At 50.0% G+C, this 142,484-nt stretch overlaps 1 protein-coding gene and 1 pseudogene across 5 annotated transcripts; both read left to right on the forward strand.

Moving 5' to 3' along the window:
* The first annotated feature begins 24,774 nt into the window (after positions 1-24,774).
* PAX2 (paired box 2) lies at positions 24,775-106,992 on the forward strand. 5 transcript variants are annotated; one of them, XM_068961279.1, is made up of 11 exons: positions 24,775-24,790; positions 29,849-29,959; positions 33,462-33,630; positions 34,353-34,550; positions 61,131-61,216; positions 62,741-62,860; positions 87,165-87,340; positions 89,559-89,685; positions 103,962-104,063; positions 106,289-106,375; positions 106,852-106,928. In XM_068961279.1, the coding sequence occupies exons 2-11, from the start codon at positions 29,917-29,919 to the stop codon at positions 106,926-106,928; spliced, it is 1,185 nt and encodes a 394-aa protein (XP_068817380.1). In that variant the 5' UTR covers positions 24,775-24,790; positions 29,849-29,916. The 5 variants fall into 5 exon arrangements, with proteins under 5 accessions (XP_068817380.1, XP_068817376.1, XP_068817377.1 ...); XM_068961275.1 differs by lacking the exon at positions 24,775-24,790 and adding an exon at positions 68,408-68,476 and having other exon boundaries at positions 29,917-29,959; positions 106,871-106,992; XM_068961276.1 differs by lacking the exon at positions 24,775-24,790 and adding an exon at positions 68,408-68,476 and having other exon boundaries at positions 29,917-29,959.
* A 20,412-nt stretch (positions 106,993-127,404) lies between these two features.
* LOC138070598 (small nucleolar RNA SNORA70) lies at positions 127,405-127,524 on the forward strand (annotated as a pseudogene).
* The last annotated feature ends 14,960 nt before the right edge of the window (positions 127,525-142,484 follow it).

Consider the following 142,484-nt stretch of genomic DNA (forward strand, 5'->3'; position numbering starts at 1 on the left):
CCCAACCTAGTTCAAAACCCCATTTCACTAGGACCAGAAGCCCTTTGGGGATGTAGAGTGGGGAGTTTTGGCAATGGTCTGAAAAGAAAGAAGCAAAAGAAGTGGAGACTGGAGATGTAGAGGAAAAAGAAGTGGAAAAGAGAAAAGCCTGAAAGAAAACCGAAATGATTGGAAGAAGAGGGGAAGAGAAAAATCCACAAAGAAGAGCGCTTTAGAGAACAGAGGCAGAAACAGCGACTGGCAGAGACAGACAGCCAAAGAGGCCCAGACGGACAGACACAGGCAGAGGGATGGAAAACAGGGAGTGTGCTCCGGATCCTGGAGAGTGGAGCCTCGGATTCCGGGAGAGCGGGAGCAGCAGCGTCGGGGAGGGAGACGCCAAGGGGCGAGGGTCTGGAAATGCGGGAAGCGCCCGGGAGCCTGGGGCTGCCCTAGCCGGGCGCCGGGTGTCGGTTCTCTCTCGGAGCCGCCCCAGGCCTAGGCCGCAGGGCCCACAGGCGGCCCGGAGAGGCGGCCGCGGCGGCCAGGGAAGCCAGAGTGAGAGGCAGCCGAGCCGCGTGTGTGTTTTTATTATTATTATTTCTGATTAAAGAGGAATTCATCTCGTATCTGCCTCCTGCCAGGGGCCGAGGCGCCGCCATTGGGGTTAACGGTGCGGAAGAATACAAAAAAATTTCATTGAGGAGGATTATAAAAGTTACTAGCTGGAACATTAACAGAAGAGTAACTTGTAAAAAATGCAATATTACAATATTCACAAGGACGGCAGAGCGTGGTAAAGCTATAAAATTCAACATTAAAATCTTCCACAGCCTAGATAACCTAGTTAACAAACATGGTATTGGAACTACTTTTCTGTTGGGGCTGAGGGATACGAGCCGGGGGCTGATCACACATCGGCGAAGGTGGGAGAGGGGCGGGGCCGCCCTTGGGCCAGCCCCGCCCGTTCCTAGCCTCAGCCTCCTCTCCAGGAAAATGGGGATAACAGTCCCCCTCAAGTGTTGGGAAATGCCTAAGGAAGCTCTCTGATCTGGCTGTACACTTGTGAGGTTATTTTTGTGTGTGAAGTGCTACTTAAAGCAGACAATTCACTGTGGATTCAGTCCTGGTGGATAGGATGTACATTTCTGTAGCTGCAAGATGTGCATATAAAGTGTATTAAGAAAGAATTGTATGTATGCATGAATGTATGCATTCTAGGTGGGCTGTGTGTGCGTGTGCAGGATGTGTGTCCCCAGGGCCACTCTATCTGTGTGTGTATGGTGGTCCTTGATAATATATGTATGGTATGTAAATAGATATGTAGGTAGGGTGTGCAGAGTACAGAACTTTGGGGTTCAGGGTGTGTATGTTCAAATATGTATATATGTCAGGTGAGACTCTAATAAGGTATAAATGCATGGAGTCTATGTGTAGGTTACATGTGTGTCTAGACAGGATAGGTATTTGCTGAGTATCCTGCATGCGCATGGTGTATTTATGTATGGGGTATGTATGCTCTCACAGGCACATTATGTGTCTTTTTGAAAGATATGTTTTAAAGATTTATGCTTGCTTGGCTCAGTGTGCATGCATGTGCAAGATGTATGTATCATAGGGCATTATGTGGTTGTGAAAGGATGTTTGTGTATGCACAGAGCATAGAAAGTATAGTACATTTGCTCTATATGCAGAATATGTATTTATGCATAGTATCTGTGTGGGATAGTGTGCATAATGTGTGTGTATGTGTTTAGGGCATGTGTATATGCATGCAGTATGAGTACACGTGAGCAGAGGGGATGTTTTTGAAGGCATGCGTCCGGGTCTTTTGTGTATATTTCAAGTATCTATGGAGTGTGTGTATGTGAGCAGAGTGCATATATGTGAAGGGCAAATGCAAGTGTATGTTATAGGTTTGTGAATAATGCATAGACATTATGTGAGATGTCTGAGTGTATGGAGTGTCTGTGGATGTCACACAGCATGTGCTTTTATCAAGCCCCCAAATACTTGTAGTATGGTGGTTAAGAGCACAGGCTTTACAGACAAGCTGCTTAGGATTGAATTATGGCTTTGTCATGTACTTAGTGTATGACGCTGGGCAAATGTAACCTCTGGTTGCCTTAGCTTCCCCATCTGCAAAATGGTAATAGTAATATCATCTACTTCACAGAGTTGTCATTGGGATTCGATGAGTGAATACTTGCTGTAGTAGGCAGAATAATGTTTGCCTCTCAAATCTCAACCCCCCAAATCTATGATTATCTTACCTTACCTGGCAAAAGAGATTTAGAAGGTAGGATCATGTTAAGGATCTTTACATGAGAAGATCACCCTGGATTTTTGGAGCATGCCCAATGTCATCACAAGAGTTTTTATAAGAGGGAAGCAGGAATAGCAGTCAAAGAAAATGTGAGGACAGAAGGCAAGGTCAGAGTGAGGTGGCCATGAGCCAAGGAATGTGGGTGACTTCTAGAAACTGGTAAAGGTAAGGAAACGAATTCTCCCCTAGAGTCTCCAGAAGAAACATAGCCTGCTGACCTGTTTTAGACCTTGAACTCAAGAAAGGTAAGCTAATAAATGTGTTGTTTTAAGCTAATAAATGTGTGGTAATTTATTACAGCAGCCAGAGGAAACTAACCCTTGTAAAAGTAGGTACAAGAGTGCCAACCAAGTACACAGCATATGCATTATAAGTATTTGTTGTTTGTTTTTTTTGTTTTGGCTGTATCACACACGTATGGGATCTTAGTTCCTTGACTAAGGATTGAACCCCAGCTGGCAATGAAAGCTCCAAGTCCTAACCCTGGACCACGAGGGAATTCCTTATAAGTATTTGTTAAATAAATTCTGAGGAGGCAGGACTTCCCTGGTGGTCCAGTGGCTAAGAGTCAGAGCTGCCAATGCAGGGGGCCAGGCCAGGTCAGGGAACTAGATTCTACATGCTGCAACCAAGAGTTACATTCTGGTGTGGCACAGCTAAGACCTGGCACAGCCAAATAAATAAATATTTTTTAAAAATCCCTCACAGGAGATTACTGAGGCCCAAGGAAAGGCCTAGTTTATCAGTCGTCAGATTTGCCATCTACATGTAAGCCTGCCTCTGGCTACCCTGGACCCTCCAAGATTCTGGATCCTGCCAGAGCCTGTGTTTTGCCATCATAGACATGGACACAGCTCAGAGGGTGGAGGGGATGCTCCTTCAATGTCTGCCTGCTTCTTCTTCCTGAATCATGCACTGGGCTTGGGGCTAGCACATGCATTTAGGCCTGTGGCTGAGGGGTTTCAGGGGGCAGGTTGAGAATCTTCAGATCCTCCCATTCACTAGTTCTTTGGATCAGACTAGGCAGGAGGACAGAGTTGCCATGGGGGAAGGAAAACTGGGAAGCAAGTGCCTTAAGAGCCAGTGGAGTAAGTATACACACGTCCGTGGGCACAGAGAGCTACACCAGATTGTCAGTCGCACTTGGCCACGATTTTAACCATAGAACTCAAGCCACCAATGGGGGAATTTCTTGCTCAAAGGCCGTGGCTTTTCCTTAGCTCTTTGCTTCTTTTTCTGTCTTTTTTCATCTCCAGCTTGGGCCTGCCTGGAGAATGCTCCTTGCATGTTTCCCAGATGGGGGCAGGGACTTTGGAGACTTTGCCATGAGATAATGGAGTAAGTGGATTCATTTGCACCACAATATAGTTTTCATTCTTACCAGTATGTGCAGGTATGTGTGTATCTGTGAGCCTCAGTTTCCTCATCCACACAATGGGAATAAATACTCCTTTCCTGCCTTCCTCAATGGATGTTAAGAGACTCGAAAGAAAACCTGCTCTACAATCACTTAGTATTAGCAATGCCTGGGCCCTGGAGCCAGACACAAGTTTACTTGGAGAGAAGAGGCAACTCTGGCCACTCTGAGGAAAAGGGCAGTGCAAAGGTATAGGTAGGAAGGGCAAGTCACCAGGAATCCGAAGAACCGTTGCTAACAGATATCCATTTCTTCTTACTATGAAAGATAACATTAGAAGTCTGTCCCCTGAGGACATCTGCTTCAGGACAGATGTGTTTGAGCAAATGTGTTCACAGGTCCACACTATAGGAGACAGTGTACACTCATGGCAGGCCCCAGGGAGGTGTGATAGAGTATTTTGGGGATGAGCGGCTGCCAAGATACAAAACTTTCTGCATTGAGGTGATTAAGAACCAAATTCTGGAGTTTGAATACCCAGGCAGGGAACTCAGCTCCACCACTTCTGGCCATTGTAACTCTGAGAGCAAAGTTAGCCTCTCAGTCTTAGCTTCCCCGTCTATAAAATGGAATGATAATGATGTCTAATTCATAAGGTTGTTGCCTAAATTAAATGAGACATGAAATATTTATCACAGCACCTGGCATATAACAAGTTTCCAATAAACACTATTGTTGACAGTGATGATGTTGCTGACATCATCATTCCTCCCCACTTCTGGGAGGAGGCCATGTGGTGCTAGTGATCCAGAGGGACCTGGTTAGAATCAAAGTTCCACCACTAACCAGTTACATACACTTGACCAACTTTAATCCAAATGAACCTCAGCTTCCTCATCTATATAATAGGGTCAGTAACATCTGCTTCAAACAGACACCCCATGAATGGTTAAGACTTTGCCTTCCAATGCAGGGGGTGTGGGTTCGATCCCTGAGCAAGGAACTAGGATCCCACATGTCTCACAGGCAAAACAAAAAACAGAAGCCAGATTGTAACAGATTTAACAGACTTTAACAAAGTGACCCCAAAGCCACAGCTGGCCTTTAGCTAGGTTTTCTCAGCCTACACTGTAAATACATAATCATGCAGTTAGTGCCAAAGGATACAGAGAGGAAAATAAGTCTTCCTCTCACCCCCGCCCTCTTCCTTGAGGCAACCACTATTTCCAGTTTCTTGTATATCTTTCCAGAGCTAACCTGTGCAAGTACATATGTGTGTATATGTGTATGTGGCTTCCCTGGTGGCTCAGATGGTAAAGAATCTGCCTGGAGTGCAGAAGACCCAGGTTCAATCCCTGAGTTAAGAAGATCCCCCGGAGAAGGGAATGGCTACCCACTCCAGTGTTCTTGCCTGGAGAATTCCATGGACAGAAGAGCCTGGCAGGCTAGAGTCCACAGGGTCAAAAAGAGTTGGACATGACTGAGCAGCTAACACTTTCATATATAAATATGTATGCCTCTTCTTCTTTCAATAAATGGTCCCAGCCCTTCCCTGGTGGTCCAGTGGTTAAGACTCCATGATTCCAATGCAGGGGGCATGCTTTGATCCCTGGTTGGGGAATTAAGATCCCACATGCTGTGTGGCAAAAAAAAAAAATAAGCACTTATCAATAAATGGTACCTAACCACATAAAAAATAAATAAATGGTCCCTTACACATTGTTCTATGCCTTACTTTTTTCACTTAGTTCACCTTGGAGATCTTTCCTCACCTACGTACAAAGTTCACTTGATTCTTGGTTATGGCTGCCTAGTATTCCATTGAAAAAATATTTCATGTCATTCAAGCAGACTCTTAATAGTAGATATTAAGATTACTTCTAACCTTCAAGCAAAGCCACAGTGACTGTCCGTACACATCCATCATTTGGTCATCTGCCTGTTCACATTTTAAAAAAATTTTTTAATAGTTTCTAAGTGAATTTCAAAGAAAAACTAAGATTCCTCATTAAAAAAACTAAGATTCCTCTTTAAAAAATTAGACAGCTAGCCATCACTGGCCCCCACTTCAGCATGACAGTCCCATCCTTTAGAGAAAATTTTTCCCGCTCCCTGTTGTCTTCCCAGCCATTTCTGCCCCTACAGGCATCTGTGTTTATGAACCCCCAGTAAGACTTATGAAATTGCATGTGCAAATAGTGTCTGCTAGCCAAAAAATGCTATTTTTACTCTCTCGTGGGGAATTACTCATCTACAGTTTTTCAAATGGGCCTGTCTTAGGGGCACAGGTTCTTATGTTCACACATGTGGGGCTGGGGTGCCTTCTTGTTGCATATGGGAAACTGGTGGTCCACACAGGAAGAGGAGTCATGCTCAGAGGCCCCTTGCTCACAAACCTTCCACAGCTCTGGAAGAGGAAGGAAATTCCTTTATATATACTCTGCTCCATTGAAAGAAATTAAGACGAACCTGCCTGTGAGACTTATGCTGGCAAATATAGTAGCCATTTTCCACATTTAAATTAAATAAATTCAATGAAAGTTAATTTAAATAAATAAATAGAATTTAAAATCTGTTCCTCAGATTTTCAAGTGTTCAACTGCCACATATGGTTAGTGGCCACCATCTTGAAGTGCAGATACAGAATATTTGCACTATCACAGAAAATCCCTTTGGACAGCATTGTTCTAGAATGTAAGCTCCATGGAGGCAGGGGCTGTGTATCTCTTGTATCACCATGACCCCATGCCAACCTCAGAGCTGGCACAGAGAAGGCACTCTGTAATGGTTGTTGAGCTAACGGCTGAGGAATGAATAAATCAACCAACCAAGGGCCTAAAGGATGTACCACCCACAGATGGTTTTTTGAGTCAGAAACCTGTGTTCTCAACCTTCCTGCTGTTACTTTTTGTGAGGTCTCCCTCCGTAGAATCTGAATAAAAGCCCCTTCTGAAATGCCCCCAGTGTCTGTGGGTCTGGACTGGGGAGGCCTCATTATTAACCCCTGGGGGTCAGTGCAGAGCATCTTCAGTAGCTGTTTGAGGGAGCTAAGGTCTTGCTGGTTACTTCCCCACCCAAGCCAGAAGGTGTTTCCGGAGGCTGTAGTCCCTGATCTGTTCCTGCCTAAACCACGGGTAACAGAAGGTAGAGGACAGGGCCTGGGAATCTAGGTAAGAGGACAAGAGTATATAGTGAGCACACTTAGATTTTTAGAAGGTGTGATTTTCTGCCCTTATGTTTGTAGGTATTGGGGGCCAGGTGTGTGGTAAGGAGCTGTGTATGTATTGGGGGCTGTGTGTGGTATGAGAGGGGCTTTATGTGTAGTGAGATCAGTTACATGATTACAGTTAGGAGGTGTGTGTGGAGTGCATATTGAGGGCTGTGGGTTGGAGGCTGCATGTGTTGGTTGACAGGGGCTGTGTGTGTATGAGGCTGTATATGTGTGGTGGGTCTGTGGTGAGGGGATGAGTGTATTGGGGGCTATGTGCGTGCATGTGTGTAGTGTGTGTATGTATGATGGGTTGTGTATGTGTTTGTAGTGTGTGATGGCTGTGTCTTTCCTGTGGCCTTGCTTCACTTCCTCATGCTTCCTGATGTGGGCCAGAGTAGACCCCTGGAATAAACCTGGGGGGTCCCCCTGTGGAACACCTCCTCCACCCAGGAGGGGAGGCATGAGCTGCGGTCACAAACGGCCCTTCCTGCTGCTTGGCTCTGGCAGGGCAATGGGGATGCTGGGTGGGGTGAAAGCAAAGACCCAGAGAGACAGACCGAAATGGAGACAGAGAAGAGAGATAGGAAGAGAAGAAAGACCTGACCAGGCCCTTGAGACCAGGTGGGAGACACGGGGTGGACTGGGGGGCCAGGGGTGGGTGGTGCAAGGAAGAGAGTGTGAGTAAGTGTTCTAGGAGGTGAGGGGAAAGCAGAGAGACAATGGATCGGATCGAAGGCCAGAGGGCGAGATGAGAGGGAGAAGAGAGCGAGAGAGGGATGAGAGAAAGAGAGATTGATGGGAAGTGGGGAGAAAAGAGCGGTGGGGAAAGCAGAGACAGTGGATCAAAGGCCAGAGACGAGACCCGAGAACGGGGAGGGGGAAGAAAGGGCGAAGGGAGGGGGCTCGGCGGGGGAATTGCCGGGCGGGCGCTCGGGCGCTCCGAGCCGCGCGGCTCCCCGGGGAGACGGCAGACACTTTGCGGAGATGTTACTCCGGAGTTGGAGACGATGATAAATATGATAATTTGTATAAAATCTGAATGGGTCTTGTTTTCAGGGAGAATGCCTCGGATGATGAATGGGCCCGGCTCTCAGATAGATGGCTGATAAAAAGTGTATTGGATTGTTGAGAGCGATTTTAATTCTCATTCTCTACCTGCAGATGCCGCGGCCGCCGCGCTGGGCCTCGTTCTACCTCTCGGCCAAGCGCGGGTCGGCCAGCGGCCGGGCAGGCCTCGGCGGCTCAGGAGGCTTCTGAAATGACTCTAATTACAGAGTTATTAATTTTAAGAGGAGGGTGAGCGGGGGGTTTATGATTATTAATTGAGTGCGGGCTCTCGGCGAGCGAGGCGGAGCCGGCGGCGGGCAAGCGCGGAAGATGCGCTGGGCTCCGGGCAGCTGCAAGCCTGGAGGGCTCCGCGGCGGCGGCCGCCGGGACCGTTTTGCAGACTGGCTGAGGATGCAGAGGCTTCCGCGCACAATCCGCATCCCTCATCTCCATCCCGCATCTGACCTGCGGTCCATCCTCTAGCCCTGGTTCTCGCGCCTGCGCAGCCGAACGTCCAGCTTTGCGCCAGGGGAACGAGTCGCGTCCGCAGCCCCAGGTCCAGGAGGCGTGGCTTTGCGGCAGGAAGCGCACCCTCAGGGCGCCCAGCTCCCACCCGTGAACCCCCAAGCCTGTGACTGATGCAGTGCGGGGCTCCTTTAGAGACAAGCGAAAAGAACAATAGCATTTATGCGAGCCCCTACCTGTGCCAGGAGCTGTGCTGGGGGCTTTAATTCTTTAATTTCCCCGGGCAGAATGGATGAGCCTCCCCACTCCTCAGAGGAGGAAACTAAGAGAATAATTTGTTCTTGGGAGGGGATATGTTTACTTTAAGGATGCTGCAGGCAGCCTTTCTCTCCGCGCCCCCCCACCCCGCCCCGCGGCCCCCCAGACAGCTTCCCTTGACCAAGTGCTGTGGAGGGCAGAGGAGGGAACAACAGAGAAAACTCCTCTAATTCACATCCACGCAGTCACTGTCATTCCTAGTGTCTGTTCTGGGTGACCCAGCGTATTGCCTAACACATTGTCCATCTTGAAGAAAGATTTTCAAAAGACTGGGCTGCAAACTGGGAAGGCAAACACCCAAAAGTTCATAAATGGTTTTGCTCCACAGCACTGGCACTTTGGGTATAGTATCTGCCTGTCCACAGTGAGTATTTTAAAGAACTCACAAATCATTGAGAAAAGGCCATTTGGTGTAATAGGTGGGGAACTGGTTAAATTCCAGTAAAAGAAAATGAGACCCCTCAAACCCAAAGGCCCAAACCCCTCCTCCTGCCACACATTCATTTCTGTCTCACTCTTACTGGAAGGGTTAAAGATAGTTTCCACAGTCCTGGATTATTCCAGAACTTCTTCAATTTCTGCCTTGGGCGATGATAATGCCTGCTCTAAGAGGAAAAAGACAGACCTCTGCAGGCTTAGGGAAAAGAGCGACTATAGGGTTATTCTAGCATATAGGGAAAAGGTACCTGTCACAGTGCCTGTTCTGTGGGCCCAGAAGAGCCAGTAATGAGGATGGGCTCATGAGTAGGCTCCTCCATGCTCCTCTGCAGTTCCCAGGGCGCTTTGGCCCAGCTCATGGGGATTCAAATGGGACAGCCCAGGTCAGGCTTGTAGGGGGAGGGCATCAGGTTCAATCCACGGAATTCTCACCATGGCTGGTGTTCAGGATCAGGATCCACAAGGCCTGATCAGAGGCTGAGCCCAGCTGGAGGGAGGCATGGCAGGGAGCCCCCACACCCCATCCCATATTGAGGCTTCAGACCTGGAAGCTGGAAAAGCCTGAGGTCTCATGGGAAGGGACAAGGCCTGGCTGGAAAACTCTTAGGGTGGGGCTCCCAGCTTCCTGCAAGGCTGGGTGAGGGCTGCTGGCCCTGCAGCCTCACAGAATTGGCTGTCCAGGTCACAGGAGCTAACTCTGGGTTTCCAGATTCAAAGGCTCTGAGGAGAGAGAGAGAAGAGAGGGGAGAGAAGAGCATAGAGATGGTGAAAGGCATGAGGATTTGGAAGAAGAGGGGAGAAGGGTTCCTGGGTTTCACCCACTGGATGTACTGAAGGAATCCTCTCAGACCCAACCAACCTCTGAGCCGCAGCCTGTGCCTCTTTTCTCTCTGACTCTGCAGTGGGCCCTAGGAATACTTGGCATAGCATGTGCTTAGGAGCATAGGTTATGGAGGCAGTATCTGGGTACAGATCCTACCTTTGCCACCTACTCACTGTGTGATTGTGGACAAGTTACTGAAACTCTCTGTGCCTCAGTTTCGTCGTCTTTAAAATAGGAATAAACAGTAGGCAGAAGGAATGGAATTAATGTATGCAAACCATGTCTGACATGCAGTAAGCTCTCAGACATATTAGTTGTTTTTATTATTAACTTTGTTCCAATCGGGCACCTGATCTTCCCTCTGGATCAACAACTACCCCGAATATCTTTATATTACTGCTCTTTATACTCCCTGACACCCTGTGCCTGTGCAGGAGACAATGCTCAATCAGAGTTTGCTGAGAGGTCTGGGCATGGGGTGGGCTTCTGTATGTCAGTGGTTACTATACCTCATGTTTAATACCACCCAATAATTCCCCAAGTCAAATATCCTTGTCCTCACTTTATAGATGTGAACACTTAGGCACAAGGAGTTCAAGGGATGCACCCAAGACCAGAAAACTGGTATGCTTTGGAACTGAAAGAAGGGAGGGGTCTATCCTGGCTCCATCTTTCACTCTTAGGTGCTGCTTTCTCTGTCTTAGAGTTAATGAGAATTTCTTCTTCTGTGATGCACATGGGACTGCCTGGTAAGGGTGCATGAGAAGAGGAGAAAAGAGTTGCCTCCAGATATGATACATGGGGTTTCCACTTATATAACCACTGAAAGGGAAGGGTTTGCAAGGGGATGGGTGGAGGAGGAGGGGACGAGAGGGGAGAGGGAGGCGAGGGATCAGAGTTGAGACTTAAGTTACCCAGAGACCCAGACAGACCTTAATTTATCATCTCACCCCACAATATACACACACATCCAATCTGTGCCTGAGTCCTGACCATCCTGCCTTCATTTCTCACATCTACCCTCTCTTCTTTATCTCTCTCAGACATTTTTGTTCAAGACCTCTTATCTTCTTCTGCTGAGACTGTTTTCCCAGTCTCTGCTGCTTTCTCTACCTCCAGCCCACCATCTACATTTGCAGTGGTCTTTCCTCTCCAGATCAGATCTTTTCTCTTCCCTGTATAAAATCCTCCAATGACACTCCATGGCCTAAATGAGAAATCAAAACTCCTTCACAAAAGTGCTCCTTGATCTAGGCTCTGCCTATCTCCCAACCTTGTTCTCCTTGACTCAATTCTCACATCCATATTGGCCTCACAGAATCCTTTGCAATTTCCCAGCTAGGTGGGTTGCTGCCCCCTCCCCATGCTTTTGCTCCTGATCTCCTTCTGCCTGGGAATATTTCAGCTAGGTATCCCCTGCATTTGGTGTACATTTCATCATCTTGCAAGACCTCATCTATTTACAAAGCATTCTCTGACACTCCCGTGTTTCAGTCACCCTTCCAGTCCATATCGTGACACTTTCTGGAGTTTCTTGGCAAAATTTTCTTTTTGTCACCAGGTGATATCCTCCTTAAAAGCAGAGCCAGTGTCTGATCTACTTAAATATAATAGTCATATATGGATGTGAGAGTTGAACTGTAAAGAAAGCTGAGCACCAAAGAATTGATGCTTTTGAACTGTGGTGTTGGGGAAGACTCTTGAGAGTCCCTTGGACAGCAAGGACAATCCAACCAGTCAATCCAAAAGGAAATCAGTGCTGAATATTCATTGGAAGGACTGATGCTGAAGCTGTAGCTCCAATACTTTGACCACCTGATGCAAAACACTGACTCATTGGAAAAGACCCTGATGCTGGGAAAGATTGAAGGCAGGAGGAGAAGGGGACGACAGAGGATGAGATAGTTGGATGCCATCACCAACTCGAAGGACATGAGTTTGAGCAAGCTCCGGAAGTTGGTGATGGACAGGGAAGCCTGGCATGCTGCAGGCCATGGGGTGGCAAAGAATCAGACTGAGCGACTGAACTGGACTGAATAACAGGGAAGAGAAAACTCTGACTCCACATTAGATGTTTATTTTACTTCAATCTTTGTATTCTATTGCTTTTGCTTTGAGTTAAAAATGTTGCCTGTAGCCTGAAACATACAGGATAGCCCATTCTCAAGGCTCTGGTCTTTAAAGGTACAACACTTTACCATTCATACAGAAATACAAAGTTGGAGAACAAAGAATAACATTTGCCTTGTTGAAGATTTATAGGGACCTGACCTACATGGACAGCTGCAAGAACAAAGGATTCTACCACCAGAAAGTTTGCAACAACCAACCACGCCCCTTCTTCACCTTGCCTTTAAAAATGCTTTGCTGAAACCTTTCAGAGTTCAGGGTTTTGACGGGGTCATAAGTCACCCTTTCTCCTTGTATGGCCCTGCAATAAACCTTTTTCTGCTCCGAATTCCCAACGTTTTGGTGTTGTTCGGCCTCACTGTGCCTCAGGCATACGAACTTGGGGTACAGTACCATAAACCCAGTGTCCATCACAGAGCAGCCCCATGGCGTACTGACTGACTGACCAGTGCTTTCCCACTTAAGTCAGCTTGGTCACGGCCTCCTCCCCAGCCCAAAGTGTTCTGGTCTAGATAGCAGTTTCTCCTAACCCTGTGCAAAAGTTGGAATTGACTGAATTACCGGTTTTCTTCTTGGAAGTATTTAACCCCCGCCCCTCCCCCCCAAACTCCTCTAGTCAGCTCGGTGGCTGAGCAGGCTAGAGGAACAAGACAGGAGGGAGGGGTAGAAGCCCGGAGGAGGGGCGAAGTGGGCTGGACCACATTGACCCGGAAGTCCCAAAGGTTGGAAATGTTGGGAATGCTTGTCATCCTAGGGTCCGCCCGGCTGGCAGGGAAGCCTCTCTCGCCTCACCCTCTGTTCACATGCGCACAGTGGCCTGGAGTCCTGAGGAAGGGGCCAGAGGACAGGGGCTCGAAATGACTGCGGCCTGGGAGGGAGCACTCCCACGAGGGTCAGACCGAAGGGGAGACGCTCGCTAACACCCTTGCTCTGCCTTCCCCTCCAGCCCGCATTTCCACTTTTCAATTCTCTCTGCTTCTCTTCTGCACGTTCCCTACCCCCCTCCCCCGCTTCTTTCTCTTCTTTCCCTTTTATCCTCCCCAACTTCTGGCCTGGGCAGCCCAATGCCGTGCCAGGCCCCTAGAGCCAGCTGAACCTGCGCCGCGCCTCTCTAGCCGCGGGAAGGCGGGTCAGGAAATGCGCCCTCCGCTGGTGCGGGTCGCGGTTCTCGACGCGTTACTTTTTTCTCGTAGCTGTGCCCCTGCGAGCCCGCCTGGGCGCTAGGAATCTGTAAGGGGGGTTGGGGTGGGGGAGCGGGTGGGGGAGCAGGTGGACCCTGCTAAATAGTATGTGTGGTAGTGGGAGGGGGGTTCTAGCTACGGGAAAGCTGGGCTCTGAGCTAAGCATCAGAAGCCTCTCCTCTCCCAGTCCTTGCCTCCCTTCGCGCTGGGACAGAAAGTTCCTGGTGCCCAGTGCGCGCCCAAGAAAGAGCCGTGAGCCTTTTATTTACTCATCCCCTCCCAGCCGTCTATCCAGGATGACATCCCACACTCAAACTTCATTGCTTCCAAGGGCAGATACTCCTGTGCGCCCCATGCCCTGGAACTTCAAACGAGAGTCGGGTTCCACGCCGACCCGGCCTAAAGCGCCGAGGGCGCAAACTGCGCTCCCGGGTCTTCAGCCCTTGGGCAGGGAGCACTGGCCGCCGCGGGGCGCGCTTCCACTGCTGAGCCTCGCAGGGGAGTTTTGTTTTTTTTTTTTTCTTTTTTAAATATAACAACAAAAGCATTTGATCTTTTGGATTTCTTTTATTTCCTTTATTCTTTTGTTTCGACTTCTTCCCTAACCTCCCCCTTTCCCTTTCTTTTCCTTCGCTTTTTCTTTCTCACTCTCTGTCTTTGCATCTCTTCTCTCCGTCCTTTTCTGTACCTCCCTCTTCTATTTTGGTCCCGACTCTGCCTCTGAGTCCCTGTCTTCTTTGGATCTCCCCTCCCGGACCCTTCCCTTTCCCTGCGTGAGGGCTGCACCATCTCCCTAAATCGTTTTTCCTGACTTGGCCGCCTCTTTCTCACTTTTTCGTTTTCCCGGCGACCCCAGACTGGCGGGCTCGGGTCGGGCTCTCCCGCCGCCGCCGCCGCCGGCGCGTGATTTATTCGCCTCACTCGGAGGAATCAGGTGCTGAACGAGGGAACAGATTTCTCCCAGGAAGGGTTTTGTGAACTAAACGATGCTAATTACGGGGTGGGGGACGCGCCGCCCCGAGGAGGGGAGGCGCGCCGGGCGAGGGGAGAGGCCGGAGCCGGGCCGCAGCCTTCCCAGGCCGCCTCCCCTGCTCCACTCGCCCCAGCATTCGCCTTTCCCTGGGAACTTTCCCGTCTGAGTTAACTATTAACCTCTGGCGAGAGGCAATTTTCTTCGGAATTTCAGCGATTTCCTTTTCGCGGTGGAGGCAGATTAACATGCAAATGGTGAGATGCTCGGCTTGAATCTGCGTGCGGGTGAGGATGCCTCGGCCCCTCCAAATAGTGTCCCTCGCGAGGGCGGAAAACTACAGCCCGAGCCACCCCCCTTCCCTGTCCGTGCCGGGTCACCAAGCCGTGACCGAGCCAGTGCCCGGCCGGTGCCCGGGGTGAAGGTGGAAAAAGCCGAACAGCTAGTGCTTGGGGGCGGGGTTGAGAAGGGAGCTTAACTGGGCAAGGCCACCCGAAGAGCCCGCGACCGACACAGCCTGGTCTCTACTTGGGAGTCCAGCACGCGGGGATGCTCTTGGAGGGGTTGGCCAACTTGGGAGGAAAACCCTTTCCCACCTGCAGAATCGCCAAACTGTCGCTTGCTTCCTTCCCCTTTGCCACCACCGAGCACCCCAACACACACCCACACACATCCTGCTCTGGGTTGCGATCGCAACAAACTTTGTCAGACTTAAGCCGCTGGCTCAAGGCACAGGCTCCTCGCCTTTCCCTACTTTACTCCTTGCGGGCCCGCTCTTCTGGAGTAGGACAGGTGGGTGTTCTGGGCTTCGGAGAGGACCGTTTGGGGAAGTCTGGGCCTCGCCTGGCTGGGATGTTACCCTCTGACCACCCTCCAGATCGCCAGACACCCAAAGCACTGCATGGCGGAAGGCTGCTGGTGGCCACGGCCTGGCTTGGCAGGGCCCCTAGCTCATGGCCCCGCCGCTCCGGGGACCGGGCATTCCGGGGGACGCTGAGCCCCTTACTATTGCCTCCCGCAATGCTGGGCCTGGGGCTCAGTTCTGGACTGCCAGCCACTTGCCAAGCAGTCCTCTGTATTCTCCGCCTTTCCAGCTTACTTCTCTCCTGCCCTCCCTGCCGGGTTAGCTCTCTCCCCTGCCGCCTAGCAGCCTCCATTTCTGGCGAGGCTGCCTCTGTCTCTCTGTCTCTCCCTGTCTCTCTGTCTCTGTCTCTCTTGTTTGTTTCAACTCGCGGACACTGATTGCGCCTTATGAAGTTCTAACTGGTTTTGTGTCAGGAAGATCTTTCTCGCTGCTACCCAGCCTGGCGTGACGGATTAAACATCAACTAGTTAAATAAAAATTAATATCAACTGCCTCCTAACTTCTAATGTCATGTTGTTTATAACTAATGAACTGATTAGGGGATAAACACATCACGGAGACATTCGGCTCTCCTGCCTGGGCTCTGCAGCCGCCCTGTGCCCACACCCCAGTACAGCCTCTGGCTGCCAGTCCAGGAAGAAGGCGGGGCTGGAGGGGCTGCCAGCTCCCCGGGGCTTGCTCCTCTGCCTACCTTTCTCGCTTTCTTTCCCTTCCTCTATACATTTCCTTTTCTCAGTCCCTCTTTTTCCCCTTCTTTCTTCTTCCTTTCTTCCTCCCTTGCATTCTTCTTTATTCTCTGCTTCTCTGCAAGGAATAGTCCATCAGACTGACTCTGGGTTGGATATGTCTGTTTGTCTGTCTCTCTCTGATAGTCTTGTCCCCCAACCTCCCTTCTCTGTGGGAGTCCCTACCTCTTTCTTCCCTCTTCTCTACCCTCATTTGGATTCATTCCTCCCCCAGCACAAAGTGTAATGATTAAAAGCATCCTTGTGACTGGGCCTCTGCCCCACGACAAAGCAGAAGTCTGCAACCTTGCCCTCAGCACTTTGTGAAATACTGACACCCCCTCTCCAGTTATTTAGGGGAAAGGGCAGGGAGCTAGAATAAGTGAGGTTGTGTTTTCTGTTTCTCCAGTATTCAATCTGGAAGGAGAGAGAGAAAATAAAAGTGATTTCTAAAACTTTCACCTTTCCTCTTGTCCCAGAAGCAATTAATACAGGTTCAAGTGCTAAGTTTAATTTTCAAAGAAAGAAAAACTACTCTTGTGTCCTTCCTCCAGGGGCTTCAGAGCCCTCTCCACACACATCCACCCCCTCACACCCCTAGCCAGCCCTAGTCTGACAAGAGTGGCCTCCTGCAGGGCTCTTTTCCTACAGATACTTAAAGCAAATCACAATTGTCATCATGACAACAATAAGGCAGGAAAGCAAGTAATCACAGACCTGGCCCCGGTGATTTTTTTTTCTTTAAGAAGCCACAACGTTTTAACTTGGTTTGCCCTGGACCGCAGGGTCTGACAAGACAATAACAACAGAAAAAGCTTTTAAAACCAATTTAGCACATGTGAAAATGTAATTCTAATGAAGAATCAATAGGCTGGCGGATCATTTTTCCTGGGACTCCTTGGAGAACCTAAGAGAGACTTTCAATCAATGGGGTGGGCAATGAGCAGGAGGGCCCTGAGAGACTGTGGGACAGGGGTGAGGCCTGGGAGACAAAGAGAAGGCTGGAGGGAGGCTAAGGTACAGGGCCTGCCCTTTGACTGGCATCACTTTGCAGGTCTCCAGAGTTCCCAAGGCTCCAAAAGTATCAGAGCAAGAGCTAAGAAAACTCCTTCCTCCTCTTGGTCCCCCTGGTATGCGACAGGCTGCTTAACACAATGGCTTCAGCTGCCTTCCCCTGGGCCTAGGCCCCAGTCCTGGCACTGCCCCAACCTTGGGCCCTGTGTTCAGGTAACTGTGACAAGCTGGCTCAGGAGCAGGCAAGGACACTAAAGCTATGTGTGTGAGTGTCCCCAGTTCAAAACACCTGATTCCCCACTGGGTGCCTCCCTGCTTGTGTGTGTGTGTGTGTGCAATGCTGGGTCTAAATTCCTGCTTCTGAAAATGCAGGAATAAGAGCAATGAATATGTCTGTGGTCACACTTCACATTCTATCAATCACTTTCACCGAAGTTTCTCAAGAGAAATCTGGGAGAAGGGCAAGGATTATAATCACTATTTTAGAAGTGGTAGCAAAGGCACAAAGAGCCTTGCAGTGGAGGTGTGACTCAGCAGGTCATGGCCCATGTGAGTGGGTGACAGAGAGTCTATGTGTGTGAACATCTCACTTGTGTGTAATGGAATAACAGCATGAGAATGCATGGTGGGGGGAAAAGGAGAGAGACTAGGGTTTCATTTATACACATTGCTCTCTCATCCTTGTCCTTGGGAATGTGTTCTGTGTATAACAAAAAGCAAAAACCTTTTTTTTTTTTTTACTTTTAAGTTTATTTCTAACATATGCTTATGTTGGAAAATCATTGTTTGATTTTTTTAAAAAAGAAGTTAAGAAAAGAAACCCCAGCAAAGTCTGATGTTTTAAATCACACATTGGTGGTAAGATGGTAACTTGGCCATGATTTGCCTGAAACAGTAGAGATTCATGGTCCTGGAGTATGACTTTTTTTTAATTTAAGTTGGGGAAGGGAATTTCCTGGTGGTGCGGTGGTTAGGACTCCAAGCTTTCATTGTCAAGGGCCCTAATTCAACCCCTGAGCAGGGAACTAAGATCTCAAACCTGTGCATGACAAAAAAATTTTCTTTTTAAGTTGGGGAGCCATTATATGGGTTTGGCCTCTGGGTGCCTGTGCCTCTTCAGTCCTGAGTTGCACAATCTTTTTGAAGGAACTTCAGCGGAAGTATCTGGGACTCTCGCTAAAGAGCATCCATTGCTAAGTGGTCCCAGTAGGCCTTTCGGACCTGGGCCTCGGTCCCTGCTTTGGTGCCTTCTGCCTGGAGCCTGGAGGTGTTTGTGCAGGAGATAGGACCAGCTACAGACCTCTGCCTGCATACTGGGGCTCACCCAGCACTTACCTTGCCTGCTTCTCAGTGTTACTCAGCATGTGTACGCAAAGGCTGAATGAGTGTGGGAGGCCCAGAGCAAGTGAGTGGGAGTGTGAAATGGGGGCAGATGAGAAAAGGGGACCTGGGGAGTAGAAGTGGGAGTAGTGGTGTTTGAGAAGTGTGTGAGTGTGTAAGGAGTTTAAGAGGGTGTGTGTGGACAAAGTGGTGTAGAAGTTTGAGGGAGAACTTGTGACGAAGGTGTGAGAGGTGTAAATTCCAGGTTGGGAGGGCCTGAGGTGGGACAAAGCTCAAGTGAGCCTTTGATCAGGGATGGAAAGCTTGAGTGTGCTTGGAGAGGTGTGAATCTGAGGGTCCAAGAAACTTGGAGTGAGAAGACCAGAATAATGCGGAAGGGGGTGGTTCAGATGGGTGGGCCTCTGAGCACAGCCAGAGCCGTGGAGGGTTCTGGGCTTTCTCCCTTTCTTCTGAGCCTGCCTCATCTCCTGAAGGCAGGGAAGCCAGAACTTTTCCCTTGTATTCTGATTTTTTTTTTAATGAATAATGGAAAGAAAATTTGGAGCAGGAGAGGCTTGTAAGGGATTTAGCGAGCAGTTTCACAATGTATTGGCGACAAGGAGTGATTATGTCGCCCAAGAAAGTTGGGGTGCGTGTGTAGGAATCTTGGAAACATGTATTAAGACTAAGCCGTGTGTGGCAGGCGGCGGAGTAAGTGCTAGTGGAGAAAGTGGCAGGGGGCGAGCGCTGAGCGTCGTGGAGAAGGGAAACGCACAAAGTTGGGGAACGCATGAGAGTGAAGACGCCCCTGCGTGTAAGGCTGGCGACTGACGGGAGCGAGTGACAGCGAAGAAGAGGGGGGTGGGGTGAGAGGGTGTGCCGGCGTCTAGGCTGGGGATTCGGTCTCTGGGTGCCTGCGGCAGCGCGGCGGCGGCTTGCCTGCGGCGGGCTCGGGGCCGGGGTGCGTGTGCGCGCGTGTGCGCGGGACGGAGAGGCTGGGGCTCCTGGGCGCGTGGCTGTGCCTCGGCGCGGCCGGCTGGGTGAGCGCGGGCGCGAGCGGAACGCATAACCGAGGCGGCGAGCAGCCCAGGTTATCTGAGCCGCTCGGTCTTGGGTGACTGCGCCCAGATTTCAGGGCGGCGGCGGCAAAGGCGAGACGCGCTGTCGGGCCGCAGAGAAGCCGAGAAGCGAGACCCAGGCCCAGACGGCAGCGGCGGGGAGCAGAGCATGGAACAGCGCGCGGGCCGGGCAGGTAAGAGCGAGGAGGACCCTGAGGCGCCACAGGCAAGGGGGTGACTGAAACGCACGGGGGCGGCCAACTGAGGGACTCCACTTCTATTTCTGGTGCTTGCCCGGCGGCATGGCTGGGGACTGGAGCCCTGGGGCTTCTTTCCCACCGCTGAGGCCTCCCGCCTTCCGTCCCAGTGTCCTCTAAACCGACGAAAAACTTTCCACCCAGAAAACGTGAGTTTTACAACTTCTCTTGGTCTCTTTGCAGAATCTGGCCTTGGCTCTCTTGCTGTGCCTTTGCTTTCCTTCAGTGTAGAAATATTTCACCCGACTTCCCCCAAGTTGGGAGCACTGGGAAGGCCTTAGTTTCTAGTGGGGATGGAGTGTGGGTGCACGTGTGCTAGTGGGTGAGGACAGGCTGTGTGCACAAGTCTCTGTGCACATGTGTGAGGGTCTTGTGTATTTGAGTATGAGCGAAAGTGTAAGCACTGGTGTAGATAATATGTGTGGAGAGAAGGTTGCTCCCAAGATAAACAACTCCAGGGAGGCCTGGGACAAGAAGAGGGATGTCAGGCCCCGGGGGACCCGAGTAGTGAGGAGAATCTGAAGCTGCTTACCCAGCGGGCTAAGGCAGTGGAAGGCTGTTCCTGCCTCTTTTCCCTCCCCCAGGCCGGCCACCTCCACTCTGTCTGCCCACTAGTTTTCCTGATGTAGCACAGGGGTGGAAAGCCAGGGACCCAAGTTTAGTTTCAGATTGTCAAGGAGGGAGAGGGTTGGATCAGGTTTCCAAGAGTTTTTCAAATAATACCACAGAGGTCAAGGACTAACTCCAGACCTTTTTGCCTCACTCCTCTCCTTCTCCAAATCACCTTCTTCCTCTCTCTCCTCCCCACATCTACCAGCTCAGGCTCTAGTTCTTTCAACTGCTTATCCACCCTCAGCACTGCCCTTCCTGTAGCTTCTTGGCCTAGTCCCTCAGCTACCTCCATTCCCTCTCGGGGGCCTTGTCCTCACTGGGGGACCTTGGGCCCCCAAGAGTGTCAACTGGGGCCTCCTGGGCTTTTAGGGATCTGGGCCACCCCTCCGCACCGGAGGTTTAAGTAGGGAGATCAATAGCAAACAGTTGTAATGATCTAATTAATTATGGCAAAATTAAAAGCGAGTACAAAATCAATCTCTGATGGTGTTGAAGATGGAATTCAATTGAGAGCCCATCTGTGCACCCCCTCGACCGTATAAATATGCAGCCCAAGGACAGACCTAATGGCTGGGCCTTCCTGGGAACCTCTCTCCCCCTTTCTTCCCCTCCTGCACAGAGCTTCTCTCTCCCTCTGTCTGAATCTATTTATTTTGCCTCCTACTGCCTCCTGCCCCCACCCCTCCTTCCTTCCCGGTCCTGTCTGCTCAGGCTCACGACACTCCCACTTTGCCATTTTCCCCTCGTGGAAGGAGGCTCTCACTGCCTGGCAGGCCTGGGGTGTGTGGACCTGGCTCCCAGTCCCTGCAAGTCTCCCGGAAGACACAGCCCGACCCAATCCCCAGCGCCTCGGGAAGGAGAAGGCAGAGCGGTGGGGCCATCCTTGGGCACCTCTCCGGGGGCCCTCATCTCAAGCTTCCTGGCGATGGGGATACTTCACAAGAGGCGAGGGCGCTTACCCAGGGCCGCCTGCGCCTACCGGCATCTGCCCGACGATCCGCTTTCCCGGCGCGGTCGGCCCAGCGGCAGGGGAAGACCAGCTGCGCACAGCACTCCAATTTTCCCTTCCCTCCTTTCCCCGCTTTGGCCGACGCGGGGATCACATTCCCGCCAGCCCAGCCAGGCCTTGGGGAAGGGTAGGGAGGAGCTGCAGAACAGGGCAGGAGGCAGGGCTGGGTCTGAGCAAGGAAATGTTTCCCTTCCAAGGCGCCTTCACTCTTTTTTCACTGCCTTCCTCCGGTCCCTCGGCCCTCCCCTCATTTTTGAACACCTCTGGCCGAGGCACAGAACAAACTAGGACTCTGCGTGCCCTAGAGGGCCCCGGGTCCCCTCTTAGACCCATACGGCTGGTTCAAAATGAGGCGCAGGAGCGAGCGTGCCTGGCGGACGCCCTGGCGCAACCGGCGCAGACGGGTTTGCGAAGGATGCGGGTTTTATTTAGTATCGCTGAGCCTGTCCAGAAACAGCGAAGACCACCAGGATAAAGCGAGAGAAGGGGTAACTGGAAAGGATCGGCTATCAGGTCAATTGCGGGTTTTGGCCATCGATGCCTCTACTCACTCTCAGAACCATAAAAATAAGTCCTTTATTTAACGACCTTCCTTTTACTCCACTGGCCTGACCCAGCAAGTTCTCTGTCTCCCTGTCGCTGGTCCTCTCTCTCCCTCCTGTGACTCTGGGCCCACGCTGATTTCTCAGGGGTCTTTATGCCCCCTCCAGACCCCTCCTACTCCCTACTCCTGCAGCCGGGCCCTCGGGGCCTGGGGGAGACACAGCCTGATGCCTCCCACCCTCTTTTGCCAGGCCTCCTCACCCCGTTATTAATTGCTGTGTTGACCTGCAGGATTGATTGGCGGCCCCGCTGGAAGAGGCTGCGGAGGCCTTGGCCTCGGTGCAGCCTCGGCTGAGGGCAGAGAGGGGAGGGGGAGGTGCTGGGTATGGGTCCTGAGAGCCTATCTCAGCCCCGCCTGGGACACAGCTGTTTGCCTAGACACTTACTCCACCTGCCTCACAGATCTTTCACACCCTCACAACACTCACACACTCACAGGATCCCTTCACCAAGAGGCGTTCAGCCCTCAAGGAGACACATCAGAAATTCTCCATAGATTTAGAAATTGAAAGAGGCTTCCTCTCTCCATCAGTTTCTTCTCTACCTTCGTTATCCGCAGGTCTTAGACTTCCCGACCAGCCTGTTCAGAGATAGCCGGAGTGACCTACTGAGACCTGGGCTTTTTTTCTGTCCGATATTTACTTTGCATCTCCCCCCAACCTTCCCGCCCCTCCTCCCAGGAACAGTTGCAGAAAGTTAAGAAACAATCCTGGATGCAGGTAACCCTTAAAGTCTCAAACCAAAGCACTTCTCTAGAAAGAGTCCGTGCCCCGACTCCAGAGGGATTTGGTTAAGCCCTTTTGTTTCAAGTTCGGTGGATGGACCGCTCTGGATCGCGCAGGATAGAGGGCAGAGACTTGTGGCAGCTAGGGATAGGGGTCTGACCCAAAGGCGAAGGCCCTCCCCTCTCCACCCCTCCCCCTTCCCTAAACCTTGTCGCGCGCGCGCACACGCGCGCGCACACACACACAAACACACGACCCCACAGACACAGCAACACCTCGCTGCCCGATTCCAGGCCACAGGCCCTCCGGCTTGGAATCCAAGCGATAGTGAACCCCGGGACGACCCACTTTCAGGCTGGGGTGGGCAGAGGCGGGAGGGGCAGACGACCCTCGGCCGGTCCCCAGAGAGACCCCTTTTCCTTGGTACTCTCCCAGTCTCATCAGCCCTTCTCTCTCCACCGAGGTACCCTCTCCCCTCCGCTCCGGTCCTTTGTCTCCGGCCACTCAGCGGCGCCGGGCAGCCTGGCCCCTGCCTGGGCGGCCCTGCCCCTGGCTTCCCTGTTTGTCTGGCGGGGCTCCCCCTGCCTTCCTTACCCGCTCTCGGCTCTGGCGCGTTCTCCGCCTGCTCCTCACGTCCGCACAGCTGCTGGGAGAGGAGGCAGGGAGGGCGGGAGCGCCGCGGACGGATCCGGGAGAGTAGATTTGGTGCCTGCTGCAACTCGGGGAAAACTCAGCCCGCCCCTCTTGAACTATTCCTCAGCGCCTCGGAGCCGCGCGCCCTCACCCGCGTTTGGCCCCTTCCTTTTCTTGTACGTTGGCGGTGGCTATTTCACTTCCCTGGTCTGCCCAGCATCTGAAGTTGCGTTCCCCCTGCCCTGTACTCCGTTGCCTTTTGGCTTCCCGCATGCTACCTTCTGTCCCCTTCCTCCGCAGCCCCCTTCTTGGCGGTGGCTTGGAAGGTGTCGCTGGGGACGTCCGAGGTCCTCCGGCACAATCGCCCTTCACCAGCCGGGTCAGGCTCAGGGCTCAGGGCCTGGCTGAGAAGAGGGTTAATCATTACTCGCCACAGACCCTCAGCCTTTCTGGGACTCTCTCACCCTGGGGGAGGAAGTGAAGAGGGCAGATGGCCAGGTGGGCATCCCGGCTTGACCCCAGCCAGCCTCCTCGGCCCTTCCAGAGACACGTGCCTTCTCTGGTCCCTCAGCACCTTTCACATCCCTTTCTTTTCCTCCTCTCTCCCTTCTTCCACTCCTCCCCTTGGTCAGGCCTCTCCCCGCCAGCTTATCTCCGCTCTGGCTTTGGCAGGTTGACCGCAGGTCCTGGGAGGAACAACTTTCTTTGTTTGGAACCGAACTGGATGGGATTTCCTTACCCAAATCTCCACCAGCAAGCCACTTTCTCCCAACCATTTTGCCCAAAGGGGACCACGCCTAAGGCCACACTTAACCTGGGCTGTTGGCCAGGGCGTGGTATTTAACTGATCCTCTAGCAGTTGCAGTGGGGAGAGGGGCGCAGGAAGAAGTGGGAATGGAAGAAAGGCAGGGAAAAAAAAAGTAGAGTGATGAACATGGACAAGGGTGCATTGTGACAACAGAAAGAAAAACATCTGAAAGGGAGGAACACAGAAAGGAAAGCAGTGAGGAATCCTCTTTACCTTTATAGGGTAGACGTTGGATGAGAAACATCACCCCCTGCCCGGAGTGCCTAGATCCCTCTCTTCCCTCTTTGTGAAAGGTTAAGTGTTCAGAAAGTCTACTGTCGACGTATTTGGTTTTTAAAATGCTTTCCTATTGGCTAGCTCCATGGAGAAGCAAGACAGGTGGAATTATCCCTGTTTTACAGGCAAGAAAACTGAGGCTCAAAGAGGCGAAGGGACTGTGCACGTGGAAGCTATTGCTCCTTCCCTGGGTGAGTGGCCCTTTAGCTGTGCAGAGGTCTAGAAGCAGACGGGGAGGGCAGGCTGTGTCCTGCAGCACTAGAGCCTCACTGGGCCCCCCTCACCGCCTTCCAGCTTGTTCTCTGTTGGACAGAGAATTCATTACCTTACCTCCTACCCTATAGCCTTGCTGGCCCAGTTTCTCCTGGCTTGACAGTTTTTTTTTTTTCCTGCTCCCCAGTCTGGTGGCCCACTGGCGGCAGCCACCTGGCAGGCCCGTGCCGCTAAGAGGCCGCTTTGGTGGCCAAGTGGCTTGCATTGTCGTTTCTCGTCAAAGGGACTGTGAAGGGCCGGCAGGTCGCTAGGACCTCTTGTGAGGAAAAGCCGGGTTAAAGGAGGAGGGGCCGGGGAGGATAAAGGCGCAGCACGTGCGCTCGGCCTCCTCAGGACCAACAGACAGAGCGGGCGGGGCCAGCCGGGAGTCAGGCCCCCCGGGCTTCACGCAGGGAGCCCAAATATTGGGAACAAAAGCGGGGAAAGAAGAGTGAGCGCAGGAGGGTGGGAGGGAGCAAGGGAGGGAGCGAGGAAGCAGAAATTAGGGGGTCTTAGATGAAAAAAAAGAAAGTAGCTTTAGGGGGAATGTGCCGTGGAGTGTGAAATTGCAGCCCATGGTGCTCCATATTGTACCAGAAGCTCTTCCAAAAAAAAAAAAAACACCATCCTCCAACGTGACCAGAGGGCTAGGAAGGGGGAGGGGCGGGGAGAGAAGCGGGAGGAGGAGGAGAAAGGGTCGGGCCGGGGCTGGTCAGGGCGAGCTGAAGTGGGGCCCCAGTGCGTGAAGCGGCCGCTTGGGACCTGGTCCCAGAGAGGATGCGCCCCAGGGGCACCCCGGGACCCTGGGGGCCAGTGGGCCTTGGCTGTCCAAGACTTAGATTGCCAGTCGAACTTTTTTCTCTTTTCTTGTAATTTTTTTTTCTGGTGGTGGTGACTTCCAAAACTAGGAATAATTCTGAAAAGGAGCTTGGCTGTGGAGCTGATGCTCTGCTCCACCCTCCTCTCTTCCCTCTGTTTTCACTTTTCTTCCCTTTGGACTAGTTTTTTTTTCCCCCCTTGGTTCTAAACAGCTTTCCCCGCCTTGAACTTTAATGCATTTAATTTGGTCCGCACCGTGGGGAGCATTTCCTAGGGAGATACATTTAATTTCGGAATTTCTAATCCCCTCACTCAGAGCCCCAGCCCTGGCTCCCCTTGCCGCTCCCCGGGAGGTGGAAGGAGTGGAAGGAGGAAGGCTGGCCAACGTGTCCAGGAGGGGCATGACTGAGATGCTCCCTGGGCCCCCACCAAGCCCTCCCCTCAGAGGCAAGCCACCTTCCCCAACTGCTCCAGGTCAGGCATCCAGGCCCTGGGTCAGGGCCCTGCCTGCAGTGGGTAGGCAGCCAAGCCTCAGCCTTTCTTCGCCAGGGCAGAAAGCACTGGGCCAGACTAGGGAATTCAGTCCAAGAAATTACATGGGAAACGTGAAAAGGAGCTGAAGGATTGTGCAGGGAGAGCATGCAATTAGGGGTTGTAGACAGGGTTTTGACCACTTGAGTTCAAGCACAGTCTGCCCAGAAATGCATCTGGGAGCTCTGGGTGCTAGTTGCTCTTGGCTTGGGGCGTCTTTGCGTGTGTATGCTGTGGGGGAGGAGAGAGAAGCTCGGTGGAGACCTTAGCCTCGGACACCTACACCCGGCAGAGCAGGCAGGAGACAGCCAGAGAGTCAGGCGGCCAGTGCTCATCAGCGAGGAAGGAGGCAAGGGCGGGGGCGCTAGGCGCCGGGTGAGCCTGGCAGGGAAGGAAGCAGAGAAGGTGAAGGAGTGGAGATCCACAAGGAAGATTTATTGGGCAGATCAGATGCACAGAGGCGGCTAATGAAGCAAATCCCGAGATGGGTATCAGAGCAACTCCCCAAAAGTTTATTTGCCTTTAAATTTCCGCAGGGAGGCGGGCGCCTTGTTTGAAGTGTAAATGCCCCTAGGTTGGGGGGTGGAAGGGCCGCTTTGAAAACACCAGAGAGAAAAGGTTCATTTAGAGGCAGACGGGAAAAGCAACCAACCCTGACAGGTCGGAGCCCGGGTTGTGTTTGGGGTTGGGTTGTTTTCTTTCCTTTTCTTTCTTTTCCTCTTCTTTCCTTTTTTTCCTTTCTGGCTTTTTTTTCCCCCTCCTCTACTGACTATAGAAGAAGAAAGGGAAGAACAGGAAAGAGAACATCAGAGGGAGAGGCCAGCGCCTCTGGAGAGAAATCTGTGCCAGCCCTTCAGCCTGGAGCCCTGGGAGAAGGCTGGGGCTTGACTAAAAGGGTTTCTAATCATCATGGAATATTGCTCTTTGATTTTCTAGGTCCTTGAATGGGCTGGAGCCAAAAAGGAAGGTGCCAGGGGCTGGCTTGGTGGGAGGGTGGATGTCCAGCTGGCGTGGTACAGGGAAAAGTGTCTCAGGAGCAGGGTGGTGGGGTTCTGGAGTCCCAGGGACTACCTGGGAACTGGACTGTCAGGGAAGGGTCTTCACTTCTCAGGGGGTCATGTCAAGTATAGGTGTGTGAGCGCAACTTCCAGCACACTTTGTGTACCGTCTCCTTCTTTACAAGAGAAGAAAATCCCTCTTCGTTGGTATGTAAAAAAAGCCTGTTGTCTGCACCCAGGCTTCTTCATAGTCTGTGTAACCTAAGGATATGTCTAGCTGATTCTAGAAAAATCTGAGTCTCTGTGCAGACAGGGGTGCTGTCCACTGTCCAGTTTTTCCAAGAGTTCAGACTCCCTAAGACAACTTCCTAGACCAACATAAGGAGACCTGGGGCAAAGGGCTCCTTTAGTATTGAGCTCCTTCTCAGTAAAGAAGACCCTTCCTCCATGCAGGGGGGGCCCCCCCTCATCTCAATTGTGACTTAAGTACCTCCCTGAAAGAAGCCCGAGGCTGTACCAGCTAATATCACCCGCGAGCCCCTTGCTCCCAGGCCCGAGAGCCATTCCCTTTAGGCTGCCGGGGACGGTTTTCCCTTCTCGCTCCCCACACCAAGTTAGTGCGTGTTCGTGGGGCTGTGAGGCCAAAGGAAACCCAGGAGCGCCATCTGCAGGTCTCGAGAGGAAGAGACTGACCTTCGGGGCTGGACCCTGCGTCTTTCATCTCCCGCCCGAGGGAACCAGCTGGGCCGCCCAAGAGATGTGGGGCTGAGGGCTGGGAAGGAGGGGGCAGGTGGGGAGGGGACTTTTCCTTCCAGAAGTTACTCCGCAAGTGGATTAAACGAACTGGGCTCCGGAGGATCCAGGAAGGAGAGGAAATGCCAGGATCCCAGCAGATCCGACCTCCTAAAGAGTGGGGAGCTTGAAACCCTGTCGGTCTGAACCTGGCCCGAACCGGGCCGAGGATGAAGGGAGTTCTGAAAACCAACGTGCGAGAGGCCCTATAGGAGTTTCCTCCTACCTGAGTCGGAGCGGGGAGTGGGGGGGGGGCCGCCGCCTTCGACCCCCAACCTAGCTGCAGCCTAGGTTCCGGACAGAGAGACAGCGGCGCGAGTCCGCGGCTCTTCTGCAGGCGCCAGGGTCAACAGGCAGGGGCCAGAGTTGCCTCGAGTACCGGCTGCAAGAGCGCATCGCGGGCTTCCCTGAGCCGCCCTTTCGCAGACCCAGGAAGCTGGGGGGTGCGGAGCGAGCGAAGGAGGGAGAGAGTTAAAACATCAGCTGAAGTGCCAAGATGATTTATGAGAGGAGGGAAAATATTTCATAAAGATCTCCCGGATATTCTGTACTTAACCAGTTAGGAGACAAAGGGCTTCTCCTGCCTGGTGCTTGTGCGAGCTAACCTGAGCGAGCGAGCGAGCGAGGGAGCGAGTGCGGACGAGGGCTGCGGCGGCTGGGCCGGGTCGAGCGCGCAGCGCCTCCTGCGCTGGCTCTGGATCCGCCGAGCAGGCAGCGGGCGGCGCTCAGCCTCGTTCGCAGCCTCTTCTCCCCAGCCGGGGAGAGCGAGGCGAGCCTCGATCTCCCGCCTCCTCTGCCGCCAGCGACCGGTCGTTCTGCACTGTCTCCCCAAGCCCCCTCCCCGGCCACCTGGGGGTCCAGGAGCAAAGTCCCCGGGTTCTCGCACCGTCCGTTGGGTCCCACTGAGCAGGTGGGTCCCCGCCGGAGGTCTTCCAGCTCGCTTCTACACTGAGCGTTCTGGACTGTCCAGACCCCTTTAGGCAAGGGGACGAGGGAAGCCTTGCACGCAGCCGCGCGTGGGACGGGAGAGGACAAATTGCCGGACACTTTGCCCCGGAATGAGAATTGGGGGTGTGTGGGTGGGGAGGTACCTCAGGAGGGACAGGCGAAAGGGAAGGACCAGAGAGAGGAAGGAAGAACCAGGAGGAACGGAAGGGAATTCAGCTGAGAGTAGCGGGGGGAACAGGACTAGGGATGCGGACCGAGCTGGGGGCTCCGTGGCTCATGCGGGCACTGGCCGGTGGATGGCAGGGCTGGGTGAGTTGGGACTTCGAGCCGGATTCGGAGCGTGGCGCGCTCTGCGGTCCTCTGTCGTTGCCTGAATATTCATTAGACTGGCCCTTCTTTATCCTTATCTAACGTTTATCTTATCGGCGAGTTTCGTTTCTCAGTGTAGTTTTAATCCCAGGCTCCCCTTCCCCCTCCCCCTGGCCCACTCCCCTCCCTCCCTCTTCCTTCGCCCGCTGCTCGCTCCCTCCCTCCCGTTTCCCCCTCCCCTGCCCTCCCCTCGCCGGCACCGGAGTGACAGGCGCGGGGCCCTCCTCGCCGAAGCTCCGGGCTCCGGCGCTGGCGAATCACAGAGTGGTGGAATCTATTGCCTTTGTCTGACAAGTCATCCATCTCCCAGCGCGGGGAGGGGGAGGGGGTCTGGAGGGGGCTTTGCAGCTTTTAGAGAGAGACACACCGGGAGCCCAGGCTCCAGTCTGCGGCCGAGTCTTCTGGCAAACGCAACCCACCTGGGGCCAGTCCAGTGCTGCCGGCGTTGTTCGGCTCCCTCCCTCCCTCCCGGCCCTTCGGCCGCGGCGGCGCGCGCCAGCCTTTTCCGGGGGCGGGGGCCCGGCTCGCGCTCTCCCCTCCCGAAGGCGCCGGCTCGGACATCCCGAGGATTGCTACTTCTTTGCCAACTTCTTCAACTCACCGGCACTTGCAGCGGCCCGGCTCCCCGCCTGGCGCCCTCGGGCCGCCCCTTCTCCTGGCCCACTCCCGACTGCCGCCTCTGGATGACCGGGTTCCAGGGGAGCTGAGCGAGCCGTCTCCCCGCCCAGCCTCAGCCCTGGCCGCAGCTGCCGCGCGCGCCATGCGCCCCCAGGTCCCCCCGGTTCGACCTGCCGCCCCGGGGCCGTTCTGCTGACCGCCCAGCCCCGCGCCCCGACGGTGGGAAGTTGCGGCCGCTGCGGTTTCGAGCTCCGATCGGCCCGGGAGGAGTCCCCGGGGGGAGCGCAGCGCCCCCCGCTCTCGAGCGCCGGGTCGCAGCCGGGCGCCCACTCACCCTCCCTCCCCCCCCGTCCCTCCCTTTTCTCCTCAAGTCCTGAAGTTGAGTTTGAGAGGCGACACGGCGGCGGCGGCCGCGCTGCTCCCGCTCCTCTGCCTCCCCATGGATATGCACTGCAAAGCAGACCCCTTCTCCGCGATGCACCGTGAGTACCGGCGCCCGGCTCCTGTCCCAGCTCGGGGCTCCCCGTCCCACCCTAGCCTGCCCTGTCCTGTCCTGCCCTGTCCTGTCCTGAGGCGGCTCTGGCCTCTTATGCTCAGGTCCCATCTTGGAGGCCACCCTGGCTTCTCCTGGCCCCCCCCTTTTCGTTCTTCCTCTTTCTCGCATTTCTCGGTCTATCTAAAGACCCTTCTCTTCCTTCCGCCTTATGTCTCTCATTTATCCTGCTACCTGCCTTCCTACCTCCCGGGTGCCCATCCTTTCTTCCTTACTTCCACCTGCTGCTTCTTAAATAGTGGATCCACAGCCCATGACCCTGGCTCCAGCCACCGTTCCCCTGGCCACCCTCTTGCCTGGGGCTGGGAGACTAATGGGCAGGCAGTTTTTAGGGTTTTGTGTTATGCTTACTTTGTTTTCTCTCTGTTTGGTTCCCCATCCTTCCTCCTCTCATCTGTACCTTTCTCGAACTTAGAGTGTGGCTGTCCAGGAGAAGACTCCCCGCACAGGCAGTCTCAGTGTCAAGACAATCAGGCAGAAGAGCGTGGGGGTGGGGTGCCCCCTTCTGACCCTCAGCTCCCAGCTTCTCCTGGCCCTACCAGCCCAGGCAAGGCTTCATGTGGACTGGTTTGAAATACTTCCTTCCTCTTCTTTTCTTTCTTGCCTTCCATCCTACTTCCCCTCTGGTGTCCCTGGAGTTGGGAGTCTGAGATTGGCCAGACGTGGTGGTCATCTTTCTCTGCCTTTCCTGGGGAGATGCTCTAAAAACAAAGAGGGGTTCCAAGGAGAAATCGCAGTCAGCGAGATATCACATGGAAAAGCCTTCCAAGCAGTCCCAGAGCTTTGCTCTGCTTCTAGATCTAGAGGCTCCTTGCCAGTCTCCCACTCCCTGGTAAGGATGATCCAACCAGTAACCTGGCCAGGGGATCAGAAAAGAGGGAGAAAAGGAGGTGGGAAGAACAAAAGGAAGGCAAATGCCAAAGCTGGGGAGAAAGAAAAGAGAAACCAAAACCAGGGCTAAGAAAGAGCAAGAAAACAGAAAAAAAAAAAGCTACAGTAAAAAAGAGAAGGGGAGAAAATAAATTTAAAATAGGAAAGGAGGACTATTTAAATTAAATTTGAATTTATCTAATTCTTGTCCTATGTCTTTAGCTTGGAAACAATTCAGAGATTTTTTTTTTTTGCAGGCTTTTTCCCCCCAAAAGGTAAATAGATTCTAAATAGAAAACTTCTCTGTGGATTAATAATCAAGGATGATTTGTAACTTTTCACAAGGAAACTTTTTAGAGCTGGCTTGGATCTGTGCTTTGGACAAGAGAGCCCAGGAGGGAGGGAGAGCTGCATTTTTCTCTAAGCATTTATTTAGCATATATATGTGTATATATGCTTTTAAAAGTACTCCTGGGATAAAATATATTTCCCTAAATAATTTCCAAGCATACACAGGAAATCTGAGCCAGAGACCTCCGGCTGCCGCCGGTTTGTGCCAGCCGAGCCTGAAATCCTGTCTCCTTTTCGGAGGGAGTGGAACCGGGTACCACACCGTCTTCGCCCAGCCAGCCGGCCTCCTGGCCCTGCTGCCTCTGCTCTTTCTCTCCCCTCTCGCCGATTCCGCGTGGGATCTGCCGAGTCCTGGCCGCCCACTGGGTACCACTTGGAAGCCCAAAGGGGAAGCAAGGCGAGCCGAAGGTGGTCGAAGGAAGGGAGAGACCGCTGCGCGGGCTAGCCGGCCAGCAGCGGCAGCCGGAGTCGGCGCCGGCGGCGGCGGTGGCGCAGTCTAGGCCCGACTCAGCACCGGCCCTCGGCCCCAGCCCTGGACTCCCGCGGTACCCCCTTTCTTTCCCCACCCCTTAGACTGGGGTCGAGGGGCCGGGCCCGGAGCCCGGGGAGGCTGAATTATTCATCTTTAATCTGCCCGCAGCTGCCGCCTTTTCATACCGGTAACGCGAGTTCTCCCGGGGCCTAAATTATTGATGGTCGGCTTTGGAGGGAGGGGAGGGGTAAGGAGTGGGGCTAGACTTAGGGAACCTAGCATGGGTGAGGGGTAGGATAAGAGGCTTCGGCCTCCCCCAGCCTGGAGATCGGAGGCCTCTCCCTAGAGGTTTAGCCGGCCCCTATTCTCGGTCCCCCCAGAAGGGGACGGGAGAGCAGCAAGCCGGGTGCAGGTGTCCCCGCTTTCTCCGAAAGTCTTTAGAGGCTAGCAGGACAGGGCTGCAGGTTGTTGGTCCGGTCAGGTTGGACTCTGCCGCTAGAACTCTGTGCTTGGATTGCTCAGTAACTGTGACTGCGTGTTGATGGCTCTGGGTGCAGGATTTCTAGACTGCTGTGAGTCAGGGAGAATGGGGCACCAGGCAGCGCCTTCAGGCCTGGCATCCGGCGACCACTATGGCTCCGAGGTTGGGCGCCTGCAGCAGGAGTCAGGTTGGAGACCCAGCACCCTCCTCTTGCCCAGGAGAGCAAACGCCCTTGCTGTCCCCTTTCCTGAGTGGCAGCGGAGGTCTAAAAGGTCAGAGGAACGTGAGCTGGCTGAGGCTGGCTGCACAGGGTGCCCTGTGAACCTTGAGCCCACGTAGGCAACCTGTACCATGTGTCCTGGGCGAGGCGGTGGGTCCCCAGCCTGGCGCAGTGGGGCAGGCGAATGAACCCAAGCAGTCTGCATTCTGTGGTTGCTAGCGGGCACCTCACCGCTCTCCACTGCATCCCTGTCACCGAGCGCAGCAGACTCTGGGCCCCTGCCTCTTCAGCCTAGCCCCTTCCTTCCTTCAGTTGGCTTTCTTTGAACTTTAAACACTAGGCGGAGGCGGGGGCGGGGGCGGGGGCGGGGGCGGGGGCGGGGGCGGGGGGGGGAATATGGCTCCCCAAATACCTAAAGATAGAAAACGTAAACTCCCTGTTTCCCCCCCCCAAAAAAAATCACAATAAAAACACGGGGAAAGATGTAGGAAGACTCCAATTCCAAATAAATACAAGGAAAGAGGTAGGGAGCAGAGGGGAGAATGTCAGGGACTTAGCTCCTCTCCTACCCAACACCCCAGAATCATCCACTTCCAAGCACGCTCCGACAACCTCTCGCCTGCGGCTCAGGCGGGATTCCGCACCGTCCTCCGCCGGCCCTCTCTTGCCTACATTCTTTCCTGCCGGTATTAATTCCCACTTGGCTCTTTTTCTCCCCTTCTTCCCCCTTTACCCCCTCTCGCCCCGCTGCCCATCCCTTCCTCATTTTCTCCCTGGCGTCGTACCAGTTTTCGAGTCGCGCGTCCTTTCCCAGCCCTCCGCCCAGCCTCTGCACTTCCGCGTCTCTACAGCCCCGCGGCTCCCTGTCCCTAATCCCCTGCGTTGTGGTCGGCCTCCGCCGTTCGCCCGCGAGCCCAGGAACATGCCCTGCCGCCCTGCCTGCTCCCTTCTTCCATCCTGGGCCGCGCGCGGACCCTGACTAATGGCCGGTCCCTGCTGTGTGTGGGGTGTTGTGTCTTTTTCTTGTCTCTCCCCAGCAGGGCACGGGGGTGTGAACCAGCTCGGGGGGGTGTTTGTGAACGGCAGGCCCCTGCCCGACGTGGTGAGGCAGCGCATCGTGGAGCTGGCCCACCAGGGCGTGCGGCCCTGCGACATCTCCCGGCAGCTGCGGGTCAGCCACGGCTGTGTCAGCAAAATCCTGGGCAGGTGAGGGTCGCGGAGCCGCCCCCGAGAGATGCCCCCGTCTCCTTCGCGGGCTGGACGGCCCTGGGTCTCCAGCCGAGGGCTTGGCTAAAAGTGCAGTTCGCTAGCGGGCGTGGGAGATCCCTGACTGCGGCTATCTGGAGAGCGGCTCCTTTTGGCAAGGGCACGCAGGTGGTGACTGCGGCCCCAGAAGCGCCGTCCAGCGCACTTGCCAGGCTCCAGATTCCTCCCTGGGAGAGAGCCGGATTCCTGTCTTCAGAAACGGAAGGACAGCTCTTCTCTTTGGAAGGGAGGGTTGGAGGAATGGGTGAAGGTAAAGATGGGTGCCCCGAGAAAAGAATCAGCTTGAGAGGTGCAAGGTTAGTCCTGGTTCCCATAGGGGCCCTGTGCTCAGTGGGAATGGGCGGGAGGCCTCCAAGTGCTGTTCCTCCCGCTCTTCTCAAATGAAAGGCCAGGCTTCCCTGTTCGCCTGTTGGCAGCTGTTGTGTGTGCAGCCTTTGGTACGACCACCTTCTGGGAGAGAGCGTCCCTGTTGTCCCTGCCCTCATCCTCCGACGTATCCCTGCCTTAGCCGAGTGGCTTTGGAAGCCCGCTCAGACACGCTAGGTCTTTTCCCTCCGTACCACTGCCTCCAGCGGGAGAGTGGCTTAGCGGCTCCAGAGCCTGCAGCCTCACTCTCTGCCACCGCCTGCTTCTCACTGACCCTGCTGGCTTTCCCCACGCAGGTACTACGAGACCGGCAGCATCAAGCCCGGAGTGATCGGCGGGTCCAAGCCAAAAGTGGCAACACCCAAAGTTGTAGACAAGATTGCTGAATACAAGCGACAGAACCCAACTATGTTTGCCTGGGAGATCCGGGACCGGCTTCTGGCGGAGGGCATCTGTGACAACGACACGGTGCCCAGCGTCTCTTCCATCAACAGGTGAGTAAGCCACGCTGGGCTGCAGGGCAGGGCTCCAGTTCCCAGCTCCCGCGCAACGCGCACCGGAGTTTCTCCCAACTCCAGCTCCGTTCTTTCTCCAGCCTCCTCCTGCCCTTGCCCCTAGGCTCCCAGGTCCTTTGGGCAGGGAGAGGGGACCTGGGAGGCAGAGAGACAGACAGACAGACAGGGCTGTCTCCAGCTCAGGACTGGGTATTTCCTGCCAGGCTTCTCCCGCTGGCGTCCTGGAAATGAATCCAAGTGTTTGTGGTAATTAAGACTCCAAGATTACGCGCCTCGGTATCTAGAGACAATCACAGCCCACAGCTGAAGCCTTTAAAATGACCAGTGTCCTATTCATCGCCTCTAAACAGACTTTCCTTTCTAAAGGCATGCTCCCTTCCCCAGGGGCAGCCACCTGTCCTGGCTCCCCGCCTCCCCCCACCCATCATCTCTGCTGACTCCTAAAAAGGTGGCCTTCCTGGGAGCCCAGGCCTTGCTAGCCAGTTCCACACAAATTTCTGGCCTATTAGCACCAGTATCCAGGCCTGTAGAGCAAACACCAACGACCAGCAAACTGCTGGCAGGGAGCAGAGAAGCTAGACAAGGAGTGGGATGCCAAGTCAGGAGGGAGAACTCTGGACCCTGAAGCTGAACCTCAGGAGATGCCTCCAACCACCTAGAGTACCTGTGTCCAGGCCTGAGGCTGCACTGATGACAGGTTCAGGCACAGGGTGACAACTCAGGCTGGAGTCAGCTCAACATATAGTAGCACAAGTTAGTCTCCCAATCTTCGAGCCACTCCAGTGTGCTTTCCAAGATACATGCACACTCCACATATGTACCACCCCACCCAGGCCAGCGTATACATGTGGCAGGTATAGCACATAACAGGAGCACTTGGAGATGAGGACCCAGGATGGCTTTCCCATCACAGAACTGCGCAACCTGACATCAGCAGAGACCCTGTGCGAATTCCAGACAGCCTTGGCCAGCTTTTCAACCCCGGCCCCTTGCATTTTAAGGCAAATCCCCAAATGAGAAGAAGGCTGAGGGTTTCATACCCGTGTTTTTCTTTACACTCTTCATAGGCTCATTATCAGAACAACTAATAATTCAGCTGGTGCCTTTTTCTGAAACTGGCATCACGTATCAAGGTTCTTTTTTTTTTTAATATTTTGCAAATGATATGGAATTATCCCAAATCATCCTGAAAACAGCAGGTAAAATTAGCTGGTAGAATGTACCTTGGCTAAAGAAGATTCCCTCTGCCACACTCGTGCTGTAACGTACTGCGAGGCGACCCCAGAAATTATCCCACTGTGTGCCATCTGTATTAAAATGGTTATTCAGTTATGAACAGGGTAACATAATACTGATCAGCTAATTATACACCCTCCGAAAACCCTCCAGCTCCCTGGGCCTGGCTCAGCTAGGTATTGAGAGCATAGCGGTTTGACATTCACTTTCCAAAGGAGCTGGAGAAAGACTTGGCCCACCCCCCCACCCCCCCACACACAACCTGCATTGGGAGAGGAATGAGTCTTTTGCATTTAAAAGCCAGTGGAGGAGGCTGGGGAAGCTCTGGGGCTGGGGCAGGAGTGGGAAGGGTACAAAGCAATGTCTCCTCTCGACCTCTGGGCTGGCTACTGGTCTAGGGAGTGGGTTTGAACTGGGGTCTTGGGAAGAAAGAAGCCCTGCTGAGGAGCAGTGTTGATGGGACTGGGTGCTGGTATTCTGAAGCAATCTTGCTGTGATAGGATTTGCAAGCCTTTGGAGGAGCCCAGGAGATGCTTGGTTAAAGCAATGTGCTCCGCTCTGGGGGCGCGGGAGCAGTGGTGGCAGCACCCCTTGCCCAGCGCCCCTTCTTCCCCCCTCTCCCCACTATATACCCCTCACTGGCTAAGATGTTGGGGAAGCTGGCTTATGCAAGAGTTTGAGAATGCTCTCATCCTGAAAAGCCACGGAGAGCAGGGGACGGATGACCCCAGGACCAAGCTCCAGAGGCCTTGAGGTGCACTCACCAGAACTGGGAGAAAGTAGAAGAGTGAGCTGCTAGTGGGATGACAGTGGGAGAACGACCTCAGTTTAACAGCTCTGACAGCAGCAGAATTTGCTCAACACAGAGCGTGATCACCCGAGGGACACAGAGGCTACCTTTGGGTGTGGAACTATAGCCATCTGTGGGCAGGTGTTGCTGGAGATGGCCAGGGAGTGGGAAAAGAACGGGGAAGCTGCTGGCAGCATGGGCAGCCAGCCCTGGGTCTGCAGTGAGGCTTCCTGGCTGGCTGTGTCAACAAGGCTTGGTCAGAGTTTTCTTGACTTTGCATTGTGATTCATATGTGGGAACGAATTCTGGGGGCTTCCTGGTATGCTGCTGAATTGGGTCTGGGGGGATGCATCTGGGCCAGATGCCCTTAGCATTATGCCTCCAGATGCTTTGGTCTGAAGGGGAAGGTTTGTCTGAGATGCATTGCTTCACCCTAAAGGCTGCTAAAAGTGGGATTTCTGCTGGTACTGCTGATGCCAGGAACTTTGTGAATTCTCGCTCCTTGTAGGAAGAACCTGGAGATGTTCTGTGTCGAAAGTATGGTGTGTTGGGGACTGGGTGGTTCTCGAGTTTAGACCTTTACTGTGGGTGAGGTGCCGCTTGTGTTGGGCACTTTATAATACTCACAATCAAGGATGTGTCTGTACTGGCTGTTGGCAAGAAAGGAAGTCCACACGTGCTTATCCACCTGAGCCAAATCGCAAGGGTTTTCATCTTCTCCTCCCCCAAACAGATGCTGTCGCCGCACTTGAAATATGCTATTATGGTTATAAACTAAATTGCTTTTCCTGCTTTAAAAATGATTTTGGCTTTTTCTGATCCTGTCGTGATAAAGGCTTGACATCCAACTCCCCTTCTCCATTGGCAAATCCTCATAGCAGTACCTCTCTGAGCCAATGGAGTAGGTAAGGGAGACCTCCCAATCTCACCCTCACTCCCAGAAACCACCATCAAAAATCCGGAGGCTGGACTGGATTGTTTAGCATGCGGAATTTATCTGAATGGCTCTCAATTTGGGGTTACTGGTCGTTGAGTGTGGAGTTGCCAGCTCTTCAGCTTGTGCTTAAACACTGCTGCTGTGTGTGTGGGGTGGGGGGTGTGTTTATAAACAGGTGACTTGAGACTGAAAGCTCATGTGGGAAATGGCCTAGAGTGGGGAGGAGATGGAGGGGGACCCACCCTGCTAACAGTCACCTGCCTAGTTACGTCACTGAGCAATTGGCTAGGCAGGAAGGATTTTCCTGATTATATGCCAACGTCTTCAGGTTTGGCTGTTGCTCTGGGAAGGAAATATAGCTCCTTTGAAGGCACAGGCGCAGACTCTAGCGAGAGTCAAGTGTTCCTGAAGATCCCCTGAGGGTACTGTCTTGGACTGAGCTGACAAGGAGGCCATCCATCTTTTAGCTTTCTCAGCCGACACTATACTGTGTGGGACCAGGGCACTCCCAGCTCCTAGATCTTTCAAGTGAACCCTCCCAGAGTTAGTTTCCCACCAATCATATGCTACCCACACCCTTCCTTAACCTATTTGGATTATAAGTGAGCATATGTACTCTCCTAGCGGTGGCAACACTGGTTTCAAGAAGGCACCAGCCCCAGGGCTGTTAAACAGTTCCATCTTGTGTTATCTGCAAGTCTTCGTCAGAATCTGGCACTGGGGTGACAGGTGGTCTAGCTGTTCATTCAGAGGTCTTTCCAAAGAAGCTGGGAGCCACTCATCCCAGCCAAGGGAATGCTGAAGACACATTCGGGGCTGGGGTCTGTGTCTCTTTCTGAGACTCAGGTTCTAGAACATAGCATATTTGACTCTTGGACAGACCTGGTTTGGCACAAAGCTGGACCAGAGAGGCTGCATTGCCCACCACATTTCCGTACCCTTGCACTTGTTTGGTGGTCAGGTCTGTTGGTCTTGTGGCCAAGAGCCAAGGCAAAGAAGAAGACTTCTCCCCACAGAGGAAAGGGAAAAATAAGGATAAAGGACTTGCTTTGTGTGCCCCTTGGTTTTCTGGATCAGGGTACCTCTAGTGGACAGATGTGCCAGTTTCTGTCGGAAGACCCTTGCCCACCTGTCCTTCCCTAGAGAATGTCTCCTGCTTCTAACAAGGCTTCCCCTCATTAGAATAACACGTGAAGTAGTCATGACTGCTGGCACTCTTATTTCTTTAAATGAGCTGGAGTTGTCCCCCTGAAAAGCCATCTTTGTTCACTTAGTTATTTTAGATGTCTTGGCCAGCAGTTGTATTGGTCTAACTGTTTCCCTGTGGGCAGGCTTCGAGTGGGAAGTCAGGCCACAAGATGGCTTTCAGGTGAGAGTGATGGCTGGTTGCCCTGAGTTCTTACCTCCACTGGCAACTCCAGGAAAGAGGAGGACAGGAGGGGTTGTCCATAACGAAAGCTCCAGGTGCATTTTGGAGGGTGATTCGAAGAGGAAACTAGAGGGGGGAACCCTAAATAAATAAAGTGTGTCCCGACTATTCCGAGAACTCAATAAAACAATCACATCAAATATGAAGAGGCATAAATCTTGTGTCTGCACAGGTAACCTACTCAATTGCTTTTATTATCGCTCAGGCTGCCTCCATTTATTACCGTCCACAGTCTGGGCAAAGGAGCTTGCGTGGAGGGTGGTCTCCAGTGCAATCCTACACCCCGAGAGGCAACAATCAGCCCATACAGCCAGGGATTTCGATGGGAGCTCGGAAGGGCCCATCTGTCTGCATGAAAACCAATCAATAACTCTGTAACCAGAGCCCTTGTCACAGGGAAATGGACAACACAACAGTTCAATACAGGGGCCACGGGGGGAATTAGCCAAGTGGAGATGGACCAGACAGGAGGAGCCCCTGGAGAAGGGAGACAGGGTGCCTAGTGAAGGGAATATTCGGGAGGGAGTGAGATGGAGCAATGGCTTTGTGTGCATATTGGAGGGAATTATTGTGCAAAGTAGACCCAGGGGACTGGAGGCACCGTTGGAAGCTGGGGCGCTAGGGAACAGTTGGGAAGTGGGCTTGTTCCAGTATGTGAGACAGTGTGGTTGTATATGTGATGGTGTGTTTGTGGACTAGAACATTATGCTTGCATAGAAAGAATAGCTATGGTAGTAACTGATGTGGAAGATGAACCAACCTCCCCGCTTCCCACCCTCGCCAGCCTGCACTCTCTCCCTCTGAGTCCACAAAGGAGTGCCTTAAACCAGGGGCTTCATTTTCTGTCCCCAGCTCCCTAGATCTCCAACTCCAACTGCTCTGAAACTTCACCTCTTAAAGTTCAGGTCCGTTCTTAGCCTTCCTTATTGCTACCTGGAGTTGGAGTTCTTTAAGAGGAAACTGTACACTGGAAAGAATTTCTCTCTCACTTCCTGTTCTTTAAAAGAATGTAGTATAGGGTGTGAGCCTGGCCTGCCACTTCCCTGAATCCCTGCTGTTTCACCTCACCCCCCACTCCCTCCACTGGCCCTCCCCTAGGTCAGATTCTCCAAGGGAGAGTTTCTTGCATTCATGCTGGGGAAACAGGTACAGGTGCAGCCATGTCGAGTACCACTCATCCAGCCACGTGGGTGAGCCTCGAGAAGAGAGAAGGGCCTCTGATAGATCTCAGGGGTGTGGGACCGTGTCTCACAACCAGTGCCCAGGAACAGGTAAAATATTGAATGGGCTTAAAATTAAATCACTGTGGGTTTATCTGTCTACCACTGAACTACTGGGTTGAAATGTTTTTCTCCCGTTGAGCAGGTTGTTGAAATGTTTTTCTTCCTGTTGTTTCGGTGCTCTGAAGGTGCAGCTTGAATACATTCATGATGGTTTATGGGCAACAGAGGTTGCTATCTTCAGGGTGTGTGGATGTGTGTGTGTTTGTGCCTACTTGTGTCTGTTCCTTGGTGAATGGGCTCTGAGGTCAAGAGCAGAAAACAGAGGAAGGCCCATGCAGTATGGCCTGGAGTCACAGACAGACGGACACCCCGTCCCTGGGACCATCAGGCCAGTCGTTGAGGCGGTTATCGGGCCACTGGGCAACAGTAATAGGACTGAGTTGAGGAGTCCTCATTCCATAATTTGGAAAAACTGGGACCAAGTTTTTCTTCCATCTTTATTTGTACTGTAGCACTCTCTTTAGCCCGCAATACGAGGGGCTTTGCTACAGTGACGCTCCTTTATGATAGAGAGCTTTGTGATCCACTGTCCATCTTCACTTTGACACTTGAGTCCCAGTCCTGTCAGCAGAACTAGTTAAGGACCAATTGCAAAAGCAGCTAAGAAGATGCCCTTCCTGGTGCACCCCCTTGCTGCAGAGTTACCGTGCAGTGGCCCATCAAGACCCACCATGCCCCCAGCAGGAAGCATGGCAGCAGCACTGAGACACGGTCATGGGCATAGCTCCTAAGTGCCAGGCCTTAGTTACAGCCTCCAAATCCTGCCCCAGGAATCCAGGTGCCAGGGAAATAAGGAAGAACCTGGGGTAGGGCAGGGCAGGGGAGGGGAGGGGAGGGCAGAAACAGAGCTGGGAACCAGAGAGGGCTTGGACACCAAACCCCACGGGGCATGATGGCAGAGGCAGATGCTTGGGGTCTGGGTGCAAGGGAGCTATGGAGGGTGTGGAAAACCAGAGGAGGATGACCTGGGACAGGGGAAGAAGAAGCAAGGCCCTGTATATACCTGGGAGCTCTCTGCTAGGAGGAGAAGGCATGTAGGAGGGAGATGGGCGAGGCTGTGGAGCCAGGCTCCTCTGTGGCTCATTCTCAACAACCATAAAAAGAACTGGACTCTTGTGGGTTTTGAGTGATAATATGATAAGAAGGTATTTGAGTTTTTCATGAGAGAGAAACAGAGTTATTGGCATTCTGAAGAGGCTGGGGTCTATTGTGGGGCTGTGTGGGAAGGAAAGCAGTGCCCTGAAGTCCAGACTGGTGAGAAACACGTTAGTGGAGATGCCGTATGGCTGCAGAGGTCATGAGGACAGGTGCCTCCAGGACCCCGCAAGGAAGGTCGGTGGGAGAGCCGAGGAGGCTGGGACAGAAGTGGTGAGAGCCACAGAATCAGGAGCTGGATTGCACAGGCCCAGCCTAGAGGCACTGAGATTTTGCTTTTAAAAACTCTGTGTTGGTCAAATAAAATACATCTCCGGGCCTGATTCAGTTCATGGGCCACTGGTTTGCAGCCCCTGGTCTGCGTAACTGGACATAACTTACGTCTCAGCTTCAGACCAGAGCTGTCATCTCAGGGCAGGTATCGGGGATGTGACATTTCCAGAGCCTCTGAGTCCTGGAGCCCCTGAGGAAGGGAACAAGTTCTAAGTCCTCATAGCTAGAGGAGGAGAGGGGGTGATGCACATGGAAAGGGAAGAACAAAAGTAAGAATGAGGAGGAAGAGTGAGGAAGGAGGTGATGAGGCTGAGAGGTGAAAGGCAGAGGCCTGGGACCTGGGTTTGCTGGGCTGGGCTTGCTTGGCCTGAACATGTCAGAAGGTTGCAGGGAGCCAGAGCTCTGAGCGGCTGGTAGAGCAGGCTGCTGGGGTGGCCTCCAGGAGAGGCTCGGAAGGTTGTTAAGGAGAAAAGGGGAGGCCAGCCTGGGAGGAGAAAGGTGGCAGAGCAAGGGATGTGGTGTAGGAGCTAAAGTCTTAAAACCTGGAGCCCACGGTTGCCTGTACCAGGGAGCATACCGCAAGGCAGGCAGGCAGCGGCTGTGGGGCTGCTGCAGTGCGGTCACTCCAGCCTGGTCCCTGGCAGAAGAGACAGTGGGAGGGAAGCCAAGAGGAAGGAAGGGAGGGCTGGCTTCCTGGGTGTTCCAGGTTAGAGCCCCCTCCACCTGGGAGCCCTGGCCACTTGGCTCTGGACTCCTCTGCCTGCTTTCAGCTCGGCATGAACTCCCCTGCAGTGAACCCCTCCCGAAGCCATCCAGGAACAGAGGCAGCCAAAGGATGAGCTGGGCGGCTCCTGGCAGCAGGAGGAGAAAGGGCTGTGAGGCACCAGGCTGCAAGGGGAGCTATGCCCACTGTAGGCATAGTCAGTTGGGGAAATGGAGAGAAGGACTCAGGAGACTGGAGGAGGGCAGAAGGGAGAGTGCAGGGGTCCCCGGGCATGAACACATGGGAGCGAGCACTAGGGCAGCTGCCCCCGGGCCTCATGTGCCCTCGTGGCCCCAGGGTCTCTGCTGGGTCGGTGAAGGAAGCCTAGGGTGACCAGGAGCCTGTGGGCAGCCCCCAGCCCGAAAGGCCCCAGAGATGGTTACGGAAGAGGCCCTCATTCTGCCCTGTATCCCATGACCCTTCATCCTAATTCTAGAGGACAAGATGGTGCCCGCCTAGCGTGTGGTTCTGAGAGGGGTTGGTGCGTCTGTGTTGGGGGTCTCCGTGTGGCTCTGTTTTGGAAAGAGTGGGTGGGCTCATGGCATCTGGCCAAGTCTTGCATTCATGCCCTGGGAAGCTGTCTCAAAGGGCCTGGCATCACCAGGAGCTCTTAAAAGGCTTTAGCTGCCCATCTTGTCCAGTGGACAACGGCAGACTGGTTTGCCTTTCAGAGAGTTTCCAGCTGAAGGCATTTTTGGGTTCCAGGACAAAAGTCTACGCCTTCACCAGGATGGCCTGCCTGTTTGGGATGTTGTCTGAAAATCATGGGGTTGATGAGATGGTCAGCATCGCAGTGGGTGGATGAGGGGCCCCCTATCGGGTGCACAGAGGGTCCCAACACAGTTTAGTCTGTGTGCAGGCACGTGTGCATTTGCTCTGCTGGAGGTGAGGGTGTGGAGCTGTGTGCGATGCGGGACTGGTGTGTGTGTGTGTGTGTGTGTGACACGCTACTGGCAATACTAGCAGCAGCTACTTGGTTGGTGTCTGCTGAGGTCCTCACAGGGAGTGTACATTTAGATAGGGACAAGGGTCAAGCTATTTATCTCCTTTTATCATCTGTGGAGTGGGTACCTCCCCTCCTTCCCCTCATCCCTCGTCCTCTCCTTTCTCTCTCTCTTCCTCAACATTACTCAGGTTAGCTGCTTTGAGTTAGGCGGCGAATCTCAGTAGACTCTAAGGGAAGAGTGAAGAGAATTTGATAAGATCAGGAAGGCCATCCTTTCTCTAGGGACCAAAAGAGGTTTCGTGTTCCGCATGCTCTGCTCTGCCTCTCTTGAGGAGCTGGCACACCAGGACAGTCGCCTTCCTGTGGACTGTGACTGGGAGAGCCGGAGAAGAGGACGTATTCCTGGGCTTGAGACTGGGGCTGCCTTTCCTGCTCACCACGAGCCTGGGGAGGAAAGTCTAAGAGAGCCCAGGATGAGGGAGAGAAAGGGTAGAAGAGAGATGGCTGAGATGGAGAGAAGCGGGAGCCAAAGCCTGGCTTTTGACTGAGTATGTGTGTTGGGAAGGGAGTCGGGGGAGTGTCTTTTTTTGGGGTGGGGGTGGGGGTAGAGACTCTCAGATCTTTTAGCCAGTCTGCTGGGCTGATCACTGAGCTCACTGCAGAGGGTACAGCCCTCCTAGAAACTGTGTTCATGCTCACCCTCCCGCCCTCTGCCCTCCCAATCCAGCACACGTATGCCTCTTTCCCTACCCTCATCTCCCTTTAACTTGGCTTTGAAGACAGTAATTCCTGACCCCAGGGAGACAGCTTGGAGGGCAGTGCAGACTCCTTAAGAGATGGCTTCCCAGGTTGGATACAAAAAAAAGTCGAGAGAAATTCATTTCATGGCCAGTGGCTGCTTAAAAAAGGCGATTCCAGCATACGAATGTGATAAATGTTAACTGAGCATTAATCGCATTAAAGAGCGCCCTATAAACTTTTCATTTCTAATTAAATTCGTCCAGTGATGCTGCCCAAGCGAGTACTCTGGGCCTTTGTTTATGTGGAAAATTAAAATGCAAATACAATGGAATTTATTTCTAGGAGTGGAGTGACGGGCTGGCCCCTCTGGCTACTGGTCTCCTGGCCTGTCAAGCCAGGTAACTGCTCCTTTGGAGGTTCTGTCACCCTTGGGACACATTCTGGTATGAAGGGAGAGGCCAGAGTTCAAGGTCAAATAGAGTTAGAAATAGAGGGGAAGGTGTGGAAAGAATTGAAAAGGAGAAAAAGACAATAGATATCCCAGAAATAGAGAGAGAGGCACTGTCCCCATTTCCCACCTTCCCCCTCCAACACCCACCTCTAGGAGAAGGGACCCCAGACGTTGCTTGTGAGTAATGTCCTGACAAGCCTTCCCTGCAGTTCAGCGAAGAAGGACGGATATGGGAGGGAGAGTTTGGAGAAGCAGCCTTGCCAGCAGATGTGGGCTTGCTCCTCAAAGAACCAAGTGGTCATCAGCAGACAAGGGCCCAGGGCTTGGATTTATCTCCAGCAGTTTGAGGGCCGGCTGCTGTCCACATAATGGTTCCACTGGGCTCTTCCTGCCAGTGCCAAGCGGCATTGACACAGGGCAGTGGAGCATAGAGGCTCTAACCGAGGACGCTGTGCATGCACGCCCGCACGCACGCAGCCTTCTCGAACATAGGGAGAGCTGATCACTCATGAGAATAAACAAATGTCCCGTGCAGGGAGTCCTTTAGTGCCCTGATCCCTCTGATAAAAGTGGTAACTCTAAATGCTATTGAATGGAACGACCTAAAGTTCCTATTTACCAAAACACAAATTAAGTCGAATAGAGAGAGAAAACCCGGGCAAGAAACATCATTTGGGTTTATCAGTAGAGACACTGAAAGATTGCTGTGCTGCACTATGGCTAAGGAAGTTGTAAATAGCATTAAAAAGTAGAGAGGGAAAGAAAATGGAGGTAGGAGAGACGATAAAAGGCAGAGCGCTAAATCACAAATGGGGACATGGACAAAGGCACGAAGCAGATTTACGACAAGCTTTGCGTAAGTCGATGGCTTGGACTGACAGTGCGTAGACATACTACGTACACTGGCATGAGGTGTCCGGAGAGTGGCTGAGGCTGGGTTGGTATGAAGGTGGATTGACCGTAACATGAGCTCTCTGTGCCGATGCTGGGGCTGGTCCATCAGCCCTGCCACACGGCATTCTGGTGGGGTAGGGTTCGGTAGACAGTCAAGGATACAGTCTTATGAGGTTTTGGAAGGTCTTTGAGCACATGAGTCTCTGGTGAGCTGGATCCACATTCTAATGGATCTCCAGGGCAGCAACCCATTCCCGGAACAGAGTCTGCTTGACTAGTTTCATCGAATGGCTGCTACTCCGGTCCTCTTTAGTCTGTTTTATTCTGGGTTATTCTTTCCCTCTTTAGTGTTCACTTATGTCTCTTAGAAATGCATGAGCACTGGCTGACAAACAGGTTAATGACTGTGGCAACTCCCAAACATCTGGAGGAAAACTCAAACCTTCAGTCAATCATCTATAAACATTGTCGATATGATGCCAAATATCTGGGGATTTAGAGATGTTGGCATGATTGATTGAATTTCTTAGTTTTTATCCAGACACAGCACCAACACCCATTTTCATTTCACTGGTGTTTCATTGCATTGGGAAATACCCATTTTTGGAGGGAAATAGACTAGGAAACAAAATGTTAGAAAGCATCTTTGATGTATTTCGGTCTCATATCTGGTTTGAAGGGAGTCTGGGTTTGGCTTGAAAGTCAAGTGGCGAGCTGGTGGTCAGGAACATTTAACACCTGAGCAAGCATGGCTGCTGGACACTTTCCCCGGAAAATTGCTTGGGAGGGCAAATCACTTTGTCCAAATAAAGCTTAAGCTATTGATAGGCCTGGCTTCATAAGGGAGCCCACTGCACCATCTTAGGGGCGTATCAAGGTTCTTAAGATATGATCCATCCTTCATCTGTTCTTCCGTTCGTCCATTCCGAAAGTCTTTGCTAAGCAAAGACTTGTGTGCCAGACATAAACATGTCTGGTACAGAAAACACAAGAAAGGGGGCTCTGGGAAGTGATTGCCAGAGTTTGAATCTAGCTTCCCTTGTTATGTTGTTCAGTTGCTAAGTCTTATCCAACTCTTTGCAACCCCATGGACTCTAGTGTGCCAGGCTTCTTGTCCTTCACTATCTCCCAGAGCTTGCTCAAACTCATGTCCATTGTATTGATGATCTAGCTTCCCTGCGCCTTGGCTCTGTGGTTGTGGGAATGTCCTCTCTGGACCTCAGTTTCCTTACTCTGATCTAATATGGAAGGTAATGATGTAGCTATAGCACTGTCATAGGTTGTTGTGAAGGTTGAATGCATTGTTCCACATAAACCTGCTTAGAATTGCGCCTGGCAGATACCAAGTACTCCATAAATGTTAGTTATTATTACAGCAACAGTAATCATCAAGTTACGTGTCTGTCAGTGTACATGAGTTTTGGCTTGTGCATGCATAAACACTGAAATCTTTGAAATAAAAAAGCTTGAGGAGCCAAAAGGATATTCCGTGAACAGCATTGTGTATCATGAATGCCAGTGAGAATTATGGTTCACTGCAAGCCCAGCTGGATTTAAGAAGGGGACCTGCTCTGTGTACTTCCAGAAAAATAGAAACCCTTATGACTGTTATCTGACCATTGAACAGAATTAGTCAGATAATTGCCCCCTTCATCCACTTAGTTTGAGAGCCCAGCCTGTCTGTGTGTGTGTGCGCATGTGTACTTAATGACTGCACACTCCTTCTCTGGAACGAGCCTACGATTGCTCGAGGAGCTGAAGGTTGGCATTTTCTGGGCTTCATGGCATTTTCATGGGTTGTGGTGCTTTGCATTTTGTAGTTTTTTTTTAAAGACAAAATGAAATGGTTATGGGGGAAAAAATCCTTATTTGATGGGTTTGAAGGGTTCCTCCGATTCTTAAATGTCATAGAGGGGAGAGGACAGGGAGATAAATAGAAGGAGGAGGAGAAAAGAGGAGAGAAAATGAAGATAAAGTAAAGGATGAAGAAAGAGGAGACAAAGAACTGAGCAAACATCTGACAAATTCAAACCAAATCTATCTCCTGTGGCCCTGCATACCTGGATATTCCAGGGAAGCATGGGAGGTTGATAATTATTGCAGTTATTCCACCACTAAGGGGTAAAATAATTCTTAAAAATCAGGAGAAAAAAATCACTTTGGGCTTAAAGTCCTCAGTGTAATGGCTCAAAGTAACTGGACTCTGTGACTTCTACTTAATCTGTGCCCATGAGCAAAAATGAAAACTGACATTTCCTAAACTCATGATATAGTCTGGCTTGCTATCTTTATGGGAAAGCCTGTGGAATAAGTCTGAGGCCCCAAGTTCTCCCTGCCCCTTGGGCCTAGTTAGGTAAACAAGTCCGGCTCAATGGACTTCTGTAAAATCCATACCAAATGCATTAATATTCACTCATCTGATTCTTTTCTTATCTCTTCCTTAGTTCCCAATTTAGTGCCTAGATTCCATTATTCCTCACTGACACCTATTAGCTGTTAGTCCTGATTTTTAAAATTAGAAAGTAAATATTTTCAATGAGTTAATAATATTTTAACATGTAAATATTTTTAATCTTGAAAGAGCTCAATCATCCTGAAATTTTTTTTACAATTACAAATGTATAAGGGCTACCATCTTTCTTTCTACCTATTCATCACCTGGGTACAGCCCTCAGTATAGAGATGGGGAGTGGTGAACTCTTATCAACCCCCAACCCCTGCCACTCTCTGCAAGGACAGAAAGCCAAGTGCCTTCACACTGCAATTTTTGCACTTCTCTGCTTAAATCACACACACACACACACACACACACACACACACCCCTTGACTTATCTTGGATTTTATTCACATTAACATATGTGGTTATACACATGATTAGGACAATCTTATGGCCACTTTACTTGGTAAGTCCCACGTTCTCAATAATAATAGCTAACAAGTGCTCACTTGCATATATTAACTTATTTAAACCTCATAAACAACCCCATAGGGGCTTTCCTGGTGGCTCAGAATGTAAAGAATCTGCCTGCAATGCAGGAGACCCAGGTTCAATTCCTGGGTTGGGAAGACCCCCTGGAGAAGGGAAGGGCGACCCACTGCAGTATTCTTGCCTGGAGAATCCCATGGACAGAGGAGCCTAGTGGGCTACAGTCCATGAAGTTGCTAATAGTTGGACACAGCTGAGCAACTAACACTTTCACTTTCAAACAACCCCATAGGGCTTTATAGGATTGTCTATAGATAATGTAACTGGAGTCCAGAGAAGCTGAGTAACTAATTCAGGCTACATGCTAAGTACCGCAACTAGGATTTGAACTCCTACAATACTGGCTCTGAAACCTATGTGCTTTTCCACTACCCCATACTTCGTATCAGCTTTGGATCAAAGGAAGTACAGGCATTCCTTGGGCAGCTCTGTATATTTTGCAGTCTCATGCCCAGGGATGTATTTATACTTCTACTTACAAGCTCAGAACAAAGGCTCTGCACCTAATAGAAAGTCATGCCTTGTATGAGTTTCTGTATTCTTCCCTGGTGTGTGTGTGTGTCCCTGTAAATGTAAGCCACGGCTGAGCCACATCATCTGGGGATGCTGGGAAGGAAGAAGATGCTTATGGCCAGAGTCACAGAGTGGAGTGGACCGGGGATTCTCCGAACTAGAGTTCGTGTTGTTATTCCCATCGGGATTGGGGAGTTTAGTCCCATCCATCCTCCTCTAGTTCTACCAGGGATCTAAATTTTAGACAGGCATAGGGTTTGGCCCTGAGGTTTAACTCTCCTAATTAGACAGATACAGGGAAGATGGCACCAGAACCTGTGTCACCATGGTAAGATCAGATCTGTTTCATTGAGCAGAGAAAGCATGCTTCCAAGAATAATAGAAGTGTAGAAATGGTCATCAAGAAGAGACTTGTCCTGCGTCTCTAGAATCCTCCTTCTGGAAAGGAGCAGGGCAGATGACCAAGCCAGAGTGAACTAAGAAAGCTCAAGGATAGGTCTTCTCACCCACAGCTCCACCAAGAAAGTAATTACCGAATCATACACCACCACCCAGATCCAACATTGTTACTCAACCCACATCACTAAGGAGACACCCATTAACCTAAGCTCTGAGACATACATTATGAAAGAGAAAGATGCTGATATGATCAACGAATGCGATAACTCAAAGCAGAAATACAGACATTGCCACCAAACAATAATCAAATTCCTCCAACTCAGTGTTACACAAAGTGCAGTCACCTTAATACAATACCACAAAACATCCAGTAACAAACCTTAAGCCAACTGCCAGAATGTGTCAGCAATACATGGTAACACACACAATTCAAGCACTCCATCCCACCGGCACGCCCACGCACAAAGGCTGCAATCCTGTGGCCACCTGAGTGATAGTAAACACTGGTGGGGCACACACAGAGATGGAGCCAGCAGTGCAACACCCAGCCCTCCTGCACACCCAGCAGAGATCATCACCACCGCCTACCCAGACCCAGCGTGTTCAGTCCCGCAGCACAGTGCAGCCTGCCAGACAGCAGCTGCGCCCTCCCATCTCTCCAGCAGGTGGATGTGTCCAGACCATCACCTCCAATAAAGCTTCTGGGCTCTCGTTGCTAGTAAGAGAATAAACTGTCCCCTGAGCCTGCTTCCCGAGACAGGACAAATCAGCGGTCTACTGGTTGGGGTTTAATAAGACTTGGCCGTTACTGAAAATGACAGAGCTCCAGGGATGGAAGGCAAGCGAGGTGGCTTGGAAGGGGGCTCTCCAGGCTGGGTGCGGGAATTCCCCTTCCTCCACCAAGCCCTGCCTCCTGTGGCCATTCCAGAGCCGAAGCCCTCTTGCTGGGTGTTCACTGAGTATCGATTCAGTCTGCAAGCAATTTTAATATTTCTTCAGGGACTTTCCAGCAACAGCACAAGTCATTAATTCACCCTCCCAAATTGCTTATTCAATAGCAGGAACATGGCTCCTGAATAAAGTCCCAGAATTTATGTGACTTGCACGAGTCAGGAGGTCAAACAACTGTTATGGAGCGAAGTTAAAAATCCAAATAAAATATTGACACTTTTTTGGGGAGGGGGAGAGGGGAGTAAAGGTATTTAAAATAGGTTTTTGTTGTAATGCCCCCAGGATAAAGAATGGAAGGAGACTGAAGACAAGTAGGAGTTTATAAAATCAATGGAATTTATTGCACATCTACTTGGCATTTAATAATTCTCTCATTTCCACAGTCCCCCACCCCCACCCCATCCTGGCCATAGACAGAAAGATACACAGGTATACAAATGCACATTTATGCACATCAATATCGGTGCACAGACCAATATAAAAACGCAGTTGCGACGTGAGCATCTGAAACACCTTGGGAAGAGAACAGTGATGTGTGTGGAGTCATGTATGACTGTGGCTTACAGATCTGACAGAAAGGCATAACTGGGCAGAATTCATGAGGGGAGTTTTGATAAATATATCCAGTATTATAAATCTTGGATCAATGCATTAGAGCGGACATGAATATAAAGATACAGTAATCATAGAAATAGTTTCTAGAAACTGACAAAACACATTTGTATTCAGCATCACCACAGAATTGTGTACATGATTGGGAAAGTAGACAGATAAGATAGATAGACAGATACAAAGAATTTAGAAAATCTATCCCTCCAACCTACCAATGTATTCATGTATAAAATACAGTGAAACCATAACCACTTAACCTGAAATTGAGGCTAACACAGGATGCTTATCAAACACAACCATGGTGCGTGCGCAGGAGAGGGTAGGTGTGTTTAGAGTTACAGCCACCTTCAGTTTCTGTTAATTGTCTACACATGCATTTGCTCAACTGTCCAGACCATGGATTTGAAAAGACTGAAGGAAAAAAATTTGCTTATGCCCAAACAGCTAATAAAAAGAAATATTAGTAATAGAAATTTCCAGAAGAGGTGATATGGTTCAGCCTATAGACATTGGAGTCACAGACCCAAAATCTGGCTCCAGTGCTTTGAAGCACATGACCTTGGGCTAGGTGCTTAGCCCCTCTGTTGTCTGCTCAGGAAAATAGAAAACTTCTCCATCTGATAGAGTTATAGTTAGGATTTGGATAAGAAAATGCATTTGTTATACTGCTTGTCATAGAATGAGTATGAAATAAATGATACTTATTGCTTTTACTATTTTTATATGCAACTCTTCTATCCAGGCCCAGTTTCTTATAGACTTTACCATATGTTCTTGATCTGACTGACTTATTCTACCTAGTGGTTAGCAACATGGGTTTTGGAGTCAGGGTCCCAAGTTCAAATATCCTGGCTCTGGTACTTAACAGCTGTGTGACCTTTGGCAAGTTACACAACCTCTCTGAGCCTCAGCTTCCATTTCTGCAGAACAGGATAATAGTCTTCATAAGGAGTTGCGAAAAACAAAGAATCCATTTACTTAGCAGAGTGCCTTGGCACATAGTGAACATATATTAGTTCACTATGTCCCTTAAGATTATGTTATTGTTATTTTTAATAGTAATAACATTCACTTGCTATTCAACAAGTAGTTTTTAAGTACTTATATCATGCCAAGCACTGTTGCTAAGTGCGGGAAATACAATGGTGAGAAAAATAGGCGTCACATGTGACCTTACAGAGCTTGGAGTCCAGAGGAGGACTCACTGTGGATTGAGTAAACAAAAGAACAGGTTTCAGCTCTGTGCTGGACCCTACGTGGAAGAGGGGATGAGAGAGAAACAAGTTGGAAAACCAGAGCGGAGCCAGATTGGGAAACATTCTGAAGGCCAGGCTGAGGAATTTTAAATTTATCCTGTAGGTAATAGGAAGCAATAGTTGGGTTTAGCCACATTGCAGTCTTTCAGGAGCAGGCACAGAGAGACCAATGGATTGTTTTTGAATATGGGGTAAGAAGGTAAGCAGTGGGAGGGGCCAGAGCCAGGCCAGACAGCAACTAGCAGGTCCCACCCTGGCTGCTGCTGCTGAAGACCTCTCCTCTCCAGGCTCCCTTCTGCTTGCCTGTGGAAGGCTAGGAAGGATGGATAGGGACGTCTTGTCCCTGCAATGAGTCTATAGGGACCCCTTTCACCATCACATTAGTCAGTCTTGTAGCCGCTGGACTGTGCGGTGGACAGCTGGTAGACCAGAACTCTAGCCCAGGGCAGCCCTGACAGATGAGGGCATGGCCGGTGGTGAGAGGAGCTAGTCTGGTCACGCTCTGAGCTTGGCATGCACTGCAGACTGGTTTCCAAATGGTTAGTTAATCACATTGCCCCTTAATTTTTAAACCTATGCATATCTTGAAGTTAAATCAATCCATATGCTTACCATTCATCATATAAACCGTCACTATTGCCCCCTTGGGCCAGCCCCATGGCCCATCTAGCCTGGTAAATTGTATCTGGCCTGGGCTCCCAGGGACACGTGGTAGAAGGGCAGTGCCAGTCTTAGGAAGCTAAACTGATGCAGAAAGTATGCCTGGCATCTAAGCAACCCACTGGGAACCCATCAGCCTGGGAAGGTACCAAAAACTATTTTGAAATTATATTTATTTGTGGCTTATTGTTTGTTTCCACAGAGGAACTGATAGCCTCTTGAGTTTTGTTTACTCTGTCGGATGGAGTCAGGATTAGCTGATGAGGGAGACGTGCATTGATAGAATATGAGTAAAAAACCTTCAACTCACTAAGATGTTCTGTCAGCTCTCTTGAGAATGGTTTCCTTACTCCTTGACTTAAGCTAGGTTTCTCAAATATCAGAGAGTTTAAGAGTAATCTGGAGAATTTCTTAAATACAGATTCCTGAGCCCACTCCCATCAGAAATTCTAAACGCATAAGGTCTGAAGGAGGTTCCAGGGATGTGCCTGTTAGCATGCACTCCAGGGGATTCTAATGCCAGTGGCTCAAGGACGGTAGTTTGGGGACAACTTTCTGTAAGCATTTAGGCCGGACTGTCATCTCTTGGAGCTCAGTTGTGACCTCTGAGAAGTAGTAAAAGAGGCAGAAACTCTTGACACATTTAGGGGAAACCTGTGTATTCTAATTATATCCTACTGCAGCCAGAATGGAAGGGCCTGCCGTTAGGTTCCACTCATCAGGGGCCATTCTCATGCACAGAACCCTGCCTGCCATATGGTCAGTTGTCCAAACTGAAACCCAAGGGGCATGCGAGTGGGTGTGGGCAAACAACTCTAAACTCTGCACCAAAAGAGAGTTCATGTGAAGGACTTCCGGGCTACCCATGGGGAGGGCTGGGTGGCTACTGTCTGCTTTTGGTGCCTGTGGGGAGGAGGGGATGAATTTCAGTTCTTCAGTCCCTGGGATGTACAGCGTGGAGAATGTCAGTTTCTTAGAGTTCTCAGGAGGAGGGAGAAGTAGGAACTGCTCTGGGGAAGGGCAACATTTTCCTGAATGATCTATGAGATCTCAGTGGAAGTTCTGCCATGAAAAGTGTCCAGCTGTTTTTGTAGCTCTGATTTGCCTCAGGGCAGAGCCAGGGACTCCAGCCTGCTGAAGGCAGCTCTCAAAGGCCTGAGTTAAAGCAATTACCTGCATTCGGTGTGCAAAATACCCTTTGCTGAAGCAAATATTTTGTCCTCTTGAATGATCCAGCTTGTAATACCCAGGCAGCTCAAAGTCACTGGTAGAGGCCCCTCCCACCATCATTTTCTTAATAATCAGTGGGGCCAGCTAGTCTGAAACATTCTCTACCTTGGAGTTCCTTTGATTTACTCAATCAGGAAAGACTTTCCCCATACCAGAGATGAAACGTTTTCTGCAAACCTCTAGAAGCAGGCAACTGAAACTGATTTATATATGTACACAACACATGTATGTTAATACTTGACTTGTTGCCCCAAAGACTCTTTCAGCAAATCAGCAATATGACCAGGCCCTGGGCCAACCTGTGGTTCTACTAAGAAGTACTTCCAAAGTGGAGAAAGCAGTCTGTTCTGGGTAGCTGGGCAGGATTTTGTGGGAACGCGCTTGGAGGTCCCATGTGTGTATCATGCTGTCAGCAGCTGGCTCCAGCAGGTGTTATACTCCCATTTTATAGAAAGGAATGCTGAATCCCAGGGAGTCCCTTATCCTTTGTTTCTCAAAACACAATAGAACAAGAGAACAGAACCGTAGAATCCTGGAGTTTGAATTCTGGGCTTTGGGGTATCTCTTTCCTGGAGGCAGTATGGTTTCATGGTTAAGGGTAGGGGCCTTGGGGTTAGTCTGCCTGAATTAAAACCCCAGATTTTCCATTTCTTAAATAGGTAACTTTAGGCAAGTTATAATATGCCTTATATGCAAAGTGTGTTCTTGTGAGGATTAAATGAACTGTTTGTTTTAAGCACTTAGAACATTGTTTTCTGCTGTTTAGTCGCCCATTCATGTCCGACTCTTTGTGACCGCATGGACCGTAGCCCCCTAGCTTTCTCTGTCCGTGGGATTTTCCAGGGAAGAATACCGGAGTGGGTCGCCATTTCCTTATCCAGGGGAACTTCCTGACCCAAGGAATGAACCCACATCTCCTGCATTGGCAGGCGGGTTCTTTACTACTGAGCCACCTGGGTTTAGCTCATAGTAAATACTCAGTAAACAATATGTTTTTATTATCTGCTAAGGAAGCACTGCTCCCAGAAATCCTGAGCAGCCCAGCCCTGGAAATGCTGCCACCTGACTCACTCCAAGGTGAGCTGTCTGAGGTCACCTCAATGCTAATAGGGCCTCTTCTTGTCTCCACCTCAGGGGGAGTTTTTGCACACCATTTATTATCATATAATATAATGCAATATAATATCATACATAACATAACATAATATGATGGGTAGGTTAACTTGGAAACCCTGAGGCGGACCGTGGATGGATGGATAGATGAATAGATACATTTGTACTAAGTATACATACATTATATCATTCTATTGATTTGTAAAAAGTTCCCGGTCTGCCTGGCTGTAATGAGATTTTTGAACTTTGCGTGGCGATCAATGAGAGGAATATTATTGGCCTGGAGAATTGATATACCTGCTCTCAGTGGCTTGTTCTGCTCCCAGGCTGCCCCGGCCCCCCAGGTGTACGATTCCAGCAGACACTTAACCTTTTTTACAGTGTCATCAGGCTAAAAGGAATCTAATAGTGACACAGGACTTGTGCTCAGCACTCTGCCACTATTGCTTTCCTGTCACAAATAATTTATAGCCTTCCATTTCCATCCCCGAGCCTGCACCCCAGCCCTGCCTCCCGCTTTCCCCCAGCTCCCAGGAATCAATAAGCTCACACAGCCACAGTGGGACTTCAGGGTGCCGAGAGACAGACGGACAGGCATAGGGAAGGGAGACAGAGAAGGGGGAGAGACAGACACGAAGGGGAGAGAGAGAATGAGGTGCAGAGGAAGGAGAAGGAAGAAAATCAGAACAGGAGTGAAGAATCCCCCCCCCCCCCCAGCGCTTTCTTAGAGTTGAGAGTGTCTTTCTTTCTTCGTGAGTTTAACACACTGTTAATGGGAGCCTCATTACCTGATTTCAGGCTAACTCACAGAGCAGTTGAGATTGGGTTTGTTTGTTTTTTTTAATCTGGTGTGGTTTGGTTTTAAATTTGTTTATTTATTTAGGCCATAACTGCAGGGTATGCAGGACCTTAGTTCCCCAACCAGGCATTCAACCCGTGCTCCCAGCAGTGGCAGAGTCCTAATCACTGAGCCACCAGGGAACTCCCCCCTCATGAGACTCTTTGGATGTCCAGCATGGCCAGGGGTGGAGACCTCCTGGGAATTTAACCAAAGAGGGAGTGACTTCACCTGCCTTGTCCTCCTTTACTCCAGAGCTCTACCACAACCCCCTGGCATCTTTGGGTCCTGAGGGAACTGCTGCTCCTACTGTCTATGGACCCTTCCCAGTGCTGCCAGACAGGGCCCCCAGTCTGTCTTCCCAAGAGTCTCTGATGCATCTCTTGTGGGTCAGGCTTGACACCTGCTGCTCCTGTTTCCTGTCTCAGTGTGCCTCCCAGGGTCCTGGAAGCAGCTGCGTTGACCAGGCTGGGGCAGATGGGCCTGAGTGGCATCCTCGCCTGCACCTGGTTTAGCCCCTCCATAGAGAGCAGCCTGGCCTGGGGGTCACCCACAGGAATAATAGTAGTAGTAGTTACAGTTATAGTTAGCATTTATTGAGCCAAGCATCACACTAATCATTTTACATGAATTATCCTGTTTAACCCCCACAGCAGTCCTATGAGGTAGATAGTGTCATCTTGTTTTACAGATGAGAGAATGAGAAACACCTGGGATTCATTCCACGGACGATAAGTAACAGAACTGGGACTCAGGCTCAGGCAGCCTGAGCCCGGAGCCCACCCTCTACTCCCCTTTGCTCTGCTCACAGCCTCATGAGTGTGAGATGCTGAGTATCTGCAGGCCCTGTGCTGAGCCAAGGCAAAGTCCAGGAGGTTCCCTGGAAGGTAGGGGAGAAACAGCATCCCTGTCAAGGAAAGTGTGCCTGGAGGAGAAGTGGGGAGCAGGTACCCTGGCAGGGCAGGCTTTCTGTGCAAACAGGAAATGGCACCTCCCAGCCCCCAGTAAATGTGCTCAAAGCTCCTGTCTCCTCCAAGAATGCATGTGTGGGAACTTGACTTTCCAGGCCAACTCTACCTGGAGCTGTGGGGGCTACAGATGTATTTGGCTGTCCTATGGGGCCAAGAATGAGAAAGAATTGAAGAAGCAACAGGAGAAGAAACGGGGAAATAGTATCAGGCAGTCACACAAAGCAACCTCTGTATCCATTTAACCATTAGGGATATTCCCATGAGTCACTGGGTTGTGTATGGGACGCAGGAGGGCGATGGATGGCCATCAGGTTTCCACAGTCCTGGTTCTCAAATTCTGAGATCTAGCTTTGGGGACTGGTGAGTGTCCACCACCTAGGGGGCATGGATGGACACCAAGAGCATTAGTAAGTCACAGCAGGCATCCTGCCCAGCTCCTCTCCTGTGCACCAGCAAGCCGCTGTCAGGAAGCAGTGATTTTCCATCACTTGCTGCCTCAGCTAAATCTGCACCAGCGCCCCAGGGGTCAGAGGCTCTGGGTAACAAAGACAGCAGCTGCATGAGGCCACCCGGTTGTCTGTCTCACCCAGCCTCAGTCTGGGGGCTCCCTCTGTCCAGAGCTCATCAGCCCTCAAATCAGAGCCACTCACCTGTAGACCAGACTACACTGCCCTTAGCGACTGTCGGGTCTTTGCCATCGTGATCATGCTCCAAACCCAGAAACTCCGGGCCACGTCAGCACATGCTGTTTCTCACTGCCTCCCCGCTGTGCCCGCCATTCTGTTCTCTCCTTCTTCTACCTTGTCTCGTGGTCATCCACATTCTCTCCGGCAACTTCAGCCTCTCCTTCTTCATCAGTTCTTTCTTCTTGGCCTACAAACATGTCCAGGTCCTTCCTGCCCTGAACAGGCTTCCCTCCACTCACCTGCCTTCTTCAGCTTGCACACATCTCTCTCCTTTTCTACAAACTTCTGAAGCAATGATCTATTTCACTGCCTCCCTCTCCTCCTGTCCACTTGCTAACCTCTTTCTGTCTGGCTTCTGCCTCAGTTGCTTTGTTGACTCTCACAAGGTCATTAGTGGTCACCCAAATCCCCAAATCTGTGCCTCTTCTTATTTCCAGTTCCCTGCAAACTTTATGTCCCCATGGATGGTGTCATCATGGAGGCTGTGGGTTATGTTCTCCTTCTGGAAATGTTCTTCTCTGTTGACTTGGCTAACACCACCTGATCCTGGTTCTGCCATTTCCTGTATGACCAGTTGTGAGTGCTGTGCAAGGCCAGGTTCTTTTCCTTAGCCTCTGTTAGGAGATGTCCTCCAGGGTCTCCTCCTTAGGCCTTTCATCCCAACTAACATGCCCTTCTTTGACAGTCTCCTAAATCTATGTCTGCTATGCTGGCTGGTGAACAGTCTTCTACCTGGGCACTCATCTGCCTCCTCAAATGATGCATGTCAAGGACCAGCCAGTCACCATGCTGCATTCCTTTTCCTGAGAGCTGGACAAACCACCAGCCTTCCAGTTACCCACCACTGTGGTTTCAGAGCTGCAGACTAGTGGAGTCATGGTTGACTCCAGTTAGTTGCCAAATCCTGGCCATTCTGCCTTAACTGTGTCTTGCAAATTCTTCTTTCTCCCTCTTTTTTTTGGGGGGGCACCCTGAGTGGCTTGTGGGATCTTAGTTCCTCGACCAGGGATTGAACCCAGGCCCTCAGCAGTGGAAGCACCGAGTCCTAACCACCAGACCGCCAGGGAGTTCCCTTTTTCCCCCCTTTCCTTCTCTTTTCTGAGACCAGCCCCTTAGGGCCTTGTGCCTGTCTGTTGCTTTACCTGGATCAGTTTGTACCTGTCTCCTTTAGTTTAGAAATCACTCATGGCTTAAGACCCTGTAAACCTGGTTCCTATACACTGAGGGAAGTCTGACAACGTAATGAAAAGTGCACATTTTAGAGACTGAATTCCACCTCTGCCCTAGCTGACAGTGTAATCTTCAGTAAGCTCCTTAACCTCTTTGAGTTTTGACTTTAAGTCTGCAAAATGAGGATAATAGTATTGCTTTGAAGATTGTTATGAGAATTAAAAATTTTATATGTTCAGTAATAAAGGCACATAGTAGACACTCAATAAGTAGAAAAATCACTAGTGTCATCATTACTTCCAACTTTTCAGCTCTATTTCCTCTTAGTCCCTTACATCCCTCCCACGTTCCTGGATAGGCATTTCCCCGCCCCCCCTGCTCCCTCCCTTGCTTTTCTTTCACCCTCCTCTGGCATCTGCTTATAACGTCCTCTTTCCCACTTCTTTGTTCATGTTAAGGGCATGCTATTTTTTACTGGGGAAAGAGACCTTAGAGAGCCTGTCATCCATCCTCTTTACTTTATAACTGAAGAAACTGAGGCCTAGAAGGAGAATGATGAGGCCAAGGCTATGTGGCCAATTAATGGCAGAATCAAGACATTAGACATGCGGCCCAGTGACTTTTCCACTATCCTCTGTGCCTTTGGCTCGTGTGTGTGTGTGTGTGTGTGTGTGTGTGTGTGTGTGTGTATTCAGCCTTACACTGCTTGGAGACTCTACATCAAATTCCAGATTCCACCTCCTCAATGTCTTTTTTCCCCATTCCCCTTCCTCTGCCCCATGCACAGCAGGTGACTCCTCTCTTGCATCTTCCTGGTACTTACTGCCTGCTCCCTCCCTTGGGGTGACTTAGGTTTCTCAGGGTGTGACCTCCCTACCCAATTTCATTACCAGTCCTGGGAGGCAGAGACCTTATCTTGGCCACCTGCGAGTGTTCCGGTCCATGCACAGCTTGTGACTCACCTGGCTGGTTGAGATGAACTTGGCTCACACACCTCTCTGCAGGGAGCGGGCCTTGCCTTCAGAAAAGGGCACCTGACGGACCAGTGGGTGGAGGGAGATGTTCCTCGATGCTGGCCCTAGGGTTGGTCTTTTGCGTCCCTGAGCCCTGGGCCCTTGGATCACTGACGGGCCTCAGCCCTGCAGTGCTTGATCTGGAGCCCTCCTCCCCACCCTCACCTGGAGTGCATGGGGAAGGCACCAGTCTCTTCACCCAGGGTAAAGAAGCTGAGATTCAAGTAAGGCCTCTGGGAACGAGGCCAGTGTGCCAGTGAGCTGGGTAGCAACAGGGCTTTGTGGGGTGTGAGAGCACTAAGTAGTTCAAGGAGTTGCTCAGGGCCCGACAGAGGGACTGTGTGCTGTGTTGGAACCCTGGAGACGAAAGGGTTACTGTGACCCAGCCCTTCCCTGACTCTGTCTTTAGCTCGGGAAATGGGGAGATCTCACCCCCTCCCTGGCTCTGGAGTACTGTGATACAGTCCCAATAGGAAAGCCAGCTCCAAAATGATCTCCAGAAGGGAAGGGTGGACAGTGAGTCACCAGGGCAGCCCCAGCTCCCAGAAAAGGGAAGGATGCTGTGGTCTGCTCGCTCCACTACCCTGATCCTTGCTGCTGCTGCTGCTAAGTTGCTTCAGTTGTGTCCAACTCTGTACAACCCCATAGAGGGCAGCCCACCAGGCTCACCCGTCCCTGGGATTCTCCAGGCAAAAACACTGGAGTGGGTTACCATTTCCTTCTCCAATACATGAAAGTGAAAAGTGAAAGTGAAGTCGCTCAGTCTTGTCTGATCCTCAGCGACTCCATGGATTGCAGCCTTCCAGGCTCCTCCATCCGTGGGATTTTCCAGGCAAGAGTACTAGAGTAGGGTGCCATTGCCTTCTCTGCTTATCCTTGCTGCTGCTGCTGCTAAGTCACTTCAGTCGTGTCCGACTCTGTGTGACCCCATAGATGGCAGCCCACCAGGCTCCCTCGTCCCTGGGATTCTCCAGGCAAGAACACTGGAGTGGGTTGCCATTACCAGACGTCAAACAACAATTTGGTCGATGCACGGCAGGACAGAATGCAGACTGCCTTGGCCCAGGGATGCACTGAACTTGGATCACAGAGCCAACAGGAGGGCAAGCTCCTGCCTTGCAGCAGTCAGGGAGGGCAGGGGTGCAGAGAGCAGCTGAGGGAGGAGGGAGCTAGGCAGCTTGGGGGAGCCACCTCCGTAGGGCTTGGCTGGGCAGGGCATCAGAGGGCATGTGACATGTGATGCTGTTGGTGATGCTGTTGCAGGATCATCCGGACCAAAGTTCAGCAGCCTTTCCACCCAACGCCGGATGGAGCTGGGACCGGAGTGACTGCCCCTGGCCACACCATTGGTAAGAGGACTTAGGGAAGGGGGGATGCTGGGCCCCCTGAGAGCTGGGCAGTGCAGCTCCAGCCCTGGGACATGCACAGTGTCTGAGGTCCAAGGCCTGCGCTCTCCCTGGGTTCCTAGAGGTGCAGGATCTGCCTGAGAGACCAGCTCACAAGGACCGCTCTGCTTCCGGCCCGCATCTCCTTGCCCTTATCAGTCTGTGCGTCTGTCGCTCTCCCTCCCTTTCCTCTAGCTTTCCTTCTCCTTCCCATCCTCCTCCTGCTCCATCTCTTGTTCTCTGTCCTTCTCTCTTTCATATCTACTTGCTTACTCCGTTTTTGTTTTGTTAATTTTTAAGATTCTCCTCTTCTCTTCTCTCTGCCTCTGTCTTCTCTCCTCTTCCTCCCCCTTCTGCCTTTCCCTCTCCTCTCCTCTCTGTCCAGGTGGCCCCAGACCTCCTCCTCTGTCTGTCCCCCTCCCTCCTCACGGCCTCTCTCCTCTCAGTTCATCTCGCTTGACGCCTTTGTCTCTCTCTCTCATCTGCCATACCTCTCTGCCCTCTCCAGCCCCCTCATTTATTGACCCTCACTCACAGCCTTGCAGAGACATGACCAGTCCCACAGAACACCTGCCAGCACCACCACCACCACCCTCCCCACCCCGCCCACTCACTGTCTCTTTGACCCAAGGGTGTTCAGTGCTGCCGAAGCCATAGGTGAGATCTTGAGGGACTGGGATGTGGTTAAACTTCTCCTGCTGTTCCTCTTGGCAGCTGTGCCCTCTCTCTGGACCAGCAGAAAGTAGAAAGGGCTGGTACCAGCCCTCCAGGAGTTGGCAGGAGCCCTGTTTGCTAGGCCCGGGTTGCAGCGTGTGCTGGGGCGTGGGGAGAGTTGGATCGAGCTGTACCTGAGTTGATCACTGCTGAGTGAATGTGTTCACTACTCTGTGCCCTGAAGGGGAAATTAGGAACTTCTCAGGTGATTTCAAGACCACAAGCAACAGGTGGGTGTGAAGAGCTTCATACCCCTGGGGAATATCAGGCCCATTCATGTGTCTCTAAGAGAATCAGAGAGATCTTAGAAAGCCACAGACTCTAAATCAGGACTGGGAAAGACTCTACCTAGGAGACTAGAAACAATGGGCTGGGACTTGTTTAAATGGATTTGCCCAGCCCCAGGGATCCGGGGATGAGCTTTGCAAGAAGGAGCTGTGCTCTCTCAGGGCCCCTGAACCACTTTCTAGGTTGAGTCTGCTTTGCTGTTTCCATCCATCCTCAAGAGTGGGTTCAACCTATAGTGAGTGAGTGAAATCTCCAGGTCTGCAGAGAAGGCCGGGGTTGACTGGTCCCCACTAAGCCCAGGGTGGACAGCAGTGAAGAGCCTGAATTGTATGCAGCAACTCGTTCCCCCTTAAATCTTAGAGAAAGGAGACTGTGGGCTCCCCATCCCCTCTCATTCCCTCTGCCTCTCTCTGCCCCCAGCCTTGGGGCTTTGGCCTGCGATTACAACCACTGTCCTGATGGCCTTTCCTCCTTCCTCCCATCCAGTTCCCAGTACGGCCTCCCCTCCTGTTTCCAGCGCCTCCAATGATCCAGTGGGATCCTACTCCATCAATGGGATCCTGGGGATCCCTCGTTCCAATGGCGAGAAGAGGAAACGTGATGAAGGTAGGGAGGAGGGAAGAGGCTTGGCTTTCCCTGTGCATGCTTTGTCCCTGGACTCAGAGCTCCGGTTTCGGCCCAGCTTCGCAGCTGCTTTGCTGTGAGATCACTTTTAGTAGCAAAGCCCAGGTCCCTCCACTACCCTGCTGGCTCCTGGAGAGAGGGAGGCAGGCTGCTGGTGGGGCCGTCAGCTTCACCATCTGCTCAGCAGCCCCAACTGCTTTACCTTCCGCTGGGATTCACCCCAATCATCCCTGTGGGATGCCAGGAGGAAAAGCAGGAACCATGGACCATGGGAAGGTTTTGGAGGTTAGGGGACAGCTGGTTTCTGACCTGGGGATGAAAAGCTAAACTGACTTGTCCTCCCCTGATCTCAACCCATCAGGAAATGGGGGAGTGATGTCACGTGCAGCTGACCCTACTGCCCTTTCTCTGTAACACGTTGACTCTGTGCCCATTCAAACCACTAGGGGAGCTGGGCATGGGCCCTCTCTGCTCTTTGCTATGGGAGAAGACACCCCCAAGGCTCCTCTCTGGCCCTTCCCCTCATCCCCTGTAATCCCTTGGGGGCAGCTAGCTGTTGGGCAGGGAGTTATAGAGTGAGAGGGATGAAGAGGAGGAGAAGCAGGGAAAGAAAATCAGAGGAGAAAGTGGTGGCGATGAGCTTGGGAGAAGGTGTTTTTCAAATGTTGTGACATTAAGGGTCCCTTGGTGACCATCTGGTTCTCTTTTGATGCATGAGGCCAGGGCGCAGGGCTGGCAGGCCCAGACAAAGGAAGACCCCAGTGTCTGGAGCCTGCTTCCTGCCCTGATTTTACCATTCCTGCTGGGGAAGCAGTAACTTCCTGGTCTAGAGAGGGTATACTTTTAAGGGTATCTCCCATGAAATAGATCCCTCTAAATATGAACATAGGTGGGGGACCATATATCGCATTCATCCAGACAGTCCCAATTTATGCCTTTGTCTCTGCATCTTGGCCAGTCAGCATCTCCTTTTTCTCTCAAAAATGTCCTATTTGGACAGTAAATCTTGTGGTCATCCCAAGCACAGACAAGCCCTTGATTGGGACAGCTCTAGAGGGTGAGGAACAGAGAAGAGAGACAAAGCTGAGATTCCCTAGGCCCAGGCTGAGGGAAAAGAGAGTGTGAGAGCCCAGGACTCCAGCAGAAAGGGACAATGTGTAGGCGAGGCCTGGGTCTGGCAAGACAGTGATGACCCGGGTCTGGCCTCCTTCCAGAAGCCCTAATGGCCTCGTTTCACAGGAAAACAGCTTGTCTGGCTCTATTTCTCCTTCTTCCAAAATATCCAAACACATTTGGCTGCCACGGCCTTTGCCACTCACTAAATTTCATTGTGGTTGTTTTGGCAATAGCCACTGATGGGCAGGGGGCGGCTGTGTGAAAGGGCCTGCGTCTCAGTTCTCCCTGGGGGTTCCCCATACTCAGGCCTTCGCCAAGCTCCCCAGCACCCTGAGTAATCTGGAAGATTCTGCTCAGACCCTGAGGATTTCTCCTTTGAACCTCTAGCACTTGTGAGACAACCAGGGGGCTGGGGGAGGCCACAGGACCCCCTTGGACTCTTCCCCACTGGTCTGAAGTTGGGGTCAAGCATGTCCACTGCTTCCTGGACTCCTGTGGGTCAAGGAAGGAGTCTGGAGATAGAGAAGCACTGGCCTGAGGCTGTGGCCACTGCAGGTGGGCAGAACAGAATGCTCTCCTCTCTGAGCAGTTGATCACATTCATTGTTTCAAGTCAATTCAATTCAGTGAACCTTTTCTGGGCATCACTCATAAGAAAGGCTTGGTGCTCTAGGTTCCCAGAGCAGAAGAAGATATGATTCTTGTCCTTAAGGAGCTTATAGTCTAGTGGGGCGTATAAAACATGACCCCAGAGAGCAGAAAGGCCCATCAGATATCTGGATATCTGTGTTGTGACGGAGGTCTGGGCTGCAGGCTGTGGGAACTCAGACAGAGGAAGGAGTGAACCCCCAGGAAGGGCTGCTCTCTGAGGAGAGGCCTAAGGGATGGCGAGCGGCATGGTTCAAAGACAATGGTAGTTGAGATTCTATGGGACAGACTGAGCCTAGTGGCCAGAAGGTACTGTGCGGAGAAAACAGGGGTGCTTCAGCTCAGATGAAAGGGCCTGAAGGGAAGTTGTGGAGGTAGGGCTAAATGGAGGGGTTAGGGGTATGGGAGAGCAGGCCAAGACGGGACTTTTGCCTGCAGACATGAGAAGCCACCAAAAGTGTCTGATCAGGAAGGGCACAAGAGCAGGGCTGGGTTTGGGGAGGCCCTCCTCCAGCATGGTGGTAGCGATGGCAGTGGGGAGACACCTCAGGAAGCAGCTGAATTCTAGGTGAGAGGTAATGGCCATCTCTAAATTTACACTTACTGCATAAATACTTAGCCCGAGGCCTAGCTCAGTGGCAAGAAGGATCAGAGACCCTGCTTCTCTTCTGGGGAGGTGGGGAGGTTCTTTTGCCTTGACTCACCCTTCCTTCTGATCAACCTCAGGCCAGATGGAGCTGTCCTTTCCCTCGTGGAGGCCAGAACCTATGAGGAAAGCCAGTTCTCCCTGACCACGCTGTGCCAAAACACACACACACACACACACACGCACACGCACACACACACACACACACACACACACACACCACCACACACACACCACACCACACATGATCCATGCACTTGATCCATCGGCCAGGAGTGAAGGGAGAGGACAGGAAGGGCAGACCCTCCACAGCCACCCCCTCCCTCGACTCCGGGCACCTCCAAACAGCCAGGCCCAGTTTGCATTAGGGAGCAGCTCAGATGATTAAGAACAGGGGAGATAATTAAGTGTCAAGATGATGTAGCCCAACTCTGCAGTCAGGCCAAGGTAGCACAGCGGCTGGCAGGCCGGGTGCAGGAGGCAGCCTCAGGCATGGGCCACACAGACACCCAGGTGTGTCCTTCAGCTCCCGGCACTGCAGGCAAAAGAGAGAGCTGGCCCAGGGACCTGAGGGGGGCTGGGATGGGAACAAGGGTGCTCATCAAGGCACTAGACCTTGAGGGAGTTGGGGGGCAGGTCTCCTCCTGGAGGGCCCTGTGCCCCTGCCAGGCCAGCTTGATTTTGGCCCCACATATGGGGGGCACCTCCCTGGCAGTGTCATAGCCCAGGGGCCAGCTGTGAGCATCTCTGTCCTCAAGGAAGCCACTCCTACTCATGCCTATGGGTACAGGGCGGCCTGTTCTTTAGCTCTAACAATGTCACGGTGGTGGGCATTAGCGAGGACAATTGCTGCAGCGTGTGCTGGCATTATTGGAGACAATCTCAGCAGTAGTTACTGGTGTTCACAGTGATAATACCCAGAGCATTATTGGCGTTGGCACTCAGAATATGGACAGCGTTATTAGTATCTGCAGCAAGCAGATCTGCAGGGACATTAGTAAAGGACCGATCAGCTGTGACTCTGGGGAGAAAGGAAACCGACAGTAACTGTGAGCCTGCTTGAGACGCCCTCTCATGCCCTGGCCTTTGGAAGGATGGAAAAATCCCCAGACTTCTCCTTTGAGAAAGGTGCTAGTCAAGAAGCTTTGACCCTCCCCCTTCACCCCAAGAGTCCAGAAGATCCTGGAATGAGACAGGTAGACAGACCAGGGATAGATGGGGAAGTTATGTCATAAAGCACTGGAGACAGGCCATCCATCAGTCTGAGAAGGTAGATTCCCATTCAGTACCCTCCTGAAATCTGTCCCTCTTCTTGGCTCTAATTATGGGTGGGTATGTTAGAGTCCTTTTTAGGGACACTGTATCACCGAATATTGCATGAGCTGGCTGATGTGACTGCAGAATAGGGACTCTTGTATTTTTTCAGGACCAAAGGCCTTTGCCTTCACCCAGTTGCTTTTGGCCATGGTTTAAAGCACTGCCGTCCATCAGTGGTGGTGAAGCCCAAAACAATCACATAACTTGTCCAAAAATCCAAATGAAGTCATATGGTGTGAGTCTTTAGATCTGTGCAAGGGGAGGTGTGTCGGTATCATCCTTTGATGCATGGGATTGCAGGGGGCCGTGATTCTGCCTTCCATTAATTAGGTGCACAATGAATTGTGCAGTTGAGTGGTGCCAAGGCAGTGCAGTTGTGCGTTTGCAGGCAGAGCAGGTTGCATGGCTGTGAACAGCCAGGCCCTGCCACTGCCTTTAATAGCTCCCTTCTGCTTTGGCCGAAGCCGTAACTGTGAGAAGTGATTTCCTTCGTTCCCCTGCTTGAAGTCCGTCGTGTGTTACTAGGGTTTGACTTGGGGCAGATGAGGGGATTATGCTGTAGGAAGGAGCGGCTCCTGCCTCATCTAGGATCCCAGGCTTCAAGCAAGAGAAGGCTGCAAAGGGCCCCACGTAGAAGGAGGATTCGATGGAGTGGCCGGCAGGCAGTCCCGGGCTGGGCAATGTGACTCAGTGGGGAAGGGCTCTGGAGGGAGGCGCAGCTGGGTTTGCATCGCAGTGCCTTGGGCAAGCCTCTTAACCTTCATCAGCTCAGTCTTCCCCTCTGTAAAATGGAGATAGTGACGGCACTGACTTCACCATGGAGAGGATTACACAAAATCATGGACATGGAGCTGAGCCAACTCCATCTTCGAAGATGGCTCACTGTGTGTCTGGGGAGGAAGGCGTCATTGGCAGGTTTATGTTTCAAGGGGAAATGAAGTTGTGTCAGAAGGAAACTTTGTGGGCACCAGCACCCTCATCTTGGTGTGGTTCCTTTTAAACAGAGCAGCCTAGGGAAGCTGATACTGGATAAACCAACCTGGATGGGACCAGGGCAGCCAAGGAAAGTTGTCAGCCTCCCTGTGTAACCGGGAAGACCTCTGTCCATCTCTGTTTTCACATTTGCTCTGTGGCCATCCACTTGGGCCACGTGTCATCTCTTATTAGCCTCCAAAGGCATTTCGGATGTGTGTAAATAAACCCAGGACCTCCTCTTCTCCAACACGGAGTCTTCCCTCCCTCCATCCATTGCTGTGTATTTCTGCCCCCACATACACATTTATTTATTTACCCTGGGAAATGTGTGCTTGATTTGTGGACACATAGGTGCTTTCTCACGTGGTTTATGCAAATGTGGGTATTGTGTGTTTTCTGCCTTTCTGACATCTTTGGGTGAAAGGGGACATGGAATGCCATGCATTGGGCAGGCACACAGTTTTCTGGGTAGTGCATACAGGCAGAGAGATGATCAAATGTGAGCAGGTGTACAATCGTGCCCCTGTCACCAGTGCCAGGGGATGGGGAGAGTCCTGAGCCAGGCCTGGGTGTACTCAGGCTGGTCTTGAGACACAGATGTGCATGTCGAGTTTTGCCCAAAGGCCCATGTCAGCATTACCCCGTTGGCAAAACGATGATCTGTTCTGGTCCTGCCTACAGGGGGTCCTGGGCCCCACCACAAGGGAGACTGAGGCTGGGGACCCTCACAGAGGAGCCTGGTCTTCCAGTCTCTGGATTTACCTCTGGTCTTCGACCTGCCTGCCTTTCACGATCTCTCAGTGTCTGTCTGTCTCTTATTTGCTCTAGTCGAGGTATACACTGATCCTGCCCACATTAGAGGAGGTGGAGGTTTGCATCTGGTCTGGACTTTAAGAGGTATGGGGGCCAGAGGGAACCTGGTGCGGGGGCCAGGGGAGAGAGCTGGGGAGGTGGTTAGAGACTCTTCAGTGAGTGGGTTCCTAAGGGTCAGAGAGCAGACTAGGAGGAGGTGGCCCAGGCTTCCACTGGAAACCAAAGGCGAACGGAGTCTCAGGGCCTGGCTCACTTCCGCCTTGGGCCCTGCTGGATTGGGGGGCTGAGGCCCTGGTGGCCTGGAGGGTCAGGCCCTCAGTGGATGGGGGCACTTTTTCCAGCCCTTGGAAAAACAAAGAGCAGATCGGGTAGTAAAACAAAAGCAAAGGAGACCTGGAAGCACCTGACAGCCCTAATTCATCACGGCCCAAGTTTTTTCCTGTGTTCCCATTATATTTGTTTGTAAAAGTGGAAATCAATTTTGAAGGTAATTTTCTGGAAAGAATGGAAGGGAGGTGGGAGGGCCGGATAAGGCAGAGATGGTAAAAGGAAAAATTTAGGCCAGGCACAGCCCAGGGGCAGCTCTTGGCAAGGTGAAAGAAAATTGCATATTCAATCTCCATCCATGAATCTCCCTCTCTGCTGCCCGCCTCCTGCTTGAAAACAATGAAGGCTTTTTCCCAACGCTGGGCAGGGCCTCGGTATCAGCCTCACTTTAACTTCAGGGTCATTAATTCCCTGATTATTGAAGGAGAAGAGAGGGTTGCAGCATCGTCAATTCCAAAGGCACACCCCTCCATGTGATCAGGGCCTGGGTGGGTGGGGTTGGGGGGTGAGCCAGGGTGAGGTGAGGTGTTGTTTCAGAAGAGCACAGGGGTGGGAGGGAGGAAGTGGGGAGCCAACTGGACTGGGGGGGTGCAAGAAGCCAGGAGGAGGGGAGAAGAAGGCAGTCATTACTGCATACCTCTGTTGTGTTGTTATTGCAAATTAAAAGTAGCATGTTCCACTCCGCAGCTATCTTTGGGGAGGGAGGGGCACCGAGGGAGGTGGGGGATCTTATCATTGCTTCTTCAGCAGACCAGCCGTGGTGTCACCGTGTGAGGTGACATTTGAATTTACAATTCCGCTGAGAAAAGCCATTAATTCACAAATTAACATTTCTCCCTCTCCCTCTCTCTTTAACACTCTCTCCCTCTCTCACATGGATGTGCAAGCAATTGAAAAGACAAAGGAAATAGCCTTAAGGAAGAGACTTTACTGCTAGTCTGTCTGTGCTGAGATTGCTCCCCCTGCTTCCAGATAGATAAACCAATTACCTGAGCCGCTCTGCTCCTGGCCGCCCGCGATCACCTCCTTTTGTAGGCCGCCTCCATGGCTGGATTACCCTCGGTGTATCTCATTAATGTAAACCAGGCATGCCCTGGTCACCCGGCTCCCTTCCCCGCTGTCTTTCTGGAGGGGCAGTGGGAGGAGTGCTGGTGTCAGAAAAGGCAGGCAAGGAGGACCCCAGGAGAGAGGAGAGACTGCCCCTGGCCAGATGCCAGGCTCTGGTTCTTTGGGTGTCCATGGCCTGGACCTGCAGTCCTGTTGAGGGGGTCAGCAGGTGAGTTCTCTGTGGCAGGTTTGCATGGGTGGACATTTAGAGGCAGAGGCAGGAGTCAGTTCTCTGGGGCCCACAGGGCCAGTTCTCTCTGACCTTTTGGTCCAGAGGCTGGGGGCTGGCGAAAGCAGAGAGGGATCTGAGTGCTCCCTTCATGAAAAGATCTTAGGATGTTTTGCTGAGTCTGCAGAGCTGAGAGGGCCTAGAAGGCAAGGTGAGGTTGCGCTATGTTGGGTAAACAAAAGGCGGTTGCACTGATTCCTTAACCTAAACTCGGTACTTGGGCGCAGTTATGTCTTTTTGCCATGAAACCCTTAAAATCACAGCCAAACCCAGCCATCCAGCTCCTTCTTAGAGAAGACCCCCCAGGAGCATGGACCCACAGGTTGTGGGCTCTCACACCTCTGAAGTGAGCTTACATCGTGGGCGTGGCAGGGCCTTTTTGGCTTTTCCTCTCCTCCAGGCCCCAACCAGGCACTGCAGGAAGACAGTAGATTGGCAGAGGGAAGTCAAGCAGAGCTTGAGTTTCTGTAAGGAAAATGCTTCTGTGGATCATTGCTGGAATGATAGGATATCACACGCACTGCCTGCTACCTAGCACAGGTCACAGACTCTGAGCCCCCAGGAGCCAGGTCCTCTGAAAGTTCAGAAACCAGATCTCCATAGAGGGAATCACCCGTCCAGACAGGTACCTGACCTTACCTTGCCTGAACAAAGCTCAGCAGCTCAGCCTATGTTCATTTTCCAACAAATATTCAAAACCTGGTTGCTGTCCATCCAGCCCAAGAGCGAACTAAGGGCCAAAGGTCAGCATTCACTAAGACACACACGCCCCCCAAAAATCCACTTCTGAACACACATTCATTGTTATGATTATATCTTGCTAGTAACCTTGGAGATTAGACCGTTCATACCTGAGGCGGGAATTTTTCTGTAGTAGTTGGATCACATATTTTAGCTAAACTCTCAGGGTAATGTTGGCTACGAGCCTGTTGAACACCAGCCAGGTCATTATACAGGGGTAGGTTTAAAGGTTTTATTAAGACCTTTGCCTTGGGCCCTGTGTACACCTGAACATACCTTTTTCAGTAGGGAGGAACCAGGGTTTAGCCATGACTGTGTGTAGCTGACGTAGGTGCATGAATTTGTACATAAATACCTGCGATTATACCAGCGAATGCAGCTGAGTCATTAACCACCTTAGTTTCCCAGCCAGTTCATGCTGCTGTGGATGAAGAGTTACATTTCGTTGTTTGAGGAAATATGTTAAGGTTTAGCACAAAAGCATGTATTTTTTTTCGGTAGAGTGCCAAAAAAGTCAGAATGGATGGGTTGACCCCACTCCCCAGGAGAGAATGCACAGACTCGCATTGGAGGGGCTGTGTGCAACCCTCCACCACTGGAAACTGGGGTGGCAGGAGTGCAGTACGGGCACTGGGCAGAGGCCTTGGGTCCTCCCACCCCCACGTCTGTGTATGCACACCCACCTTGTCAGAATGTCTTCACCCCCTTGGCTTCACTCGGCAACTCCCTTCAAGCCCTGCAGGTAGGCATTGTCCTCCTTCCCCCATGGGCAAGGGCACCAAGCAAGAATTCCGCTGCCTCAGCTCTGCCCTTCTCCCTCAGGCAGGGCCATGGAGGGAAGAGCTGGGCTCTGAGGCTGCTCCTCAGGCCCTTCTGCAGGAAGGCTCCCCTCCTTCAGGCACCATCTCCTCTGCAGGCCCACGGGCAGATGAGAAGGGAAGGGTCCTAGAGGATCCTTCAGAAAAAGGGTCAGGGAAAAGGCATCCTGGGAGACCCAGCCCTGCTGCCTGCAAGAGGAATGGGTCCCAATAAACTCCCAACCATGGGTGTCTGCACCAGAGGGGCGCTGGGGCCCAGGGAAGCCTCCCCCCCACCTCCACTCTGCCATCACTTGCCTTCCTCAGGGCCCTGGTGGCCAGTAGGGGTCTCCGGGACCCTCCCCATTCTGCCAGGAGGGTTGGGGGAGGGCTGAGAGACTGATCACGAGCCTCAGAGCAGAGTTGCTGCAGAGCCAGTAATTCAAACCATCCTGACCCTTCGGTGAACCCAAACCTGCTGACCTTGACAGCCCTAGACAAGGGAGGCCTCACAGACCTCAACCTGCGTGGAGGCCTCGCCTTCTCTCCCTCCCTGCCTCGGAGCCTGTGGCCCAGCCTTCAGGTGGCTCCTCATTTGGCCGTCCCAGCGAAATGTCAGCATCCCTCCCTCCCCTGGGGTGCCTGCCCGCTTGCCTCAAAGCACCCTTTGTGCTCATTTCCACTGGAGACAGGCGTGTGGGCACCTCACAGGGTCTCTCTGGGGCTAGGCTGAGGCTTTCTCCTTCAGACAGAGCTTTTACAACATGCATGCTTGTCCTCCTGCCCAGACTTCAGCTTTTTCAGGAGCACTAGCCACATTGTGTGTGTGTGTGTGTGTGTGCGTGTGTGTGTGGTCTGGGTGCATACAGGGGCAGAGGGTCTGGGTGCACACAGGGGCGGAGAAAAAATGTGATCGAGACAGAACAGACAAGGGGAGGAAAGAAAAGCTGGAGGAAAGCAGCCCCAGGAACCTGCATTAAAGTAAATGCAGTTTATGAAGTTTATGCTTTCCTCCTGGGGAGAGCTGGAGTTTGTCCAACAGCCTCTCCAAGTCTGCCAGACAGCTCCCAAAGCAGAAAGTGCAGGCAGGAGTGCGAGCAAGCCAGTGACAGAGGGCAAGATGCACGGACTCTCTTTCTCCCTCTCTCTGGCTCTCACAGATCCCTCTCAGCCCCAGCAGACAGCAGAGCCTGCGATGAGGGATGCGGATAAGTGTTTGGTAGGAGGGTCCCTGGGAGCTTCCCTGCCCTCTTACTTCCCCACCCCCATCTCCATCACTTATACAGTGTGGACCACTGGGGCAACCAGCTTATGGAAGCAGCTCTGGGAGAAGGGCAGTGTGGGTGATCTTGAGGTCCTGGGAAGAAAAGGGACCAAAAAGTGGTCTCCCAGGAACCTGCCTGTATTTTGGATACTGGCGATCCATTTTTCTTTGGCAACTTGGTCTAGACCAATGCAATACCTCGCGGCTACTGAAGACAGCTCTGAAGGAGAAACTTAAGAATCTGTTAAGGAGAAACAATCAGAGACAGTATTTTTTCTGGGAATTCAAAGGAAATAAATGGTTGACCAGGTAGGCTATAAGAGTGCTCAGAGGGACTTACAAGCAAGCTGGAGTCACTTCCTAGACTCTTCATCATGTGCACAAGCACATGGGTTCATGTGTGTGTTCACTAATAATATGTAAGTAGGCCAGAATCCTTAGCTTTAGAGGAAAGGGGAGTGTGAAGAAAAATGACTGGAAAGGGAACTATATAGCAAAGGCCTTAGCTCTGGCTGGGGAGAGGTGGAGGGGACAGAGGGCAACCTCCAGTCTCTTGTCCCTGTGCTTCCTTGACATGCCTGGGCTGAGAATGGGCAGGAGGAGAAGCCTACCACCCCGCCCCCCCTGCCCACACACACACCTCTTCCTGGGAGCTCCATGTCCCTACTCAAGTTCTTCCAGGAGCTGGGACAGAGAAAGACAACAGAGATGGAGTCATCTGAAGGCAGGAAGTCAAGGAGGAGGGGGGTACAAGGGAAGGGGAAGGGTGGCTAGAAATCGCTGATTGAGGAGGATGCTCTGGGAAGCCAGGAGACCTGCCCAGGGATGGCTTTTGCCCTTTCTCTCCTCTTTTCTCCCCTTCTCCCTCCCTTCCCATCCTCATCCCTCCCCTCTTGCCTCCGCACATCTTTATTGGTTCCGGTAATAGCGTTGATTTGCATGTCAGGCAAAGCCTTGCTACACACACAAAAAGAAAACCCCAGCCGTGGCGGTGTGGCAGTGTCAGCTCTCGTTGTTGTTCGACAGTGTAAAATTAAATTAATAAAGCCCCCAACACAGGAAAACATAACAGGAAATTAATGGCCTTTACTGTCGCTCTGATGCAGTCATTTGCAACCCTGCTTTCCGCACCAAAGACTTCATAAATGCAAGCAGTTTCTCTAAACAAGCATACTTAGAGCGGCCTGGTATGTAATTTTTCGCCTTGCTTGTGTCCTTTGAGCTAACAAAGCCCCCTTCCCTTCTGGCTCCAGAGAGGTTTCTAACTGATTCTGGCCGCAGCTGGAGCCCGGCCCCAGGCAGAAGGCCCCAGCCCTCCCGAGAGCCCAAACAGGACTGAAGGAGGCCTCAGGTCCCACCCAGACAGAACCCCAGCCAGCCCTCCTTCCCCACCAGTGGCCAGTGAGCCCAGAGCCCCAGCCTCTGCCCACAGTCAGCAGGAAGGCACAGCGCATACTCTTGGCCAGGAACGTTGATCACTCTGGGGAATTCACCCAAATCCACCCAAAACTCAGCCCTCCTCTTCCTCTCTGCAGCTGTTCTCTCTTCCACTACCTGTTTGCTCCCCTTCCCCCACCTGCTCACCCTCCTGCTTCTTCGCTGGAGGTCACACACACCATGCTGGCAGTGTTTTGGCAGCGGGAGCCTGTGCACTTCTTTTCTCCAAACTGGAGGCTAACTTCTTCAAAACAGGAAAAGTAACTGTACCGGTATCATTCTCTGGGGTTCTAGGTCTCCTCCATATATCCCCCTTCTCCCTAAATGATCATTCAGTCCATCCCTCTGTCCACAGGCATATTTCCCACAAACAGTTTCAGAGAACTGAGAGTCTGTGGGATACTGAGAAAGTTTTCACTGACCTCTTTGGGGATCTCTCTGGGCAGAAGTTCCCACTGTGTTGGGATGTTTAAGAGAAGCAAATATCCAGGATGTGTACCTCACAGCACTCACAGTCTTTGGGGAGGCAAGGCTTGCCTAGATCAGATGATAAGCTGTTAATTCAGTGCTGAGCCACGCGGCTGAGCTTTCAGTAGGAATCCAGGCAAGTGGCTAGAAGAGCAGGCAGGAAATGGAACTTGAAGCTGGAAATGGCTGAAATATGGAGAGGCTATCCCTAGAGCTGTCTCCCCCATGGAGGGAGGCCAGTGGCTGGGCTGAGAGTGGTGACAAGGAGGAGTCAGATTCCTAAAGGTCATCTGGTCTTATCTGCCGTGCACATAAAACTCTCCACAGCAGCAGTTCTTCCTGACAGGTCACGGCCCCTGCCTGGACACAAGACCCAGATGGACAGTTGTCACTGGTAGCGACATGGCCTTTGTACTGAGTCAGCGTGGTGTTAAGGGGAGAGCATGGGACTTGGATCTTGATGTCTGGATGTGGGCTTCATCTCTGCTTCTTGCTTGCTTTGGGACCTTTGGCTGATTACATAATCTCTCTGCATCTGTTTCTTCATTTTTAGAACAGATAAGAACACTTACCACATAGAATGGAGGACAAGATCTCCATTAGACAGTCCTTCTCTCTCCCCCTCCTCCCTCCCTTCCATTCATTCCATCTGGTTTAATGAGCATCTGAAAAGACGCTTGGCTGAGCCCTGGGTGGATTTCAATTTCTCACGTGGTGTGGTCCCTGCACTTAAGGGAGGTCCTTCACCATCCTGGTTACCCATCTCTGAATTCATTCTTGACCGTTAAAGTCCCTCTTAAATGAACACTGAACTCTAGAGACAGTCTAGCCAAAGCCGAGTACAGTAGAACCCTTGCCATTGTCCATCTGGAGAGTCTACATCCATAATGTAGCCTAAGATTACGTTCGATTTTTTAGCAGCCGTGTCAGACTGAAGCTCATATTGAGTTCGTGGTCAACTAAAACCTCGAGATCTTTTTCACATCAATTGCTATCAAGCCAGGTCTACCCCATTCTGCACTTGTGTAATTGGTTTTTTAAAAACCTAAACATAGGGCATTCCATTTATCCCTGTTGAATTTCATCTTGTTGGTTTGGGCTCTTAATTTCACCCGAATAAGACCTTAAGGATGTCTTCTATGTCATCACCCAAGTAGCTTTTTTTTTTTTTAAGTTATTTTCCTTTAAAATAAAGGAAAGCCACAAAGCACACCAGTGGAGCTGTCCCTCCTGGCTGCTTTAGGAACTATTGAGCCCAACAACCGTCAGCCATTTCGCTGTTCTTCATCTTGTTCATAAAGTTAGAAAGATTTTCTGTGAAATGTTAACATTTACTATATCTGCAGTGTTTTCTCAATCAGTTAAAAAAATCCAATATAAGTTGATGAGCAGATTGAATGTCTGCTATGGATAAAGCAGAACAGAACTGACTTAACAAAGGTAAACAGGAAGGATGCTGTCCTTGACCTCAAAAACCTTCTAGTCTAGTAGGGAGATAGATAGATAGTGCACACCATTATACAAGCAGATTGTGATAGATCTATGATCAAAGTATAAAGTGCACATGATAAATGTCAAGAAAGAGGGAGTCAGTAGCTTCTCACCAGGGCAATGGAGGAAGTCTTGGTGGGGCTGGCATTTGACCTAAATAATGATAACTAGTTAGGGTGCTACAACCTACTCTTGGTGAATGGATGCAGTCTCCATGGTGTCCCTCTTTTCTAATGCCCACAGATTAACTGCACAATATGCTGTGTGTGCTGTGCTAAGTCGCTTCAGTCATGTCTGACTTCTTGATACCCTATGGACCGTAGCCCACCAGGCTCCTCTGTCCATGGGATTCTCCAGGCAAGAATACTGGGAGTGGGTTGCTGTGCCCTCCTCCAGGGGATCTTCCCAACCCAGGGATTGAACCCGTGACTCTTACGTCTCCTGCATTGGTAGGCAGGTTCTTTACCACTAGGGCCACCTGGGAAGCCCCTGCATGATAATTTATTCTAAAGATTTCCAGACCCTAATAGTAAATGTATTAGAGTGTTGTTTGCATAAGCTTACCTTTCCCCCTTTTTTGCTATGGCATTGATCTTGTCACTGCCTTGCCCTTTCATTGTGACTGCTCAAGGATTATCAACAAAAAATTTAGGATCCTGTCCACCTCACCCCACCACCCTGCCCCACCTGAGGTCCTGATATTTGAGTTATTTGAGCCTGGGAGAAGTAACCCAGTTGAAATGGTTAAGAGTTACCTACCTGGCTCCCACCTGACTAGGCGTCTCCTGCTGGTCTCATTTTGAGGATTCTTTTCTTTGATGGAGAAGACAAAGTCAAGCCAGGGGTTGAGAAGTTCTGCCTTCTCTTTCTTTTCTCTCAGAATTACCTCCTTTCCTGAGCACTGAGCCTAAGCCTGCCTTCCTTTTTGTTCTTTCTCCAAACATGGTTGCCAAGGCCCTTTTTGTTGTTTCAGCTTGTTCTGAGCTTTTGTCTTCCTGACAGGCTCCTGCTACTCTCCTATCTATCCCTGGTTAGGGTCCCCTCCTCCCTCCTGTCCTTTATAAGGAAAAAAAAATAACTTGTCTGATACTAAGTGTAATATATGCTCATTGTAAAAATATTCAGAAGATACAGTAATTTTTTTAAAAAATTACCCATAATCACATCACCAAGAGATAACAACTGTTAGAATTTTGGCATATTCTTTACAGTCTTTTTGTCTCCTGTGTGTATATAATTCGTTATATTACATATAATTATATATATTAATATATATGTATACTTTTTATCAAAATTGGAATGATCCTGTATATACAGCTTACAACTCACTTTTTTTACTTAACATTATATAGGACCATTTTCACATATCATTAAATATTCTTTGAAAACATGTTTTTTTAATGGTTGCATAATCTTCCACTGTTCTGTGTACATGTCCTTTTAAAATCTAGGCTCATCATATTTTAAAGCTCATTCGTGTGCAGCAACAATGATTTCCCTTAAACGCCCTCTCTTCCCACCCCTCCCCCACTCCCACTCTCTTTACTTTGTCAGGTTGATTATTTGAGCTTGTGGCAGTGGAATTTCATTTTTAGAGCATCCTGTCCTCATGGAATTATATTCCCCTCTAGAATCTCTTGCTGTGGGTGCACACAGCCATTCTTTCCCGCAAGGCGTAGCAGTTTGCTCTCCTTGAGCTGGATTCTGCCCGAGTCCTCTTCTTTTGCCACTGTCAACTCTAGACATGGTTCTTTTCTTCCCAAATCCCCAGTGCTTCCCTTTTATCAGTTTCCTCTTTCTTGATCAGAATTAAGCAGCCTGGAATACTGGAAAAGGGCATAAGACTAAGAGCTTTCATACCTATCCTAAGGATAACTAGCTGTGTGACATGCGGAAATCACTCAACCTTTCTGAGCCTCTTTTTTTTTTTAATCTATGAGAAGCCATGAGATTAAATTATCTCCATGATACTTTCTAGCTATAAAATGTGATAACACTGAATTCAGTGTAGCAAAGTCCTATGCTCCTTCTAAAGGTAAACTGTAAGGCAAGTAAAGAATCAATCTTTGCTTTTGGAATTCTATACTACAAAGCAGCCAACATTCTTTTATCAGCTACTATGTGTCAGGCTCTGGGCTAGATTTACAAAAATGAAAAAAGATGGGTTCCTGGCTTTAAAATAGTCACAGTTTAGTGAAGAAAACAAACATCAAAAAAAAAAAAAAAAACCTTAAGTACATATGGATTCTAAATTTGACTCTGCCACTTACTGTCTGGAACGAGTGCTTTAGAGCAAGTTACCCAACCTCGCTAGCTCTCAGTTTCTCCAGGTTATGAGCTTAGCTGCCAGAGGCATGTCGCCTGGGTTGCTTCTGCCTCCTCCTTCACTAGTTAGCTGTGTAACCTTAGGAAAGTTCCTGAACCTCTGCATTTCCATTTCCTCACCTACAAAATGGAGATAATAATAGAAGCTTCCTGCTTAAGTTCTGGTGAAAATGAAATGAGTTAATATATGTAAACTTCTTAGATGAGTGCCCAATATATAGTAAGCACTTAATGTTAGCTGCTGTTATTGTAAGGATTAAATCATTGGACTATGTTAGGCTTAGTGTCTGGTACCATAATAGGAATTGGATCGATTTTAGTTATTATTATTTCTACAATAGAGGTTTGGATAGATGTTTGTTGGAACACAGAGAACAGAGAAGTGAATCCTTCTGAGGTAGCAGTTAGCAACCCTCTGGTGTTCATCTGAGGAAACAGTCTAGAAAAGCTCGAGAGACTTGGCCAAGGACATATAGCAGGTAAGGGACAAAACTAGAATTTCAGCCCAGGAGATGTTACTTCTAGTCCAGTATTATGTTAGGACCACAAATGTAGTTCGTGTCCCCAGAGACACATGGGTGTAAATTGGCACAGTAAGACTGAGGTCAGGCAGGCAGGTAGCCACCCCCGTCTTCCACCCTGTCCTGAACACATGGAGTGTTGAGAAGCAGAGCCTGGTCACAATTAGCAGGTTTGCCAGGGCTGGAAGGCTGGGCAGAAGCTAGTGTTGCTCAGAGCCAAAGCTTCGGGCCAGGTTTCCAAGGGCTTCTTTATGCTTTCCCCTTGAACTTGGCTTGGGGTGCCTGGCCAGGGCAGTCCCACGGATTGTCTAGTATTAATATAAGGATGAGAGGCCATGGTTCCGGAATGTCATCCCACCTCCCTGGACAGTGTTTATTTACGTCAGCCCCTTCCCAGCATGTGGCGCTCCGCTCTCCTGCTTTCTCCTTCCTTTCTGGTCTCCTGCCCTTCTCTCCTCACCCCCTCATCCCCTTCCTTTTCCTTCCTCCTTCCACTTGCCTCTCCATTCTCTGAATCCCCACTCTTCTCCCAGTCTGGAGAGCAGCCTGGTTCCTCGGCATCTCTGACTTCTCTCCGGGCCCTCCATCAGAGGGGAGGCCAGGGTGGCAGCCCAGACCTCTGGTCCTGGCTGCCGTGGGGGTGGGGCCAGGGCTGCACAGGCGGGCTGCCCTGAATGACAAGCGGGGATATTGATCGCGTTCTGAACTCAGCCCAGCCGATAGAAGGTAATTAATGACTCCATTTGCCTCAGTACCGAGGAGAACAATTGAGTTTGAAACTGCAACAACTGGCAGCTGGGGAGACTGGGGGAGGCCTGGGGCTGAACCCCGCCGAGGAAGAAGGTGGTGTGAGAGGAGCTACGGCAGAGAGAGCGGGGTAGAGGCCACCAGTCAGAATGGGATGCAGCAAAGACCCCCCACCTGGACCCAGTACCCCTGATCGCTCCTGCTCCCCAAAGCCCCTAGAGGCCGGGTCCATCACTTAGTGTCCCCACTTCCTCCACATTTTCCTCTTTTTCTCCTGTGTCACTTTTCCGGGTCGTTTTTAGTCTGCAGGTGAAGTAAGGCTTATTTTCCCTGAGCTTGCTTCTTGTTAGCTGTGTGATCACACACATGTTTTTTACTCTCCTTTAGCTTATTTCTCCATTTGTAACATTGGACTAATGGTATCTCTTCTGCAAGTGTTCTGTGGGGGATTAGGGATAATGTGTGGAAAGCACGTGGAGCCTGCCTCATACACAGTTAGTGCTCAGTAAATGGCTGCGATGATGATCTTTGACAAGGAAAGCAAATCTGATAGAGTGGAGAGAGCCTTAGAGTCAGACTTTCCTGAGTTCAAATCCAGCCTTTGGCTACTTTCTAGTTGGGAGATGTTGAACAAATAATTTTCGCCTCTCATCTGAAAAAATGAGAATAGTGATAGTAAATGCTTCATAAAATTGAATGGATTAATGCGTGTATGTGGAAGCCCTGATGTTGTCAGTTTCCCTATAGATGGGTAGACAGGTATATTTGGGTTAATTTGAAATTAATATACATCTTTGCTATACTTTAAAAGAATTCCTCTCAAATGCCTGATTCCTACTTCCTTGGGTTCAGTGGACAGCCCCTGTTCATTCCACATTGACCTTGATGAACCTTGGTGCTTTCTAACCAAGGAAATGGCATAATTTTATTCTGTGATCAGTGCCTGCCCTCCTCCCAAAGATTCTGAGACCTCACTGGCTAGCCCTATTCATGGTTGGCCAGTCAGAGGGATCTGGCCTTGGACCAGAGGGGCGGGAGGTAGGGCTGTGCTCCCAGGCAGTCCAGGAATGGATGGGGAGTGATAAGGCTAAGTGAATGAGGAGATAACACCTTTTTTGTTGAGGAGTAAAAGTCATTTTTATTAATGATTCTCAAAGTGGTATGTGCTTCTTGTATAAAGCCTGGATCATATGGAAAAACTTAGATGAGGAGTAAAGCATTTGCTCATGATCAGGGAGTAATCACTGTTACCCTGTGGGTGGCTCTCCTGGTCAAGGTGATCTTTGGTCTTACAATTCTCTTCTTTTGCATGGAGTTCAGGGCCCCACTGCTGGAGCCCTGCGTGTGGGCTGGACCGGCAGATACTGCTACTCGTTGCTGCTCAGGCCACAACTGTCCACAGGGACTTTCCCTGTGCCAGGCTCCCTGGTAGAGCCTGGTAGATATGCCCTTGATCTAGCCATTTACCCTCGTTTAACCTGCACTTCAGTTACTCTGAACCTTAGTTTCCTCACCAGTAAAAAGTGAAAGTTGCTCAGTCGTGTTCAGCTCTTTGCAACCCCATGGAGTAGCCCACCAGGCTCCTTCCATGGAATTCTCCAGGCAAGAATGCTGGAGTGGATAGACTTTCCCTTCTCCAGAGGATCTTCCCAACCCAGGTCTTCCACATTGCAGGCAGATTCTCTACCATCTGAGCCACCAGTAAAAAGGGGCTTATAATCCCTAGCTATCTTAGAGAGTAGTTGCTGCTGCTAAGTCGCTTCAGTCTTGTCCGACCCTGTGCAACCCCATAGACGGCCGCCCACCAGGCTCCCCCGTCCCTGGGATTCTCCAGGTAAGAACACTGGAGTGGGTTACTGTTGCCTTCTCCTAGAGAGTAGTTAGGAAGCCCAAATAACATAAGGTCTATGAAAGCTTTTTGTTAACTGCTAGGCAAATATGAAGCGGTCAGAGAAGACAATACAAGCCTTTGTTCCCTTTGAAAGAATAATCTGCGTCAAAGTTTTAACTCAGCAGTTTGTTTAATTAATTTATTTATATGCTGCCTCATTCTGGAAACGACTTACGGGAGCTCACTCTCCTTCAGATATGCTATGGCTCATGCCAGAGTGGACACGGCACTTGGAATGGGCTCCAGTTCTGCTGCCTCGTAGTGTGACCTTGGACTAGTCACCTCCCTTCCCCCACTTCACCGCCCACCCTGCTGGTTTTTATTACCTTAAAATGAGGAGTTTGGACCAAGTGTCCCCTCATCATTCTTCGTACAGTCTGGGCTCAGCAGCTCATAGGCTGTAGCTTCAGTGTAGGGAGGGTGCAAATCAGGAAAGAGGGGATCCTGGGAGGGACACAGCGGCCTGGATGGGGTCAGGGCCCCTCAGCTGGGTCTCCTGGGTTTGGAACCGGGCACCAGAATGAAATGATGTGGAGGGCAGGCTCTGGGTTCAAACAGACCCGAATTCAAATCCCAACTCATTTACCAGCTGCATGGCCTTGGATAAGCCACTTAACCTCTCTGCCTCAGTTTCCTTTTTTAAAAAGTGTTTTTATTTTTGGCTGTCCTGGATCTTTGTTGCTGCTGCTTGCAAGCTTTCTCTGATTGTGGTGCGTGGGCTTCTCATTGAGCTGGCTTCTCTTGTTGCTGAGCACCGACTCTAGAGTGCAGGCTCAGTAGTTGTGGCTCACAGGCTTAGTCTCCCTGCAGAAAGTGGCATCTTCCTGGACCAGGGATCGAACTCGTGTCCTCTGCATTGGCAGATGGATTCTTCACCACTGGACTACCAGAGAAGTCCCATCCTTATCTTTAAAAGAGATATCGCAGCATCTACCTTGCAGATTGTTGGGAGGATTAGATGGTGGGTTAAATGGAACAAGCTCTCGGTGCTGTGAGCTGCTAATGGATGGTGGCTGAGCAGGGACAGCAAAACAGGGCTGAACCCTCCACATACTGAGACCAACAAGTGCAGGGTGTCCCCTCAGGGGAGGGGGCAAGGTTACTAAACCTTCAGCAACCACATTTTCCAACTTCAATCTGAAAGTGGGGCCTGAGAGTGGGAAAGGATATTGGAAATCAGAATTGCTCCAGAAAGCCCAGAACGTGTGGCATCATACTCCTGCCCTCCTCTTGGAGCCCTGACAAGGCTTGGGCCGGTTTTCCCATCAAGATGAAGGCTGAGGGCCCACTGTGTCATCTAGGGAAGGGCTTCCCTGGAACCAGAAATGAGCAGGTAGACCTGCTTTATCCCACACCTTGTGACCAAAGCCGTGGTGTGGGGAGTCCAACGTAAGGGCCATCTCTGGGCCCTGTTCTCAAGCAGCCTCTGCCGGCTGCCTTAGATGACATCTGCCGCTCTGAGGTCAAGTTTCACTCTTAACTGGGAACACGGCGTGCTCTGTTTCTTGGACAGAGGTACTGTAGGTGGGCAGGAAGGTGTTGGTGTGAGTGGGAAGGGCCTCCATGGACCAGAGTTGATGCTGTTGGAAGTTAACAAGCAGTGGAGCGGGTGAAGAATGTGTGTGAGTCAGTGCAGGGGCCTGCTGTGGGCTTCTCACATCCTCTGACACCTGGGGCTGCATGGGACTTGCCTGACAAGTGAATGGATGTCTTGGGATGCCAAGTCAACCAGGTGGCTGGTTCAGAGACCTTCCGCCAGGGGTCTGGCTTTGAATGCTACTCAGGAGAGCCTCATTCATTCATTCATTCATTGAGTACCAATTCTGTGCCCAGCGCCATGCCTGGCATGGTAGCTATAGAGATGCACTAGTCATGGTTCCTGCCCATGGGGAACTCCCAGCCTGGCTCCTTGGTGAGGTGGATGCTAATTACTTTCCTTCTTGCTCACTCTTCAGCCCAGATTAAGACTTGCTTCTGCCTCTTCCTCCATGTTCGCCCCAGAGAGCTGTCCAGTGCCTGCCCCACCCCTCCCCCGATGCCACCTCTGAGACTCCACCCTTGGGAAGGCCCACCCGGGCCCTCTTTCTCCGCGTCCTGAGGATGCATCCCCGCCAACGGGAGGCACTGGCAACGGCTTCGTGTTCTCTTCCTTTTCAATTCTCTTCTTCCACGGTCTCTGTTCTTCCTCTACGCTCTTCTTTCCTCCTCTGCCCTCTACCCTCCAGCCCCACCCCCACCCGGGTCCTGGACTGTGCTCCTCATCTGGATCCCCGGGCTTCCAGGAAAGCAGAGCCCGCTGGGCTCATTCCTACGGCAAGTGGGCAGATGCCCTCAGCACAGCCTGTGCTTCTTTAGGCATCTGCTGCGGGAAGCTTCTTCCCTTTCTTCCTCTCTTTCTTTCTGCCCTGTCTCTGCCTCTGGCTTTCCTCCTTCACTGAGCTTCCTCCTCCTTGGACCTCTGAGTCCAGGCCTCCTTGCCTGCCTCCCTTCTCCACCCTTCCTCCTGCCTTTGCTCCAGCCTCCCTTCTCTAGCCGAGGGAAGGGTACCACCCTGGTCTCTGGGGAGAGCCTGTGGGCCCACGGGCTGACCCGGGGGGCACTGCCTCCCTGTCCCCCACCAGTGATGCCACTGTCCTCTCCCTGCCCCTGTGACTTCCCACCCTGTTCCCCACAAGTGTCTTTGTGCTCCTCCGCCATTCATCCCGACTGCTGCCTTTCCCACTCCCTGTCACCTTCCTTCTCCTTTGGGGGTCTCCTCAAGCCTTTGGCAGCCTCATGCCTCCATCACCCTGGTTTGCTTTTCTGCCCTTCTGGCACCTTCTGTCTCTTCCCCACCCCACCCCCCCTTCCCTCTCCCCTTCTCCTTCCCAGTCTCCCCGCCACCTCTTCCAGGAGCAGCCTTCCTTTCACCTTTCTTTCCTCCCTCCCCTTTCTGTGGCTGCCTCTGTAACCTGTCTTATCACCAGGGCCTGAGTATACGAAAAAAAATAAATAAATAAAAAGGTCAGTGAGTGGAGGGAGCAGCAATAACCCCTAAAACAGTACTATCAGTGGAACATGATTGATCAATTGAATTCCATAGCGGCTGAAAAATGTGGGATTAAGTAGTGTATTATACGCACAATGAGTTGAGGCATGATGTTCATTTCAAGTTCATTTCGCCGGCCTCTGCCACCAGATCAGGCAATCAATAGGGGCAGCAGATATCATATATCACCTCTCTGCGGGCTGGGGAGAGAGCACCATAATCTCTCGCAAATTTAGAGTGACAGATTTGTCAAGATCTGAAGGGCCCCTGAATAAATGAAGGAAAAGAGACTCCTCCAGCCAGTGACCTAAGGACAAAGCTTCAGTTTAGCCCCTACATACGCACACACACATACACACACACACACGGGCTGAGCCAAGCCACACACAGGCATATACACAAATCTACAGAGAGGCATAGTATGAGTCTCACTGCACATAGCACACACCTATGCATATAGCATGTGAGGCTGTGTTCACAGACAAATGCACGTGACTCCCCAGGACCCATTGGTGACACTGGAGTAACCACACACAAAGACACTCACTGTCTCCCTGTGCCCTGACAGAAAGGCTTCCCACAAAGGTAGGACTCCGGCAAGAGGACTAGACACAATGAAACATGCAAATATTGATAGCTCCAAGGGATGACCTTAGGATGATGGCACGTCCTTGAAAGAGAAGAGGCACAGGAGAAACATAGGGATGTGGGCTCACGCTCCCTGTGCAGTCACACCCGTACACACACACCTGTTCAGAAAGGTTCTTGTGTGTATATGTGTACAAATGCATGCATATACACAGAAGATACACAAAAGGGGAAAATAAATATGTCACCATCTAACTCAGATAGAGAGAAGCACACACTCCCTCTAACACAGAAAAGCATTCCAGAGGCTTACACAGAAAAAACACGACAACAAGTTTTGTGGCCTTAGGAACATAGGGAACATAGAAATATCATTCTTGCTGTCCCTGTGTCTGTCTGTCCACCTCAGACATCATCCTGGTCTCCATTTCTCTCTCTTTCACACACACACACACACACACACACACAACACACTTTCTTTGCTTTCCCACCCCCTCCAGGATGGAGTGAAGACAGGAAGTCCCATTAGGAAAGCAGATCCCCTTGCTACATCTGGGAGACCAGCAAGAGACGATGGTTGCAGGTTGAGGTTAATCAATATGTAATATTTTCTATGGTCTCCTGAATGATACTGTATGGTGTTACTGTATATAATGCAATATTGATTATATCATATCATATAATCACCTATAAACTGATATATATAACAGTCCCAGAGGAACACCCTGGGGCCTCCAGCATGGCTGGCCCCAGGCCCAAGACTCCCCAGCTGGTTTCAGGGTGAGGGAAGCAAAGGAGAGGCCAAGCGGTGGCTGCAAGGACCCAGCTTTGGGCCCGGGGAGTGGCGGGGCAGGAGTTCGGGGAATGCGGGCAGAGCAGGTGCTTGGCCCACTGTGCACTCTGAAAACCCCCGTGGGTCAGATGGAGAGGGCAGGGCCAGGGAGGCAGGGGTAGCCGAGTAGTGGGAGGCGCCAGGAGTGGGCGCTCTGTGGCGCTGTCCTGGTATTTCAGACCTGGGGTGGGTCTCAGCTCTCTGTGGAGATGGCAGGAGGAACCAAATGGCCAAGGAGCAGGCCTCTGACAGAGTTTAGCCAGAGCTCAGGTCAAGGACAGAAGCTGAGGGGGGGTTGCCTCAGAGCACAGCAGCATCTGCAAGGACCTGGGCTTCAGTCTCTGCCTGAGTCTCATTTCCTGGCTCCCTGCCACCTGCCTTCCTCCTGCTCCAGTCTCAGGCCTGGCCCAACGTAAGAAGAGCGCCTCCGCTGGGCCCCGAGTCCCTCCTCCCTCGGTGGTGAAGTTAATTACTTCACCCAGTCTCTGTGTTACACTCAGCCTCGGAGATTTGATGATTTTCCACCCTTGGAGTCAGTGGAACTGAAATTCATCTCAGAGCCAAGTTCAATTCTCCACAGGCTCAGTAATGCTGGCCTGAGACAACCAGCTCCTCCTCCCAGGCTGACCAAGGGCTGAGGCACAGGAGGGGTTCAGGGGAGACAGGTCCTGAGGAGATGGTGCCCAGGAGCCCCTCTGGCTCCCCCACCTCTGCCTAGTCCTTCCCACCCCCAACCCCAGCTGTGACAACTTCCCTTTGTCTTCCCAGGTCGTTCTGGGGCGCTGGCTCCCTCAGTCAGGACTCTGACGCACGGCCAGCCCCTGGGTCAGCCCCTCAAGCCTCAAAACTGGGCGTAGGAGTCCTAGAAGCGGTGCAGAGCCCCGGGGGCCCAGCCAAGTGCCCACCCCCTTTGCCCACTGCTTTGCTCTGTGCCTCTGCTCACCTGCGCTCACGCCCCGAGTGTCCCTGTGTCCTCCAGATGTGTCCGAGGGCTCAGTCCCCAATGGAGACTCCCAGAGTGGCGTGGACAGTTTGCGGAAGCACTTGCGAGCCGACACCTTTACCCAGCAGCAGCTGGAAGCTTTGGATCGGGTCTTTGAGCGTCCTTCCTACCCTGACGTCTTCCAGGCATCAGAGCACATCAAATCAGAGCAGGTGAGGAAGGAGCTCTCCGCTTGGAGAAGAGAGGGAGTGGGCAGAGCAAGGCTTCTGGAGCACATGCTCGCAGGTCGGCCAGGCACACACCCAGCATCACATGTGCTGCCTGTAGGTGTGCCGTGTGTGCGCCCTGTAAGCACCCTCACACGAGGACATTATGACAAAGCTGAGAAAATCCTCTTGGTATGTGGCATTTAGAAGGCGTGAGTTCTGGGTGCAAGCATAGCCGTAGGCGAGTCTTACCCCCTCTCAGTTTCAGCCCCATCCTCAGGTTCCCTGTCTCTAGACAGAAAACCTGACAGGTCGCTTCCAACCCTGCATTCCAGCCCTGCTCCTGGCATAGGGGATTCAGGAACACCCCTTGCCTAAATGCCCCTAGAGTCCTACAGAAAGTCTGAGGAAGCCTGGATGCTCTTCTTGCCCCACGAGGTGTCAGGAAGAGAGCCCAGTGCCTGCCTCCTACTCCCTCACCCGGCTGTCCATCATGACCCCAGACAGGCTGACAGCCCACCCCTCAGACCCAGTACTTCCCACAGATGCAGAACAACCCAGAACACCCCAGCACAATACACAAAACACATCTCCTAACTCCTGACATTTACCCGTGTGCATGTGTTCACAGACGATCCACCACCCACCTGCTCCCTCCCCACCCCTTCCCCCACAGCCCATCAGCCAGTTGCTGTGCCCTCCCCAAGATCACCAAGTCAGCACCCCTCCATGCCCGCCTTCACCCAGAAGATAGGACAGCCCCCCGCCCCCTGCCGTGCGGGCATGCTCCGACACGGGAGCACACACACATTCTCCCCACACTACGGCCCGGGCCAGGCCCACAGCGAGCACAACACAGCCTGCCATGTTTGCACACTCAGCACACACCCGCACGCAATGCACACGCACAGCCCCACAGACTCTGCACAGCACAGTTCTACTTGGGACTCCAACAGCTCTCAGCCATTCGCCTTTCTCCCCGCCCGTCCTTTTATCCCATAAGCTGTTTGTCTTCATAAAACAAAAATCAAAAGTCTTTTTAAGGTGCCCTGAGCCATAAACCAACAAAGGAGGAGCCGGCCGAGGCGGGCGGCTTGGTGCACCCTCCCCGAGTCCCCGGCTGTATTACAATGAATAACCTTTATTTACTTTCATTAGACTATTAAACACCAGCACAGTCATTTTTCCCCCTGAAACTCGGAGCAGGGCCCATAAAGCAAATCCGAAGCCTAATTGAGTTCATTTTAATTTCTCTCCGATCACAGCGAATTACTCTGGTGATAAATCAGGGGGCAGCTTCACCCCCAGTAGAAGGCCTAATTTGCAGCTAATTACAAAACTGATTTCTACAGGAAGATCAATACGAGAAGGAATTGGAAATGACGAGGCAATCCTGTCCAGCCAAGGAGGGGAGGGGGTCCTCTGGGGGGGGCCAGGAAGCGGAAGAGAAAAAAACGGACCCGAAAGCGCAGAAAATCAGTTTTAATTTAACGTAATATTAATCAGAGCAACTTTTCCTGCTTTGTGCGGGCTCCTGGTCGGCCCAGCTCTGGGGTCTGGCTTGGCGGTAGCTGCAATAAAAAGGCAATTACCGGAGTGTTTCAGGCAGGACACCCTTTCAGAGTCAATGACTGGCCCCCTCCCACCCTTCTGTTAGCCATGTGGACTCTCCCCCTCCCCAATTTCATACCCCAGTGCACAGGCAGAGAGCGAGGGGCCCGTGAGGCTGTCTTTGTTTGTTTTTTAAAAAGGGGCGCCAGCACCCGATCAGCGGCTCAGCATTGCCAGGCTGGAGGCCCCACTAGGCCCTTCCCCCCAGCTCCTGCCTCTGCCATCACATCAGGGTTCATCTCCCCTCCCTGAGACTCCCTACCCCCAGGCACCTGAAAATAGCCCTGGCCTCTTACCAGGGGGTTTCCCACTGCTACCCCTCGCCCTTGGGGTCTTAAGCAGGAGAGGCTACAGAGAGGTCAAGGGTGCTTGGATACTCACCAAGAATGGATGGGCTGCCCCTCAACTTCCCAGAGTCAGGTCTGCCTCCCCCCAGACACAACTCTGCATCATCCCTTGAGCCCACCCCTCCCACCCTCCCCGCCCTCTGCCTGGCCAGCTCCTTCCACCCCATCTGGGAGGGCTCCCCGTCCCTCCTCCCCATCTGCACACCGAGGCCTCTCTCCGCATGTGTGCGTCAATAGCGAGCTGTCTCTTTTCTCTCTCCTCCCAGGGGAATGAGTACTCCCTCCCAGCCCTGACCCCTGGGCTTGATGAAGTCAAGTCGAGTCTATCTGCATCCACCAACCCCGAGCTGGGCAGCAACGTGTCAGGCACGCAGACATACCCTGTTGTGACCGGTAAGGGGGCTTCCAGGAGGGTGGGGAAACTGCTTTCAGTGGGGGCGCCTCAGCCTATGCCATCTGGGGCCCAGTGTGACAAGTGGGCTCACTGCCATGATCTCTGTAGAAAGAGCAAGTCTCCAAAAGCCAGGGCACTTCCTCAACAGATGTGTACAGATGTGGGAGAAAACACCATGGGCAGGCTCTCTGTGTGCTGCAGCCTGGAAAGGTCAAAGCCAGGAGGGGTTATAGCTGGTTCTGCCCATCCTTTTGCCTCTTTCTGTGCCTTTTTTTCTTGCCTCTAGCAAGCCGGTGAGAATTATGAGCCTCTCACTAGGATGTGCCTGGGAGAAGGAGGGTAAATAAGCTAGGCCAGCAAGAATGGAGCCTGAGTGCCCATTCAGTGTTGAGCCTCCACACTCCCGTGTCCCCAAGTCCCCTGGAGGACCTGTGTCCCTCTCCTCTGGGTGGCCCGGGAGTGCCAAAATTGTGGCTTTGGGCTTCAGGGCATGGCATCCGGTTCTGTGGTAATAGATAAGCTCAATTAGTTCAGCCGTTCTCCAGCTTCTCAGAGACATCACTGAGACCAAGGCTTGATTTCAAGGCCAGACAGGGTCCCGTCCCTCCATGCAGGGGGCAGGGCACCTAATCCAGGTGGATGAAGAGCAGCAGAGGCAGCTAGACGGGAAGAAGGCTGAGGTGCGGCGCAGTGGAGGGCCCAGCTGATGACACTCCTGGCCTCCGAGCTGCGGGCTGGCACTGCAGAAAAGGGTTTCCGGGCCAGGAAAGTGCCCATGTGGGAGAGACACACATCGAGGTGTTATTAAAATTCACCTAATTATTCTGGAGACAATAAAGCCAATGTGCCGTTTGTTCCTTGGGAGAGAGGATGACTGAGAAGGGTCTCGGTGGGGATTGGGAGACACTGAGGCATTACTTGCCGAGCAAGGCGAGCGGAGGTGGCATGGGGACCTGGCAGCCCAGCTGTAAGCAGCCAGCAGCAGAGATAGCGAGCAGGCTTGGCCGCACTGGAGGACAGGTTCCAACTTGGAGCTGTTCTGAACGCGCCTCCAGTCTGAGACGGGCTGCAAGCGGCCACCATCCTCCACCTGGGGGCTTGGGAGATCCCTGTTGCTTGCTGTTCCATATTCTCCCTAAGGGGTGTCCCAGTCCCACTGTTCCTGGCCTGGAGAGAGTTGAGCTCTTAGGCTAGGCAGTCAGAGTTTGAGTTCTGGACAGGCTTTTGGGAGTGACAACCAAAATCTGGGTCAGGACACAGCACAGGACCCACTGGCCCTCAGCAGGAGACAGTCCATTGTCCAGTACAGAAGCTCTCTGAGATGTGGGCGTTCCGACCCAAGGAGGAGCGATGGCCTAGGATGGGCCACGTTCCTCCTGATCTGCTGAGAGTTACAGTGGTCACTTCTTGAAGGTGGCCCACCCTAAGGCAGCAGCAAATCAGAGCCCAGGAGACTTCTCTAACCCCAGCTATGCTTCCCTGGGCCCAGGGCCACCATCCAGAAGGTAGAGGCTTCCTGGAGCGGAGAGAAGGCTCTCTGGGGCAGGGTTCCTACAGCAGAACTCAGGCTGGTGCAGAAAAGTGCCTCCACCTTGAGCATCCCCCCGCCCCCCGCCCCCCCATGGCCCTGGAACGGTCCCAGCTCAGCCTGGGAACATCTCCGGCTGATCCATCTGGATCCAAGTGTGAGAAAAGTTCATTTCAGACCCAGCTTGACATTCCCAGGTGGCAAGTTAGCACTAACATCTCAATCTGTATGCGACATTTCAATCAAGCGAGGAGTAACAAAAGCAGAACCATTAACATTCGGAGCTGTTCACCAGTGGTAATGACGGGGAAACTCACTCAGAAACTGGAAATTACCAAAAAGAGAGAAGTGTGTAGAGAAGTGGGGGAGGGGCGATGGGAGGAGGTAAGGGGGCAGGGAATGATTTTTCTACACTTAGGCCAAGATCCAAGGTTTGGATTAATGGTGCCATTACCCAAGAAAGGGCTACAGATTATGCTCATTCTTAAAATGTTTTTGCTGGCAATTAAATGGCTGCAGTTATTGATCTTTGTTGATTTTATGTCCTCCTAATTTGCATAATCTATTAAAGATGAATGATTCATGATGTGTTTATTATGGGGACGAACAGAATTTGCTGGAGGTACTGTCAAGGTGAGAAACAGGGCAGTGCCCAGAGGTTTCCTGGACCATCTCAGGAGTTGGGTCCACCAGGTTGGCCTTCAGGCCAGGAGTTTGTGGGTAGTAGTGAGCAGTGATGTGAAGAGAGCGGACATCAGAGACGTAGATTTCAGGTGAGTTTTTCTAGAAGGATGTTGGTATCTAGAACTGGGTTCCAAGCACAGCTTGGATACAGGAATGGCTTTTGGTGTATTTGAAAAAATTCCTCCCTAAGATTCTTTATGATTTTATTTGGTTGGAGAGTATGAAGGGCTTTGGCGGGGGCAGAAAGGGTTGGAGCTTTCCAGCAGGTGATTCTGGCCAGGTGTGTGCTCTGGGTGAGAGAGGGCATCCTGTGGCTACAGTCTGGCTTGAATGTGCTCAGGTGTTTGAGGAGCCCTCTTCACCTCCCATATCCTAAACTAAACCCCCAGCTCCTCTTCCTCCCAGGGGACAGGCAGCTGAGGCTGTAAACCTCTGCAAGTGAGTCCTAAGGAAACAGCTCAGGAAGCCCTAGCCCAACCCGACAAGCCAACCTTATTGATATTCCTGCCACCTCCTGGCACTAGAGGCTGATTTCAAACTTCACCAGCCACTTGATGCAGCTGTTCCACAAGGTCAGGACTGAGAAGCGAGAGGAACCTGGACTATTGTTTGGAGGGGAGAGTGGAGCCCAGTGGGCCAGGACACAGCTAATCACATTGCAAGCAAGGGTGGCTGCTGGAGCCTGGGGCTTGGCCCGAATGCCTCCCCTCCCCACCTTCCATCATGGAACCAGAGAGGGAGACGGATTTTTCTGGGTAGTGTTTGCAAGTTCTGCCGAGATTTTAATTTCACTGCATCACAACTCAGCAAGCTGCCAAGTCAAGCTGGTTATTTAAATTTATCACCCACTTTCCCTTCCGCCGCTGGGCTGCTCCAGCTCAGCAGCATCTCTTCTCTCCAGCCCACTGCTCTAGGCTGCTGGTCTGGAACAGAGCCGAGTCTCTCCTAAGTGATAAGGAAAAGGGGGCCAACAGGATGAGAGAGTGGGTGGGAGGCACTCTAGCCCCAGGCTTCCTCAGGTTGCCTGGCTGTGGCAACCCTCTACCACCTTCTTACCCTTTCAGAGGACCTCAGAGCAGGGCTGCCATCAACCCCTCAGTGGTCCCAAGGGCCTTTGAGTCAGGGCCTTTTCAGTGGGGACTCTGGTTCTGACTGTGTGCTGATGCCTCCAAGTCTCCCATCGCTGGTAGAAAAGAGCCTCTCTTTCCCATGCCCTCCTCACTGTGACTCCTCTTGTGTGCCTGGCCAGGTCTGCAGCTGCAGAAGAGTGTGAAGGGACCTTGGCAGTGATGTTGATCTGTGAGAGTAAGATGAATACTAGTTTCAGGATTCCCAAAGTCACTTGGAGATGCTTCTGAGCATTTAGAGAGTCCCTTTGCCTGGTGAAGATCCACCCTGATAATGAGAGCAGGTTCCCTGCACGGGAGTGCCAGTGGAGCAAGGTGGTGTGGGGGGAAGTCAGGGCTTGTGCAGCAGTTCTCCATGTTCACTCTATAACCTGAGGGATACACTGGGCCCCAGAGCTGTTCCCCTGAGTGAGTGAGCTTCACAGCCTCTGGTGAGGCTCACTGCTGAGCACTAGGGAGCTTTATGCAAGTAAAGTTCTCCCCACCCTCTTTTAAGTCCCAGGAGGTAACAGATGAATGAGATAGATGTCCAGAAACAAGGCAGGCTAAACTCACCAAAACACAGCTGGATAAATAACAATGAGAGTTGCTAATACACAACCAAACCTCACCCTCTGGTATCAGAAACAGAGGGAGATTCAAACCCAGAGCAAAGTGTGAGAGGCCACACTGGAGAAAGACCCTAACTGGAAGAGGCTGGGGTTGTAACACACCAGGCAGAAAACATGATCTTGGGCCCCAGAGAAGCAGCAACTAGAACTGAGTATTCCCCTGAATAAATCAGGAACAAAGCAGGACAACACTGTCTATGAAAGGGAAACCACAGAGTCATCCCAGGGCCCATGGAAACAAGTGAGGGCAAAGTAATGTCTCTACGAGAAGTGGAGACCCCAAGCCTAACCCGGTGTCCAAATTTACACCATGGGGATGTGGCAGAAACTCCCAGCTAAGAACTTACATACAAGTTTGTCCAGGATAGTAACCCACTCAGAAACCCCAGCAGGACAAGGGCAAATCTTCTTTGCAGAGACATTGTACAATCCAGAGGACATGGGACTCCCACAGAAACAAGTCCACCACTAAAGATGAGCTCGCTACAACAAATAACAGACCTCATATGAATATACAGACTATTATGAGGGAGAGTTAGTAGAAGCAATAAGCAGAACAATTAATACCCCCCAAGAATTAGAGATAATAACAATCCAGAACAATCCAAAAGCAACTATATAGTAAGCGTGTTTAAAATTCTAAAAATTATTTCTAAAAGTATGGGTGGGTGTGCTTAGTAACTGCAGCCCGCCAGGCTCCTCTGTCCATGGGGATTCTCCAGGCAAGAATACTGGAGTGGGTTGCCATTTATTCCTCCATCTAAAAGTATGTTTTGTGTTAATCACAGATCTTGATCTCACATCCCCTTCCTCACCACTGCTCAGCGACTAGTCAGGTAATAGTGACCTTAAAAAGGCAAAGAAGACATCTAGATCGTGTTCTCTGGGGACTCGGGGGCATGGAAAGAGAGGACTCCCAGGCACCCCTGAAAGTAGAGCCTGTTGCCTTCTTATCCAAGCTCCCATACTGCTCAGTCTCAGCAGAGAATCTTCCCTTTCAGAAAAATGTCTGAACGTTGGACAGCTGTAGCAGGGATGGTCCATTCCTCCTTATGGGGAAATTTCTAAAAAGCCTTGTTAGCTTCCCCACCCTGGTGGGGATAAGCTGGTTTTATTCAAGAGCTCAGGGAAATATCTCTTGATGCCTAGAGACTGCAGCTCTGCAGGAACCTGTAGCTGAGATCTGGAGAAGATGTGGATGCTGCCTAAGCAGGAAATACCGCCACGGCAGGGGAGGGAGCAGAAGATGGGGTTCTTCTGGAAGCTGGTAAATCTGAGCAGAGGTGGAGGAAACCAGTAAGGCAAAGTTCAAAGAAAATCAGGGGCTGGCCCCTGGGGCCTAGAGAGAGTTGTGTGAGCTCAGTTTCTGAGAAAAGGTTGCAGACTGTTAGAAGTTCAGCCTCCTTACCCACAGCTGGGATGGTGAGCGAAAGTGGCCTTTTAGCAGATAGAGGTGTGGACCCTGGGAAACCCTCCTCTTGCTCCAGGAGTCCTGAGGACCTCTAGGAAATGCCTCTTTCCTGTAGTTAACAACCCCCTTCCAATGCGACTGCATTTCCCTCCATAAAACAAACAGCTTAGCCCTTGGCCAGCCCCTTGGGGGAGGAGAGGGCAATAAAGGCTGAGAAATGTTTCTGAAGGAGGCTGGGAGTCTCCTAGCCTTGTCTGTCAGCTCAAAGCCCCTGATTAGCTAGAGGAATTTAGGACACAGACATCAGAGTTTCTCTCCAACCTTGAAAGGAGAGGGCTAGGGCAACTTCAGACACATAGCATGTCATAGAGCCCATTGCTATGGCGGCTGGATGAAGCCAAGAGGGCTTCTCCTCAGCTGAGAAGGCCCACTGATAAGAGGCTAGCCTCCTCCAAACATCCCTGAGGCCTCCAGACACATCCCCAAGGACCACCAGCCCCCAGACATCAACTCTGATTTAATTATGGGGGCATTTCCATAGCAATGAGACATTGACAGATAATGTGGGTGCTGTGGGTCTGCAGCCTAGGGAGTCATTGGATCAGGGCTCCTTCCCTTCCTCCTTCATCCAGTCCACCTCTAGAGGGAAAAGATATTTTAAATAAAAGTCATTAATTTACTCTAGGACTGGGAGAGTCAGGTCAAATTTGAACACAACAAAAGCTGTACCACCCTAATCTCCAGCCCCAATTCTACACCCATGACTGTGCTCACCAGCTATCCCAGCAGTGATGGGCTGCCCTCCCCAGCAGAGTGCCTTGGACAAAAGCACCCAGGGCTGCTAATGGAGCCACTGAGGGAAGGGAGGCATGGGGAAGAGGAAGAAGTTATAAAGGGCTCTCTGGCATCTTAGCAAAGATGTAATTCTATGGGCTTCTAAGTTGAGTTCAAATTTGGCCCATTACCTTGGACTTCTCGTGACTCGTCCCTTCATCTCCTCCTTCCATCCACGAGACCCAAAGGCTGAGCATGCCAAATGGACTGTATTTGGCCCTCCACAGCATGGTCTCACTGATTTATTTAGAGATCAAGGAGAGAGGACAGTTTGAATCTTAATCAAAATATTTTTGAGAGAGCAACAATCTTTATTTCAAATGCACGTAGTAGCCAACTACAAAAAAAAAAAGTGTTGCCTAGTAGAAAACTTCCCTGGGGAACTTCTGGGTGGTCCAGTGGTTTAAGAACCCATGCTTCTAGTGCAGGGGGCGAGAGTTTGATCTCTGGTCAGGAAACTAGGGTCCTCCTGTATGCTGCATGACCTAGCCGAAAAAAGAGAGAGAAAAAACACTGTTTTCATGGTTAGCTGGGTTATAGGGAACATTTCCACTGCTGTAGATATTTAGAGACGCTTGAAGTGTCCCAAAGGAGAGTTCTCCAAAGGTGGGAAGAGGGACCCCCCCAGCACTAAACCTATTTATTCCATTATTCGGTACTAAGAAGAAAAGGTTGGCTAAGTAAAAGTGAAGTCAGTCAACCCAGCCTTTCCTGAAGGACCAGAAACCCTAAATAATGGTGTCCCAGTGAATGTTATAGGTATGTATTGGCACCAAGGACTCAGAAATGTCCCTGGTGGTCTCGGAGTCACCTAAGTAAAAGGCCATTTCCCCTATAGAGCCAGTCACCCCAACAAGGTGACAGGAAGGCCCCCACCCCAGGGTAATCAGAACCCTTCCTTCCCAGGTTCTGAGCTGTAGCCTCGGGACAAACAAACCAGCACCTTTTCAGCCCTGAGCTTTGGGTGGCAAGCCCTGCCACTGTTGTTACTTCGGAGAAGGCTTTGCACACCTTCAGCCTGAAATCCTCCCCTCGCCTCCTCCAGTCGGTGGAGTGCAGGAGCGGCTGGGGAGGGAGGAAATCTTGCAGTAGGCTCAGAGAGCAGCCTAATGCTCTGGCAGCTTAAGTGGCCGTTTTCCTTGGGATTAGGGTCTCACTTACACAGAGTGCCTGAAAAACACTGTGCTTTCAGGAAGGATTAGAGCTGACAATTCAGTGCTCTCAGAGAACAAAATAAAGCCAGAGAGGAACTGGGAGACCTGGAGCATCGAGAGACTGTGCAAACAGGCTTAACCTCTGCCCACCCAGCACGAGGGGCTGAGAGCCCATCAGCGAGCCTAGGCCCAGCCTCCAGAGTGCCAGCACCTAAAGACTCCATTCTTCATTTGCGACTTGCTAGTGGAGCCAGAGAAGGTAGTAGCCTGGGGAAGTGAAAGAGGAGAGGACAGGGAAGTTGTCCCCTGTCTCTGAGCCTCACTTTCCTCCTCTGTAGAATGAGGGACTTTGACTAGAGGATATGAATTTCCCTTTCAGTTCTTTGAGAATGCGATTCTTGCCAGCACTCCCTGTCCTTCTCCCAGGACCCTAAGTCTGCAGCTCCATCCGTGGTCCAGCTGAGTTATAGGAGCACCTCTTGTGGGGCCCTGGGCCAGCAGGCTAGCGTGGCCCAGTCAGGGGCTGTGTGCTGGAAGAAGGGCAGTAACAGCATGACTGACTGTGTCCAGCAGGTTGGCTGTCAAGCTGCAGGCCTCATTCTCCCCACATAGCTGTGAGTGGCATCTCTGCCCAGGACACCCCAGGGAACAGAGGTCCAGCTGTGGGTGGGAAGCCAGATTGGCTGGGAGAGCAACCGCCCTGAGCTGCAGAAACAGCCCCCTCTGCTGGAGCCCAGGGCAGGCCAACCTCCGGATGAGGAGCTATGGGGCCAAGCAGAGCCTGGGGCTGGGTGCCCTCACACAGGCACCTCTGACCCCCAGGAGAAACCTTCTGGAGAATCTGGAAACCTGGGAAATCAAGAACAAAATGAAATAGGTAGAAATTTCTTCCCCTCTCCTATTAAAACATCTTTTACAGATTTAAAGTTGTTGCTTTGGTGTGTTCTATATAACTGGGATTGGTCCTAAAGTGATCATAATTGATGCAGTAAATGTAAATGTACAGTATATTTAGAGAGTAATTACAAATTTAATAACTGTGTATTCTTGAAAGTATTATAAACGCTTGTGTCAAATGCAGGCACAGACTGCCAACCTTGAAGCAATCTAATGTCTTCATTTTCACTACCGTATGAGAAGCAGACAAAACTTGAGGTTAGGATAGTAAAACAAGAGTTATGTTTTCTCCCCTTAGGGTCCTCCGTAGTGTCAAGTGGATAGCAAAAGTGCTCATTTTCAGAGAAAGATGCTGAGGGAAGGCATCTCTAAGCTCATTGAATATAACTTTTACTGTATAAATCTGTGTCTAATAAGTCTTGTTGTCTTGCCATCATTGAATGGAAGCATCTGTGCTGCTTTGGTGGCTTCCTTTTTATTATTTCCTTGGTCTTCTGGATGCTGACATTTGTCTTACTTGAGATAAGCCTTCCTGTCTCTTCACATGTTATTCTACTGTTCTTTGTATGATCTGGTTTATCGCTACCATTCAAATAGTTTCAAACAAACCAGTGTCTTTCTTACTAACCAGTGTCTTTGGTCCTTTTTTTTTATAAACACTGCCTACTAATCTTTGAGTCGTGAATACTTTTGAGAACATGATAAAAAGCCATCTAAGTATGGCATAAGTATAACTGTGACATCTTATATATAGCTTTATATGGCCTCCCTAAAGCACATCAGTGATATCCTACAGGATTGGTGATCCCCAGTTTAAAACACTTGCTGTAGAAAATGGAAGAACTTGAAATATGCAAGAAACAAGAAGTGATGCAATGTTCTATTGTAGGAAGGATTTGCTTAGCATAATCACAGATTACTTTCCTGGACCAAATACCTATTTTCTGGGTCTACAGTAGTTGAGAATGTCATTCTAGAACCCATTTCCAAGGATACTGCTTGTTCTGTAGTCCAGGTTCTGTCATCTATGAGCTGTGAAATCTTGAACACAATACTTATCCCCTCTGAGGTTCAGTTTCTCATCTATAAAATGTGGATTTAAAAAACCAGATCAACACCATAGGTTGATATTGGGATTAAATGAGATAATATATAGAAAATATTTAGGACAACGCCTAGCATAATTAGTAGGTGCTCAGTGAATGCTAGCTAGTCTAGGTGCAAGTAGAAACACAGCTCTGCCCTTGGATCTTAGAGCTGACAACGTAGCATAAATTAACCAGGGACTGAAATTTTCTTAATAAAGCCTCACTTTGCTTTTCTCTGTAGTTGTAAGAGGAACTGCACTTAGTTTCTCCCAAACAGTTGATTTGATCTGGCCCATTTGGTAAGGAATGTCTGACAAAAGTGCACTGTCTGATTCAGATGTAGTGATTGCTGTAGAAATTGGCTTTAGAATCTTCAGGGACTTCTGCAGTTGAACTGAGAAGACATCCTCATCAAGTACAGTGCTTCTAACACTATTGGGTACTTTAGATTCTCAACTACTCTTGTTTCTGGAAGAGCTTCTTTGTTTTTCGGAAAACTCTCAAAGGAGATTAATACCCAACCCCATGGAGTTTTACTGCAGACTTTCAGTGTCAATATTTTGTTCTTTGTGTCCTGTTTTTCTTGCCTTATCCTAATAACAGTGGTGACAATATGAGATTCTGCTTGTCAGAGGACTTCTTTTTCCTTTTCTTTGGTGCATTTGGGGAGGATCTGGCTTCATGTTATCATTGAAAGGCAGTGTGGTACAGACAGAGCTTCACGCTTTGTCATTTACCAGCTCTGCAGCAATAGGAAAGTCACAATGCTTCTCTGTGCCCCCATTTTCTTAACTTTAAAACAAGGAAGTGAGACCCAACATCTCAAAGGCTCTTCCATCTTTAAAACTTTGTCATCTTAGGAAACAATTATCCAAAGAGAAATGCCCATCCTCTTATAATATGTGGGGTTTTATTCATGTGTGATGCTTGGCACTGCTTTCATGTCCATGGCATCATCAGAGAGCAAAGCAAATGCTTGACTGCTTCCTAAGTCTGTCAAATAATACATATTTTATAGCCACATATTCTTCTCGGAAGCTGTTTCCTCCTCTTTCTGCACTTTCGCCTGTTTGTTTGAAGAAGGTGGTTATGCTGTCATACAGTTTTAGAGTCCGTCTCCACTCCCGCTTGTCCATTCATCTGTAGTAATGCAAGGCCCAGTCCTCTGCTGATTCTTCCTTGCACAGATTCCATTACCCATTCATATTCACTCACTGAAAGAGGCTTGCTCACAGAATGCTGCTGGGCAAATGGTATGATGGTCTTAGTAATTTGAAAACTTCCTGCAGTATGTGTTTTCCATTATTGACAATGGTGTTCCAGAAGGATATATGGCTCTGGCAAGAGTTTGGTCAATTTGCTCCTGCTCTTCAGGTGTCACCTGTGTGCTAATGAAGCCATTGAGAGTACTTTGTATGCAGTGGCTTATACCTTTGTTGGCTCAGGGGTCCTGAACAGGCACTTCTTGGTGGTGATACTGATGTTACAGAATCCAGGAGAGTAGAAGCACAGCTGTGTGCAGAACATCAGGAAGCTTTCTAGGCTTTTTACTCATCGTGGGTCTCTTATCTCACACTTCGAAAATATTTGAATAGCACTTCCCAGATTCAGTTTTTTAAAAATAGTATTTAGAAATGTGTCTCTCAATCAACAGTTCTGTGGCTGGAAGCTGGATCATTTGCAAGAGAAAAATCCAGTGGAAATAAACATTGCATAGAGGTGCCTCCAGGTAGCTGGAAACACCTTTCTGGTTATCCCACATTTCCTCTTCTCTCCTGAAGCTAGGTAAGGTATTGTGTGACACAACCTTAGAGTACAAGGAATTTGTGTGTAACAAGCTGTGAGAACCATGCAGCTGAAAATCAAATTTCAAATGCATTTAAATTCCTGTTTATTGAGAAGCGTCCTTTTCCTGGCTGTTTTGTGGCCATTAGGGTTGGAAGACCAAGAATTGGTCTTCTATGTTCTTGTAATTCAAAACCTCTGAAAGTGAACGTGAAGTCGCTCAGTCCTCTCTGACTCTTTGCGACCCCATGAACTGTAGCCTAGCAGGCTCCTCCGTCAATGGAGTTTTTCCAGGCAAGAGTACTGGAGCAGGTTGCCATTTCCTTCTCCAGGGGATCTTCCCAACTCAGGGATTGAACCCAGGTCTCCTGCATTGTAGGCAGATGCTTTTACCGTCTGAGCCACGAAAGCCTCTACATCCTCCCTAACTCTCCTCTATCTTGGGACTTTTTTGACCACAAAATGCCATATCACTAATCTCCCTAGGAATTGATAGATGTTGCTGACTTGTCTACTTCTGGTCCTCTCCACTGAGAGACAGTCAAGGAGGGTCATACATTTAGTTGACAATAGAAGTCAATGAAAGAAAACCCACAACAAAGCAAATATAGATTCTTCTATCTCTCTGGGAGTCCAAAGTGATCTCTGTTTGACAGTCCTACTCTTCAGTTTTGAAATGTAAGAGATTAGCTATGTTAGATAGGTAGAAAGCCTGTCATTCCATGGCATGATAAAGCTGACTCACAACATATGAGTCTCTCATTTTCATCATCCTACATAAATCTTTCATCATCTTATAAAAATTCATATCCATTATTTAAACTATTTGTACAGAAAAAGCAGATTTAAAATTTACATTTTGCTCAGCTTTTCCTGTCCAAAGGACACCAACGTATATGAAACAGAAAACAATATAACCCACCTGGAATTAAGTCCATTAATTAAGTCTATTAAATCCAGTAGACTGGTAGAGAATTAATCAGTAAATTTTTATTGAGCATCTACCATATTTTCAACTGCAAGATAGAGCAGAAGACAGGGTTTCATTGTGATCTGTTTGAGGAAGCAAACAATAGGGCTGATGCTTTGTGAACTATAGTGACTGGTAAACCATGGAGGACAGAAATTATAGAAAAGTTCAGAAGAGAGAAAACTTCTCTGATAGGTAGAACAGTAGGGGTTTTAAGGCTTGAGCTGGAAGGAGAGGGAAATGATAGTAAGAAGAAAATAACATGGCAAAAGCAGAGATTTCGCAGCACCCAAGCCAGTGACAGCAGTCAAACTAAACCAGGAGGGGTGAGAATCAGAGCTGAGAGAGCTGAGTGGGAAGAGTACCAGAGAGGCTTTGAAAGCCTGGTAGGCTTTAGACTGCCGGAGAGACGCTCAAACTATAGACTACAGAGAATCTGCAGTGGTTTTGCAAGGGAAGTGATGTGATGAAAGCAATGTTTCATGAGGGCTAACCAAGCAGCCACACGTGGGACAGACTGAAGAAGAATGTGGAGGCAGGGAACACAAATGCAGGGAATGGAAACAGGATGGATTTAATAGCCATTGCTAAGGAAAACTGATGGCACTTAGTGGCTGACTTCATATGGCGAGGGGGTGGGAGCTATGTCAAGAACAACTCCAGAGGTTTTGGTCTGATGGTCTTCAAGTGGGTCAGTAGAACTGACTGTGGGGAAGATGATCACTTTTTTTCCTGTCAGGTTTGAGGTTACAGTGGGACAGCTAATGAAAAGGTTCACAGGCAGCTGGGAATGCAAAGGCCTGACCTGTGTCTTTGTCTATTTAAGGAAGGATGAATCACTCAGATGTGTTAAGGTAGCAGTGAGGAAACTCACACATTTCAGGGAAGTTGGGGGTGAGGTCAGCTTTAAGGGGAGAGTGTCAAGGAGAGAGAGAGAAGCCCTTTGGAATAGCCATCAGGAGGATGAGGTCTAGCGCCATCAATGAGAAGAAAGTGGACCAGAGATGCATAGTTCTGTGACTTCTTCCAGCCACACCTCTTCCCAGGGTTGGACAGAGGCACTGGAGTGGGAGAGTGGCACTGGCTGAAGAGGAGACTAAGGGGAATATGGAGAGGAGAGATGGGACCTGGGACCCAGGAGACCATGAATGAGTCTCTAGGGCATGAAAGTATGGGAGTGGGCAAATTATTGTTAGAGACTGGAGCATGCTAAATTGCAAAGGAGGCAGTGACTGCTTATGGCAATGGAGGGGGTCTGCAAGGAAGGAAAGCCATTCAGGAACAGCTGTGTTCCAGAGATGTCTGTGCCCCATGGGTATCTCCCTCCGACTGGCATGCTTCGCCTTCACTCCTGGACAGTAGGAAAGCCCTTCCTCCCACTCTCCAGACTCTTAACAACAGACACCTCCAGGGACAGAAGTCTAGCAGCTAGTGGGCAAAGCAGATTTTGCTCATTGAAACTTGGTCTAATCTTCTTGTACTGCTGGCTCAAAGCTCCTGATTTGCTTCAGAGATGGTTTTCTATCACTTAAATGTCAAAAACACTAACAGGAAAATAGCCCACTGGCCAGCCCCTGCTCTTCACACCCGCCAGGCCCAACACCTGCAGCTTCACTTGGAGAGGACAGGGAATAACCATGTGCACCAGAGAGGGAAGAGCTGAGCAAGATGATAGAGGTTGTTTTTCCTACTGGAGAGATACAACTGAGTATCTCACTGGGAAGGAGGAGTAAAGCCAGGTCATCTCCCTCCCTTCTCCAACTGGGCTTGAGCTAGAAAGAGACACAAGCAAAGGCAAACACACATACATGCACTGCTGCTGCTGCTGCTGCTAAGTCGCTTCAGTCACGTCCGACTCTGTGACCCCATAGACAGCAGCCCACCAGGCTCCCCTGTCCCTGAGATTCTCCAGGCAAGAGTACTGGCGTGGGTTGCTATTGCCTTCTCCAACACACATGCACAGAGACACACAAAGAGCTACACTGAGCAAGGTACATACACACAACTGATCATGGGACATTCAGGTGACAAGCTAGATACACGTAAGGGCTCACCTGGACCTTCTCATTCAGCTCTGCTCCCACATGTCTGCACTCAATACTTCTTTTCCACAGAGTACCCTGGTGTGAGCAGAGGCAGGCCCCTCTCTTCCAGGCCTCACCCCTTCCCCTTTTGTGTTTTTCCAGGTCGTGACATGGCGAGCACCACTCTGCCTGGTTACCCCCCTCACGTGCCCCCCACTGGCCAGGGAAGCTACCCCACCTCCACCCTGGCAGGAATGGTGCCTGGTATGTGACCCAGCTGCAGCTGCCTGACTTAGGTCGGGGTAGCTGAACTGTGGGTGAACTGCTGCATGGTCTGTAGTCTGAGACTGGGGGTGGGGGGAGACCCAATATCTCCTCTCCCACAAACTACTGCTGTTCTAGCCCTCTTGTCTCCCTAGAAGCTGCAGCGGGGGTCCCTCACCTTCCCTCTTGAGCACCCCATGGAGGGAGCCTGCAGAAGTACCCCCTGTGTGCAGTCTCCTGTATGTCCTGGCCCCTCCGCAGTACCCACCCACCCCAGCCTGTGCCCGGGGAGCACTCGGCCTCAGCTCCACCCTCAGTGCCCTAGCCCACCCCCAGCCAGCTGACACTGCTCGAAAGAGCCTGCCCTGGTTTCCATGGAAACTTGGAGCCAAGAACCATTTCCAGGGGCATGTCAGTCACTCAGACAAAGCCACCCTGGTCCACACCAACCCACTGGGAAGACCAGGAGCCAACCCCACCCCAGGGAGAGAAGGCAGTTAGTCCCTAAGGAGAGAACAGAAGACAGGCTGTGGCAGGAACCAGAGAGGCTGGCTTCAGAGAGACAACCTAGAGCACCCCCTGTCTCAGAGGAGCCCTGGGCCTTCACTGCTCCTGGGGCTCTGACCTGTCCCCCTCTGACAGGAGCTGGGTTTGGGCTGTGTGGATCAGAGAGAAAGGGGCCCTATGCAGGATCTGGTAACTACACCTGGAGGCTGTGCTCTCCCCAACCCCTCACCCCAGATTGGGAGCTGGGCTTGAAGCCAGAGAGTTGAAGTTCCTATTCACGTCAACACCAAAAAACTCTTGTCTTAAAGAGGATGAGAGTCACTGGCCCTGCATCCTGTCCTGCTGGGCACCCTCTGTGTGCCCATTCCCTGAAGCTCAGCTCTCATGGAAGGCGGGGGTGGTGGATACAATACAGTGACTGGCCCCATTCCTGGATGGGCCTTTCAGGGACAACCCTTGGTCAGCAGAGCTGGGGAGGGGGATTGCAGAGGGGGAGATTGCTGCCTGGTGTTGCAGAACAGGGGGCTGAGGAACTGGGTAAAGAGAGTTGAGGGTGTGAGTAGGGGGATTCTTGCCCAGATTTAGAGTAGGGGAACAGGAGTGTTGGGTGCAAGGAGATTCTTCTGGGAAGGTCCCAGGGGAGAGCAGGTAGAGACTGGAGAAGGTCTCAGAGAGATGGGGGTGCGGGGGCGGGAGGGTGGTAGTCTGCAAGGAGATGGGGGTGAGGGGAGCCGCAGAGAGCTCATGGTGGCAAGGGGGGAGTCGTTAAACAGAATCTAGTGCTGATGAGGAAATTACACTTGTTTCATTAGCGATGGGGAAGGAGATAGCTCAGTTCCTCTTGGTCACAGTTGAGCTCAGAAGCTCATTATCCTGCTGCACGCATGCTTTCCCTCCTCGTCAATAAACAGGCTTTCCAGTGGCTGCATCCCCCACCCCCACCCCAGCTCCCTCTCCGAGAGGGGCCCCTTCTCCTCTACTTAACCCGCGGTTAGGGATCACTGTAAACAGTCTGGGGTCATCACACAGGAGAAAGGGCGAGGGGGAAACCCGGGGGCCTGGCCTTTCTCGCGCGGAGGGAGGGAAGCCGCTTCCGACGGCTCCCAGCCCACGGGGCCCTCCGTTCACCCCTTGTGAACCCGTGGGCAGTCCACCTGCTTCCTCCCGCCGCCTCCTTCCCCTGCTGCGTGGCCCACGTATCAAATCTCTAGAGGGAAAGGTGGGAGAGGAGTGTTTCCCAGCAGAGCCCCCACCCCTCGCATTGGCATCGTGCTGAGATGCCATTCCCAGGACTTTCTGGGACAAAGCGTCCCGAGAGCCTGTCTTCGCTATCCTTCCCCGCTTCCACGCTATGGGGCTGTGGCTCCTCGAACCAGAGTCTCCACTAAAAAGGCTTTGGTCCCCAACGCAGGGCGTAGGTGCCCCTGGACTCAGAACAAGCCCTTCCTGGGTGACTCGGAGCGCTTCCGCGGGAGCGCCCCGAAACTACCTCCGCGGCTCTGTGGGAGGCGCGTCGGTGCTTCTGCAGACACACACACCCCACCACCGCCGCCACCACCACGGGCTCTCCCCCTGCGGACCAGGTGGATTGTTCAGTCTCCGCCCGTCCGCCTGGCGAAGCATCTGCACCTCGGACCCGGGGGAGGCCCCTGGCCGGGCACGTCGGGTCCGCCCTGGCCTTGCGCCTGTCTGATCCCCACTCCCCCGCCCTCCCGCAGGGAGCGAGTTCTCCGGCAACCCGTACAGCCACCCCCAGTACACGGCCTACAACGAGGCTTGGAGATTCAGCAACCCCGCCTTACTAAGTGAGTACCGCCACCTGGCTGGCCGGCGGCTCAGCGTGTCGGTCCGCCAGCCCGCCAGCTCGGCCGTGCGGCTTCCGGACGCGGGTTCGACAGCCCGCCACCGGACCTTTGGGTGCCCAGCAGGGCAGGCTCGTTAGCGCAGCTCTGAGGCCACGGGATCCCTATTGGAAGCCCGCGCCTCTCGCCCCTCCCTCCGCTCCGCTCTGTTCCCGGCGGCTGCAAGGCTCTGCGCCGCCCCACCCTGGGCCCCCTTCGAGGTCCGCAGTCGGGCGGCGGCGGTCACCGATCGGGTCCCTCTCCCACCCGGTGAATGCAGTTCTCCTGAGGGCAGCCGGCCCCGCAGCTCAGCCAAGGCCTCCCTGCACGGATCCTGCTAGACCCCAGCACGAGGAGGTCTCTGCTTTGCTTTTCTTTCCTTTTTTGTTCTCCTGTTTGTCCTCTCACCCAGCCCATTCTTCTCCTGTGTTAACTTCCAGGTTCCCCTTATTATTATAGTGCCGCCCCCCGGGGCTCCGCCCCTGCCGCTGCTGCCGCTGCCTATGACCGCCACTAGTTACCGCGGGGACCACATCAAGCTTCAGGCCGACAGCTTCGGCCTCCACATCGTCCCTGTCTGACTGCCCGCCCCGGAGGGAGGGAGGATCGACGCGACCCGAAGCCTCCCGGCCACCGCCCCAGACCCAACCCCCCTCCCAGGACCCCTCCAGCCCTTCACTTCACCCCGTCCGAGGCGGGACAGGACGAGTGAAGCCGCGGGCGGGACCCTCAGGCCCGGGCCCGCCGCCCCCAACCCCGCCCGCCGCCCCTTCCCGCCTGCTGGACTGCGCCGCGTCGCGAGGAGGGCCCGACCCAGTTCGTCCCCGCCTCGCCGGAGCTGGCCCGGAGCCCACCAGCCGCACCGCCGGACTCTGGCCTGGCCCGCCGCTGCGAGGGGGGACACGCTTCTGTGACACACAATCAGCGCGGACTGCAGCCTGGCCCAGCCCGGGAGCAGCCCGCCTCGGACGCTCCGGCGAGCGCCGGGAGGCTTCGCTGGAGGGACTGGGCAAAGGAAATGAAGAACAAAACGATTTTCTGCAGAAGGAGGAAGAGCCTCCTGCCGAGACCTCGGGAAAATGTCCGAATCCCGGCTTCAGCCAGATAGCCCCCACCTTCTGAGTGTGCCCTGCCCAGGTGGAATGGAATGGGGGAGTGGGGGCCGGGCTTCAGGGATGCGCTTTGGGGATCGTCAGGCGTTTCCAAGGTTGGGACCCAAGGCACACAGGCCCCAGCAGCCCGCACCCACCGAGTCCGACCCTTGGCTCTTCCCAACTCCACCTGAACTGCCTAGTTCGCAAGAGCCCAGGCAGCTCCTACTAGTGACCAGACTCTCAGCCCCCGCCTTGCCCCTACCTTGGCGTCTCTTCCATCTACCCACCTCACAGCTCCTCCTCCTCCCCGTCCTTTTCCGATCCCACGTCGCTCTGCATCTCTCCTCCCTAACTCGCCGCCCTCACCTGAGTCTGTCCCCGTGCCTGCCTCAGGACCAGTTTCTGCAGGCCGTGGCACTGGTCCCCCCAGGCAGTTACCCGATGACCCCCGCCCCCCGCCCCGACACAGGCTCAATCTGCCGGTGGTAGGAGCAGGGTGTGAGCTGGCGTCTGAGCTGCGCGGAGTGGAAGGTGGGGGGCTGCCCATTCCACCCACCTCCATCCTCTTCCTCTGGCAGGAACTGAACAGAACCGCAAAAAGTCAATTCTACATTTATTTAATATGATGGTCTTTGCAAAAAGGAAAACAAAAACACCCAACAGGCTGCTGCTTTGTAGAAAGACGGTGTGTGTCTTGTGAAGGCGAACCCACGTGTATATAACCCCGCCCCTCCCGCCCCGCCCCTCCCGGTAGAGTCCCAGGTGCCCGCCCGCCTTGCCTGTAGATAACGCCCCGCTGTCTGTGCTGTGAGAGTCGCCGCTCGCTGGGGGGGAGGGGGGAACACAGCTACACGCCCACTAAAGCACAGCACGTCCTGGGGGAGGGGGGGGCTTTTTTTTATGTTACAAAAAATGACGAAAGAAAAGAAATCTCTATGCAAAATGACGAACATGGTCCTGTGGACTCCTCTCGCCTCTGTTTTGTTGGCTATTTCTCTGTAATTCCGTGTTTTCGCTCTCTCCTCCTCATCTCTCTGCATCGCTCCCCTTTCCAGCTCTCGTCTCTGCTTCTCTCCAACTCTGTCTCGGTCTCTCTCAGTCTTCGTCTCTCTTGTCTCTCTGTCTCTGTCCTTCCCTCGGCCTCTCTCCCCAGCCCTGCCCCGGCTGCCTTGCCCCCTGAGGCTAGATCAGAGGTGGCAACTCCGGCCCCTGGGTTCGCCCCTCGCGGCCGTGCCCCGTGGGCTCTGGGCCGCCGGCGGCCGGGCCGCCCCGCCCCGTAGTTGCTCTCTCGGTAGCGGCGATGCGCCCTGCATGTCTCCTCACCCGTGGATCGTGACGACTCGAAATAACAGAAACAAAGTCAATAAAAGTGAAAAATAAAAATCCTGGAACAAATCCGTAAAGGCTTGGAGTCCTCGCCCAGATCTCTCTCTCCTTCGAGCCTTTTTATTTGAAAAGGAAAACGAGAAAAGAGAATAGTTAAGGGAACTGCCGGTGCCCAGCCAGGCTCCAGCGGCCCAAGCGGGGCGGCGAGGGAGCCGAGGTTCAAACGCCGAGGCCCGGCCCATTCCAGTCCCTGTAGGGCTGGCGCGACAGGGGCCCAAACCCAGGACCCAGCCGAACCCTCGAAAGATTCCCGGATGGCTCTGGTCTCCTTGGCCACCTTCAGCGCGTCGGTTCGTTTTGATTCTTTTTCTTTTCTTTTCTGTGCACATGACAAATAAATAATAATAATAAATAATAATTAATAAATAATAATAAAATTTTGTATGTCACTCCCCATGGCTCCAAGTTTGTCTCTACCTGTCTCTTGAACAGGCCTTCCCTCATACTAGTCGATCTCAAATAAACCCTCAATAATCCTCTCAGCTGCATTCCCTTTGCGACCCCTCTCCCAGCCCGTAGCCCAGACCTATCGGCGGCGGCGGCGCATCAGAAGCCACCCTCCCCCGCCCTCATCCCCACCCCCACCCGACCCCCACCCCGCCCTTGGAGCAAGGAGTTTTCGCTTTGCAAAACTTCAGAATAACTTCGAGTGCTTTGGTCGCTCTACCTCTCCACTCACACCCAAACTCAGGGTGCAGTCTCTCAGAACTCGCCGTCGGAGACCCTCTTTGCGTGGTAGGAAGATTCTTTGCGGTCCTGTCTCCTTCCACCCTCCTCCGCGCGGCCGCAGTTTTTATCCCCAGTCCGCCCAGAGACGACAAACGCTTGCCACCGGTTTTCTCGCTGCGCATTTATTTCTTGGCCAGGACAGCATCCAGTCCCACAGAGACCCGGGGGAACCTGCGGGCTCAACCGACCTCGCGCGCCCCCTGGATCTTGCGGAGTCCCCGCCTGGGCAAGCAGCCGCTAGGATCGGAGCGGTCTGGGTGTATCTTGAGGGCGCATATTATGCAGTCGGTCGCCGGCTCCCATTTCTGTTGTTCTGCGTGGGTCTGCATGTTCTTGTGTGAGTCTAGGGGTAGGGAAGTGGGAGAACTGGTAGTTTTTTCAGACACCCTGACTGTTCTTGTGCCCAGGTGTCCACTGAAGGCTGACTGTGTCTGTCCCTATGTCTCTCTGTCCTGTTTAGGGAAGGGATGGAGTGACTGTCGAGCCTACTTCTGTTATACTTGGAAGGGGTCTGCCCTCCATCCCTTCAGCAACCTCCCGAGGCAGTCCTCCCACAAAGGCCACAGCCTCCACCTGGTCTCTGCCCTAGGATACTTTCCTTCTCTACCCCTGGGAAACCTTCCCAGCTGAACGTCCATCTCTGCCTCCTCCCGCTTGAAATACTCTGGAAGTTCTGAGCTGCCAGGGGTGGCTGGGCAGCTGCAAGCAGGACCTGGAGACGAACTAAGGAGTGACCTTTCCCACTGGTTGGGGACACTGTCTCCTAGACCCCTACCTCCGATCAGGATTCCAGCAGGCCTGTCTTTCCCAGCCTACTCACATCGTGATGCTGCAGGGCCCCCAACAAATCAACCAGCCCCAAAGCAGTCAAGTCCATCCGCTTCCTTCTGCATCACCATTTGTGTCTCCTCCCTAACCCCATATTAATAAATGGCAGCCCCACCTTCCACTTGCCCCTACTGCTCCTTTTAATCACCAGTCTCTTAGAAGTATGGTCTTTAAACTACTTTGGTCATGCATCCTAGCAGTAAAAAGAATTCTGAATTTGTACTCCTTAATATACTTGTCCATACGTGCTCAGTCGCTTCAGCAGTGCCTGTTTGTGAACTTGTGGACTGTAAGCAAGGCTCCTCTGTCCACGGGATTCTCCAGGCAAGAATACTGGAGTAGGTTGCCATGCCCTCTCCTCCAGGGGATCTTCCCGACCCAGGGCTTGAACCAGTGTCTCTTATGTCTCCTGCATTGGCAGGTGGGTTCTTTACCACTAGTGCCACCTGGGAAGCCCATAAGTATATTTACTTACTCACAAATTCCATAAAAAACTCAACTAACATATTTAAAATCTTATAAGACATAAAATAGAAAAAGGATGAGACCGGAATACAAAGAAATTCCAGTGTTCTCTTCTCATGCCTCAATGGATTATTTTGCACTCTCTGGAAAATGTTTACCCCACTTTAGAGAGCCTGCTCAGAACCCAAATCCAGTGTGGCAGAACTCCTGATTTTATTGCCCAAAGTCAAGCAAGTGGATTCTGGATGTTGCCAGGCACGGGTTGGCCCAGGCAATGCAACACGCATCACGTGGAGTGGTTCTCTGGCCCCCAATGCCTGGCTTTGCCTTCAGGTGCCCCAGAATGGAAGCCGAGTCCTGCTCAGTTCATCAGATTGGGAGCCAGCGCCTCTCACCTGGATCCCACCAGAACTTCTTACCTTCTGTTCTCTTTCTGGTCTCCTTCATACTAAATTGGGTTTTGAGGGCCTGCTGTCAACAGTGACCACCTCTACCCAAAAAAACTTTTATTCTGTGTCCCTCCTGGGGAATATTCCCTCCTAGAATCAGCCTGAGGGGCCCAAAACATTCTCTACAATCCTTGAGCAGTTGCCTGTTCTGAATGCAGTCCCAAACACAAACAGGGCCTGTTCCCCAGCTCTGTTGCTCCTCAGAACTCACCTAATTCTGATTCTGCTAGCCCTGTTCCCACCCTGCTCCCACAGAGTTCCTAGCTGAGGTTCACCAAATATGACAGTTAGAAATTGTCCTGGGTCGAAGAAACAACAGTAGCAAAGACATGAAAGTGAAAGTGAAGTCGCTCAGTCATGTCCGACTGTTTGCGACCCCGTGGACTGTAGCCCACCAGGCACCTCCGCCCATGGGATTCTCCAGGCAAGAATCCTGGAGTGGGGTGCCATTTCCTTCTCCAGGGGATCTTCCAGACCCAAGGATTGAACCCAGGTCTCCCGCATTGCAGGCAAACGCTTTAACCTCTGAGCCACCAGGGAAGCATGGAGGCATGCAAATATACCAGATGAAATGGGCTGGGGTATCAGCTGCCTGGGGAAAGATAGAAGGGGTTGGGAGAGGAGGCAAGAGATAAAACTTAAAAGTGATTGAAAGTCAGGACCTTAGAAATGGCCAAATGGTATCCATCACTCATGGCTTCTTTAAGGAAGCTGTCCCACTCACAGCCCATCCTGACCATGTATCCACCAACGACTGTACTAGAATTGGACTCATACACAAAACTGAACTAAGCCAATCAATCCACTCTCTCAGGACACAAAACTAGGAGGAACAGAGAGAATAAGGCCATTTGACCATGATATATAGTCAAAGCCCAGTGGAGACTGGAGGATTCCGCAGTCCTTTATTTTATTTATTTATTTTATTTTTGGCTGTGCTGGGTCTTCAGTGCTGCACGGGCTCTTCTCTAGTTGCAAAGAGCATGGACTACTTTCCAGTTGTGGTGCTCGAGCTTCTCATAAAGTGGCTTCTCCAGTTGAGGAGTATGGGCTCCAGGCCTCATGGGTTTCAGATGTGTCATGCGGGCTCACTAGTTGCAGTTCCAGAGTCCTAGAGCCCAGGGTAAATAGTTATGGCCCATGGGTTTAGTTGCTCCTCGGCATGTGGGATCTTCCCCAGCCAGGGATTGAATCCATGCCTCCCACATTGGCAGGAAGATTCTTTTACCACTGGCCATCAGGGAAGCCCTCTCCAGTCCTCTTCATCTCAGTCAAGGACAACTCCATTCTACCAGTCACTCAAGCCAAAACCTGAAACTAGTATTTGAGGTTTTCGGTTTTCCCTGACTGCTCCTGTCTCTCCCATCCCCTATCTGATCCACCAGCAAAATCAGACAGCTCTCCCTTTAAAATGGATCCAGGGACTTCCCTGGCAGTCCAGTGGTTAAAACTACCCACTTCCACTGCAGGGAGCTCAGGTTTGATCCCTGGTCAGAGAACTAAGGTCACATGCAGCACAGTGCAGCCAAAGTGGGGGGAAAAAAACCAGTTAACAGAATTTGACCATTTCTGATGATCTGCACTGTACCATTCTGGTCTAAGCCAGTATGACCCTTCATCTTGAATTGCAAAAAAAAAAAAAAAAAATTAGCTTTCTTGTTTCCATCTTCGCCTCACCCACCCCAGTCTATTCTCCCATCAGCAGAGTGATCCCCGAAGTGTAGAGCAGAGCATGATCCTTCTCTGCACAGAGCCCCCCAGTAATTCCCCTTCTCCCTCTGAGCCAAAGTCAGAATCTTAAATCTGATCTATAAGGCCCTACATGTTCTGGCTGTCCACCCTGTACCCATCACCACCACCCCCAGCTCACTGTGCTCTGAGCTTGCTGGCCTCCGTGCTGTGCTTCATTTACATCAAGCATGAGCCTTCTCAAGACATCAAGACATTTGCTCTCAAGGTGCCCCAAGCAGTCCCATGACTAGCTCCCCACTTCTTTAAGGTGTCTGCACCCCCCATTCCATTTGAAACTGTCCCTCCCCCATCCTGTGTAGTTCTTATGGGACTGTCAGTCAAAATGCCCCATGAGCTCCTGACCATAGATGTGGGCCTGAGACCTATGTCTGTCCAATGGGGACCCCCATGTCCCTGTTCAAAGCACCTCAAGGTAGGAAGAGTCCTCTCAGAAGTCTTGTTATTGGGGCTGGAAGAGAGAGGATCCCTTCTTTCTTTGGGCTATGAGCTGCAATGATGAGGGCTCTGGATCTCTAGGGACAGTTCCCCACCATGTGGAGAATCCCTGCCTGAGAGCGCCGTGCAGACACACTCAGAGTCAGGCTGGGACACTCAGAGCTGAGAGGCAGACTGAAGGAGAGCTGTGCTGGTGTCTTTCGAGCCTCTGGAGCCAGCTAGGCCTGAAGCAAGGCCACTTTGGCACTTCCAGAGTCCTAAGCCAGCACCTTCTCCTTTTAATCACTTAAGCAAATGTGTTGAGTGTCTGCCAATTGTAACCCAAAAGTTCTGAGTTAAATAGTTCTGGGGGGCACTAATGTCCTGTTAAGAACCTTGGACTTTTTTGCTGTAGGCATTGAGAGTCATGGAAGGTTTTTGAGCAAGAGAGTGTGGTGTCATAGACCTGCATTTTAGGAGGCACTCTCTGTCCATGACATGAGCAGTGGGATACAAAGAGAGACAGTGGGCACAGGGAGGCCTGCACAAGGCCACTACAGTGGTCCAGGCAGGAGATGATGGAGGCCACACCAAGGATTAGCCCCATGAGGACACCAACATGGAGATGTACAAGATTAGAGTTTTAAGTAAAAGAAGAAAAGTGCTGAATAATGGACACACTGTGTAAGAAAGAAGAAAAATAAAGATTTTATCACATTTGCTTATATATATATGAAAACACTGGAAAGATAAATAGTAATCTAATAAAAATGGTTGTCTCTGAGCAGGGAACCAGTGTGGATGGGTGTAGGTAAGGGTGAGATTTCTGTGAGTACGCTTTTCTAAATGTAATTTTGAGTTTCAAAAAGTTAAATTAAAACAAAAGTAAAGAGACTACCATATCCTTGACGCATATAAGCATAATTGTCCAATGAATAAACTAGACTTTGCTTTTTTGTTGTTGTATAATTGAGGGAAAGGCCATTGGATTTGGTGAATAGGGGCCACCTGGTGAACAGGAAGCTAGTGCTTTCTGAAGGTGGAGGGAGGGCTGCTGGGGGAGGGGTAGCTAAGAACTGAGGAAGCAGATGGAGGCAGAGGGTAAATAATTCTTTTGAAAAGTTTGGAAGGGAAGGGGGCACAAGAAGGGCCACGAGATGCTGCGGTCAGTGAGCTTGAGGGAGAGTCCTTTCAAGCTAAGGGCTATGTGAACTGGCCTGGGGGCCGAGGCAGAGGGTGGAGACTGAGTGGGGAAGGAAGGGCTATTGAAAGATGGACTGAGGGGCTTATGGCAACAGGCCTGAAAGAATGGGGTGCAGCTTGAGGAGTAGGGATAAATCAGAGAATTCTGCTGGGAAAAAGCTGATCGTGAGGGGATAGGGCTGAGAAGCTGCTTAGAAAGCTTGCAAGAGACACAGTTGCTATCTGCTGAGAGTGAGGGGAGCAGGACTGGATCCTGCCTTGTGGAGGGTAGGAAGCTTTGGAAGAACCATCCTGGGAGATTTCGAAGGTGGTCTGTGAGACCACGTCGTCTCCTGAGCACGTCGCCGGCCTGCAGCAGGAGAGCACACGAGGGTGGGAGCTCATCGCCTTGATCCAGGGCTCCCCTTACCCTGGCTGGCTCCATCTCTCAGAACCCAGGGTTCGGGGCCCCCAGATTACACTGCTCTCCCCTCCCGCATCTGACCCACATCCTCGTCAGTGGGGCCTCCCTATTTGATTGAACCCCAGCAGCATCTCAGTATGTTCCCATGGCCTGATCTTCGTGACTGTCCATCCTCAAGTGCCCAGGCTCAGCCTCAATTTCCTGGTTGAAAAGGCCTATAGAAGAGCCACCCCTTCCCTAAAGAATCCTCAGACCGGAAATGCATCCTCTAGGCAGAACAAAAAGCTTGTGTGTACAGAGGCATCTCCAAGCTAAGAGCAGCAGGAACCCAGAAATTGGCTCCCATGATCACCGTGTGACCTTCAACAAGCCCCTCGGGTCTCTGTCCTTGCCTCCTGTGTAAAACCAGATGGCCTTTAGGATGCTTTCCCACTTTGACATTCTAAGCTTCTGCAGTTATATGTGGTAGGTAGACTTCACTCTCTATGATCAGGAGGAGTTCAAGAAAGCTCTGTGGAAGAAGATTGGATACATTCAGATGGGGAAGGGGATGGGGGACTTTTTAAGCTAGGAAAGGAGGCATGGATTTATTTATTTGTTGCCATCTCTCCCACCTGGGAGTCATTACTGCCTTTCCCTCTCTCTCTCCCCAGTGTCTGCCCAGAGATCTCTAGGAGAATGGTGGAGACCACTGAGGGCGTAGGATAAGGTACATGGGAGGGAGACAAAGAAAGAAGCTATTGGGGGCCAACCACATGTCCTGCCCCCCACAACACTCCCCCAGCCCAGAGCATCCCAATACTCTAATTAGCCAGTCCCTTAGGCCCCTGTTAGCCAGGCCGGCTGAGCGCCCAACTCCCTGGGGACCAGCCCCCTTACCCCCCTAGACTAATCAGTCCCTTTGCTTCTTGAGTGCATGAGCATGCATGCGCATGTGCACACACACACACACACACACACACACACACTCGCACTCTCTTATTCTATCCCAGAACCCCAGCACCATTCTAGCCTTCAGAGGATTAACGTAGCATGGTGCTGAATTCTCCCAATGAAGACACCCCACTTGAGATGATTGAAGGGTAGGGGAGAAGTCAGATAAAGTTTGGAGGTCCTCTCCAATTTAGGGTTTTCTCTCAAACTTGTGGGATCAAGGATGTATAGCAAAGCATGCAGCTATGATTGGGGGTGCTCTATGGCACCCCAAACCCTGGGGCTGGCACTTCCCAGGTCCCTATCTACGGTCAATACTCACCCCAACCCAGACCCCCTCCTCCCCTTCATCTCAGCCCCCCCATTCATCTCCCCACGCCCTACCCCCCGACACCCGCACTGTCAGCCCAAACACATGATAAATTGCCCTGTCAACAGAATTCATTCAGGGACCAATTAATTCCACAGAAATGAACCAGGAGCCATCAGTTGCTGAAAAACTCAGAGCGCAGGGAGCGGAGGGAGGGGGTGTGGGCGGGGGGTGGGCGGCAGAGGAGGGGACGGGGAGGCTGGGGAAGTTAGTCTGACAGAAATTGGTCATTTAATGCTTAAGTGCACGCTAGACAGCCCTGTCATCGCCTGCGGCCCCCGTGCGGGATTAATTATCGGTGGAGGAGAGGGCAGCCTGGCCCAGCCCAGCCTTCTGCCACGACCAAGGCTAGAATCACCCAGGACTTGGCCACCCTAAGTCCACTTCCAAGTCTCCAGGCCGCCTCCCCCCTCAACTTCCTGGTGTCCGCAGATCCCAACCCTAGGCCCAACCTCATATCCTGGACCCTCAGCCACATTTAGTCAAGGCCTTGCCATCAGCTGTCTAAACTAGGAAGGCTTCTCTGGCCCCTTGGCTGGGTTAGGCCCCATATGTGCCCCCATCATTACCCTCAACCATCCTGAGTCACTTTCTGTGCAGAGTCCAAGGCATGACTGTCCCAACCATTGATCCCAATCTGAAAGCATGGCACCATCTTCCACTCAACTGCTTATGTCAGATCCCTACCAGTTCTCCTTGACTCCTCCCTCTCCCTCATCCACTCAGCCAATCAGAATCCAAGTCCTGTCAGTTCAGCCTCCTGGAGACAGCAAATCTGGGCCACCTGCTTCTAGCTCCCCATCACCACGTTCAGCAACTCTGCCTGCTCTCTCTGGCTTGTAGCTAATGTTATCTTTAAAAATGCAAATAATATTCTGGTGTACTCCCCCGCCATCACACACATACACACTAACTTTCAATTTAACACTCTTTGGTGGACCACCATGGGCCTGCAGGAGGTGAAGTCCAAACTCTTGACACAAGCCACAAAGCCCCAACCTCTGCCACCAGCCCAGCCTCACCTCCAGCTCACTTCCCCCGTGCTTTCTCTACTCCAGCCCCAATGACCTTCCCTTCCTGCCTTTGCAGACACTGTTCTTCTTGCAGCCTGAAAAGTTCTTTCTACCCTGCAACCCCCACCACTTGACTGACTCCTATTCATCCTTGAGATTTAAAATTAAATGTCACTCCCTCCAGGAAGCTTTCCCTGAACCCATGATTAGATTTCACAGCTCCCAAACTTACCTCTCCATCAGCATGTCACCCTACTTCTGCACTCCACCAAATGTTAAGTTTCATGATAATGGACTCCATGTCTTTATCCTTTGAGCCTGGCACTTAATGGAAACCAGAAAATACTTGTTGAACAAATAAATGAAAGAATAAAAGCCTAATCTTGTCTTGGCCCTAAGCCTGGCCTGACTCTGGGGCCATGTTCCCCAGAGCCAGACCTCTCTTGGGAGACCAAGATAGGTTGGGGTGGCTGGAAAGATGAGATACCCTCAGAGAACATTCAGTCAATCTGTGAGCCCATCAGACTGACTTAAGTCAGTTGTGCTGAGTGGGTTCCAAGGAGGCTGCAGATAGTTGGAGGTTAGAATGGTAGAGAAAATAGCCAGGACTTGCTAAAAGAGCAAAACCCAGGATCGGAAGAAGCATGCTCTGTGCAGCAACGTGGATGCATGTGAAACACAGGGCTGATCTGAGGAGGAGAAGGAAAAACTGTTGGCAAAGTGATGTCTCCACTTTTTAATATGCTGCCTAGGTTTGTCACAGTTTTCCTTCCAAGGAGCAAGCATCTTTTAATTTCATGACTGCAGTCACCATTCACAGTGATTTTGGAGCCTAAGAAAATGAAATCTGTCACTGTTTTCAATTTTTCCCCATCTATTTACCATGAAGTGATGGTACCAGACGCCATGATCTTAGTTTTCTGAATGTTGAGTTTTAAGCCAGCTTTTTCACTCTCCTCTTTAATTCCTCTTCACTTTCTGCCACTAGCAGGGTATTATCTGCATGTCTGAGTTTGTTGGTATTTCTCCTGGCAATCTTGATTCCAGCTTGTGATTCATCCAGCCCAACATTTCATATGATGTACTAATCTGCATAGAAGTTAAGTAAGCAGGGTGACAATATACAGCCTTGACATATTCCTTTCCCAATTTTAAACCAGTCCATTGTTCCATGTCTGTTTCTAACTGTTGCTTCTTGTCCTGCATATAGGTTTCTCAGGAGACAGGTTAGGTGTTCTGGTATTCCCATCTCTTGAAGAGTTTTCCACAGTTTATTGTGATCCACACTGTCAAAGGCTTTAGCATAGGCAGTGAAGCAGAAAAAACCTCTTGCTTTTTCTATGATCCAACAGATGTTGGCAATTTGATCTCTGGTTCTGTTAGAAGAAGCATGCTGATTGAAACCGCCCACCCTGGCCAGGCACCATAGTAACCATTTGCATGAGTTATTTTCTGACAGGAGGTCCTGGTAAGGAGCACAGAACTAATAAGCCTCCACCACTGGAAGAGTTCAGGAAAGATCAAAGGAGACACCACATGTCCGACCACCTCCCAGAATCCTTCTCTCTGGCATCCATCTTGGCTGAACAAGGCATGCACCACCAGGAAGGACTCTGAGTCAGAATGGTTGGCTAAAGACAACCCATAAACTAATCCCATCACCATAAAACCTGAGATTGCAACCCATGTGACAGAGCTGTTCTCCTGGGTTCCCTTACCCTACTGTTCTCCAGCTGGGTGCCCTTTCCCAATAAAATCTCTTGCTTTGTCAACACATGCATCTCCTCAGACAATTCATTTCTGAGTGTTAGACAAGAGCCCAGTTTCGGGCCCTGAAAAGGGTTCCGCTTCCTACAACAGTTCCTCTGCCTTTTCTGAATCCAGCTAGTACATCTGGAAGTTCTCGTTTCACATACTGCTGAAGCCTAACTTGAAGGCTTTTGAGCATCACCTTCCTAGCATGTGAAATGAGCACATTGGTGTAGTAGTTTGAACATTCTTTGGCATTGCTTTTCTTTGGAATTGGGATGAAAACTGACCCTTTCCAGTCCTGTGGCCACTGCTGAGTTTCCCAAATTTGCTGACATATTGAGTGCAGCACTTTAACAGCATCATCTTTTAGGGTTTGAAATAGCTCAGTTGGAATTTCATCACTTCCACTAGCTTTGCTCATAGTAATGCTTTCTAAGGCCCCCTTGACTTCACACTCCAGGATGTCTGGTTCTAGGTGAGTGATCTCACCATCATGATTATCTGGGTCATTAAGACCTGTTTGTGCAGTTCTCCTATGTGTTCTTGTGGTCCTAATATAATATTATGTGGTAAAGATGTGTGACCAGGCATAAGTGATTCAGTAGGGCTGTAATGGCATAATCCCCAAAGAGGATAACCATACAACAGTTTACTAATGTCAACCAGGAAATGATGGATGACCTTACTGGTGAACAACCTGAAGTTATATTGTGGTAATGTGGCAAGAAAGGGGTAGAGCTGGAATTCAAGGTCCATCTCCCTTTTAAAGTACATCCATGCCCTTGACATTGCGTTATCTGCTTTAAGAAGTTGGGCCCTCTAGGTAAGAAGCAAAACAGGGAACAAGTTGAAACACAACATAAATATGTAACATATTCCTAGCCATAAATTTTATTAAAAGGTCAATATTAAGGTGGATAAAATGTGTATAATAGGCAAATATTTATTTAAGAAAGGAGGAATATGTATGCATATTTTATGAACGTATCACTTTACAAAATGGAAAGATAACAAGGTTTTTTTAAACATCCATCTATAGAAGACAGGAGGAAACAAAATGGAGAAGACAGGGTAGAAGGTTGCCATCACTGATATCTTATATTGTAGATATGACTTTACTGCTACTGCTACTGCTAAGTCACTCCAGTCGTGTCCGACTCTGTGCGACCCCATAGACAGCAGCCCACCAGGCTCCCCCGTCTCTGGGATTCTCCAGGCAAGAACAATGGAGTGAGTTGCCATTTCCTTCTCCAATGCATGAAAGTGAAAAGTGAAAGGGAAGTCTCTCAGTCATGTCCGACTCTTAGCGACCCCATGGACTGCAGCCTACGAGGCTCCTTTGTTCATAGGATTATTCCAGGCAAGAGTACTGGAGTGGGGTGCCATTGCCTTCTCTGAGATATGACTTTAGAACCATGTAAATATTTTACATAATGTCACCACAAAATTAAATCAATAAGCAGTCCCCCCTAAAGCAAAAGCCAAATAAAACAAATGAATTTAACTCTCTATTGAGTTGGTATCATAACCACATAGAGAGAAATTATTCCAAGTAATTTGAAACTTAGAGTTTGACCAAATATATATTCTCTGGTGGGGCATACACTGATTAAGCAATTAAGAAAATGATATTTGTATGCTTGGAGGTGTTTTTTTTTTTTTTGGTGTGGGAGAAACAAACAAACCAAATGGAAGATCAATTAAGATAAGTAAAATCCCTATAGTCCTGGATTTAATTGGATGTATTAATAGTAACTCTTGATGCATTTCATCTTTTAAAAAATGCACTTCCTGGCTCTGTGTACTGAAAAGGACAAGAAACTAACCAACTCCATAGCTGTAAGCACCTCTTGTTCCTAGACTCTGGTCTTTAAATACCACTTTGCACTAAAAGCAACCAGGACTCTTTGGGGAAATGGAAGATATCAGATTTGAAAAATTAATATACAAGATGATCAAGGAAATCTTGTCATAACAGGAAGCAAGAAAGCTATCAAAGATTACTAGGATCATGTTAAAAGGACTTAGGTGCCCATTAGAGGCTCCCATTGACCAATAATGAGATAATTGAGCATCAGTGAGAATAATAGCTGCAACTGACTGAAATTCATCAACCATATTTAAATCCATGAGTTCATAATTATACTTAAAAGAAAAATCTTTATGATCTTCTTTAGAGGAGGGAGGGAACTAATTCATTATTTGGGAAACTGATAAATAAAAGGAATCAAGCATTTCTACTACTTTTCTTATAAGAACTGTACTTCAGGAAATCAAATAGTGGAAGAAGGGAAGTTTCTCTTTATAGAAATCTTCCAACTAATAAATGAAGAAGGAATGGAATTAGAGTATCACCATTTTGCGACTCCAGTGGAGTAACAGATTTCAGTGATTATCAATGGCTGTTAATTTCACAAAAAGAGAAACAGCAGAACACTATGTGCCTCTTAATGAAAATACAAAGAAACAAAAAAATCTTTAAAAGTAGTATTAAAAAAAAATCAAACCTGAATCTGATCAAGCCTTTAGCTGTAACTACCATTTTACAGAAAACACTATAAACAAAGAAACCACAAGGAACTTCCCTCGTGGTCCAGTGGTTAAAGATCTACCTGCCAATTCAGCAGACCTGAGTTTGAAACCTGATCACGAAGGATTCCACATGCTGTGTGGCAACTAAGCCCATGCACCACAACTACTGAGCCTGCATGCTCTAGAACCCATGCTGCACAATAAAAGAAGCCACCACAAATGAGAAACCCGTGTACCACAGCTAGAGTGTAGCCCCTACTCATTGCAACCAGAGAAAGCCCGTGTACAGCAACAAAGACCCAGTACAGCCAAAAATAAGCAAATAGAGAAATCGCAAGGATGCAATCTGATCCAAGCTCTTCTTCTCTTTTTTCTTTTTAATATTTACTTATTTGGTTGTTCTTGGTCTTAGCAGCAGCTCACAGGATCTTTAGTTGCAGCCTTCAAACTCTTAGTTGTGGTCTGTGAGATCTAGTTCCCTGACCAGGGATCGAAACAAAGCATGGCGTCTTAGCCACGGGACCACTAGGGAAGTCCCATGATCTAGGCTCTTCTTTGCATAGTTTCCACAGACTGTGAGAAACTTTAGTGCAAATAATCTCTTCTTCAATGAACAAATTGCAAGGGGGGAAAAGGGTAGACTAAAGGAGACTTAAGAAACATATTCACTAATTGCAATATACTTGAATCCTGCTGCTGCTGCTGCTGCTGCTGCTGCTGCTGCCAAGCGGCTTCAGTCGTGTCTGACTCTGTGAGACCCCATAGATGGCAGCCCACCAGGCTCCCCCGTCCCTGCGATTCTCCAGGCAAGAACCCTGGAGTGGGTTGCCATTTCCTTCTCCAATGCATGAAAGTGAAAAGTGAAAGTGAAGTCGATCAGTTGTGTCTGACTCATAGCGACCCCATGGACTGCAGCCCACCAGGCTCCTCCGTCCATGGGATTTTCCAGGCAAGAGTACTGGAGCTTGAATCCTGCAAGTAGTTAAAAAGAGGAAGAGGATTAGGAAGAGGAGAAGTTACAAGGTAATCAGGAAAAAGTAAATATGACACAAATTACACATTCAGATGTGCTAGTAATATGATGACCATTTTAAGAAGTCATTTTATTTTAGAAATATACACTTATATACAGATTATATGATATGGTGTCTGGGGTTTGCTATGAAACAAGTCTAGGGGTTGGAGTGGTGGGGAACTATATAAAACAAGACTGGCTATAAATTGATAATTGTTAGTTGCGCTTGTTATACTAGTCTCTCTATTTTTTATATATGTTTGAAATAATAAAATTTTAAACCACTGTTATATTAAAATGAACTAGCTAAATTTGGGGATCACTGTCTCCTCTCTTTTGACTTTTCAGAAATTCAGTTGCTTAGCTGTCCAAGATAGAGATTCTGAAGAAAATGACCAGTCCAAAATAAAATACCTCTAGAACCGTGAAATCCCTGATGTTCAAGCTGGTTTTAGAAAAGGCAGAGGAACCAGAGATCAAATTGCCAACATCCACTGGATCATGGAAAAAGCAACAGAGTTCCAGAAAAATATCTATTTCTGCTTTATTGACTATGCCAAAGCCTTTGACTGTGTAGATCACAATAAACTGTGGAAAATTCTGAAAGAGATCGGAATACCAGACCACCTTACCTGCCTCTTGAGAAATCTGTATGCAGGTCAAGAAGCAACAGTTAGAACTGGACATGGAACAATAGACTGGTTCCAAATAGGAAAAGGAGTACATCAAAGCTGTATATTGTCACCCTGCTTATTTAACTTATATGCAGAGTACATCATGAGAAACGCTGGACTGGAAGAAACACAAGCTGAAATCAAGATTGCCGGAAGAAATATCAGTAACTTCAGATATGCAGATGACACCACCCTTATGACAGAAAGTGAAGAGGAGCTAAAAAGCCTCTTGATGAAAGTGAAAGAGGAAAGCGAAAAAGCTGGCTTAAAGCTCAACATTCAGAAAACGAAGATCAGCATCCGGTCCCATCACTTCATGGGAAATAGATGGGGAAACAGTGGAAACAGTGTCAGACTTTATTTTTTTGGGCTCCAAAATCACTGCAGATGGTGACTGCAGCCATGAAATTAAAAGACGCTTACTCCTTGGAAGAAAAGTTATGACCAACCTAGATAGTATATTCAAAAGTAGAGACATTACTTTGCCGACTAAGGTCCGTCTAGTCAAGGCTATGGTTTTTCCTGTGGTCATGTATGGATGTGAGAGTTGGACTGTGAAGAAAGCTGAGCGCCAAAGAATTGATGCTTTTGAACTGTGGTGTTGGAGAAGACTCTTGAGAGTCCCTTGGACTGCAAGGAGATCCAACCAGTCCATTCTGAAGATCAGCCCTGGGATTTCTTTGGAAGGAATGATGCTAAAGCTGAAACTCCAGTACTTTGGCCACCTCATGCAAAGAGGTGACTCATTGGAAAAGACTCTGATGCTGGGAGGGATTGGGGGCAGGAGGAGAAGGGGACGACAGAGGATGAGATGGCTGGATGGTATCACGGACTCGATGAAAGTGAGTTTGAGTGAACTCCGGGAGATGGTGATGGACAGGGAGGCCTGGCATGCTGCAATTCATGGGGTCACAAAGAGTCGGACACAACTGAGCGACTGAACTGAGCTGAACTGAGATTCTGGCAATTGGGGTCTTCCACAAAACATCTGGGTCCCCACCTTATCACTTTTAAATGGTATCTACTAATCAACAGATCTCAAACATGCACACAGAGTTTTCAATCTTTTATTGCCTCACTTTTGTGTTGATGGACTAGAAAGGATACTAATGATTTAAAATAAGCTTCTAACTTGAAATAAAGGCCAGAATTAACTACCACAAAAAAAAATGTGAAAGAACCAAAGTCAATTCAGGGAAAAGAATAAAACTAAAAACAATCCCCCCCAAAAAACCCATCTATAACTAATAGTCTGAGATGTAAAGAAACTGACCTCTGTGAAACAAAAATTGTGTATTTTTAAGGTACATTCAGAGAATAATAGTAATTAGCAAACTTCTAGGTATTAATACATATGTATATGTGCATATATGAATAGGTGTATATTCATAAACATAACATTAAAAGTAAAAATATTTAATAGAAGATTTTCAAGGTAAAGTTAAGAAAATATCCAGAAGGTAGAATGAATAGTCTCAGAGATAAAATTAGAAAAGAAAAAAATAAGAAAAATAAAGGATAAGTACAGAAAGTATAAACATCTAATGGGAGTCTCAGAAAAAAAAAATGGGACAAAGAAAATGAAAGTTAAAAGGTTCATTAAAGTTAAAAGGTTAAAACTATTTTTAAAATAATTCCAAAAATTTCCCCAAGTTGAAGGGCATGAAATTTCTAGATTGAAAAGGACAATCAAATACCCAGCACAAAGGATTTACAAAGTACCAAATCAAAACACATAATAATAAAGTTTTAGAACACCAAAAGATAAAAAGAAGCTGCAGAATGAAAGAAAGAGGGGAAATACAGCAATTTGAAAACAATAGTGGCAGCAAACTTCTCAACAGCAACAATGGAACTATTAGATAATGGAACAAATCCTCTCAAAATTCTTAGGAAAAAAGGATTTCAAATGTATAATTCTATATTCAAACAAAATATCACTCAAGTATGAGAATAACATATTTTTCACAATTCCAAAGCTCCCAAAAACCCCCATGCTTTCTTTCCTTAAAAATTACTGGATGACTAGGGAATTCCCTGGCAATCCAGTGGTTAAGACTGCGCTTTCACTGCCATGGGCCTGGATTCCATTCCTGGTCAGGGAACGAAGATCCTACAAGCTACGTGGTGCAGCCAAAAAAAAAAAAAAAAAAAGACCAAACTAAGAAAGAGGAATACTTGCAACTCAGTAAGCAAAAGATCTAACCCAAGAGAAAAATGAGGGGAATCACCAAAATGATGGCAAAGGAAAAATCCAAAATGACAGGTGTGCCGCGTGTCCATGGAACCAGTACAAACAGGAACTAGAACAGGTATGCCACATACAGCTGTGTAATTGACCAAAGATGCCTCGCGTGGGGACCGTAAGTGAGAACCAAAATCCACTTAGTGCTCTGCTTCCCAAGCCACATTTCTAGAGAAGGGGTGCATCAAACGTTGAGGAAGAAGACACCCTTACTAATCAGTCTTCCCAAAGAGAGCACTATTCTGTAATTTGTCAACTCAAGAAGCTCTTTTTTACAATCCTTCTGGCCAGAGGGGTTCCTTATAAAAAATTTTGCTCAAGGGAATTTTCTGGTGGTCCAGTGGTTAGGACTCTGGTCTTTCACCATCAAGGGTGTGGGTTCAATCTCTGGTCAGGGAATTAAGATCCCATAAGCTGCATGGTATGGGCAAAATTCAATTAATTAATTAATTAAAAATTTACTCAGAAGGGACATCTGTGTTAGTGATGGCCTTGAATAAGAAAATTATAGGTCCCAAAGGGATGCCACCAATAAAAATATGGTAACAGTAGATTAGAAAATTTGCTTGACAATAATAAAATATTTTATATTTCTGTTGAGAATTTGGAAATGATTAGAAATAAGTAACTAGAAAATTTAGCAAACCACTGGTGGCAGGGGAGGACCTGAAGCAATCATTAACTCCAAGAAAAACAAAAAGATATGCAAGAAATAAAATGTGATGAAAGTCACAACATGACCCAGCTGTTAAAAAAAAAGAAAAGAAATATTTACACTTTTATATACATGAACACAGAATATTGAATTTACTCTGAATTGTGATAAAAGTATATTGAAAGGATGAACATAGATAAAATGAACATAGATGATGGTATGCTGCTGCTAAGTCACTTCAGTCGTGTCCGACTCTGTGCAACCCCATAGACGGCAGCCCACCAGATGCCCCCATCCCCAGGCAAGAACACTGGAGTGGGTTGCCATTTCCTTCTGCATGCATGAAAGTGAAAAGTGAAAGCAAAGTCGCTCAGTCGTGTCCGACTCTTAGTGGGATTTTCCAGGCAAGAGTACTAGAGTGGGGTGCCATTGAGCCCAATTCTCATCTTCCATAATAGACAGTCAATAAAAGTATCTAAAAAATGAAAAGGCAAAAAAGCAAGATAAACATGATATTTTAATAGAAACAGGGAAGCAAATATCAGAAGATGTCACTAAACAATTTTAAAATGGTAGTCCATGAGGATCTAATAGGGAATAGCTATCACCTTGTATTAGTTTAATTTTTGAGTTACATAATTATCTTTAATGATAATTTTGGAGATATATGAAAATAGAATAGTCAGTGAATTCCCATATTCTAATCACTCAGAGTTAGCCAGTATCAAGATGTTGCCACACCTATATCATGTAAGCATAAAGTTTAAATTTTTTAATTAAAAAATGTTAACAAATTAATAATATGGCTACCTCTGAGGCACATGATGGCTATAGGGGATGAAATGTAGTGGGGAAAGGGAGAATTTTTTTCTGTTAAACAGAAAAAACAAATGTAAACAGTTACATTTTAAATTTTATCTTACAAATTCATACATTCACTATTCATTTGATCCTCAGAACAGTTTGAGGTGGATACTAGTATCATTCCAATTTGACAGAAAAGAGTTGGCTATCATTTGAAGTTTTTTCAGTGAGAAAGTATTCCTTTTTAAACAATAATTTTTTTAAGTAGGCCATAGATTTGCAGCCAGTTAAACTGACTGCGTGCTTTTCCCCATCAGGGTCGAGTGTGCAATGCCTGCAAACAATATATGCAGCATGTTGTCTGTGTGGGTTGTTCAAAGGGACCCTGGAGACAGCCCTTTCCAGGACCTTCATGCTGGCATGCTGTCCCCAATCTAGGTTCCAGACAGGTAGGCACAGTGCCTTTGGAAGGCCCCAGGGCACAGTGGCCAGGGTCCACGTTGGCCAAATCATGTCTATCTGCACCAAGCTGCAGAACAAAGAGCATGTGACTGAGGCCCTCCTCAGGGCCAGGTTCAAGCTCCCTGGCCATCAGAAGATCCACATCTCCAAGAAGTGAGGATTTACTAAGTTTGTGTGTGTGTGCTTAGTTGCTCAGTCGTGTCCGACTCTTTGCAATTCCATGGACTGTAGCCCACCAGGCATCTCAGTCAATGGGGATTGCCATGCCCTCCTCCAGCAGATCTTCCCAACCCAGGTATTGAACCCAGGTCTTACCATCTGAACCACCAGGGAAGCCCAAGAATACTAGAATAGGTACCCTATCCCTTCTCCAGGAAAAGGTTGTACCTTTTAAGACTAACTTTTAAAAATATAGTATGGTTTACTTGAATTTTTGATATTTTATCTTCCCGACCCAAGAATCAAACTAGAGTCTCCTGCATTGCAGGAGGATTCCTTACCAGCTGAGTTACTAAGTTTAATGCAGATGACTTTGAAAAGATAGTGGCAGAAGAGCGACTCTCACCAGATGGCTGTGGGGTCAAATATATCCCTAACTGTGGCCCCTGGACAAATGGTGGGTCCTGCACTCATGAGAGCCATGGTGCTGTCCCCTCTTAACTCAAACCCACCAGTAAATCCTACTTACCTGTCAAAAAAAAAAAAAATAGGCCATAGAAATCTATTCCCCTTCTCATATGATAGCCATTTGGCTACTAGCATTCTTTTCCTTTTCTTTTCTTTTCTTTTTTTTAGTATAAAAAGTCCCAGTTCTTCCAATGATGCTTCAAAAGTAGAATTATTATACATTGCAATTGTTAATAACACTTTCTTTTACTGTCAAATGTACCATAGTTTAGGTAATATTTTATGGCCACTCTTCTAATAGAATTTGGTATTTAGGTCCTTTCCGATTGGGTTGCCCTACCCAGGACATTACTCTGAAGAAGTGTCTTCAGTCTTGAACCTAGCAAAATATGGAAACTTAGTGGGACAATTAATCTTTCCTGTTTCAAGCTTTCTGCATCTACTAAGGCAGGTAGGGAGCCTGGGAGTCATCATACTTCTGGATCATACAACTGATCCACAATGAATTAGCTGTCACATAAATTCAGTCTTTTTCAAGCGATTCGTCCCTAAACCAGGACTCCCAGGCCTATGTTTGCACCTCTGATCTTTTTAACCCGCCTGTAGGACTCCAGGTCCACTCTCCTCTGAGTGTCATTTGCTCATGCAGGATCATTGTTCCAGCCTGTCACGCTCATTCTAATTGCAATTCTGTCATCCAGCCTATTAGTGATTCTGGTCCTCCTTGTGTCATCTGGAAGTATGATGAGCTGGACACCTACATCTTCATTTGAGCCACGGATAGAAACATCACACGACCGGGTTCCAAAACCTCCAAATGGAAAGACATAACCCCTACCATCATCACACTTCTTTGGGTACAGTGAGTCACCATTTATGAATGCTCCAAGCAGGGTCATCATCAGCTCACATTTCTTCATTGCATCCACAAAGATAATAGGACAAACTGCTTCAGCCCCTGTTGAAATCAATGAACAGTATCTTCAGGATTCCCCTAACCTCCTTGTTCTGTGTCCTTATCAACAAAAGTGTCCTTATCTACTCTTTGGCTTGTACTCCTAAAGAACTCACGTTGGCTTCTGCCAAAAGGTAGACATGTTTTCCGTGTTAGGCATTGCCAGACCCTATATATAATAACCATTTCTAGAGTTTTGCCAGGAGTCAATCTCAATCTTGACAGTCTTTAATTTCCAAATCTATTGTCTACTCCTTGCTGAGCGTTATGGTAGTCCTTGTCCATTTACGTGCTATAGCACCCCTCTGACCTGCCAGGATTCCATGAAGGTCACCAAAAGCAGATTCCTGCTTGCATGTGATTTGGACACTTGTCTGGACCTAGATCTTTTTAATCATAATTTTTCCTGCTATTTCTGATTTAAAGTCATTCTCCTCAACACTCCGGAAAGAAGGAAGAAGGATAGATAGCAGCTCTTTTCTCTGTCTTTGGATAACATCAACAACCCAAAGGTTGTTCTGGGTATCAAACACATTTTAAAATTTTATTTACTTATTTATTCATTCATTAATTCATTCACCCATCCATTCATTCATTTATGTTTAATCACACAAGTATTACATACTTATTAAAATGCAAATATTACAGATAAAGCCAAACCTGTCATTGATCAGTCTTTCTAATTCTAGTCCATTCTTTTTTATATTCATTTTGTTTATTTCTCATTTTTATTTTATCTTTGGAAAGGCATTTTATTTTAAATATAGAAATGTGTACATGTCAGTCCCAAACTCCCATTCTATCCCTCCCCGTAACCACAAGTTCATTCTATAAGTCTTTGAGTCTGTTACTGTTTTGAAAATAAGTTCATTTGCGCCATTTTTTTAGATTCTGCATATAAGCAATAGCACATGATATTTGTCTTTCTGACTAACTTACTTCAATTAGTATGATAAACTCTAGGCCCATCCATGTTGCTGCAAATGGCATTATTTCATACTTTTAATGGCTGAGTGATATTCCATTGTATATATGTACCAAATCTTTATCCATTCATCTGCTGGTGGACATTTAGGTTGCTTTCATGTCTTCGCTATTGTAAACAATGCTGCAGTGAACACTGGGATGCATATATCCTTTCAAACCATGTTTTTCTCTGAATATATGGCAAAAAGTGGGCTTACTTGATAACATGGTAGCTCTATTTTTAGTTTTCTAAGGAATCTCCATACTGTTCTCTATAGTGGCTGTATCAATTTCATTCCTACCAACAGTGTAGGACGGTTCCTTTCTCTCCACCCCCTCTCCAGCATTCATTGTTTGCAGATTTTTTGATGATGGCCATTCTGACTTGTGTAAGGTGTTATCTCATTGTAGTTTTGATTTGTATTTCTCTAAGAATTAGTGATGTTACTCATCTCTCTGTGTGCCTCTTGGCCATCTGTATGTCTTCTTTGGAGAAATGTCTCTATAGATCTCTGCCCATTCTTTATTGTTACTAGACTGGTGTATGTTCTTCCATGCACTTACACACACACATGTACATATAGAGTATATACTTTGGATTTTTTGTTTAACTATGTTGGCATAGCCTGTAGAAAATGTTCCCTTATTAATATTTTCCTGGCAAAACATCTTTAGGCTTTTAGTACCCCAATCTTAGAGAACCCATGTATATCAAGCACAATAATGTTTGTCAGTTTTTGTTTACAGAGGGAAAATATATACGTATTTGCATCCCCAAAACTCAATATGGCATTCTAAACATATTGATGGATGGGAAAAATCCCAAGTTACATTTCAAATAGAACTGATAGGGTATCAGAATCATGTGTAAATGTTTTGAAAAGTGTCAACAAATGGGATGTGAGTCTGGAGTGTGGCTGAGGCTAAGAAGACTGACTGCTAACAAAGCAACCATTCATTACAGCTATATTCTTGTTCAGTAATCACGAAGCAATATCCTGAGCTTTTTACATCCTAATGTAATAATTTTTTAATTCTGTATGGGCATTTACTGGGATCTAGTTACATTTTTTAGGAAATTTGTTGAAAAATTCAAGTTGACACACAACCTGTTTCCATTTTTCCCATTTAAAATAATGGAAAACAGGCTCCAAGTTAGTATTTTCACACAGAATGTTCCATTTGAATGAATGGATTTCTGATTTAAGAGGGAAAATGCCCGTTCATCAGCAAAAGGATAAACAAAATGTGGTATATAATGTGGTTTATCTGTACAATGGAATATATCACTTGGTCATAGAAAGGAATGAAGTTCTGATAACATGGATGAATCTCAAAAGCATCACACTATCACCTGTCTTCCACCCCCACTATCCTAGGCTAACTGTTTCAACCTAGGTCTTTTTCTTGATTTTTATTTTATATTGGAGTATAGTTGATTTACAAAGCCACGGTCTTCATGTGCTCCCATTGCAAACCCCATTGGTCTCTCTGACATCCCTGCAGCAGGTCATACTGCTGTCCACTCCCATCTGCCTGGACCACTCTTCTCCCTCAGCTTCCTGATGACACACTCCCAATTTTTTTCCCGCCTCACTGATGGGGATGCTCAGCCTTAATCACTGGCTGCTCGAACTCTACCTGCCCCTCACAGGCTGGTGCTTCCACGTCCCACCCTTAGCCTTCAACCCGACCCCTCCTCAGTCACCGTGATCCTTTCCACAGCTGCAGAGGTCACACAGACACACTGACAACTCCTAACCTGTTATCTTCAGCTCTGCTCACTGTCTCCCAGTTTCATATGTCCATCAGCCTAACAGACACCTCCACCTGGAAGTTCCTCTGCAACCCCAAGTCAATGTGTTTAAAACTAAATAGTGCAACATGTTCCCCATAAGCACACACACATTTGTGGGTGGTAGGATTAAATGCTATATTTTGGACATCTGAATTTTCTAGTTTTTCTTCAATTAACACCCATAGCCTGTATAATGGGTTATGGATGTTAAAGCAAGAGAATTCCAGAAAAATATCTGCTTCTGCTTCATGAAGTATGCTAAAACCTTTGACTGTGTGGATCACAACAAACTGTGGAAAATTCTTGAGGAAATGGGAATACCAGACCACCTTACCTGCCTCCTGAGAAATCCATATGCAGGTCAAGAAGCAAGTTAGAACTGGACATGGAACACCAGACTGGTTCCAAATTGGGAAAGGAGTATACCAAGGCTGTATATTGTCACCCTGCTTATTTAACTTATATGCAGAGTACATCATGAGAAACGCTGGACTGGAAGAAACACAAGCTGGAATCAAGATTGCCGGGAGAAATATCAATAACCTCAGATATGCAGATGACACCACCCTTATGGCAGAAAGTGAAGAGGAGCTAAAAAGTCTCTTGATGAAAGTGAAAGAGGAGAGTGAAAAAGTTGGCTTAAAGCTCAACATTCAGAAAACTAAGATCATGGCATCTGGTCCCATCACTTCATGGCAAATAGATGGGGAAACAATGGAAACAGTGACAGACTTTATTTTCTTGAGCTCGAAAATCACTGCAGATAGTGACTGCAGCCAAGAAATTAAAAGACAATTGCTCCTTGGAAGAAAAGTTATAACAAACCTAGACAGCATATTAAAAAACAAAGACATGACTTTGCTGATAAAAGTCTGTGTAGTCAAAGCTACGGTTTTTCCAGTAGTCATGTATGGATGTGAGAGTTGGACCCTAACGAAAGCTGAGCACCGAAGAATTGATGCTTTTGAACTGTGGCATTGGAGAAGATTCTTGAGAGTCCCTTGCACAGCAAGAAGATCAAACCAGACAATTCTAAAGGAAATCAATCCTGAATATTCATTGGTAGGACTGATGCTGAAATTGAAACTCCAATACTTTGGCCACCTGATGTGAAGAACTGACGACTCATTGGAAAATATCCTGATGCTGGGAGGGATTGAAGGCAGGAGGAGAAGGGGACAACAGAGGATGAGATGGTTGGATGGCATCACCGACTTGATGGACATGATTTTGAGCAAGCTCTGGGAGTTGGTGATGGACGGGGAAGCCTGGCATGCTGCAGTCCATGGAGTCGCAAAGAGTCAGATACAACCGAGTGACTGAACTGAACTGAACCCATATAATGAGGGGAAACAGCTTTTTTAAAAAAAGCTTCAAAGTTGACTTCCCAGACTAAAGTTGAATTCCCAGGTAATTGTGCAGAAAATACTAATTTTGGAGCACAAATAACATTCCTCACACTCTTCTCGCTTTCTCCCTGAGAGTTTCAGTCTCCATTATAATGAAAAAGGAGGGGAGGGGAGAGGAGGTGGGGCTCCTGCTCACTGGCACAGAGCTGAGCCTCAACCGGGGACTAAGGGACTTTGTCATTGTTTTTACTCCTCACAATAACTGAGGGGGATAGATATTATTAGGCTCATTTTACAGATGAAAAATGGAGGCTCTAAAATGATAAGCAATCACCTTCCATTATTCAGCTAATGAACAAAAAAAATCAAAGCCAAATCTATCCAACCCTAAAGCATGCTCACCTGCATTCTTTCCCCACTTTCCACACACACTCTCTCTCTCTTTAGAAGTACCCCAGAGTTCTTACTTAAAAATTTCCACCAAATATCCCTCTCCTCTCTACCCTTTCACATCAAAGGCTTAGTGGCAGAGGCTGGAAGGTGGATGTCTGAGTACACACTGTATGTGTGTGTGTGCTCGGTGGCTCAATTGTATCTGAATCTTTGCCACCCCATGGACTGTAGCCTGCCAGGCTCTCCTGGAGTGGGTTGCTATTTCCTCCTCCAGGGGAGCTTCCTGACCTAGGGATCCAACCCGCGTCTCCTGCATTGGCAGGTTGATTCCTTACCACTGAGTCACCTGGGAAGTCCCCTACATATATTAGGTTCCTAACAATTTTGCACAACTGCACCATAATTGTCCTACCCTAATACCAGTACCACCCTCATTTCTGTCAGAGGAGTCATTTATGTCATTTAGTCTCTCAATGACTCTATAGTAAGCACCCTCTAAGTCTCAGAAAGAGAGCCAGACACTGGAGATTCCATGATGAACAGGGAAATTGTGGTTCTTGTCTTCATGGGGTTTTCACTCTGGCTGGAAAATGCATCACTCACAGCGCATGAGCACTAAACAGAGAACATCTGTGCACAGAAAAACCAGGGTAGGTTCACCAAGAACCAGTAGTCAAAACAGAGAAATGAAAGGAAAAAGTAGATGGGTGTAAGGTGGAAAAGAATTTGCCAGAGCTTGCTCCCATGACTCCATTATTGGCCCTCTTATTCTCTGTTTTTGTTAATGACCTCCAAGCTCATCAGATTATCAGAAGATATAAAATTTGTTAAATGGTAGAGGAAAAAATTAGGGTCTCAGAGACAGCTTGGAATAATGGATGAAAATTAACATAATGTAATTTAAGGGATAAATACAAAGTCTGGATTTGTGTCACAAATCGATCACCCCAGTGCACCAAGACAGTCAGAGTTTGTCAGCAGCTCATGCGAGAACAGGGCTTCCCAGGTGCAACAGTGGTAAAGAATCTGCCTGCCAAGCAGGAGATTCAGATTCGATCTCTGGGTCAGGAAGATCCCCTGGAAAAGGAAATGGCAACTCACTCCAATATTCTTGCCTAGGAATTCCCACAGACAGAGGAGCCTGGTGGGCTACAAGTCCCAGGGTCACAAAAGGGTCAGACATGACTTAGCAAATAAACAGCAACATGTGAGAATAACCAGGGAGTTGCTGTTGATGAGCTTAATGTGGGTTCTCAAAGCCACTCCTAAATTCAAAGCAACTACTAAAAAGCTAGGACATAGGTGTAGGAGCGCCAGCAGGGTCCAGCAGAGGCAAGGAAGCCTCCCACTGTCTCAGGGCTCCTCTGAGAGGACTCTCCACTCACTGGGAGTCCCAGGAAGACTACAGGTGTCAGTAAAGAGAGGCTGCACCCCTGCATCAGCACACAGCAAGGCTAATCCCCTGCTCCAGCCCCTCTTTTACAGAGTTGCCAACTGAGGCCAAAGGGGGAAAGGGCCCAGTGGGGTCAGCAAGTTTGCAGCAGAACCAGTACAACCCTTGAACTGTCTTGCATGAATGAATGAAGTACTTGGATGGATAAGGACAAAGTACATGGAGAGGCAGCATATAAGATCAGGAACATCCATTTCATCTTCTTTGAGGCATAAAGGAGGAGTTTAATCAGAGACTTCCCTGGTGGCCCAGTGGTTAGGAATACACCTGCCAGTGCAGGGAATATGGGTTCAGTCCCTGGTCCAGGGGAAGATCCCATAGGCTGCACAGCAACTAAGCCCGTGCACGGCAACTACTGAGCCCGTGCTCTAGAGCACCCAAGCTGCAACTACTGAGCCCAAGTGCTGTAACTACTGAAGTCCGTGTGCCCCAGAGCCTGGCTCCACAACAAAAGAGGCCGCTGCCATGAAAAGCCCATGAATGGCAACTACAGAGTAGCCGCCTCTCTGTCACAACTAGAGCAAGCCCACTTGCAGCCACAAAGACCCAGCGCAGCCAAAAATAAAATAAAAGGAGTTAATCAAGGTGATAAGGTTTCCCACTGACTTACCCACAGGTTCTTCGTGCTGAATACATGAGTGCCCATATGTGTGGCCACGCCATGCCCCCCCAGACTCTGCTTGACCTCCCACAGTGCTTTCCTCCCTGCCCTAGGCCAGGCTGGAGGCAAGGGGAAAGGCACTGCTAGCCCTTGCCCAGCTCCCTGGGCTTTCTTTCCTCTTCCCAAGGCCCCTCCTTCAGGAAGTCCTCCTGAGCTGGGGAGGCAGTGGTGTCGGCCTCCTGCCCAGGCAGAGAGCTCTGCCAGCTGTAGCGGCCCCTGCTCCAGGCAGTTCTCCTAAACTATCCTAAGCAGGCAGGCGCCTAGAGAAAGCCCCCAGCTTTCACCTTTGCACCCTCTGTCTCCCCATACACTTCTGTGCCTCAGGTCCCTCACCTCTTACCCTCTCCAGGAAGCCATCCTCAGACCCGTGTCTTCCTGGGACCCCAGACCCCCAGTTCCCTCTGCTTCCAACTGTCCCCTCCCCCGAGACCCTCTGTCATTATCTCTGGAAAGTGAGGTTTGTGCATCATCATTAATGGGCTAAACAGCAGGGTCAGCGAGGCAGGTAGCAGTAAACGCAGCAATTACGGCCTCGCCTCCATCCGAGCGCCTTCGCTCCCAATCCATCTCCCCTCATCACCAGGCGGTGCTGAGCCGGCCCTGCCTTCATTACATTAATCAGGTTAATTCCAAGTTAGAGCCCACATTCTAATCAAAAGGCAGTCAACAGGGGTGGGGTGCCAGGGAAAGAGGGAAGAGCCATCCCCCCAAGGAATGGGGGTTGACAGGAGGCCCAGGCCTGAACACCTGACAGCCTGCCTCCAGGGCCCCATCCCTTCCAGAGGCTGCTCCCAGTCTCAGTCTGGGCCTTGCTCCTGAGACCTCTTTTGCATCTTGGATTCAAGCCAAGGCTGAGACTCTGGATATATAGTCAGAGGCTAGGAAGAGTCTCTTTCCTTATCTCTCTAAACAGGCCAACGAAGCCTTCATGGACTGTTGGCAAGGTTGTACACTGACAACTCTAGGAGGGCACCATATTCATACCGAAGTCTAGGTGAATGACGTCCTTAGAGCTGTGCGATGTACAACCTGTACAACAGTACAGAGCAGCCCAGCAGGCCACCTCCTGAGAAAGGGACTAGGGAAGGTGGGGGTAGCGAAGGGTTGAGAGTAAAGGCCACCGAGCTAACACTGGAAATCAAATAGTTCATTAAGAGGAAATGGAGATCGGGCTTCCCTGGTAACTCAGTGGTAAAGAATCCACCTGCCAATGCAGAAGGTAAGGGTTCAACCCCTGATCCGGGAAGATCCCACATGCCGAGGAGCAACTAAGCCTGTGCGCCACGACTGCTGAGTCTGCTCTAGAGCCTGGGAGTCGCAACTACCGAGGCCCATGCCCTCGGGCTCATGCTCAGCAATAAGAGAAGCCACCGCAAAAAGGAGCCCATGCTCTGCAGCCAGAGAGTTGCCCCTGCCTGCCGTAACAGAGAGAAAGGCCCAAGTAATGATGGAGACCCAGCACAGCCAAAATATAACTAAATCAAAATTATTAAAATAAAAGAAGAGGAAACGAAAATCAACAGACTGCCATCAGCAGCAACACCACCATCAACTCCAACTCACTGGCATTTTCCCAAGGTTCTGTCCTCATCCTTTGCTAGGTAACTTCACTGCTTCCACAGCTTCAAATGGCACTGCATTGATGGAGAGTCCTTACCCTCACTCTTTCCTACCCTGGCTTCATATTCCATAGGTGTAGCTCCACATGGAAATCCCTCTAGCTACACAAAGCATGGTTAAAATAGCTCAGAAGCTTTTTGCCCAGATTTACTTCTCTTCCCTTTCTCAGTGAATTCCTCCCTATCTGGCCCAAGCTAGAAATCTTGGAATCATTTGAGAGTCCTCCTTCTTGGACCCTTTATTAAACTAGTAAGTTTTCTACTGTGGCTTTAACAAATTACCACAAGCTCAGCTTCAGACAATAATATCTTTCAGGTATGGAGGTCAGAAGTCTAAAAGGGGTCTCACTGCATCTAAATCAAGGTGTTGGCAAGGCTGCATTCCTTCTTGGAGGTTGTAGGGGAGAATCCATTTCCTTGCCTTTTCCAACTTTCTGGAGGCTGCATACATTCCTTGGCTAATAGCCCCTTTCGCCATCTTCAAAACCAGTAGCATAGCTACTCTCTGACTTTCCTGCCTTCTTTTCACTTTCAAAGGCCTTTGTGAGTACACTGGGCCACTTAGATAATCTAAAATAATCTCTTGGACCTGATTATCAATTTTAATTCCATCTGCAACCTTACTTCTCCCTGCCGTGTAACACAACATACTCACCAGCTCTTGGGATTAGGATATGGATATTGAGGGGCCCTTATTCTACCTACCACAAACCCCAAACGCCCTATCTTCAAATCCCATTAATATTATGCTTCTAAGATGATCCTTCCATCAGTTCCTACCTACATTCTTCATCTCAAATTGTCTGAATACGACAGTCATCTCACTGGTATCTCTATGTCTCACCTTTCTCTCTTTAATCCATCTCCCAAGTGACTGTCAGAAAATAGCAGATGCTTTTATTACTTTGAGCAACTCCTTTCCTCAGCCCACTTCTGATTTCAGTGCAGTTTGCCTAAGAAAGGGAATGTAATGGCCCAGAGGGCAACCTTCAACCAATCAGTCAGTACATAAACACTCAGCCTCCTATGCTTTAGAGGGACAATTCTGACATACATTCTACATGATTACTGAGGGGGACAAGGATTGGGCCCCAGTTGCCCACAGTGGCCACCAACTTTCTTCTGTCTCACCCTTCCCACTCCTCCACTACTCCTCCCTGAGATCATCTCCCAAACAGTCTTTGTCTCAAGCTCTGATTTGGAGGGGAAATCTCTAGCTATAGAATGATATATATCAAATGAACATCTGATTAAGTCATCTGCCTTACTCAAAACAGTCAAAAACTCCTGCCCTCAGATTAAAGTACTAACCTATAAGCTGCTATTCACAACCCTATATACTCCAACTCACTTCTCCAATCTCATTGTCTTCTATATCCATCCATTCATCCTATATGTCAGCCGTATCAGGTGCCATCATGAACTTTCACAGCCCCAACCTTTCACTCATGCTGAGAGCTCTGAGTCCTAAATCCTGCCCCCTGGACACCTCCACATGGATGTCTCATAGCAAAGATCAATGTTTCCAAAACCGAACTCAACCTCTCCATGTTCTCCTCTTTTCTAACTTTCTCTCAGTTTTGTCTGATTCTTCATCATCTTTCCCTGATTCTGTTTCTTCCTCCAGTCTCACTCACATGAGTGATCTCCAGGATTTTGCCCTTGACCCTCTTCTTTCCTTGATCTCCATACCTTCCCTGGCTAGTCCCATCCATTCCTATGGCATTATTTTCTACCCGCACATGCTGATGGTTCTTTTCATTTTGTCTCCAGGCTAGAAGTCTCTGCTGAGCTTCCAGACTCATATCCAGCTGCCTGCTGTATACCTTAACCTGGATATTCAGTTTCATCTCAAACCATACATATTCAAGACCTTATCTCCCAACTTGCTCTTCCTCTAATATCTCCTATTATGCAATCACCTACTACTAAGATGCTTATAAACTTTCAATACTTTCTGCCCTATCCCTCTCCCCAAATTCTGCCCTTTCCATCTAATCTGTTCTTTCTTCCACCTTCCCTCCAACCCTCACGATCTCGCCCCTGGATCTTGCAATGGTTGTTACTAGCTTCCTGACTTCTGGCTCTTGCTTTTGCTAATCCATCCTCTGTCAAAGCCTTTCTAATACACATATCTGGCAGAGTTACTTCCCACTCAGTACCCTATAGGAAAAGTCCATCTCTTAGTCTGACCCAAAGTCCTTGCTCTGGGGTCTGCCCTCCTGGGAAGCCCACCTTCGCTTACGTGCCATATACTCTTCCCTCTGGTTGAATGCCCTTCTTACACCACAGCTCCATCAATCCCTCCTGCTCTTGGAAACTTCCTTATCTTTTAAGTCACCTCTTCCAGGAGGCCTTCCAGAACAGTGCTCCCAGAGCAAGCCATGCAGCGCAATGCTACGACATTTCATCTCATCCGTCTCCTCTGTTGGACTATGAATCCTTGAGGGCAGGGACCCTATCTTCGTCATCTTTGCCCCACAGCACTGCATCCGGCTCTAAGCAGGGGTTCACTGAGTGCTTGCTGAAGAAATGAACTAATAGGTGTGCACTTTACAGAGAAATTCTTACCTACGAGTGACACACAGGTAGTCACCATTCATGGCTACACAGCAGACACAATCATCCACGTGCACACTGCTGTTCTTCATGTACGGGGAGTCTTCAACAGTCTGTCACACACCTCTGCTGTCACTTACCTACAGCCAAGTACCAACATTCACCCGCATTCCTACCTCCACATCAACCAAGTTACTCAGAGTCACAAACACTACCACACGGTCGTGCGCACACAATCGCACAGCCACACACACAATTCTAAACACCTCGAGGGCACACTTCATCTCCAGTTGCGAGCAAATGCTGTTGGTTTTCATTAATCTGCAGACTCTGTTCGCCAGTCTCTCTGGCTCCCCCTCTCCCTCTTCCCCACTCTCTCTCTTTCTGCTCGGAGGCAGGTGAGCGCATCAATTTTCTCCTCGTCTGTGGCAGTTAAATTAAATGGAATCGGCCTGATTGCTGAAAATCAAAGGGAAGGCTGATAAAGCAATTAAATCCCTCTAATTCCTCGTCCTGAAAGGTGCAGCGGCTCTGAAGCTAATTAACTTCATAATGAAAATCCTTCTTCACCCTTTTAGGCTCTTCTCCCCGGGTCTCCTCTCCTCTTCTTCTCCCCTTCTGGGGAGAAGCTGGTTGCCGAGGAAGAGCTGGATCAGCAGCATTAAAAGTCAGAACTCTGAAGAGGTCTCCGGGGGGCTCTTCCCGTGCTCCCAAATCCATCTCCCTTAATACCCAGCCCCCTTTCTCCCACACCCACTTGCCTACCCACCACTCAACACTGCTTTACTATCATCCCTCCAGACCCCAAAGAGCACTACACGAACACCACCCCACCCTCTAGTGCCTAGCCCCACCTTCAACCACAGCCCTACCTCAACAACCACCCTTTCTCTTGCACCCACCCATGCCACCTCTAATACCCAGCTCCTCCTTCAATATCCAGTCCTACTCCCACCAGCCCTACCTGTATGCCCAAGCCCACCTCCCCTCAACACCCAGCCCCACCTCCAACCCCAGGCCTGTCTCCACAGCAGCCCACCTTCAATATGCACAGCCTATAATTGTGAGCACCTGCACTAGTCACTGGCACTATGAACATGAATAAGAAACAAGCCTTACCTTAAAGTATCTCCTTACATAGAGTTAGAGACAGACAAGCAAATAGTCAAATCACTACAGAGCTAATAACCTCTTCATAGAGAGAAGCTCATGACAGGGACCCTCAGAGGGCTCTGACAGAGAGAGAAAGCCCTCAGTTGGGAGACACTTGAGCTGGGTAACTAAGAGTCAGCTGACCTGGCTGGATGAAAGAGGGAGATAGTGTCAGAAAAAGAGCATGTTCAAGGCTTGGAGGTGGGGGAGAGCAAGGGCTGACCAGAGGTTGGGAGTTAGTTTGGGAAGATAGCCATTGGAGCTTCTGGAGGTTGGGCTGGAGTTGGATCAGGGTAACTGGGCAGAGGCCAGATCAAGAAGGGGTTTGGAGTCTCACTGTCTTTCAAACAAAGTTAGGAGCCGAAAGAGGATTGACATGTCAGCTAGAACTGGAGTCTGTTGGGCTTATCTTCCATGACCTGACATGTGGAAGCAGGGCAGACACAGGGAGCCTGGCTGCTTCACACACACACATGTGTGTGTGTCCATGGGCTCACTGGCAGGGAGCAGCTTGGGAGAGTTGGGGACCACAGGCGACATCCAAGCAAAGCTTATCTGAGAAGATGGAACAAGCGTACTGGATGAACTTCCAGGATTTGAGGGAGACAGAGACCCGGTTCCGTGGCCACTGCTCTTCCAACCATGCGATGCTGACTCTTTCCTCTCTTCTTCCTCCGGGAAGTTCATCCACACTCATGGCTACAGCGACCGCCTCTCCGGTGATGGCTGTGAGCCCCACCAGGGAGGAGCACAGCCTGCCTCATTCACCACCACATCCCCAGCCCAATCTATATCACACTCAGTAAATACTTGATTAAAACATAGAAATGAACAGCGACTTCCAAATGTATCCCCCCAAGCTCTAGACCTTAGTATTCCACTGTCAACTGAACATTTCTATCTGGTTATTCCCATCTCAGCCCTCCCCCCACCCCCACCCCGGTTCTGCTCCTCTTCTGAGTTTCCCTTCCTAATGAATGGCGCCACCAGCCACACTAGTGACCAAGCCAAGGGCCCGGCCTTCATTCTTGGCTCCTCCCCGTCTCTCACCCCTACCCCGCATTGCACCAGTCTCCTGTCCTATTCATTCTGCCTTCCCAGTGGTTTCCTCTCCCACTGTAATAACCCAGTCATGACTTCTCACTGTCTCTCTTGCACTGATTTCCTAATTGATCTCCCTGCTTCAAGCCTCAACCACCTCAACCCATCCTCCACAATAACTGTCCTAACATGGAAAATAGGATGGCACCAGTCATCTGCTCCCTGCTCTCCTGGGTGGCCCCTCTATCAAACAAGGGCCAGGCCTCTCAGCCAACCTGCAGAACCCTTCCTCCCACAGCTATCAAACTTCATGAATTTATGC

The sequence above is a fragment of the Capricornis sumatraensis genome, chromosome 23, assembly GCF_032405125.1.
Source record: "Capricornis sumatraensis isolate serow.1 chromosome 23, serow.2, whole genome shotgun sequence".
NCBI classification, from domain to species: domain Eukaryota; kingdom Metazoa; phylum Chordata; class Mammalia; order Artiodactyla; family Bovidae; genus Capricornis; species Capricornis sumatraensis.

Coding starts and splice junctions, on each gene's coding strand:
- PAX2 (XM_068961275.1), top strand. CDS start 29,917: ATGGATATGCACTGCAAAGCAGACCCCTTCTCCGCGATGCACC. Junction 29,960..33,461: donor CCCCTTCTCCGCGATGCACC/GTGAGTACCGGC, acceptor GTCTCTCCCCAG/CAGGGCACGGGGGTGTGAAC. Junction 104,064..106,288: donor CCTGGCAGGAATGGTGCCTG/GTATGTGACCCA, acceptor GCCCTCCCGCAG/GGAGCGAGTTCTCCGGCAAC.